At 39.3% G+C, this 121,896-nt stretch overlaps 11 protein-coding genes across 14 annotated transcripts; 4 read left to right on the forward strand and 7 right to left on the reverse strand.

The window, feature by feature from the left end:
- Window positions 1-13,471: 13,471 nt before the first annotated feature.
- Window positions 13,472-15,284, forward strand: LOC102702498 (transcription factor bHLH94-like). Its single transcript, XM_015841810.2, has 3 exons — window positions 13,472-13,988; window positions 14,150-14,554; window positions 15,034-15,284. Exons 1-3 carry the CDS (start codon window positions 13,521-13,523, stop codon window positions 15,127-15,129), a joined length of 969 nt encoding a protein of 322 aa, XP_015697296.1. The 5' UTR covers window positions 13,472-13,520; the 3' UTR covers window positions 15,130-15,284.
- A 7,723-nt stretch (window positions 15,285-23,007) lies between these two features.
- Window positions 23,008-24,590, forward strand: LOC102720183. The gene is made up of 5 exons (XM_015841786.2): window positions 23,008-23,146; window positions 23,237-23,308; window positions 23,440-23,522; window positions 23,620-23,822; window positions 24,206-24,590. Exons 1-5 carry the CDS (start codon window positions 23,013-23,015, stop codon window positions 24,290-24,292), a joined length of 579 nt encoding a protein of 192 aa, XP_015697272.2. The 5' UTR covers window positions 23,008-23,012; the 3' UTR covers window positions 24,293-24,590.
- A 24,397-nt stretch (window positions 24,591-48,987) lies between these two features.
- On the forward strand, window positions 48,988-50,969 carry LOC102720464 (homeobox-leucine zipper protein HOX8-like). The gene is made up of 3 exons (XM_006662242.3): window positions 48,988-49,211; window positions 49,483-49,892; window positions 50,035-50,969. The coding sequence occupies exons 1-3, from the start codon at window positions 49,148-49,150 to the stop codon at window positions 50,524-50,526; spliced, it is 966 nt and encodes a 321-aa protein (XP_006662305.3). The 5' UTR covers window positions 48,988-49,147; the 3' UTR covers window positions 50,527-50,969.
- A 6,333-nt stretch (window positions 50,970-57,302) lies between these two features.
- LOC102720743 (ras-related protein Rab11D-like) lies at window positions 57,303-62,067 on the reverse strand. Its single transcript, XM_006662243.2, has 2 exons — window positions 61,645-62,067; window positions 57,303-58,092 (listed from the first exon to the last, which is right to left on the reverse strand). Exons 1-2 carry the CDS (start codon window positions 61,854-61,856, stop codon window positions 57,654-57,656), a joined length of 651 nt encoding a protein of 216 aa, XP_006662306.2. The 5' UTR covers window positions 61,857-62,067; the 3' UTR covers window positions 57,303-57,653.
- Window positions 62,068-66,358: 4,291 nt separating this feature from the next.
- On the reverse strand, window positions 66,359-71,857 carry LOC102721024 (pyridoxine/pyridoxamine 5'-phosphate oxidase 1, chloroplastic). 3 transcript variants are annotated; one of them, XM_015841978.2, is made up of 14 exons: window positions 71,451-71,857; window positions 71,299-71,337; window positions 70,381-70,548; window positions 70,185-70,290; window positions 69,299-69,462; window positions 68,944-69,186; window positions 68,755-68,843; window positions 68,604-68,654; window positions 68,422-68,512; window positions 67,920-68,024; window positions 67,727-67,797; window positions 66,935-67,027; window positions 66,802-66,855; window positions 66,359-66,719 (listed from the first exon to the last, which is right to left on the reverse strand). In XM_015841978.2, the coding sequence occupies exons 1-14, from the start codon at window positions 71,826-71,828 to the stop codon at window positions 66,662-66,664; spliced, it is 1,710 nt and encodes a 569-aa protein (XP_015697464.2). In that variant the 5' UTR covers window positions 71,829-71,857; the 3' UTR covers window positions 66,359-66,661. The 3 variants fall into 3 exon arrangements, with proteins under 3 accessions (XP_015697464.2, XP_006662307.2, XP_015697465.2); XM_006662244.3 differs by having other exon boundaries at window positions 66,359-66,855; XM_015841979.2 differs by lacking the exons at window positions 66,359-66,719; window positions 66,802-66,855 and having other exon boundaries at window positions 66,942-67,027; window positions 67,722-67,797.
- A 5,621-nt stretch (window positions 71,858-77,478) lies between these two features.
- LOC102721311 (ent-kaurenoic acid oxidase 1-like) lies at window positions 77,479-84,151 on the reverse strand. Of its 2 annotated transcripts, none has more exons than XM_040528393.1 (8): window positions 83,472-84,151; window positions 83,227-83,376; window positions 82,196-82,456; window positions 80,884-80,970; window positions 79,995-80,073; window positions 79,643-79,749; window positions 78,711-78,829; window positions 77,479-77,886 (listed from the first exon to the last, which is right to left on the reverse strand). In XM_040528393.1, exons 1-8 carry the CDS (start codon window positions 84,108-84,110, stop codon window positions 77,796-77,798), a joined length of 1,533 nt encoding a protein of 510 aa, XP_040384327.1. In that variant the 5' UTR covers window positions 84,111-84,151; the 3' UTR covers window positions 77,479-77,795. The 2 variants fall into 2 exon arrangements, with proteins under 2 accessions (XP_040384327.1, XP_040384326.1); XM_040528392.1 differs by having other exon boundaries at window positions 83,227-83,406.
- Window positions 84,152-87,314: 3,163 nt separating this feature from the next.
- Window positions 87,315-90,167, forward strand: LOC102721586 (protein CutA 1, chloroplastic). Its single transcript, XM_006662246.3, has 6 exons — window positions 87,315-87,544; window positions 88,107-88,207; window positions 88,443-88,505; window positions 89,389-89,420; window positions 89,606-89,700; window positions 89,791-90,167. Exons 1-6 carry the CDS (start codon window positions 87,315-87,317, stop codon window positions 89,873-89,875), a joined length of 606 nt encoding a protein of 201 aa, XP_006662309.3. The 3' UTR covers window positions 89,876-90,167.
- Window positions 90,168-90,531: 364 nt separating this feature from the next.
- Window positions 90,532-93,301, reverse strand: LOC102702783 (protein GRAVITROPIC IN THE LIGHT 1). Its single transcript, XM_006661664.3, has 2 exons — window positions 93,048-93,301; window positions 90,532-92,201 (listed from the first exon to the last, which is right to left on the reverse strand). Exon 2 carries the CDS (start codon window positions 92,135-92,137, stop codon window positions 90,869-90,871), a length of 1,269 nt encoding a protein of 422 aa, XP_006661727.1. The 5' UTR covers window positions 92,138-92,201; window positions 93,048-93,301; the 3' UTR covers window positions 90,532-90,868.
- A 4,412-nt stretch (window positions 93,302-97,713) lies between these two features.
- On the reverse strand, window positions 97,714-98,701 carry LOC121055488. The gene has a single exon (XM_040527985.1). It carries the CDS (start codon window positions 98,699-98,701, stop codon window positions 98,105-98,107), a length of 597 nt encoding a protein of 198 aa, XP_040383919.1. The 3' UTR covers window positions 97,714-98,104.
- A 10,547-nt stretch (window positions 98,702-109,248) lies between these two features.
- On the reverse strand, window positions 109,249-111,357 carry LOC107305060 (tryptamine hydroxycinnamoyltransferase 1-like). The gene is given in 3 exon segments (XM_015841491.2): window positions 109,249-109,421; window positions 109,424-110,177; window positions 110,977-111,357. Coding segments are annotated over 3 exon segments (1,308 nt in total).
- Window positions 111,358-120,180: 8,823 nt separating this feature from the next.
- On the reverse strand, window positions 120,181-121,607 carry LOC102721867 (tryptamine hydroxycinnamoyltransferase 2-like). The gene is made up of 2 exons (XM_040528434.1): window positions 121,233-121,607; window positions 120,181-121,155 (listed from the first exon to the last, which is right to left on the reverse strand). Exons 1-2 carry the CDS (start codon window positions 121,605-121,607, stop codon window positions 120,229-120,231), a joined length of 1,302 nt encoding a protein of 433 aa, XP_040384368.1. The 3' UTR covers window positions 120,181-120,228.
- Window positions 121,608-121,896: the final 289 nt, after the last annotated feature.

The following is a 121,896-nucleotide window of genomic DNA, read 5'->3' on the forward strand; positions in this document are numbered from 1 at the left end:
GTGCAAAAATAACGAGAGATGTTAGTTACCTTATGCTCATAGGCGAACGCAGCCTTAGTCCAACAAAAACATAAGGACAATATAACACCTATAACATACTTTAGTTTATACTACTTCATTCTGTGTACTTTTTTATATAGTTTTTCTCCAATGATTAGTAGCGAGCATGTTTTAAAAAATGGGCAGCTTGCAAGGTTAAATGCACCTCCTTATTATCTTCCTTAAATCTTTAATGAAAAAAAATCGTTAGTACCAGGTGCAAAAAGTTATAATATATACTAGAGTAGATCTAGACCATGAGCAATCACAGATTCATAGTTGAGTAGGAAGTGCTTAGAAATAGGTAACATTTTTGGTTTGAAGTTTCTGAAGTTTCACGAAATTTTGCACTCCACCCGATAGGAACATTATTTTGGCCGAAACATTCAATTTTTAATTAAGAAATTTTTATTGAAATTTGAAATAATTTTTTTTGGACTTAATGTTTTGGGTCTAAAATTTACAAACATCCCAAAATTTTGTTTTTAAGGTACGCTCTAAATATTTTTGATTTTCGAGATCTAGAAACCTATGGAAAATGAAACTTTCGGATATAGATTATATGTCCTTCCATCGGTTCGGTGGAGGAGCCTTTCACCCTAATCTTTTTTCTTTTCCTTATGTTTATATGCAAACTTTTATTTTTTTAACCTTAATTTAGAGTTGACTTTAGAGTATTTTTATTGTAATTTATTTTTTAGTCAGATCGCTGAGAACACATGTATAAAAGTTTTATTTTTAAAAATACATTAAAAATTGTAAGCAATAAAAAGATTCTCCTGCTTGCCGCCGTTCTTGACATTTCCGACAACATATAGATCCATCAGGCCGACACATAAATCATGTACTGACTTACTAATTAACCTGGTTTCTTTTTATTTCTTATAAATTTGGTACAGCTGAAGCGTTTCGGTATAAAGCTTCACTAGACATATTAAGTGTTCACCAATTATTTGACAAAAGTAACTATTCAAATACCATGCTGAAAGCTGAAATTTTCCAACTGAAGGGTTCTTATATCCCACTGATTTTTGGCAAGAAACTACACCACGCCGTATTCCATGTAATCTTCATTTCTTCTAATATAATTTGGCCGTACACAACACTATTCCCCTGAATATATCCCCAAGGAAAAAAAATGGAAACAAGGAAAACTTTTATCTTCTAGCCAGCTTATTTTTTTAGACTGGATAAAGACAAGGCCATGTTATCTGAGCAAGATAAGGATTATAATACCACTACTATAAATCTCAAAACAATTACTAGGTTGTGTGCATCAGAAAAAGAAGATTTAATCAGTCCAGATTAGATTCCAGGCGTGTCAGAGCAGCAAAAAGGAGATGAGAAAAAAGAGAGACAGATCAGACAGAGAGAAGAGAATCCTTTTGGGGTTTATTTTGTCCAGTTCCAATAACATGGCCACAGAAGAAAAAGAAAAAAAAACTATCATCAGCAGAGCCAATCCGGTGTTCTGGCGCCCCTTGTTACATGGGGCATGACCAGTCACCGGTTTGCAGTGATTCTCCACTTGGACCTGTCCTCTGTCTGTCCAAGTGAAGTGTCCTGACAATCTTTTTCTTAAAAAAAAATAAATTGGTGTTAATTAGTTACTCCGACACGTCGTTCCGTTTATGTTTATCTTATAAACCAAAATATAAAATATAAATTAATTTGGCGTTGATTTTTTCGGTTCTTTTTATTCATAGTTTATTTTTAATTTAATTTTGGAATGTCGCGAACACGTATATAAAAATATTTCTTCACATATAAAATTTTTGGTTACTACTCCTCATAAGTTACTATTCCAATAAACGAAATGATATTCACTCTGTTCTAAAATAAGTTTATTTTGAGTTCTTAAATATAATGTTTGACTTTTCGTCTTATTTTAATTTTTTTGCAATTAACATTTTTATTGTTATTAGATGATAAAACATAAATAATAATTTACGCGTAACTAATTTTTTGAGTTTTTTTAATAAATTTTTCAAATAAGATGGATAGTAAAACACTGAAGTTTTCCTGGTACAGAGGTACTACATATGAGCCTAAACATTATTTTATTACAAACAATGGTTTCTAGCACTATTTACGGTAGTTGTACTTCACCTATATATAATATAATGATTTTTAGCATTATTTATCTCATCCATCACTTTCTATTTAAATTTGTTCTTATTTTATTTTTACTTATTCTACCATCTTCATTTATCTCATATTTATTGAAAAATACCGAAGTTGTCTCTTGTTTACCTTAATCTCTAGCTAATAAAATTCTTATACCCCTCCATCCCAAAAATATTTCCTCAAATATACCTTCATCTCTTAGTTCATCTCACATTTATTAAGGGATACCAAAGTTATTTCTTATTTCTCCTACCCCACGTATACTTATATAAAACAAAACAGTGGAATGCCCTTTACTTTTTCGAACGTCAATGCATTTATTTTCATCCTTTTCAAGTTCTAATATATTTATCTTTATGTTACCAAACTCCAACGCAACGGTTGTTCAAAAATCTCAGTCTTTGTATGACAAAAAATGATTAAATATAAAGTTATTTTAGGATCGAGATTGTATTTTACTTAACCTGTATAAATATTATATACATAAACACACTCCTAGCTAGCAGCTGCAGGGGACATTAATTTTGTTGTTATGCTCAACTTACAGATAAAGACGCATCGATTGGCACTGTGGTTAGAGCAGAGAATCGCGTGTTGTCAGATGGAACGGAATAATTTAGGGCCTGATGTGTAATTCCTGTCTCTCCAGTCTCATCGATCTTGTGGTGTTTTTCTAATGCAAAAAAAAAATCTGGCTGTTGCAATACATGAAAAACAAATTACACATTTGTTTGCATTTACATGCATACGCGCACGTATACGTAGTTTCGGCAGACCCAGCAAGTTAACTAAATCCTCTCGTTTTTCACGCGCAATCTTCTCAAACGGTTAAATAGTGTATTTTTGCGAAAATTTTCTATAGCAAAGTTGTTTTAAAAAATCATATTAATCTATTTTATATTTTTTAATAATTAATTATTAATTAATCATGTACTAATCTATTACTATATGTTTTTCGCGCCGGATAACTAACACACTTTTCTCCACTAGCCGAACGCAGCCTATATATATGCTATATTCCCTCCTCCATTATATATTATAAGATTTTTTGGTCTTATCTAGATTTACATGCATGCTAATAATTTAGACACATATATAAAACATATATATTGATAGATCGATGAGTATAAACAAACCTAGAAAGTCTTAATATAGAACGGAGTAGGTATCTGCCCAGTTATTACAACAAATGGTTGTAGCCTCAAGTGTAAATAATGGTCTAAATGACAAATTAAGGTTCTTAGAATTATGTGCATGCATCTTTCGCTTTCTGGTCCGTTCTTTGTTTGCTGACACAAGGCTATATTTTTTGCTGAAGCTGTGATATGCGTAATTAATTCTAGGAACAAAACAACAGTGCAAATCATACATGTAACATCAAGCAAGATCTTGTTATATTTAGCCTCCACATAAACCAAATTTAGATCTTGTGATCTAAATTTTTATTTATTTCATTCCATTTCTTGGCTCATAGCTGAGGCCGGCAATGGTGACAGCATCATGTATATATCTATATATCCTTGCATGGTAATGTTTTATATATGTGACTTACTGACACTCGCAAACGCCAACTTTTCAGTACAAAAGGTGATCATTGAAGGACATTTTGCTGTTTATGTTTTTGTTTTATACAGTAATTTACACTGCAAAATGCACCGTGCTCTTCTAAATAAACTTTTTTTTGATTTGTGACCGGATTATACAATTTTGTAAAGATTTTATTTGTTTTATAAATTAATTTACAGAGCAAAATACGATGGATGATTTGCTGCACACACACTTTCGAAAGATGCAATCTTCTTAAAAATATTTTTTGTACTGTACTGCTTACACCACTTGTTCTAAGTTATTTATCATTTTAATATGTCAAAATATATAAAGTATTACTATAATCAAGTAGATATTATGCAGTGATAATAATCCAGTGAATAATCTGGTTCAAATGCTCTCCATATATATGATATGTCATCACCTGATGACTCAACCAAAGAGATTTGTTAAATTTCAATAGGGAAAGTTTGAAACTAATTAGTTTGAACATATTTTTTCTGAATGTAAACACACCTTTGCTAAATTCAATTAAAATCGAACTTTTTCACCAGAAGCACGTCCTACAAGAACATATAATAAGCTTGTAGACCCAAAATTTCAGAAATTTTGTTCCGAATTAATGTGAACCCTGCCTGCCCTATCCAGCTACATATCTACTATCCGTTATACATACACTAGTACACTGCAACTATACATGCATGTTTACTAGTAGTACTATTAGTATATATGATATTGCATATATGCTTACAACTGAGAGAGGACAGAAAGAACTATACTTTTGGAGATTTTTGACGAAAGATGAAATATGAAATATTACCTATTTATGATAGCAATTTAATGGTATAAATATATAATTAGTTACATAAAGTTAAAAATCTATTTTATAAAGACAAGATGATAAATGTTTATATAGAAACTTTTTATGCAAAATGCACCGTTTGATTAGTTTGAAAAATATATGCGCAAAAAAGGAGAAAAAAAATCTAAAAAAATCTTGTACAGAGAGCACAGTGAGTATAAAGAAAAGGAGAGAAAAACAAATACTCCATCCTTCCCCGAATGTTTGACGCCAATGACTTTTTTATACACGTTGGACTATTCGTCTTATTAAAAAAATTTTATAGCATTTTATTTATTATTAAATATATTTTTATGTATACATATAACTTTACATATTTGATACAAAATTTTAAATAAGACGAATAGTTAAATATTTATAAAAAAATTAGCGATATCAAATATTTAGAGACAGAGGTGTAGAAATGTTAAACTGGGGAAAGTTTGGGAAGAAACATACATCACATCAAGCTAGCGAGCTAGTCCACCCACAGTAGGGGCCTGTGAAAGGCACAAACCTGCCTGCAGTGAAACATCACATGAGCTCCAGTGTGGTATTTCTTTTACATGTATAGAGATAATAATGCTGTATATATGCATGCATATTGCTGCCCAATGCAACAAGAAACTTACGTACGTCGGTTGCATTTTTTTAGATGAAAGATTATTTGATTTTTAATAGTTATTTAATGCTATAAACGATGGAAATAACTACTATAAAATTAAAATATACTTAGAAATATAAGATGATAAACTTATATATATATATATATATAATATCGTTAAATAGTTAAGAAAAATATGTGCAAAATCCATAGAATAATAGGAGGATAAGCTGATAAAAGAAGGCTGGGTGGACATCTATAGAGTAGCGCAGATGGCTGTAGCGGTAGGCAGCAAGGCAGGGCCAGATCGATGGATGGAAGGGAATGAAGGGTAAAATCACTGTGTACAAACATGCTCACATGCCTCATAGCTATAGCTGCGTGCCCACTGTCACATGGAGGTTGCGGTGGAGGAACGGCGGATCGGAGGTGGAAAAGCTAGTGTAGTCATCCCAGCAACTCTCTATGCCTTAAAAAATAAGAATATTTAATTTAAATTATTTTTTGAGTCGAAGAAAATGTGAGGACACGTACCAAAAATGAAGGTCACTTAGAGACTTATTATACATCATTTGAGACAACTCCAAAGATCTAGCATACATTCATTCATTATATTTTACTATCATCTCTTACAACACCCCAAGCGCTAGCTAGCACCTCTGCCGCCATCATAATCTGTCTCTGTCCTAATCTCTACCACTATTGTCTGCAATGAACCTACCGGCTGGTCTTAATGATGTTATATCTACTTTCACCATTGAACATGACTGCTCCCAAATCCAGCGGTGGAGGTGGCATGGGGGCTGGGGGTCTTGAGCTCTCACTACTGGCGCCGATCCCATGGAGACCCCCTAAGCCCCCTCTATAAATTTTCTCCATGGTTTTATGGGATAGGGGATGGAGTTCTTTAGTTTGTGGTTGGAGATAGAAGATGAAGTTAGTTGGACCGTTATGAAAAGAAGCCTAGTAAATTTGTTTCCTTGGCCTAGCCCACTTAGAACACAACCATCAACATTTAGCCATCCATTTTCATTTGTTTTCATCCAAACCGTCCATTCTCATCCCAATCCACACCCCCTCCCCACCACAATACCCTAATCCTCACTCACACCCACCCAATCCCAAGCGGCTGGCGGTGGACGATGGATGCACGGAGCGACGGAGGCGGTTGTCAGCTAGCAGCCGACAGCAAGCGCGTAGTAGCGGGTCGAGCGGCAAGTGGCCTACGCACGTGGTAGGGGTCGGCAGAGGCGTGTGGCATGGCAGAGAGCCCGGCACACGCGGCACGACGGAGGGTGACAGGGGCACACCGCACAGGGCAGCCGGTTTGTTTAGCCCCCCTATGTTTTTTCCTAGATCCGCCCATGCCCAAGACCACTGGCTACCTCAATCTCACTAAAAATGGGCCTGCTTTCAATTGATCAAGTTTGATTATGTTGTCTCTGCCTATTATGAGATTAGCTTTGATGCTCATGGACAAGAAGGGAAAGGAAGGGTGGTGTTTGTGAAAGTCCTTCTTTGTTGTTGAGGAGGCTAACAAGCCGGCCATTGCCAATGCTTCTAGCTTACTATCCCTAACTCCCCTGACTTTACATGCTGACATATCCAAAGCTTTTAACTTTTTGTCACTCTTTAGCAGGAGGATTTAATCTCTCATAACACTTGTGAGAGCAGAGTGGCAAATATGTGCCCACTCACCTATAAAAGATATAAAAAGTTAAACTTTGCGACATATCCACTGCATGTAGTCCCCAAGGTCTTCTTCTTGTTGAATCTAACATCGCCGATGCCCTTGATAATGTTTGTTGTTGAATTCATTACTTCTAGCCCCTCTCCATTTTCAAGTTCATAGCTATTTGGTTGATTAGTTAGTGAGTTCATTTTTCACCCATGTTATTTTCCTGTTGTCTGCGTAACACAATCACTAATCATGTGTCTCTCATCGACTATTCACAAGGATTTAATTTTCCCTATCTTAGCATTCTCTCTGTATAATCCAAATCAACATTCATCATATCTCGTGCATTCAACTGATTGATTTATAGTCTTTGTATTGTACATGTCCTAAACTATGTGCATTTAAGTATGCTCCAAAACTCGGTGAAAAAGCACATCATTGGTTTACACGGAAGCTCTATTATGAGTATGATGATGTGTAAGAAGATGGAGCACTGTTGAAGGTGGAGTCAAGAGAAATAAGTTACATGGATGGTGAGTTAAGAGTAATCTTACTAGGTCACTTGGTGTGAGCTGAAAAAAAGAGAAAAAAAGACAACAATAATGACAACTCAAGTATACGTAAATGGAGATTCACACATTCAACAAATTTAAGGTGGAGTTTGTTGAATATATCTATGTAGTTGGTTAGAAATTAGGATTTGAAGTTGTAGGTTCTTAGAAGAAAAATAGATTCATATTTGTCATATGTTCTCTCTTATATAGAGAGCCACTAACTAGGGCTATAAAAAAAGCTCAAACATGAGCTGCTCAAGCTTAGCTTGTTCCGGGCTCGGGCTCAATTCAAACTCGGCTCATGCTTGTATTGAGCTTACGACTAGGCAGGGTGGCTCACTCAAGCTCAGCCAGTGGATTAATTGATTGATAGTTTTGGATACCTTGATATACTGTGGTTATGTTGGATTAGGGGTAGTGTCAATAATCAGTGTTCCGGAAACGTAGGCTTTGGTCAAATGTCGTTAATAAGTATATTGTCTCAATATTATCATCAAATTTAGACCTTTTATAATGTATACCGTAATTTGGCTACGAACGGTGATTTTAGAGCGGATACATACTGTAACACCAACAAGTCGAAATATATATATTAGGCAACATATACCCAGATGCTACTAACTCATAATTGAAGTTTATAACAAATGCCATTCGAGATGTCGTTTAGCCAAAGCTAACTAAGAGCAAGTTCAATAGTATAGCCAACTACTAGCACCAATTTATCTATAGTTAATCTAATAGTCAAGATACAATAGCTAGCTATAAAACATATACTACTATATCCCATATATCATACACATACTGTGTTTTGTAGTCCGTGTGCAGCTAGTTGTAGTTCACTGCTCTTCTCTCTTCTCTTACCTCCTTAAAAAATATTTATAGCTGGTTTATAGCCGGCTATTGTACATGCTCTAATTAAGGCCCCATTTAGTTCCCAAAAATTTTCACCCAAAAACATCACATCAAATCTTTGGACATCTAAATAGAGAATTAATATAGATAAATCAAAAAACTAATTACACAGTTATATGAGAAATCGTGAGATAAATCTTTTGAGCCTAATTAGTATATGATTAGCCATAAGTGCTACAGTAACTCATATGCGCTAATGACGGATTAATTAGCTCAAAAGATTTGTCTCGCGGTTTCCATGCCAATTGTGAAATTCGTTTTTCATTCTTGTCCGAAAACCCCTTTCGATATCCGGCCAAACGTATGATGTGACACGTAAAAATTTTCATTTCACCGTATAAACAACCCCTAAAAATGATATTGCACATGCAAACAATGCCATGTCAGCCCAGCTGGCAGTCCACATATATATGGGCAGGAAATGAGGATCACCAAAACCGAGGGATTTGATCTCTCGCATGCAAGAGCTACAAACACAGAATCTGTCGCCGCAATTATTTGTCAGCTTTTTATTTCTCCTGAAAAGAAGTGCTTGTCTGCAATCTTCAAATAGTGTGGTACTATACCTCCATATATATTTCCTTGTAAATAGTAGATGTGACTTTATAATTAATATAACTATTCACAGTGAATTTTGGAAACTTAAGATCGATGTTGTGTGAAAAAAATATATCATGTACAGTTGGAAATTCACCATGAAATTCCCAGAAGGCCGATAAAAACCTCTTTTTATATATAGAGTTGATCATTAGATAATGGCCATACATCCTATTCGAAGATTTATGTTTAACACGGTTAAATCTTATATTTATATTTAACTATTTATCTTTTAAAATTTGTAATTAATATTTGTTAAGATTTATTTTATTATTAAATAAATTTAAGCATAACTTACAATTTTATATATTTATAAAATATCAAATAAGATGAATGGTCAAGCAAATGTTTAAAAGTGAATGACACCAAACATTAAAAATGAGTGAAGTGCACCAGCGATCTCTAAACTTGTGCATGTGTATGTGTCATCTAGATTCCTGAACTCTCAAAATGTATTTTTAGGTCCCGAACTTGTCCGGGGGTGTCATATAAGTCCAAACGGGCTCCAACCCGTTTTATCCGCTGACGTGCCATGCCACGGTGACGCCTACGAGAAGGGAAAGAAAAGAATAAGGAGGTCAGAGATACTGACATGTGGGATCTACATGGTCCCAACAACACGTAAATGTCATCGTGACATGCCACGTTAGCGGATGAAGCGGGTTGGAGCCCGTTTAGACCTATATAACACCCTCGGACAAGTTCGGAGACCCAAAAATGCATTTTGAGAATTCAGGGATCTAGATGACACATGTACATAAGTTTAGGGGCAGCTGGTGCACGGAAGTAAAAATACTCACTCGATCCATCCCATGATTTAAGGCTAAGAATTTAAATTTTGATTTACGAGTATAAACAGAAACGAAAAGATAAGCCATGTTGCAGTCTTGGCTCTAAGATTATTTGTATGCAGTTTTTTTTACCGGTGTGACCGATCCGTCGTCGTCATTTGGGACAGGTTCTATCATAGTCACTGTAGAGAATTTTTGGCATTGCATGCTCGATGCACAGGACCTGCGAGGATGATCACCTCATTGGTGAAAACTGAGAAGTGAACCATATTTGTCCGCAACATGAAACATAAGGGAAAACCAATAGATGCTACTACGTACATACATTCTATTCTGGCGTTATAGTATTGCATACAAATATTTATAATACGCTTATACATGCATAAAAACAATACATGCAAGAACATTGAATTATATATACACACACAGCTGTAGAGGTCTTTCCTAGGGGGTTATTTTTTGGCTTTTTCTAGGAAAAAGCTAGACTTTCCTAGACTAGATATTTAAAAACGAAAAATAATTTATGAATTAAACTTTTACATATATGTTCTTATTAATCTAACAAAAAATACTGAAAAATAAACAGCGATGAAAAAAATTTATAATCAACTCTAAATTAGTTATGATTGATCCTAGGTACGTAAGCAACTGCCTAAGCTTAATTACCCGTTCGTGGGTATGTCACGATAGAAATGTACGTTGGATGCCAGCCATTAATTTGTGTGTTTCGTCACTCAAGAAAACTTGTTTTGGTCATCATTTAGGTTTTGTAAAGTGGACATGATCTATCGTCACTGTCGAGATTTTTTGCATTGCGTGATCGATTTGCACAACCTATATAGACATATTGCAAGGGTGGTGATCATGTCGTTGTTGGTAGAAAGCGGACCATTTTTTCTTGTTAACGTCAAAAATATGAAAAAGCACCGATATATAATGCTCCCTCTTTCCACATATATAAGCATTTGTAGACTTTGTATAACGGATTAAGGACAAAATGAAAAATACTTTGACTCCCCTCAATAAATAAAGGATGGTCGTTGATATGAGAATAAAATTAAATAAGAGACATGTGGCTGATAGGACAAGTAATACCCTAGGAATCCTATATTGGCGGACAATTTCAAGTGCTAACAATTTATGTTGGCGGACAAACACTATCTTGTATTCTAATATTACAGTGTTATATATATATATATATATATATACATATATATATATGTATATATCATAAAAATATAGATAAGTTTTACCAAAATATCACAAAATTATCGCCCCCATATTAATTTCTGCTTCTATTTAGCCAAAATATGAATTTTCAACCTTAAGTTTTTCATTGTAGTTTTTATATTCCAATTTTAGCTTTTAGATCATTAAGAATATGTATATAAAAGTTTAATTAAAAAATTATTTTTTATTTGCAAATATGTCGTTTAGCTTTTTTTCAATGAAAAAGTCAGACAATCACCCCCTATAAATTTTAATAGGATGTCACAAAACTAAAAAATTAAGACCAAATTAATAACAAAACATATTTAAGGCACAATAACTCAAAACTATATATTATTTCCATCCAAAATGTTAGTATTTCTGGAACTGGGCACCACATTTAGAAAGTATGTGCAAATAATTGAGTGGAGTTGGGATTGACTGAGTATGGTATGTAGGTGAAGAAATGAAATGGATGAAGGTTAAAGATAAGGGCTAAGTGGAGAAATAGTTTTATTTTAATTTCGAACCACGGAGTATTTTAGCATCGATTCTATTATAAAACCGCACCTTTGAAACATTAGTTCTACGGTCAACTCTTAAATATCTATAGTTTATGATACTATCTTAAATATATAGTTTTTTTATTTAGTTCTAAATATATAATTTTGTGATAAATCGCCTTAAGTATTTAATTTTGTAACAATTCGATTTATCATTGTCAAAATTACTCAAATTATGCACATAAAAACATACCAGAAAAATGTCTACCACATATACAGGGTTGGTTACGTTGGTTGCATTGCATCCACTGCACATGCATTGCATCGAAAAATAGTATATATAGCAAAATATGGTTTGGCAATAACTTTTGCTCAAGCTCACCAGTGTACAGGGCATTTCACACAATTTGTATATATGCTGGATGCTATTGCTAGCCATAGTAGGTTTCCATCCGCCACGATCTGGATAACTTCGATCTGGATCATCTGTCCAGCAATGCTCTATGCCTCAATCCTTATCGGGTTAAGAAACTGATCACCATTTGAATCCTAACATAAGCACAACAAATCAAATCTTGACAATCTAGCTAGCTAGCTTACACATAATCCTAACCTAGAAAAATACAAGTAGCTAGTAGTTCATGATAATCATGCTTGATTTATAGACAATTACGGAGAAGAAGATAACCATCCATACATTCAAGGCAGGGAGGCATGTTCCTCCCCCAGTAACTGTACATGTACACACCCCTCTTGCATAGTTGCATTGCCCAATTGCAGAGAAGATCAAAGATTGATTGAATACTGCCCCCCTAGCTACTTGCAAATATACTAAATCATTGGGTCTCATTCCCCCCAAGCACAAAATCCAGCCACCCCAATCTTTCTCTTGTGGACCCTTCATGTCGTCCTTAAATTCATTTCGATATGTTTGTACCAGCAATCCTCAATCTGTTTTCATGCACACGCTTTGTGAAACTGCTAAAGATGTGTTTTGCTTTTTTGCAAAAGAATTCTATGTTAAAGCTTCTTAGGTTGTTATCGTGTCTTTTTCAGTAGAAAAAACCAAATGACATATTTACAGACGAAAAATAACTTACGAACAAAACTTTTATATACATGCTCTTATCAAGCTAAAACTAAAGTCTAAAAAATATACTACAATAAAAAATACTCCAAAATCAACTCCAAATTTAAGATTAAAAAGTTAAATTTGGCTTATAAGCTTATGCAGAAGCGAAATGACGAGTCTTTCAAAGTATAATATCAATTCATTTTTCAAAATTTTTATAGACAATACTTTATTAATTATGCGCTAAGAGCAGGTATAAAAGCAGGCTATAAGCCAGCTGTAAACATGTTTTAAAGAGATAAGAGAAGAGAGAAGAGTAGTGAGCTACTAATTTGTAGCTAGCTGTAGCACGGGCAGTGTGTATGATATGTGGGACCATATATTAATGTTTTAAAGATAACTATTGTATGAATTAACTATTAGATTGAATTATATAAATTGGAGCCCGTAGTTGACTATACTATTGAACTTGCATGCTATCTAAACAGTCATAAAAAAATATGAAAAAATTTGACAAGATAGATTAATATGATTTATATCACTCCACAAACATGCAAGTTTAAATTCAACTTCTACAAGTTCTAGCAAAAAACAAATTTCTGCTATAACTTGTAGAAGTTGAATTTAAACTTGCAAGTTGGTGGAGTGATATAACTAATATTAAACTATCTTATTAATTTTTTTAATAATTTTTTATAACTATTTAGATGAGATGCAAGCAACGGATATACATAAATCCGCGTGATAAAAAAACTGCTTTCCTAGCCTGGTGATGTGCCTGTGTTTCATACTGCCCTAACTTTATTGGCTTCTTTTGCCTGCATCAATTCCACTCTATAAAATCCCCCATAGGTTAGGTAGCTTCCTCCCTCTCCATTGGCAAAAGCCACCACCTTTGTCTCCTCCTCCCGCTCTTGCGCTCTCTGCGCATCGGCTCGTCGTCTTCCTCCCGCCGCCTGCGGCTACCCTGGTGTTCACACCAACCACACGGACACCATTGGAAGGTGACACAGAGAGAGAGAGAGAGAGGTTGGGATCTAGAGAGATGGCGCTTGAGGCGGTGGTTTACTCCCACGGCGGCCACTTCGGCGGGTACGGGCTGATGGCGAGCGGCGGCCCGGCGGCGGCGGCGGCGTGGTGCTGCGACGGTGGTGTGTTCGCGGCCGGTGGCGGCTCCGGCGGCGAGCCGTGCGGCGGGAGCTGGGACGACCCACTGCTCGCGGCGTCGCTTGACGTGCTGGGCGTGGAGGACGAGTGGGAGGTGGAAGTGGAACAGCGTGCTTCGTCTTCTTCTTCTTCTTCTAAGGTGGCGGCCGCTGCGGCGGAGGTCGGCGAGGCGCCGCCGGCGAAGGCGGCGAAGAGGAAGAGGCGGCGCGCGAAGGCGGTGAAGAACAGGGAGGAGATCGAGAACCAGCGGATGACCCACATTGCCGTCGAGCGCAACCGCCGCCGGCAGATGAACGAGTACCTCGCCGTGCTCCGCTCCCTCATGCCACCTTCCTACGCCCAAAGGGTATTCTTCATTTTCCTCCAAACAAAAAAACTTTCCTTTTAATATCAACTCCAAGTTTAAATTCACAAATCAATGCAGCAGCGGATAAATCAAACCACATTTTAAAATTTGAACATCTTTTGATCCTGCTTTTAAATTTGTATTTTTTTTTTTTTTGAAAGGGTGACCAAGCATCTATAGTTGGGGGAGCAATCAACTACGTGAGGGAGCTGGAGCAGCTGCTCCAAGCCCTCGAGGTGAAGAAGAGCATCAAGAAGCAGGGCGATGGTGGCGGCGGCGAGTCCCCCTCTCCCTTCTCCGGCTTCTTCACCTTCCCGCAGTACTCCACCTCCGGCGGCCACCGCGGTGACGCCGTCCGCAGGTTCGGAAAGCCGGCAGAGGGCGCGGCGATCGCCGACATCGAGGCGAGCATGGTGGAGGGCCACGCCGGCGTGAAGGTGCAGGCGCGGCGGCGGCCGAGGCAGCTGCTCAGGCTCGTCGCCGGGCTCCACCAGCTAGGGCTCACCACCCTGCATCTCAACGTGACCACTGCCAAGGCCATGGCCATGTACTCTTTCAGCCTCAAGGTCAGTCACCAAAATGGTGTTCGGTTTTTTTTCTTAATTATTTTATTTAAGAGGTGTTTTAGAACTAATCTAGATAATTTATTTTTTCTAATCCAAACATCAACTACTAATAGTAGAATATATTTTTTTCTCGTCAACTACTAGTAGAAGAATATTTTTTATACCTACAGTACAACTCTAAATCAATAATAATAATAATAATAATAATAATAATAATAATAATAATGGTAGCATAATACTAACAATAGGACATTGTAGCCAAGCTTGGACGCCTCTATGACTCATCACCTTTGGCCACCGGTCCGAGTATTTACCTTAATTTGTTTCTTAATTTAGTGAATGCTAAATCTCTTCTTGAATATTTGTTTTTAATACAAACATTACTACAAATAGTTTTTTATACGAGATAATAATAGAAATATTATTGATGATTTATCACGCAAAAAATAAGTTTTGGTTTTGGATCGATTTGGCTGCAGGTGGAGGATGGATGCAAGCTTGGGTCTGTGGAGGAGATCGGAACTGCAGTGCATGAGATCCTGGAGAGGATACAGGAGGAGCAGGCTTTTAGCTGATGCCAAAACTAGCCTGTGAATTGTATTGCCTGCCGACTTCCCCCAATGTGTCCCTGCTGGGATTCTTGTATGTAATGGCACTTGGCTGTGCAGGCATCAATTGTTTATTAAGAACTAGCTAGCTAGAATATATATATTGATATAAATTTGATATATATATATATATATATACACACACCTCTATTCTATTACCAAGTATAGCTACTCCCTTCATATCTAAGGTGCAGAAACACCTCTATACATATTTCTTCTCTCTTCTAATAGAAAGTACAAACTCTATACATGTAGTTGTATCATTCACATGAGATTTAATAGTGTCTATACTTTCTGTTGGGTGAGAGTAGAAACAGTTATGAAAATATTTTTTATCATGAACGTACAGTGAGTAGCTACACCTGATAGTAGATCTAATTTTTCTATACACATATATATATATGGTTTTGGATTGGCTATCTACGTCCCTTTGGATGTAGAGGCCGAGTTTTTAATCCATTATCTTAAAAAAAATGGTGGTTTTGGTATATATTGTGGACTAAAATTTAGGGGTTGTTTAGATGGGGCTAAACTTTTTAGTCCCATGTCACATCGGATGTTTAAACACTAATTTGAAGTATTAAACATAGACTAATAAAAAAACTAATTTCATAAATGAGTGGTAATCCGCGAGACGAATTTTTTAAGCCTAATTAATCCATAATTAGAGCATTTTACTGTAGCATCACATAGGCTAATCATGGATTAATTAGGCTCAATAGATTCATCTCGAGAATTAGTCCAAGATTATGGATGGGTTTTATTAATAATCTACGTTTACTATTTATAATAAACGTCTAAACATTTGATGGGACAAGGGACTGAAAATAAGTCCCTTGTCCTAAACACCACCTTAATTAATTGTGTAGATGGAAAGAAACCACAAATGGGAGACATCGTGATAACAATACATAGAGGTTGTTTCGACCATGGAATGAGATGATTGGGATTGACAACAAAGTGGGTCAGGGCTGACTTGGGTCAGACCAGCCCTGTCCTCAACCCCCAATATTTCTCCTCGGCCTTGGTCCTGAAGTACAGATCGGCAGAAAATCATCTCCCGTCCTAGCCCCGCCTCCAAGAAGCAGCGATGAAGGAGAAAAGCAGTTCCAACCGCCGCTGTGTGTGCACCACCTGTGTGGGGTGGTAGCAACCATGGGGAGAGGGTGCCAGACCGCCAGTAGTCGATGGGCGAGAAGGATGTGGGGGGTGAGGAAAGCCAAAGGCATGCGGTGAGGGAGGAGAGGAAAGTTGGCGTTAGGAGAAGGAGATAGCATGGAGAGAGGGCGGAGACTGATCTAGTGGTGGGCACGAAAGATGTGCGAGGGAGAGGCAAGCCGGAGGTAGGAATGATGTGTATGGGGGAAAAGAAGTTGGTATTGGAAGAGTGCGGTGTCTGTTTTGAGCAAAGGACGTGTAGGGGAGATGGAAGTCAGCGTCGGGATAGGGTGATGCCCAATGTAAGTGGTGGTGTGGTTGGATGGCCAAATGTGGTGTCGTGTGGGGGGAGGGGAGTGGACTCGAATACTCAATGGGAGATGAGAATAGGATTAGGATATATTATTGGGCCTATCTATTGGATATTTAGCATATTGTCACTCATTTTTTATAAGTTATATATATTTCAGAGTATACGACGGTTCACTCTAGGTGAGTTTAACTCCCTGCGCCTGTCTTTGGAAGTTATCGCCTCAGCCCCGCTCCCCTTGGTGGGGAGGGGGTGGGAATCTTCTCCGTTCATGTTCCTGTCCCAGACCCTAGCGGGGATATGGCCAATTCCCTTGATATTACCAATAGTAGATGAATATATTTGTGCATTATTACCTCATCAAAGAAAACTTATACTCAATATTCTATTTCACATTATAAGATACTTTCATTTAACTAAGTATTTACAGAAAATCTAGCAACATCTATAACATCAAATCAGTTTTGTTAAATCAAACATTGGATATATATGTTTTCTGTTGGAAATATTGTTATGTTTTTTTCTGTAGACTTAAATTTGACCTCCGAAAAGAGAGTACTACATAAAAAAAAAGAAAAATGTTACTCCACAAAAGTTCAGGGATGATCCTGAATCAATCATTGTGGATTGCTTGATTCCTCAAACTAAACAGGCCCAGCGCCGTTTTGCTTAATCAAATTACATAAGTTCATTTTTTGTGGCATATCAATCTCAATTGTGTTTAATCCTTTTGCGGGGCGTCCCACAGCTAATTCAATTCACTAACCACTGAAATGAATTTCTTTATAAATTGCGTCCTTGGATATTTGATATGTTTATCGCTGCCTCCAATAACTTCATGTAGATTAATAACTAGACTATTTTCCAACACCATACGTGGAAATGGATATGTCCGATGGAAAACCAAACAGAGAAAAGTCCAGCTCATACAAGCGTACAAGTACAACATGAAGAATTAATATCTGTACAAAGAAAGAAGTTTAATTCCTCTGTAATGTTTCGCTAAATTTCTCCAAACATACTCCCTCCATTTCACAATATAAAACTTTTTAGTGTTGTCTAGATTTATATGGATGCTAATAAATCTAGACATATATATAAATTATATGCATTTATTTAGATAAGGCTAGTAAGTCTTAAAGTATTGAAACGGAGGTAATACATAATAAGCTCTTGTGTACAGTAGCATTAGAGAGCAAAAGTAAAGACAACACAAGCGCTATACGTACACCTATACCGTGGGAAGTCACGGTGCCCATGAATATTAGGTATATTTAAGTGTGTTTTTAACGTGAGTTTAGTGAGATTACGGATATGTCGTTGGTTTCTATCTCTTTGAGCATGTGTTCGTCTATGCATGTATTATTGTGGATGTGTGAGTACGATATTATTGTGCACACTTTTACTATTGATCAAACGTTTGGTTTTTTTTCTTCTGTCGAAACACGCGCACAATGTATAAGCGTTAGGGGAGAGGACGTGTACGGGGCTTTTTGACTTGCATGCACGCATTTAGATTATCATCCAACAGTAGTGATTGGATTTGATTCATGGAATTAAGATTTTTAAATATTTGATCACTGTACGGACTCTATTGTACCGTAAATCTATATGCGTATATGCGTATGATGAAAAAAGATTTGGTTGCTGCAGCCTGCAGGGACGTGAGAGCATATATGCATGCTGGGTGTCTCTGACGTGGAAGCAAATCCCCAGGAGTGAGCAGTGCTCCCATGGCCCTTGTGCCCCCCAGAAGACACTGTTACTTCCATCTCGTGGTGGCATTTCTTGTACGGACCAGCTTTCATGGTATTCCAGGGAGAAGAATACTGTATGGTTTAATTTTTACAAATATTTAGAGTGTGCACTTCAAAAAGAAATGAGTTACCTGCAGTTGATTAGGCTACGTATCTTGTGCTGCAACCAGTCTATAGTCCATTGGGTTCTGGTCTCCGACTTATCCTTTTGGCTTTTATCGGTATATTTATAAATAAAAAAATATTTTAGTAATATAATTCATATACGTGTTCTTAACGATCTGAAAGCATCGACTAAAAAATAAATTATGATGAAAAAAAACCTAAATTCAACTTCAATATTCAGATTTAAAAAAATCAAATTTTAACTCATAAGCATAAACAAAAGCGGAAAGCTAAGCAGTTAGTGATGATTAGCATGTACATGTTTATTGTGACTTGTTCGATTTTGAAATACACCGACTCAATATTTGGTTGACTCTCGTAAAGGTATAATGTGCATGCGCATATTAAAGGATGAGTACGCACATATATATGAGTTTTGTGGTTGAACCGTGTTTGCAGAAACGAAATCACAAAGGAAAAACGCTGCAAACTTTGAGCCAGCAAGCATTATATTACTGATGGGTCTCATCATATCATTTGTAGAAAAAGTCCACCAAAGGTCCCTCAACTAATACGCGAATTTGCTTTTCGTCCCTTAACCGGAATACCAAAAATATATACCCTTCAACTAAATAAAACCATCCATAACAAGATTTACTCCGTTTTTACGCGGTTTCGGATGACGTGGCAAGATGGCCCATGTGTCAGTAGCTTTAATTTTTCTCTTTCTTCTCTCCCATGCTCTACTCTCTCTCTCTTCTTCCTCACTTCTCACTTCGCATGAGGGCCGCGGTCGCTGGGCACATGCAGGCGCAGCTGGGGCGGGGAGCTGGCCGAGCTAGGCGCGAGCGGCGGCGCTGGCTGGAGTCGGCGCGGGCGATGGCGACGCTGGTTGGGATTACTCGTTCGCTCAAGTAATCCAACTGTAGGCACATATCAAGTATAGTTCTTGGAGATTTAGTCTGAGGAAGACGGAGAAGATGGTGCTGGGATGCGTGGCGTTCACCGTCTTCTAGGTGCTGGCGGTGTTCCCATCGGCACCGTTCATGCCGATGGGGAAGGACGGCAGGGTCTCCTGGGCGCCATGTTGATGGTGTTGTTCCGCTTGATGACGCCGGAGAAGGCCTACGCCGCCATCTTCCTCCCCATCCTCGGCCTCCTGTCCGGCATCATGGTGGTGAGCGGTCTTCCTCGAGCGCGCTGACATGTTCCAAGTTGTTAGCAAATAATCTTATCCTTAGTGTATATGCATATTTACTGCATGTAGTGATGTAGAGTGTATTTGTATAGGATTTGTAGTAATGTGTGCTGCATTGAAGGATATTTGAGGCAATACGTGTGATACGTGCATGCTGAGAGCTGCGTGACGCGGCGGGATACTAGTGATTAGTTGCTGCATGCAAGCATTTAGTTGGCTGATGAAATACCAGGTACGCACATGCTAGAAAATGTGCATGCAAGGACCTCCTCTTTCGCGTCTGCTTCGTCTCCGCCATCGCCAGCGCGCTCTTCACCAATGACACCACCTGCGTCGTTCTCGTCGAGTTCATCCTCAAGGTGGTGCGCTAGAACAACCTGCCGTCGCAACCATTCCTCATCGTGCTCGACTCGTTCGAGCCCATCCATGGCGTGCTGCTGTACGTGCGAGGGGCGAGGACGTCGACCCGTTGCTGAGGACAAGCTCGCTGCCGCCACCCGGTCTGCGTAATTCAGGGAACGCCACTGCACGAGTGGTTCGCGAATTCACTCGACGGCGAGGACATCCAGTTGACAGTGAACGACGCTCGGCGCCGACGAGGATCCGGACGACGAATCTACGACGACATCTGCTGAGCGGACAAGTAATCCAACCAGCGCCGCCGCCGCCCGCGCCGACTCTGCGCCTGCACGTGCCCAGCCACCGCCGCCCCATGCGAAGTGAGGAAGAAGAGAGAGAGGAGAGCATGGGAGGGAAGAAAGAGAAAGAAAATAAGAAAAAAATTTGAAGCTACTGATGGGTGGGATCATCTTATGCCACGTCATTCGGAACCACGCAAAAACAGAGTCAATTCTGCTATAGGACTAAATTTGCACGATTTTATTTAGTTGAAGGGTGTACATTTTTGGTATTTCGATTAAGAGACGAAAAACAAACTCACCTATTAGTTGAGAGACCTTCGATAGACTTGGGCTCGCCTGGGCCGTACCCAATCAGCATACGTGTAGTACCATCTTGTCACTGTAGTCCCTTCATCCTGGTGAGATTAGATTCCATGGACAACGGAGTGTTTTGTACACTTGTGAGCTTTTTGTTTGAGACATACCTTAGGCTCATGGCAGAGTTGTTTTACTGAAGGGAGAACAATTGGATTGGGAAAAAAAAATACAGTCGACTGGTATGGAATTAATATAAGAGATCTCTTAATATAACATTGAAAAAACTTTCGGTACCATTGTTTCACTAAAGTTAAGCATAAATGAAACCTCTTATTAGCAATTAAATAATATTTATGGGTAAAACTTTTATCTGCATGTTATTAACTATGTAAAAGTAAAGATTAGAAAATAAACTATAATTAAAAACACCAAAAAATTAACTCTAAGTTAAGTTTTAAATTTTAGCTTTAATCATATATATATATATATAGGAAAATTGAATTCTACTACCAAGTGCAGAAACAACTTTATATATGTTTCTGCTCTCACCTAGCGAAAAGATGAGGGCTTATGCTACTATCAGGTTTTACATTGCTCCAGCTACCAGCTTCTTGGGCATTGCTCCTGACAATACTGTTGTAAGGGCATTCACAGTGCTTCTACGTAGCGAGTGGTCTAATCTCGCACATAGGAGCAATGCTGCTGTGGAGGAGTGAGGGTGTGTGGAGAGTAGTCTTACTGGGCTGATTGTGTCTTGTAAAGGATTTGAGTGGTCTCGGTAGAGTTAGCACGAAACCAAGCTTGGGGCATGCATTGGGAGGGCGAAGCTAAAGCTGTGCTGACACCTGGACCCTGTCATCGAAGCCATGCCGGTGCCCTGACCCCTGCCGCCAACGCCACGGCAGCGCCCGGAACCCTGCCACCTGGATTCATGTCGCCAACATCTGGACCTACGCTGCTAGCGCCTAGATCCCCGCTGCCAGAGGTCTGACCCTGAACATCCATGCTATCGAAGATGCACTGCGCGAGAAGGAGAGACCTCCGGTGAAAGAGGGAAGTGGGAAGGAGAAGGGTGCCAGAAGGAGAGAGACCGCTGGAAGGGGAAGAGAAAGGGAGGGACGTCGGGCGTAGAAGGGGTAGGTAAGGAAGGGACGTCGGTGGATTAGTAAATAGCAAAAGTATACTAATTTAAGGTTATGAGGTTCAATGTGTAAAAGTTTGGACTTCTAAGTAAAATAAAAACATATAAGGGCTAATTGAAAAATATTAGGGGCTAACATATAAAACTTCAGCTATGATTGAAGCCACATACAATGTGGGAGAAATCTCTTTTTAACCAGTGGCATCAGTCTACGTGCCATCTGAAATCACTTGACTGAGACCACTTACACCGTAAATAATGTACGGCGCCTATCCCCTGCACCTTCATCAACATTATAACGACGCTGTGCTTGAAATATGTCGTTCTGCGATTAGGTCCTAAAATAACAAATAATGATTAGAAAAAAGAACACTCAAAAGTTCATCAATTAACTCTTTGCCTGTTGCTTGCAAGCCTAGCTTGCTGTGGTTGTTTTTGGTGATTTTCTGTCTTTTGTGGCACGCCTCATCACACAACGCTGCTTGCAAGCAATGTTATGCGTAGGCATGCCTTTACCACGTATTTAGATATATCAGATCAGCTCGGAACTTGACATTCCTTGCAAGCTAGCTAGCCTCATCCTTCCGTGGGCTGCGTTCTGTACCTAATATTTTTCTCAGATTTTTTTTGGTATTTACATGAACTACTAAACGGTGTGTTTTTTTTAAAAAAGTTTATATATAAAAGTTCATCAACTTGTCTTTCTAAAATAGAATTTAAATTTTCTAGTACCTAATTTCATCATTTACATCATTAAATAACTATAAAAAAATCATATAAATATTTTATCTTTCAGCTAAAAAAGAATGCATCCGAGCTGTATTGCTTTTTACTCCGCTGTTTCAGGAAATTTTAATATTTTTTAGATTTATCCATAAACCAATCTATATGTTATATACTACCTCTGTCCCTAAATATTTAACGTCATTAACTTTCTAATACACGTCTGATCATTCGTCTTATTCAATTTTTTTTTAAATATGTAAAGCTATATATATGCATAAAAGTATATATAATAATTTAAATGAAATGATATAAAAATAATTAATAATTATGTATATTTTTTGAATAAGACGAATGGTCAAACGTGTATAAAAGAAAATGAACGGTGTCAAATATTTAGGGACGGAGGGATTATATGTTTTGTCGGAGTTTCTCTAACTTGAAACAGAGGTAACAGTTGGTGTATGTTATATATACACACACACTGACGCATGCGTGATCGGTTGATCGTTTGAGGGAAATGTCGTCGCTTGTCAGGTCCCTGGCGTCGCTCTACTGCCAGGGGCTCCGGCGAACCGTCCGTCTCGGCGCGGGAGCACCGCCGCCGCCGGCGTTGGATCAACGGAGGCCCTTCCTGTCCAAGGTGGAGCGCACGTACGTACTCTCGAAACCTCTGCTCCGCCTCTGCTCTGCCGCCTCTACTCTGTGCGCCGCTGAGCTCGATCGCCGCCGTGGCCCTTGCAGGGAGGCCGGCGGCGCGACACGGTCGCCGCCGCGGCGCCAGAAGGATGGAGAACGAACGCCTCTCCTCACCTGGTACGTACGCCGGCAGATCGTCCGCGAGTCTGATCCGCTGCAGCATCAAGTCGATCTTCGCACGCATCTCGCCCACTTTTGATCGCTCCGTTTCGTTCTTTTCTTCTTGCGTGATTCCGAATTCGTGGCAGGGCAAGATTGGCCATCGCCTCCGCCGTCGCCGCCATGGCGCCGTTCCTGCAGTCCAAGTGGGCGGCGCTCCTGCGAATCCAAAGTAGCGCGCGCGCACACACACATACTGGTTCTCGCATTTCGTCGAACAGGTGATACGCGTGCGTGAGTGATGTATGTACCATCTTCTTCTTCTTCAGGTGAGATGGAGATGGTGAAAGACGCCGCGGAGATGGCGGCAGAGGTGGCGGAGGAGGTGGCCGTGGCGGCCGAGAGGGCGTCGGCGGAGGTGGCGGAGCAGCTGCCGGAGAACGGGCGGCTGCGGCGGGCGGCGGTGCTGGTGGAGCAGGCGTCCAAGGAGGTCGCGGAGGAGGCTCATCTCGCCCAGGACATCATCCACAAGGTAGTGAAATTTTAAATGGCTTTCGAGAATTCAATTTGAAATAGTAAAACTCGGTTTGATTGAAATATTTCAAAATTCGGTGATAAATGTCATGCCACTCTGGGTCGGAATTTAGCACTCAATTGGAAAAAATGAACCCTGCCTTTGTGTTGGGTCTACTCTATCATGTGTAGACCAAAAAAAAAAACAGCAGTAAATAGCTTGATGTCTATGAATTCAAAATCATATTTCTGCTGGGTAAAGATTTTGCCAAATTTCAAACTTTGAATTTGAATCTTTGTCAATAAAATCCCGCCAAATTTCCAGTCGAACCGGGGATTTGAAATATGATTCCCTTCAAGAAGTATTTCATCAAGTTTGACTGTTTGAGTGCATATTTGCAGGTTGAGGAAATCGAGGAGGACGTGAAGGCGATGATCGAGCCGATTATAGATGCTCACAAGCATAAACCCACCATTAAGAAACACTAAAACTTTCAGACTTTCAACTTTAGTTCAAACCTGCGAATTGTACATAGTGTTTGTGCAAACCGACTCAAATTGTGTTATTTGAAAATGGTTAACTGTATTGCTATTCTCTTTATTAATCTGAACAAGTAGACTACAAGGATTTCACTTTAGTTGTCCTGAAAATTATTTCAGTTGATGTTCTTATGTTCATGAAATGTAAAAAAAAAAAGAGAAAATTTTAAACCAATTGTACATACTGTTTGCTCAAACCGGCTCAAATTATGTTATTTGAATCGGTTAACTTGTATTGCTATTCTCTGCATTAATCTGAACAAAATATTGCAGTATTTTTTAAGTCACTTTCAGATTTCACTTTAGTTGTGTCATGAATATTATTTCACTTGATCTTGTATAAAATATGTTAATGTAATGAAAGACGGAAATTTTGAACAGACTCTGCTTGTAAGAAAACAAAAATCTGAATAAGGTCTCATTCTCAATGCATCTTCCTCTCGGTCTCGAATTAATCGAACAAATAAAGAATGGCGAAAAAAAAGAAGCGAGAACAGAGTACAAGTAGAGTACAAGGTATCAACAGCGGCGGTGGCGAAACCACGGCTAGCTCATCTAGAACACGGCGGCGGCGGCGGCCAACGCGCCGGCGACGGCGACGAATGTGAAGGAGGCCGAGACGGCACCGGCGGCGTTCTTGCCCGCCGCGGCGGTGGGCGCGGAGGCGGGCGTCGCGACGGTGCTGGACGGGGCCGACGCGGCGGCGGCATCGGCGTCGGCGGGGCCAGGGGCCAGCGCGTCGGAGGGCGACGCGCCGGGGGCCATCGCGACCGGGGCGGGCGGCGAGGCCGTCGTCGCCGGGGACGGCGCGGAGGCGGTGGGGGCCTTGGCCGCCGGGGGAGGGGGCAGCGGGGCCATCTTCGGCGCCGCGGTCGGGCTCTGCTGCGCCGTGACGGCGACCGCGGCCGACAGGACGGCGAGGAGGACGGCGGCGGCGAGGCGGGCCATTGACGCGGTGGTGGGGAGACGTAGAGCTCGTTGCCGGAGAAGTGCTTCGAGATTCACGCAGGTGGGAGGGATGGACGCTGGATGTGGAGTGGAAGGCGAGGCGTGCAGCGGACGGCGTATTTATAGGCGGCGGCCGCCGCATTCGAAGCGGAGAAAACTAGCCGTTGGATGAGATTCCTTTCCGCCCGCGTGGGGCCCACCGGCTTCCGAGTTCTAACACGTGGATCCAGCATAGGGGGACCCACATCGCAGTGGGGTTTGGGTGGGTTGCGACTTGCGACCCGGCCGAACGGCGGGGACCAGGGCGGGGCGCAGGACGTAACGGCTAGTTTAGGCCACGTGGACACGTGGCTGGATCTGATGAGGTAGATCTGAGATGGACGGTTCGGATGGTTTGGAACTCTGTCTTTCTCCTCCGTCTATTACGGGACTAGCCGTTAAGCTGGTCGGCTTCTTTTTCTTTTTACTGTTTACTTTTTGGGGATTACTTTTGGCCCTGTTTAGTTCCTAAAACATCCGATTAAATTTTTATACATCTAAATAAAATATTAAATATACATGAAAAATTAAAACTAATTACACAGTTATACAGAAAATTATGAGATGAATCTTTTAAGTCTAATTAGTATGTAATTAGTCATAAATGTTAAAGTAACTAATATATACTAATGACGGATTAATTAGACTCGAAAGGTTCGTCTCGCGGTTTTCAGGCGGAATCTGAAATTTGTTTTATGATTAAAGTATGTTTAATACTTTAAATGTATGTCAAAAACTTGATTTGATTTGATGTTTTTGTAAAAAAATTTTGTAAGCTAAACAAAGCCTTCATCTTTCAGCGAATAAACCGATGATGATGATACTCAATTGATAATGCCGTTACACAGTAAAGCTACGGGCTGTGGATTTTTAAAAGCAAGCAAACGAAGCAAATGATGGATTGCACGACCTTTTGGTCTGGTCGATGTTCACCCAGTTTCACTCAAGTCCAGACCAGGGTTTTATTTACCGTTGAAGGTGCTGAAACCAGTTCTAAGCGGAGCAACTATAATCGCGACTATCACTAAAAAATTATACGAATTCAAAAAAAAAATTCAAAAAAATAGTCATAGTTTTGGACATCAAACCACGCTGTTTGACATAATTATCGCATGGTTTGGTGTGATTATCGCGGTGATTTTAAAGATGGAGATAATCACGGCTTCGATCATGATAATCGCATGATTTGTTACGATTATCACGTGATTTTGAATACAACAATAATCATGCGGTTTGCTGCAAGTATCGTGTGGTTTGCTACAATTATCGTGTCAATATTAAATTCCGGACCGTGCAATTTTTTCTCACCTTTTGATAGTTTTTTAATTAATTCATCTTTTGTTTTTCAAAATTTTCTTTACCACTAACTTTAGGATAAACATAACTATCGCATGATTTTTTTAAAGATTTTTCTACTAATTTTTTTTCATTTTTTTGAATTGAGACGATATTTGCGAAACCGTATCGCCAAAAACCGTTATTGTACCTTGGCGATACGTGTGATTAGCATGATAATCGCAAGTTAGGGGGTGTTCATCGTACGATATATTTATAACACAAAAATAATTTACGAATAAAACTAATATCTACAATCTCATAAGAACTAGATGTTGTAAACAATATAGAGGAAGAGGAAGAATGAAGGGAAAATCTTACCGAGGCAACAATGTGTCTAAGCATTGGGCGAACCACATTGCCAACCTCACCACTCGTCCCCCATCAGTTTGCCCGTGCTCGTGCCCATGTGCAAGTGCCCCTCTCCCACCGCCTATAGCCTCCACTGTCTGAGTCAAAGCTCGATGGTTTCCGACGACTAAAAAAGACTGAACCGAGAGATTGAACCGAAAAGACCGAGAGATAGAAATTTGGTCCTAGGTACTGAAGATTGAATTTCATTTAGTAAATTTCGTTACTCTTATTAGTTAACCGAAAAGATCAAATTAACAAAAAAGTACCCAAATTAAACAACTAGGTTCAATAGGATTAAACTCTGATTTTCACATCTCGACTCCTTTTAGGCATGCAACCCAACAAGAGTCTTTACTCAGACATGCTTGCGAGATTTTTTGTGATTTTTATGTTGAAAATTTCCATTTTCTCTCTGCATATATGAAGTTGTTGGTGAATATCGGTCATGACCAAGGTCGAGATCGAAAAGACTAAGACTGAATTGTTTGGTCCTTATTTTTCGGAACAAAATTTATATGAAGACCAAATACCGAGACTAAAGAAACCGAATGCCTACCCCTACCGTTGACGGCCTCCGCTGATGCTGGTGGTTGTGTGGTGCGACCTAAATGGCGTCGACAATGACAACCAATGGCCTTGACGATGGCGTGGCTACAACGAAGGAGCCAATCCCACCATCGTGGATGCCTATGGTGGCATCACCCACCATGACGCACTTGGTGATAGGTCGTGGGTGCAAAGACGCTTGACGACATGGTTGCTGCACACACCCCATTCATGAGCAAGGAGAGAAGATAGGAAGGAGCAATAAATAATGATGGAGAGTGAGTTTTTTGTTTTTTTGTGTGTCTTGGTGGTGTTTGGTACGTGACTTTTTGATGAAATGTTTAAGGGCTATCTCCACGAAGTGTTATGTGTTTAAGAGCATGGCTTAGCGAAATGTATAAGAGCAGCCAACCTGGGGTAGTGTTTGGTCATATCTTACTGTCTTGTCTCTTCTTCCCCATCTCTCTCCTAGGATGTAGAGATTTTTGAAGCAACCCATTCGGGTGTAAGGAGATTTTTAACCTTGTGGCTTAATTTGGTATGGCTAGGGCTGTGTGATATTGTGGCTTCGACTTAGTGGTTGAGACCTTTTTGGCCCATGCAAAGGCACAATAGGTTGGGAGGGGTGTGGCCCAACAGTAATCTTGGGTCTTGAGACTACTACTTGGGGCTCAATGATTTGAGCATCCCATTATAGGGTTATAAATCATGGTTATTCTCGTACATGTATTTCGTTGAATAGCTTGTAGTGATATAACCTGACCTCTACACTAGAATGAACATGAGCTAAGCTGAGCAAAAGAAAAAGGAAAAGCTAATTTCTTTCGAGCAAAAATATTTACCCGTTAAGGTTATCGGGTTTCGCTCATTACAATTCAGGCTACGTAAGAAAGTTTAAATATAAAGACAAAACAAACACTTGCTAAATGATATTCTCTAAGGGCATTTATAGTGCAAGTTCCTACATTTGAGTGGTTTGAACCGCCACATAGATTGAGACCACTCATCCAAAACTTTGATCTTTCACTGACTCACATTGCATGCAACTTCAAAGATAGGCTCAAATTTTCATGTCGGCCCCTAGCATTTGGTATCTTAGTCTATGGATTTTATAAATTTAATTATAAGAAGTCCATGCTTTTACACAAAACACCATAAATCTAGAAAATAATATACAATCAACCCAAAATTCCCCACTCTCCCCACTCCATCTCTTAGTCACCAGCGTAGTATTAAAGCACTGCTCATAGCGAGCATTGGAGATTTATCGTATCGCTGTCCCTCCACACCTCATGTGAATTTGAAGGATCAATCCAGACATAGGTAGGGTAGTATGGAGGAGCTTCATGATGAGGATCTTCGGCAACCCAACAAGGGAATGTGGCCGGAGGAGCACGAAGATCTAGTAATTAACGACCTCAATGCTGGCTTGCACTGATGAGGCGTGGAGATATCTTGTGCCGCTTGTTCCCGCCTTCCTCACCATTGATCTAGTTGGTGTTCCTCCCTCTTTGGCCGACGGTGGCTTCTCAAGATGTTTCGCAGTAAGAGGCTGCAGTCGATAGTCTCCATGAGCCCGCGCCTCTATCCCGCGTCCCTTCTATCCTATTCCTCTAGCTGCCATATGAGCTAGGCAACGCTAATAAGGGGACGATGACGAGCCTAACGACGTGGATAGGGCCTGCTTCTTTCGACTTTGGCTAACAAGGTTCTTTAGAGTTTGTACCTCTAGATCCAATGGTGACTTCGACGTGCAACGCGGTCGAGTCTAGCGGTGGTGTAGGGTCTTTGGTATGTTGTCTGTAGTTGTCGCTTCTCCATCCACCCCTCCACCCCCACACACCCACCTTCCCGTGGCACCACGCGAGGTGGAGGTACTTGCTCACCCAACGCATACATGCACAATGGCCTTGTCATTTTTCCGACAAAGCTATCGTTCCTTGTGAAGGGCACGCAAACCTTATGGAGGCTACTCGTTCCCACCTCCTCTCTCATACACATAGGTGCACTCTGAATGGCCTAAGATCACCTAGATGAATGATGGTTGTCTGCTGCCTTGTAATACTGCAGTGGATCCTAAGCCCACCTAGCTAGGCCTGTCCTTATAAGATCAAATGCAAATAAAGATAGACAAATGATCAATTTGTTTATTAGAAATAATTAAATATTACATATATAAACCTAGTAAATAACTTAGAATAAAAAGTCTAAGCAAACAAGAATATAAAGTTCATCAAGAAATCATCATTCTTCTAAAAATGTGGTATGGATAATTCATATATGATACTGTGTCAATTATTCAAAAAGAATAGGGCGCCCCAGGTGCCAATCCAACTGGTTTAGCTTGGGTGACCACCCTAGTGTTGGCTATTAGGTGTTTGTTCTTAAAAAAGGTTAGTACTACTGCGAGATAGTCCACAGCAGCAAGATCAATACAAGAAGCTGCTAAATACAAAATATTTTCATATCATCAGAGCTAACATAAAGTCAACTCATACAACAATTATACATAAATGTATTACTGGCATGTTAAACATAAATACATGACCCCTTTGAATTTTAGTAGATGACACAGTTGATATTTTGCCATACGTTTTATTATTTATTTGGTTATTGTGGAATTTATTACTAGAAATATTTTAATTATAACTTATATCTTCATGTATTTGCACAATTTTTTTTTAATAAGACATATGGTTAAACGTATGCCAAAAAAATGAACGATGTTATCTATGAAAATACAATACAGGGAGAGTGCATCATTGGTACCTGGTTCATTTCTGATATACACAGGTCTTGAAGTTTGTGTTGTATCTAATTATAAATATGCAGTCTGTTTTCTTTTCAATACTCTCCTCTCTTATATCATGTAAGTGCAAACGGGATATGACAATTTTTAAAACTTACTCACATCACTTGTAGAGGTTGCATCAAAGCGAATTGTTAGAGAGAGAGAGAGATGGGATTCACTTTATTACGAGAATATCTCCTTTCGTTTTTTTTTTTAGTCTGAACTCAAGTTTCGCCAACGAGTTATCGGCTGGGCTGATTCTATTGGACGGACACTTTTGTCTGTAGAAATAAGGTGTGCGTGCTCATCAACAAAAGGCCCAACTACGCCGCTTTGTGGGCCCAAGTATGAACCTCCTATATGGCAGCCAAGCTATGGTCTTAATTACATTAATTTGGCCAATTTTTAATCTTTTTGATTTTATTTCGCAAGTCGTAGCTATTTGTGTTTTCTTTCAGCTACTGTGTTGTAATAAATCCATCTACCAACAGTGTAAGCTGTTGGATTGATTGATCAATAATATGATGGATATATATCCCATGAAGTCGAGTCGAGTCCAGGCTCAGATAATTAATTAATCTATTTATTGTTTGTTTGTTTCTTATCGATCATGGGCACGCATACATTAATTAAATTTTCAAGTAGAGCGAGCTATCGCCATCCGAGACATCGCTTGTTTAGTCATTTTATTTGTATTAATTGTACATTAGATCCATTCGGATTAGTTAATTGTTTTTCGTATCCAGAGATATAATAAGTATTCTATTTGGAAGATGTAATACATATATCTAAGTAGTTCGCTAAGTAGTTCGCTGTCTATAAATGCATCCACTGTCCACACTGTTGAGTTATATATATATATATATATATATATATATGATTTAAATTCATTTGTGCTCGTATACAGCCACTTCGCTAGAGCGAAGCGGAGGCCTATCGCCGAAGCCTTGGGCCGAAGGCTTGATACAGTGAAGATATTTGCTGGCTGTTATAAGTCATATATACTTCTTATAAGCCATCACTCGGCGTTGTCTCGTCATCATAATGTAGTGAAGATATTTTCTGGCTACTGGCATCCGTGCTTTTCCACATTAAATCTCGTGGCTTTTGTGATTGATTTATTCATGTTCATCGTTTATTTGCCAACCGTTTTCTAACATGAACCATTCTCGATCGTTCTAGTGATCCATTTGGCTACCGATTTACATTCTTTTTCTTTCCTGAAATTTTCAATCAGTGTTGACGGTGGTCATAATGTGTAGTTAATTCCAGATAAGGTTGCACATCATCGATTTAAAATATTCGAAATGGCTGATCCGCCTGTTACAGATGAGGATTTCTATCTGTTTCAGATCATAATTCTATATGCCAGTGGAAGCACCCTGCATGTATGCTGATCTGAGGTCAGAATCTAATCAATCAAGCACCTGTGTGCAGTGCTGCTGGTGGTCTCTAGCTATATATCCATTCAGGGTGTTTAGATGGCAAAAGTTTTTGTAAATGTAATATCAGACGTTTGACCGGATGTCGAAAGGGGTTTTCGGACACAAATGAAAAAAAATGAATTTCACAGCTCGTCTGGAAACCGCGAGACGAATCTTTTGAGCCTAATTAAGCCATCATTAACACATATTGGTTACTGTAACACTTATGGGTAATTATAGACTAATTAGTCTCAAAAAATTCGTCTCACGATTTTTTCCATAACTGTGTAATTAATTTTTTTATCTATATTTAATGCTTTATTTAGATATCCAAAGATTGAATGTGATACTTTTTGGAAAAAATTTTAGGAAGGCCTCAGTTCAATCTTACCTACAGCAAGCTCAACCATCGGCCTCTCCACCTATCCAAAACTTGTCTGCACAGTTGCAAGTCACGGCAACTTGCAACTGAGAGTGAGACGGGCGGTTTGAGGTTATCTTGAAAAAAAACCGACATATTTATAAATAAAAAGTAATTTATAAATAAAAGTTTTATATATGTGTTTTTCTAATCTAAAAGCCAAAACTGAAAATAAACTACAACAAAAAAAACCTAAAATTTACTACAAATTCAATTCAATGTTAAAGATTTAAGTTTTAAGTTATAAATATAAGTAGAAGTGAAAAAAATGGAACTGATCATACTCTCTGTCTCTCTGTGTGCATTGGTTGGTATGTGTCTGAGATAGAGATCGACATGCATATGCTGTCAGCTATGTCATGTTTTTGCCTTTGTTTGGTGCCCTGCGTCAGATATATCGTCATTAATTTCATTAGATTAGGGTGCCCATTAATTAATTACAGCAGGCAGGCATGGCCAGGACATATATAGCAATCTCTCTCTTTCACCGTTCATCATCGATTCCATCCATCAGATGCTGACATTATATTCTTGAGATGAGAGATTAGGGCAAAAAGGAAAATTTTGCTGACATCCCAGGAGTATATAGTTTGCAAACGTCCTTGCACGTATGGACAGTTAATTAATTGCTGACATTTGTGACGTTGCTGCGTATCCTGATGGATTATTGGCTGCGTGCGAATGAATTATTAATGGGGCAGACTAGCTTGCAATTGGTAATTGTTTTTTGGATTAAATATGCATGGAGCACTTGCAACTGGTAATTAATTAGTTATTAGAATTAATATTTGTTATATATTTTGTTAGAGTTTTCCTTTTTAGAAAAAAAATATTTGAGAAGTTAGCTTCATGGCTTTTTTTGGTTGTGTCTAAGGACTACGGGCAATCGTGTTGTGGTGTTTTGGATGGAATGCAATTATATATACGTACATTGCCAACACTACGCGGTTAACCTAGGAAATTCGGGTCTAATTATTGATTTTTTTTGAACTTACAAAAAGGCTTCAGATTAATTTGTATTTCAGTAGAAATTCCAGCCCCACTCCTATCTTTGTTATATCAGTAAAATATTGATTCCTGGTTCTAGTACGACAACTAACACTAAACCGAGTTTATATTACTAAGGGATCAAGATGATGCACTATATACCTGCCAGCACAATAAATAGCTGCTAAACACACCACTGTAATCGTGAATTCGTGATCGACACATAGGTGTCTAATTCAATCTATCATGTTCCAAATCATGGTACTGCAAAATAGAGTGTATGCATCATTAGTTCAGTTATATATACCTGCTACCAGGTGCAAAATAGAGTGTATACGTCTAAGGTACAGAAACACTTCTATATTTGTTTTTACTCTTACCTATCAAAAAAACATTTTCTACTCTCACCTATCAAAAAACATAGACTCCATATATAGCTATTTCATTTTCATATGAGATTTAACGGTGCATGTGTTTTATGTTGGATCATAGCAGAGACAAATATGGAGGTGTTTCTTCACCTTATACGTGAATAGAGTAACCGCACTGGATAGTAGGATATATATATATATGAAAATTAGATCCTAGTACCAGGTGTACCAGGTGTAGTTACTCCCTTCACACACACACATATATATATATATATATATATATATATATATATATATATAATTTAATTACTAGTTTAACGTCCCTTGTCTCTCTTCCATGTATATATGATTCTCTCCCTCTCTCTAGCCAACACGCACTCACTCAACCAAGTGACAAATAACGAGCTAAAAGAAAAATGAAGATCCTCAAATCGTCATCTAAAATACACTGGTAACTAACATAGCTTAAATTAGCTGCACTACTTGACATACCCCTCCCTTTTTTTCAGCTTCCCTTTTTTCAGCTTATTTCTATCCTTAGCTTGTTCTCTTTTGTGGGAAGACAAAAGCTATCCATGTGTGTGCACCATACATGGCTAGCTTTTAGGTGCACACAAAGGATCAAAAGATGGCCAAAAAGGCCATCCTTTTTATTTTTCTCCTTCTTCTCAAGCCATATATATATACGCATACAAAAATATGCTCCCGCTATTTATTTTATAGGATATCATTGACTTTTAAATTCACATTTGGCCGTTTGCCTTATTCAAAAAATTTATCCAAATAAGTAAAACTATCAGTTCATACTTAAAGTTCATCTAATAATAAATTAAATTACAATAAAAATAGTTAATAATTATATAATTTTTTAATAAGACAAATGATCAAATGTCAACAACGTTATATAAGAAAAATAAAGGGTATATCATTATTTTTCCAAGTCGCTTTCTCTCAATTCCAATATATCTCTATCCATGGGGCTAGCTTTACTTGGTAGCCAGCCGCAGCTCGATCGGCCAAATTGCCTTTTCTTTTTTTTTTCTGAAGTTTTTTTTTTCTTGGTGTGTGTGGGTGGATGGCAGTGCATGAATGGCGTAGCTATAGGGATGGATTCCATGAGGGGCAATGGTCACGTCGGTCTCATGGGCCATGTTTATGGACGTTGAGAGAAGGAAAGAAAAAAGAGAGTATATGATAGCTAGCACAGCACCATCCATCACTGTCCTATGCTACACAAGTACTGATGCATCATCAAACCCTAGCTAGGAACTATACTACCAGTAGCTACTAGTTTATCTACATGCATGCATTAATTATATTGGCTCTAGATATTATTCATATATTTATATATATATGTGCATAGTTTTATTAGGAGAACATATAATTGAATTAGTTTATTTTCTCGAGTATGGACGAAACCCGGTCGGTAGTCGGGCCATAGATCTCATGTTGCATGTGGGGTACGTAATTTGGTATTCCCTCTGATTTATAAGACAGGACCCTTTAGCTCAATATAAATTTATCAATTGATTCATATATATGGCTTGTATATGTTTCTAAATTTATTAGTATCCATATGTATTTGGATAAGACTAAAAAGTCTTGCGTGATGAAATCGAAGGAGTATCATGCAATTGTGGGTGTGAAGGTGAAATTAACTCTTGTCATTTATATATATATGGGACTTTAGTATGCCTCTGCCTTTCAATTCCCAGGAAAGACCTTTGTCTCCATAAGGGCACCTTCAATGCAGAATGTTTAGTGAGATGCTTAACAATATGATTAAGCTAAGCACTATATCGATTTTTTTATACAAGCACCTCTCTTTAGCATTGCATGGGAGTGCCCTAATACTCCAGTATTATTTTGAGTTCAAACTATATTACAATAGGTCGAGTTATTGCCTAAAGTTGTCTTTCTCAGAGAGTGTGAATGTCCAACACCATGTGTTTTGATGACCAGACCCCTGTTTATATGATAGGGTATGTAGAATTGTAAGCTAGCAGCTGGGTATTAATGGCAGAACACTCAAGACTGACCTTGATCTCAGTTCACTATCATGCTAAATAGATGGATCAAGTAATATGTTCAGGCCTAGAAATTAATATTCCGGTGATGACTGCGCTAGTTAGTCAACTATGGTAATAGATATGTCACTTAATTTTCTCCAAGGACAAACCTAGTGTTAGAAAAAAAAGGACTACTACAGTAACTACACAATTTTGAGAAAGGAGCATGTTTTTATTTTATTTGGAGCTAGATTTAAACTCTGACTGAACAAACAAAGTAAAACCAGAAAGGGTATTTTTATATTCCTTACGGTACTAAGAGTTAGTACAATTTTGCTATCTTTAGGTACCATGTACATCAAAGTACTAGTTTTTTTAGCGTAAAATTTAATACATGCTATTACTTGCTCAAAAACTGTAAAATTTAGTAACCGGAATATACCTTTAATGTAATAGTGAAGTTTCAATTGTAGAGCGATTTTATGCTGTTGAAAGAGGTTACACTACTTTTTGGTAGAAATGTCTTGGGATTTATAGATTCATCACTGACCTCTATATATATTTTGAGTGTGTGTTAAAAGCAGACGCCATCTTGGCTCCTTGTTATGAAAAAGAAATCCCCAAGAAATTAAAGCAAGTTTAAGCTGTGTAGTGTACACACAGCAACTACTAGCTTATTAGCTTAGCTGATCTATCAAAACATGGCCCGTCTTTTTTTTCTCTCTTTTGTTTGTTGACAGCACATGGAGAGCCAGACGATGCAAATAAATCACAAACAGTGAAATATCTGCTGCATTTTGTCGTCACCTGCAGCTCCATGCATGCAGGTACGACCGATCACATCATTTGGCCTGTCTGTCTCTTCTTAATCTCCCAAGTACTCTTGGCTTAAATTCCTGTTAATTAAGAATTATATTTACATATATATATATATATATATATATATGACTCTCGCTGATCACCGTACTAGACCTAATTAGCTACTCCCTCTGTCTAGAAAAGTAAACTTTTGGTTTTCGTGTCCAGCCGTTTGACCAACCGTCTTATTTAAAAAAATTATAAATTTTTAAAATAATTAGTCACACATAATATACTATTTATATTTTATTATCTAATAAAATAAAAATAGTAATCGTAATTTTTTTAAAATAATATGAAGAGTCGCATAGGTAAAAACTGGAAGATTGATTTATTTTGGGCTAGACCGACTATAGCTACACATGGTGGGCAGCTTCAATTCAGCAAATCTATGGTTGATGCATGGATTGATGATTAGTTCATGTCTTAAATCTGGGAGGGTATCTCTTTTTCTCTCCTACCTTCTCCAATATGCGTATGAACAATCACTTTCAAACGGCTGATATATATGATAATAGGCATGGCGCAGCTTTCTAATTGGATCGACTATCGGCCGCCAGCTGAAAAAAGATGATTTGTCGTTGGGCAGGTGCCAAATTTGATGGTATTTTGGCTGATTCAATTCTTGCTAGTTACATGGACATGCAATGCACGCATTACACGTATATACTACCAAATTTTCTTCGGCAATTTTGCACCCAACTATATATAAAAGAATCCACTGCCATAGGAGCACCCAAGGGATACTTAGTTTAGCGGTTACAGAGTAACCTGAATAGTACGGAAGGTTCTGGATTTAAATTTTCATAGGAGCTTAAATTTTAGATTGAGTTATTTGAGGGACTAAATTTCAAATCGGCATTGATGACCTACTCATTAATATTATGAGTTACATACCTGACACATATAGGTATATTGTCTATATATGGTTTTGAAGCCCGTGACCCCTGTTGCCCGAACCCTAGGGAGGCAGGGGTGACCAAGTCCTCCCCGCCACCGCCCTTTCCATCCTCTCCCCCCTCGCCGTCGGCAAACCGACCGGTCGCAATGACGGCGGCGGTGAGGCTCTCTACCTCCTCCACATGCACCCAGCAGGGGGAACCGAAGCGTCCGCGGCAGAGGGCGCGCGGCAGCGCGGCGTAGGTCGGTGGCAGCGAATGGCGGCGCGGCGACACGTGGCCCGTAGGGCTGGATAACGTGATGGCTCGGCTTGTGGCGGCGCACGGCCTCACAATAGCTCGCGGCAGCACGTGGCCTGTAGGACTGGATAACGAGCTAGCTCGGCTCGGCTCGACTCGGTATAGGTCGGTACGATAATGAGCTGGCTCGTTATGAATAAGCTAAAGCGCTAGCTCAGCTTGGCTCGTTAAAAGCTCGAGCAACTCGTTTGGCTCGTGAGTATGATTGTGGCTGTGGCTATACCTATGGTGTGCAACGTGTAGAGAAACCAAGAGGAGGAAGAAGACGGCGGCGTGAGGCTGGGGCGACGGCGGTAGCGTGCTACAGCGATGACGGCAGCATGCGGCCGGGCCGACGGCGGCGGCGTGCTGCAGGTTGCAACGACGACAAAGGTGGCTTGTTGCCGGGGCGATGACTACGACGTGTCGCAACGGCGGAGGCCAGGGCGACGACAGCGGCGTCTTGCCTCGGCGACGACGATGGTGGTGTCCTGTTGGGGCGCTGGGGCGACGGTCGCGTCGTCCTGCCAGGGCGCTGGGGCGACGGCGGCGGCCTCCTGCCGAGGCGATGGCGACGACGTGATACCTAGCGGCGATGGTGTGCTACCTGGCGGCGGTGGTGGGTAGGGGGCGATGGGGACGGCGGCGGTGGGTAGGGGGCGATGGGGACGGCGGCGGTGTGGGCGTTTATGCGTGCCTCTGTACAGTGTTTTGCGTTGATTAGGTTTTGCTTGGGATGTCTGGGCTGTGACATGCTTGTGGGCTGTTTCCTGTGGCTGTGGGCCAATTTTCAATTTTTGCAGGCTCGTTTGGCTCGTGAGTTGCTTGCGAGCCGGCTCGAGTTGGCTCGATAACACTAATAAGCTAAAATGCTAGCTTGGCTTGGCTCGTTATATTAACGAGCTGAGTCGAGCCGAGCCGGTCGTGAGCCGAACGAGCTACCGAGCTTCGAGTTTTCCGTCCAGGCCTAGCGGCCCACGTCGGTGCCCACCGGCGTGCGGTGGCTCGTGGCAGTGCGCAGCCTCACGACGGCTTGCGGGGTGCGCGGCTGCGCCTGGCAAGGCTCAAAGACGGTGTTTCGGCGGCGCGTGGCAGTGGAAACTAGGACTACCGTGCTACCTGGAAGAGAGCGGCAGCGCTGGCCGGAGGTGGGTGACGGCTGTGCAGATCCGCTTCGGTGGCAGATCTAACGACGATACTGGCCGGGGGCAACCGGGGAGAAAGCCATCCCAGATCTAGGATGTCGCCCAGCAGCAGGGCGTTGTGGCTGCCTTTCGCCGGCTTCGACGGTGACGACGCGTGGATGCGGGGTACTAGGACATCGTGAGTGGCTGGCAATGACCGGGGGTGTGCGGGTAATGCTTTAGGGCTGTGTGGAACACGCTGGCGAAAGCCATGGTCGGCCTTAATCGACCTGGTGACGACGATGCCTTAGGCACCATTACCCTCCTTGGAGACGCCGTCTTAGCGTCTGTCCGCCAGTCTCTTCTTCGAGTGAAAACCTTGTCCTCTTTGGACGACCGGTGGTGGCGTTCACGTCATGTCCTCCTTGAGGGCACCATTTTAGGAGAAACTTGACTATGCAGTGTTGGTCTCCTGCCTCCCTTGCGTCGTTCGGGTAGCCTAAGTTGTTCGGCGAGGCTCTCGCTGCCCTAGGCCCTCCCTATCCCTAGTGAATGGTCAGCTCTCGTGTTTGGTTGCTGTTAGGTGGAGTCGGAGTTGTCTTGCTGTTAGGGGTGTGGTGAGCCTTGGCAATGATAACGTGTTGCAGTTTCCCTCGAAGGGTGCTGGTGCTTAGTAAGTGTAGGTTCTAGTGCTTGGTAGTTTGGGCTGAGGTTCAAGTTGTGACGCGCTGCTGTTGGTTTGGTTTGTCTTGATAACTTCTTCACATTGATGACACGGTAGTCATGTAGTCAGAGCTGCTGTGTCGCATGGCAGTAAACTCGATAACGATGACATGGGTATAATCAAATCAGAGCCTCGATGTCGTCTGCATCAAAAATAAACCACATCGCCTCGCTTTGGGCTCTGTCTTTATCTTTTGTTGTTGTTGTAGAGTTTCGGTGCAGCTCATGTGTTGTGAGTTGCTCCGGCCATGAGTTTTTCTTTTTTTAACCCATATAGGGTTTTTACTCTTTCTTAATGAAATCAATCGGGATCCTTCTATCGGTTTTTTAAAAAAAAATAGTCTATACCCTACACAAAGATAGTTCATCGGTGTAGGTTCATTTTGGTAATGTCTCGCTGCCCGTTCAAAACATGAATATCTGTTACACTACATATAGATTCCAGCTGTGAACCCGGTACAGATGACTTCGATCAAAATTAGTACCATATTTTATATTAATCTAACTTTATATACGAAAATAAATGTAGATCAATTTTATATGAAAATTGTAGCTCTCGATGAGATCTACTTCCTCCGTCCCATAATAACATCATTTTTGATTTCTATGCCTAATGTTTTGACCATTCGTCTTATTAAAAAATTATAAAAAACCTTAAAAATTAGTCACGCATAAAGTCCTATTTATATTTTATCATCTAGTAACAATAAAAATATTAATCATAAAAAAATTTCAAATAAGATGAAAAGTCAAAACATTGTATCTATGTTAACACCAAAATTTGGTAAATTCCCGTATTGGATTCGGATAAGGAAAGATGCAATCGCCGATAGAAATTTTATTCGGAAGAGTTCGAATCCGACGCTTGGCGGCGTAAATTTATCTATTAATTAGAGTTAGTTAGGATTTTATTTTATCTCTAAGAGATTAGAGTCCAATCAGGACTTGTGTGTGTTTTATCTAGTAGGAGTTAGAGATAGAGTCCGCATAGGACTAGTTTGTTATTTCTTTTTATCTATTAGGAGTTGTATGTCATGTCCAACGCGGCCTAGCCTCAACCCGAGGGTATAAATATGTATGCCCGGGGTTATTATTTTTCATCTACGAATCAATCAATAGACCAATTGCTCTCGGTACATCGCCTCCCTCGTAACCGAGGTTTTAACTCTGGCGAAACTTGGCACCTGACGTGGGGCTGCATCATCTCGATCTCCGACGGAGGGGTAAGTCCTACGTTCCGCCGGGCCACGGTAATCGTTCGACTAGATTAGAACTATCTCGGTTCAGTCTGATCTTCTAATCTAGTTGCGCGATTGCTAGTTATCGTATCAGTTTCAACTTAGACCAATTTCGTGTTTGGAGTTGATCTGGTCGACCACTTTGGGCAATCTATGTTGGTTTGATATTTGCTATTTGATATATTCAATCTAGTACTGTCTCGGTTAGGTCCAATCTAGTAGATTGCGTTTGTCAGATGGTTTATATCAGATTGATGTATTTTACTCATTGTTTTATTGGAGTACCAGCCGATAAGTTACTAATCATCGGCTCATTGGCTTGATAGCAATCTAGATCTATTTAGTATCTATGCTGATATTGCTAGGTTTAATCTTGAACTATCTTGGTTAGGTCCGATCTTCTATGAGTATTCTAAGCAATCTGGGCTAGGTATTTTATAGATCTTTGTTGTTTGTCCGCCGTCTATAGCCGATGAATTTTGTCGATCTACATGCTTATCATATTTACATCAATAGAGTAGCTAATTGTTTTACTGCATTATTTCTATATCAATCGGCTTGATTTAGTTAGATCGGCAGTTATTTATGTTGCATCGGCTTATGAGAATTACATGCAAATTGGTTGTAGCCGATCGTAACATACAACTCATTGTTTATTCCAAGTAATTCGTTGGTTTATTTATTAGCTTTATCGATCTTCATGTTTCCTATAATCATATCGTGTCCGACTGTATACTATCTTGGTTAAGTCCAATCTCTGCACATCTAGTTCGATCTGGTTATAGGGACTCGTCCGATCGACTAGGATTAATAAGTAACTTGACGGATTACGTTGGTCTAATATTTATTTCAAACATGTTTCTATTAAGTTTCTATCCGATCCAAGCTTTTTATAGCCGATCGTTTGTCCTATCGACTAACCGTTACAACATCAACATTCGATCGGCTGGATATTTAGTTACCTATCGGCCAAATAACTGATCGGCTTGCTTTACTGTTTATCTTGTCAGTTGTAGGATCAAACTGACTGGCACGCCCACGCATAATTCTAAAAATTTAGGTCCTGCACTGGAGCTATCTAAGATTGATTCCTAGGCCTTCGTGTGTGACACGTTGGATCGTATTTTCGACGTCAACAATCTAAAAACTGAAAAATGACCTTATTTCGGGACGGAGGTAGTATAATTTTAGCTGACAACCTTTTCATTTGATATTATTTAAATGCTCAAATATATGCTTTAAATCTTGTATATAAAGGGTCAAAAAAGAAAAATATATATAATCCAAACAAAAGTTGTGTGTAGCTGAGTTGGTAGGGAGGAGAGTATATGACAGAGAAATTTAGAGTTCGGATCGCACCTATGATAGGTTAAAGTTTAATTCAAACAACTAGCAAATGAGTTGAGACCACATATAGAAGCAATTTGTCCATCCTTGAGCACGTAACAATAGGTACCAATTATTTTCTATTTAAAATTTGGTACCTCTTGGTGTCTTAGATAATAGAAGATACCAAATTTTACATATAAAATAGTGGCACCTACTCAAGGATAGAAAAAATGCTCATATATACATATATATGTATAGGTATATGTATACATATATATATATATGTATATGTATACATATATATATATATATATATATATATATTAAAGTTTTCGCCCTATCTAAATTTTAAATTTGGTTTCTACTGCCAGTGTCGGTTTTAATACTGGCACTAATAACCCCCTTATCAGTGCTGGGACTTTAGTGTTTACCACATTTCAAAAGTACAGTTCAATATGATATTATATAACTCTTGACTTCTTTTTTATAAAACAATTATAATTTACACACAACTATATTTACTAATATATGTTATCTATGTTCACCATGATCTAATTGAGTAAACATTTCTATTTTTCTCTAACTAGTGTGGTAATCTATGAGGGTGACTATTTGCGTTGGCATATTTGTAAATAGAAAATAATTTATGAATAAAATTTTATATACGCATTTCTAGCGATCTAAAAGTGAATGCAGAAAAATAAACTTTGGTGAAAAAAATCTCAAAATCAACTCTAAATTTAAGATTAAAAAAACAAATTTTGGCTTATAAGCATAAGCATAACCATAAGCCAAAAGATTGGGTGTCTATGTCCCAGAACTTATATACAGTGGCTCCTTTTTTACTTCTCTTAATAATATAAAATATAATGCATATATACAGAGAGAGTCTAGCTATGTTGAGTCACGACTCACGGACTCCTCCATGAGTCAGGGTTCAAAAACATATCAAATCATCTCTAAATTTCGATTTATATAGCTCAATAGATTCTTTATATCAAAATCTGGTAGCATACTAATTTTTTCCATTTTTGAAGATTTTAAGTATTTGTTTGAGATTTTTTAAGATGACACATAACACATTGATTATTTTATTAATATGTTATAGTCACTTTTAAAAATCTCAAAGAAATACTTAAAAATCTCCAAAAATAAAAAAAATACGTGCTATAAGATTTTGATATGAAGAATGTATTGAGCCATATAAATCGAAATTTAAAGGTGATTTGATATGTTTTTGGACCCCGACTCACGGAGCAGCCTATGAGTCTCGGCTCATTTTAGCAAAACTATATATATATATATATATATACTCTCTGGTTAACATTATAAGTTGTTTTAGGGTTATAAAAAATAAGAAAATTGCCCTAATGAGTTTGAACGCTATATATTACATGGAGAAAGATTAGTTATTTATTTGTGAGAGTGATGCATAGCAATTATTTGGAAATGGGAAGTACGAGAGAACATACGAAGAAATACATACAGAAGTCCCTAATCGTGGAATTACATCTGGAAGGGATGAAAAAAAAAATTAAGGGCCCATGTGGCAGGGCTCTATCTCCTAGATCCACCCTTTGTTTACCGTTGAAGCCTACCCAAACAGTTCAGCTACACCCAAAAGAGAGCGGAGCAGACTGTATTGATCTAAAAATATTAACTAGAGGGGTGGAATAAGGTTCAGATCGCTTCGTAGCTCCACTCCAAGAGTTAGATGTAGGGATTGGAACATTTCAACCTGCAAGTAATTTTAGGATTAGCTCTAGTTCAACTAAATAAATTAAGCTTTATTTTTAACATGAACTTAGGGCTTCTTTGGAATGCGGGATTCTCAGAACACAGAACACATAGTAATAGGAAAAATACAGGATTGGAGTCTCTTATTAATCCAAAACCAATGGATTAGAGAAACACAAGAAAACTATAAAAATGACCATTTGGATCGACCACGGAAAGAACGACACATGAATTTTTTTCCCAAGAGGTTGGACCTCATGTTAAAAATCCTCCAAAATTGATATGTTTTGAGGCATTCCTAAGAAATTTTAAAGGAATTTGGAAGAGATAGTCCTTTGTTCCAAAGGATCATATAGGAATTTTTATAGAAATCTAATCCTTCAAAATTCATCCAAAAAATTTCTTCGTTCCAAATAGCCCTTAATTCATTACGTTAAGCTAGCTACAACCAAACCCAAATTACCCGTGATCCGACCATTCCATCTCTAGTTAGATCGAAGAGTTGGAGCCTATATATCAAACATGCACTAACCTAAAACGACTTTCTTTTGCAATTAAACAAGTCAATATATAAATAGGTATATTTTTTGCCTGAACATGCATATATACATATATACCGATACAATCTGTTAACTAATGTGTGGAAAAAAATGAAGAGAAGCTAGCTATATATAGCTAATGAGAGCATCAATCTACCTGTCCAATAATGTGAAACCAAGCTGTCTGTAGTTAAATTAGCCATTGGTGTTGGTGTAGCTCCAGCAACACACGTAGAGCTAGCTAAGCTAAGCTAAGCTAGGCAGGAAGACTTTTAAGTATGCACCTAATTTTTTTAGGAGTATAATATATAGTTTTAAGCTGTGGGGCTTAAAAATAAAAATTAAAATAATACTTGAATGGAAGGGGTAGGTGTGGGGCCGAAGGAAGCACGGCATGGAGCTTTTGAGTTTGCGAATGCCGGCCGTCTGGCTCAGTGGCCGCACAGTCTGCGCCACGTTTCGACACCGCGTGACCCGACCCATCAACCTCCATTGTCTCTTCACCCGTGCCCGCTTCTTCGAATCATAGATATTTTATAGAATTTTTAGAGAAAATAGTTTAATTTATTTATTTTCTATTTAAAAAACCTTTAAACCGAAAAGAACCCTAAATATATTATACATTGTATATACATTATACATTGTACGTACATGTTAGAAAATACCGGGCATCGTATATATTTTATATTTGTAAAAGCGATATATAACTTTGGTCAGTAATGTAACATGACGTTTTGGATAATCGAATAAACTATCTTTTGCCTAAAATATTTTGTCATAACGACAAATATATATTAAAGACTTAAGGAGGGAGTATTATTTACGAGCTATATATACATATTTGGAACCTGTCAAGGTATGCTTACACAGTTACACTGCAACTCCCTCGAGTTCTTTTTTTTTTGACATTTTAGATATATGATGGTGTGGTCATGGTTTAAAATTTTAACAGTTAGTAACTTTTAAAATAATTAGTTTAAAAATAGTATGACAATATGTATAGATAAATATTAATTATGATTTTATAGATTTTAATAGAAAATCACAGTCAAATGTAGATTTAGAAGACGTGCTGTTGTTTAAAATAACTACAATTATTAAACTAGAGAGCGCTAAAGATCATCTTCGATAACATCGCCTTATTTTTACATAGTGTCTAAAAGAAGACCCACCTGTCCAGAAATACGCTAGTCACTGGACCTTCTCGAGTCTAACGACGGCATGCTAGGCGACTCACGAGCAGCTCGAGCCGAAAAACCCGGGCTTATACCAAATATCTTTAGGGCCTTGTTAGTCATCGTTGCTAAGTTAACTTAACTCACTCGTTTTTCACGCGTATGTTTTCAAACTGCTAAAAGATATTTTTTACAAAATTATTTTATAGAAAAGTTACTCTAAAAATATATTAATTTATTTTATATTTCTAATAATTAATAATTAATTAATCATGTATTAATCTATTACTACGTTTTTCGCGTGGAATAAGTTAACTTATCATTTCTTTGCTGAACGCGGCCTAAGTTGGTCGAGCTGAGTTAGAGCTTCAAAGACCCAACATATATTTTTTATTAATTATTTAATAAATCTGTGGATAACGAATTAGCTTGGGTGAACATATGCACTTAATTTATTTTTTACTCCTCCTTTCATTATCTAGTTAACTAAAAGTAATTATTTTTATCAACTTATCGTTCTTAAAAAATACATATTATATTGCTTATTTGCTTATGAGTTGATTTCATGCGAAGTTTTTTGGAAAATCGAAGGTTATATTATTATGGACTTAATTTGAGGCCTACTCAAGCTGCCTATGCATGACCGAGCGCGCTCTAGCTCGACTCGTTGATAGCCCTAACGCATGTTCTCCAGGTTGTTGATGGACGAACCTCCTGCGCCTTCCCAATGCCATCTTGAGCGTCAATGGTGAAGAGATGGGATGATCAATGGATCGATCCGACTAATAGCAGATCTAGCCAACAAGATTAGAGGTTGAATAAGTTAGATGGAGTTTCTATTAATCTTTGCCATAAAATTTCAGAAAGATCTTCATGAGAGCTGCAATAGCTTTAACGGGGGTAGCGGTGGCTCGAGCCCCGCCGCTTCTATGCTAGATCCGCCCCTGTATCCGACGGTTAATTAGTTGCAGGCCAGGTAGTTGTGGATCCAGATCAACCTGCTCAGGAGAGACTGCATATTATGTTGATGCTTGTATTATATAATATTGTACTATTCATTCTCTGCTATTGTTCATATTAATTTGCATTTTTGTCCATCATATATACTCTTAGGGTGTGGATATGAATCGATTCTTCTCTCCCATATATAACAAAAAGAACACTGTCCGACAAAATTGATATTCACGGGCCTTTAATTTGCTGAATTAAATCGATTTGTTCATCCGCATGCGAAAATCCGTTTTGATCGTTTGGAGAAAAAGAAACAATTTTCGTGCAAGTTAGTTGCTTTCAGCGGCCTAAATGGATCGGATTAATGAGCTTAAGGGGAAAGTATTTTTTTAAGAGAAAGAAATGCATGAGCCAGCTAGCCCACGTATATTGCTTGCGTACGTGTCCATAAAAATATATCAGTGAAAAAAAAACTAAATATTATTTCATCCATAGTTTTACACAAACTAGAAGCTTTGGTTTTGTGTAGAAATCGGAAATATCTCTGTCAAATTAACGCTGGTAAATAAAAAGAAAGACTTGTTTAAAGGTCGTGCTGCATTAATATTTCTATGTGTTCACATTTGATTAATTTAGTCGTGACTTCTGCATAATGAATCCTAGCTGTTATAATTGACTTGGTAGTATTTGTGACATTACTTGCATGTAAGGGCAATGCACTAGAAGAGATACTACAATAAATATATTGCTAATTGTCTACACTTCATAGTCTTCATTCCTACATTTAAAAATCTCAAAACAAGTTAGGAGAAATATTATATACACGTTACAGTTCCATTGCATGTTAGCCTAAACTGGAGCAATGCTTAACCATGGTTACATTATTAACCCATCAGGATACTTTGTGGATTCCATAGGCATATATCTGCCTGTGAACTATATAAGACTACCAAATATTTAATTATTGTATTATTAATTGATTGATATAAAAACGAAAGAGTTACATCTAACTATAAAACACTCTCTGTTAATCTGTTATAAGAAACTCCCCTCAACAAAAGAATTACATTGCTAATAAATTGCATGATAATATTCGTTGGGCTTTTGGTCCTTGAATGTTTCTCTCAAAGTTCATTTTCCATTCTGAACTACGAAAACAATTACTTTTAAACTAACTTTCGGACAGGGATACAGAACCATATGCGTCATGTTGATTTTGGTTGAAACATAGTAGTTTTTTACAAACGTGAACTTCTATTAGGTAAATTCCGTGGTGGTTTACCTATTTAAGTGATATTTGTATCAACAAAATATACATAATAAGAGTTTAATTAATATAGAAAAATGCCTCCATTTCAAAAAAATCTAATAAAAATGTCACGGGCTGTTTTATATGGATTTAAAAAATATAAGGTAAAAAGTAATCAATTTTATAGTTCAGGGTGAAAAAAAAATGGACTTACTACCCTCAATTGACTGTGGCACAAATATTTCGTTGGGGTTAAGGCAATTCTTACTATATCCATAACACATTTCCAGACTTAAAAGCAAGGCTAGCTATGGGCTGGTATATTTTCTATAGGTCTAATAGTGGTGCCTACTCGCAGAAATATGGATTTTCTACCGTGTAACTTAAATGTAAAAAATGGAACAATTTCTGTGTGTTTTGGAGCCAACTCATAGAAAAATAGCATTTGAGTGTAAGCAATTCTTGAAACCGAAAGAAATTATGTGTTTCTGATGTCGTTAGACCGTCACAAAAATAAGACCCCCCCCCCCCCCCCCCCCCCAACACACACACCCACACCAAAAAAGCAGTTTTTTTTTTACGGTGAAGCATATTTTTCTGACTGTTACGCGGACTGATCCCAAGTCTGGCAGTGACACATGCCATTCCTACCTATTGGATGGGGTACGTGCTTCAAGTTACCAGGAGGCCTTGCCAAAGATATGAAAAACACGGTTCACTAAATTAGGTGATGTAGTCCAAAATATGGCAAAACACAAAGACACTCGTATTCTTATAAGCGAAAATTTAAATTTTCAAGCTTAAATTTGAAGCTAATTTTAGATTTTTTTTATCGTAGCTTATGTTCAAAACTCATATATAAATTTTATTTATACATTATTCTTGTTTATAAATACGTTGTTTTGTTTTTCCCTTGATCAACCAAACGATGACCACCGGACTTTTTAGTCACGTAGCATGAGAAAATTAAAGATGTTACCAGCTGTTTCTCCGAGTTATACATCCATACATATACAAAAATTGTACAATTTGCAGATTAAATAAGAGAGAAGGTAAATTAAACACCCATGCATTCCCAGTACAGCATTGCAACAGTAAAAACAACTAATTAATTAATTAATCCTGAACTAGCCAAGAGAAAAGGATCACACACACACACACACCAATATTAAACAAGATGTGCATTACCTGTCAAGTGCTAACAAATGAGGCACCAAATATCTCTGCCACATGCCATCTTGGTACCACCCACATGCCCCAACCCCAACCAATGCCTTTTATTTATACACCCTCCTTGGCCTCTTGCACCACTTTCCTTCTCTCTCTCAATCTCAATCTCAAGTGCCAGCTTAGCTTGTAGATCCAAGGAGCTCTCCTCCTCTTCCTCCTCCTCCTGCAGTGTTCTTCTCTCCTTCTTCTCACTGTCCCTTCTTCCTCTCAGATCCATCTCTTCTCTCTCTCTCTCAAGAATTGGGCACATGAAGAGGCCCACTTGCAGAGGCTCCTCCATGGCCATCCTTCAGGACACCTCAGACCAGCAAGGTATACAGCACACAATTTCTAATTAAGTTTAATTCCAACTATGTCCTTTCACTGTTTGATGCACACATGCATATGCATCATGAATAGATAGATATGCACCAAATTGCATGTGGTTTGAGCTGTTCTCTTCATGTCGTGCCTGCAACCCATTGCTGATGAATTTGCAGGATTTGGGTTTGTGAGCATTTCGCTAGTCGGTTGCTGAATTATGCGTAAATTTTGTGCATTTGGAGATGATTTTTGCAATGGTAACGTGGAAACGCGATTGCAGATCAGGAGGATATGAGGTACACGGCGGAGCGGCAGGATCATCGGGTGGACGCCGCCGCCGCCGCCTACGAGGAGGAGGAGGAGGAGGAAGACGATGACGAGGAGGTGGGGCGCGGCGGCGGCGGCAGCGGAGGGCTCGGGGAGAAGAAGCGGCGGCTGGCGGCGGAGCAGGTGCGGGCGCTGGAGCGGAGCTTCGAGGCGGACAACAAGCTGGACCCGGAGCGGAAGGCGCGGATCGCCCGCGACCTCCGCCTCCACCCTCGCCAGGTCGCCGTCTGGTTCCAGAACCGCCGCGCCCGCTGGAAGACCAAGCAGATCGAGCGCGACTTCGCCGCCCTCCGCTCCCGCCACGACGCCCTCCGCCTCGAGTGCGACTCCCTCCGCCGCGACAAGGACGCCCTCGCCGCAGAGGTAACGTACACCATAATGACCGTACCACTCTCTCTTGCGCTCTCCCCGGCCATGTCCATGGCCGGCCTGCGTAATTCTGATCGAAATGGGCACCAGGAACTCATCCATGATCCTTCCATGTCGTTCGCCTTGCTCGCGCCAGATCATGGAGCTGAGGGAAAAGGTGGACAAGCAGATGTCAGTGAAGCTGGAGACCGGCGACGAGCAGCCGACGTTGGCGTCGGTGGCTGCTACTGCTGCTGCGGCGGCGGCGGCGGCGGCCGCCACCGCCGGGCCGGCGGCCGTATACAACACCAAGGACGGGTCGACGGACAGCGACTCGAGCGCGGTGTTCAACGAGGAGGCCTCCCCGTACTCCGGCGCGGCAATCGACCACCACCACCACAACCCCAACCCCAACCCGGCGAGCTACACGGCGGCGGGGTTCACCTCCTTCTTCGCCGCCCCGTCATCCACGCTCACCTCCTCCCTGTCCTTCCCTCCCATGTTCCACGCCTCGCATTTCGACCAAGAACTCCTCGCCGGCGCCGGCGCCGCAGCCGACGCCGCCGATCTCGGCGCCACCGCCGGCTTCTTCGCCGCCGGCGAGGAGCACGGCGGCGGGCTATCCTGGTACGGGGCCGAGGGTTGGTAGCAGCTAGAGCTAGCTAGCAAGTCAAGTGAGCTCAGCTCAGCTCAGCTCAGCTAGAGCTGAGCTTCTTGGTTTGGCATGCAGCAGCTGGTTGGTGACGCCATTGTTAATTAAGATGTAAATTACGGCATTTTCTTGTACATGCATGCAAGGGGGTAATTAACTATAAAAGTCAATTTCTATAGTAAAAACTCTGGCTAGGGCACAAGCAGACATATATATTATACCCTGCAGCAAGGAGACAGTGATTAATTTTTACAGTTTTACCCTCCTTGTGCTCCTGTTTTTTTTTTTAAATTTCCAGGCATTATTAATTTCTCTCTTGGCAGAATAAATGTGGGCCATACAGGGAGATGACCATACATACATCCAGGAACATGCATGGTAGGCACTAGGAGAGCATATAGTGGTTGAGTTGTGGGAAGAGGAGAGGTTAATTAATTAATAGAATATTTAAGGATGTAAATGTAAAAAAGTCCAGTTACCACTTCAGTAGTACTTCTAGCTAGGTCAAAAGTGAAAAACAAAAAATAACCTAGCTTTAGCTATGTTGGAAAAGTCATTTGGTCATCTATAGAGAGACATAACTCAGGTGAAAAATAATTATAAGGTGAGATGAAAGTGACTATGTTACTATACTATACAGCCAGCTTTACACTCGGTAATTAAAGATAAATTTTTTGCACTCAATTTGCCGTATTAGTACCTAGGGTTTGATCATGGAATGTGCTCCTTTAGGCAACAAACAATGGCACCATGCAAAAGCAGGAGCTGTGGCACTGACGCACGCATGACGGCGACGAGTTGATTGGGTAGTTTAACCGCAGCAAAATTAATTAAATCAGAATAGAATAGAGAAAAAATAAAAGGTCTATGGGTTGATTGGTGAGAAGCTAGGGAAGGAGGAGAATGAGCTCACTTTGATGTGTCAGGGCATGCAATATATATTATTGTAATGCAGCTGTGAAGACCAGCAAATGATATATATACTAGTATGTCTACATGGGTGTAATAAGATACTAACAATTCAGTTTTGGGTCCCCATTCTAGATGCATCCATCTTTGAAAGGGATAGGCACAATCTGCTTAAATTTTTTCATTATGTATATTTTGACATCAACTGTTTTTGTATTGTGATGTACAGAGTTAACAATGATTTTTTTTTTATTATGGGGTGTGTACATAAGCAAATCAAGGTACTACTAAGTGAGATGAGCAAATTAGTTAAGGAATATCTACATGTTCTATACATGATCATTTAATTTGGAGTAAATAATTAATGGTTGTATACATTTGTGTTTGACAAAGTCTCTAGTTTAACCTGTCGATCGTGGTGTGTCATATGCATTTGAGAAGACTATTCCCATTTGGAAGTGGTGAAGATTTTATATTTTTAGATTATCTGATTTTATTATAGTTATTTAAGAATATAAATAGTTGAATTAAATATTGAAAATAAAAAACTTGTTTTACAAAGGTAAGACGAGGATCTTTTCTATAGAAATGTTTTGCGCGAAATGCACTATTTAGGAATTTTAAAAGTGTTCTGACGGAAATCTATAATCTATCTTAAATGCAGCCTACTTCACTGTTCTTTCCTCACAAATGATTATGGATTTTTGTCGGTACATTTTTCGAGTAGCTAAACAGTGCATTTTATGCACAAATTTCTATATAAAAGTTACTTATCCAGCATTTCTAAAGAAAAATTTACTTTTTTACTGGTTAATTTAGTCTTTGTACGCTGAAATAACTATCAAAAAAATTATATTATCCTTTTTTTTATCTCGGTTATCTGAAACGCTACCTAAGTCTTTTGGGTTCACCAGATACTAGTGTTCATGTAATATATAATCAATTATTTTTGTTGTAGCTGTTCTTGCTGGTATACTATGTCTTTCGGCCAAAAAAAAGGCATATGTGAAATTTGCTAACTAGGAGAATTACACAGGACAAATTGTAAAAATAAAATGCCATTAATGTAAATAAGACTTTTCTTTGTTGTATACAGCGTTGGTTGCGTATGTTGCCGTGTTGGCATTATTTGTCAAGTACAAGCTAGAGTGTAGGCTTACTTCACTAAACATAATCAAAGTAATTGCAAACTTTGCATAACTGCAATATATAGCTTGATAAGTGTGAGTATTACGGATACGAAGTATGCCATAGATATGCACTCACTTCGGCAAGAGTACTATAGACCTAATCTTATACAATAGAAGAAGAAAATTGTGCTTGAATAAGGAAACATAGGTAGTTTGATTCTACCCACCCATCTGTTTGACTAACTTAAGGACTTCAGAGACCTACCCGGTTCATTTCGTATAGTATACACATTTATCTCCTTAGTTCTACTTGAACTAGGGGTTACCTGTAGGTATAAATACAAGACCCTTAAAAGGATAAGACAAGCCAATAGAGCTTGAGGGAAAACTAGAGATTGTTCCAACAAGCCTTAAGAGGCCAATACACCCTTAGGAGCAATTAGACGCCAAATAACACAAATATCATCAAGTCGACATCAGAAAAACCCAACAATGCTTAGTCGCCAACAATGCACTTGTGTGCTATCATGTCAATATAGTTGTCGACTAGATTACAGTTTCCTATCCATATATATTGTATAAGTATGAGATTGATATAATGGCAAAACCGGCTATAGCCGATAGGAATAGGGTTATTAACTAATGGGGTTCAAACCTGTATAAAGCCATTGTATCTCATTGCCGTTGTTACTGTCTCGTGCATACTTTGGCACCGACCGAACCCTATGTCTTCAAATACTATAGTCAGATCACTATTCGATGAATGTAAGGGGGTGTTTGGATCCTCCAAACTTTTTCAGTCCCTATCACATCGATTGTTTGGACACTAATTAAAAGTATTAAATATAGACTATTAATAAAACCCACCACATGCTCTGGACTATTTTGCGAGACAAATCTATTAAGCCTAATTAGTCCATGATTAGCGAATGTGATGCTACAGTAAACATTTACTAATCGTGGCTTAATTAGGCTTAAAAAATTTGTCTAATGAAATAGCCTTTATTTATAAAATTAGTTTTGTTATCAGTTTATATTTAATACTCCTAATTAACGTCCAAACATCCGATGTAACAAGCGACTACAAAAAAGTCCTTGGATCTAAACTGCCACTAAAGAAGACAAGTACAGAAGTAAGTATAATATAATGCCATATGTATAGAAATATAATATATATAGATGCATTTATTTGTTATCGTAAGAGGGTGTATATTGTGTAGTGTCAACCCTTGCAACTAGCCAATTGCTAATATATAAATAGATCACAATCCTAGCTGATTGTTAGACTTAATAGTGCCTAGAGATTAAATGTCAGCCATAGCCTCTAACCATATTGACTACAAAGAAATTATATCTATTAAATCATTTGTAGATCGTGAAAACTCTTTAGAAAAAGTTTGGATTGATATTACTACTAATTAATATTCATACTACTATATGAACTTTTCATCGATCTTTTAATTTTTTAACAGAGCAAATAATGATAATATATATTGTTCGACACTAGATGGAAATAATAAAACTCACTTATGTCTAATTTTTTTTGAAAGAAAACTTCAATAAACATCCTAACCGCAGAGGAGACAATATTTTACAATATCCTAATTAAATAATATATGCACGATCCAACCATTCGTATGAAAGAAATATTATATAAATCACTGATAAAATTTACATGAGAATATTAAACTAACCAACATTTAAAACCAAGAAATTATAAACATCCTAAAAGTATTAGTACCATATTTTTTCTCCATTCACAACTATTACCGCACTGAAACAGTAGTACAGATGTCTAACAAAAGTAACCCGGCTAAAAGGCGGATAAGCCGTCGTTGTTTGAACCTCGCTGGCTGAAAAACTTGAGTTATATAATTCGTTTGAGTAGACCTGTGGTGTGCTGCTAGCAAAATTAAAAAGCCAATGACTGTAGCCGAGTAAAGGTACACAGTTGTCTACACAGACACATGGGCATGCATGCACACTAGCTAGTAGCTACAGCTTCATGCTAGCTAACTCAGCTCAGTGGTCAGGCGGGCCCACCGCCGCCGTGGCCGGCCGGCCGGCCGCGAGCTTTTCCTGACGCGTTCGTCGTCGTCGTCGTCGTCGGCGGCGTGGTCGCCGCGCGCCGCCGCCGTCTTCGTCGTCGTCTTCTTGGACGGGAGCAGCGGTAGCTGCGGCGGGGCACATGGGGCGCAGCTAGCTGCGCAGCGTAGCGGTGGGGAGACACGTGTCGACCGCCCGTTCAGCGTCCGGGGCATGATCGGCCCATCGCGGCCGTTCGTGTAATTGAATATGTATGTGTGACTTCACCGTTCACCCTCTTAGTTTGGCTTTTACACGTAAAACCAAACGATATATTCATAAAAAAAATATTTTATAAATAAAATTTATATATATATTGGGATCTAAAAGAAAAGGTTGGAAAATAAATTATGATGAAAATTCATAAAATCAACTATAAATTTTAAATTTAAATTTAAATTTTAACTTATAAGCACGAGTAAAAGCGAAAAGACACTAGTGTATCAACGGTGCACAAGTCGTTGATTAGTTGGGCACGAGGTTAAGATGAGAATATTAAAAACGAAATGAAGGAGAGACTAATGAGGCCATGTTCAATAATAGGGTCCATTCAAGCCATGTTAACAACAACAGTCTACTTTATAATGATATGTAGAAACGTAGAGTCGAGTGTGGTTTTTTTCATTAATACAATAAAATATTTTTATTACGCTAGTTTTCTTTTTATACACCGTCATGCAAGAAAGTTTCCTTTAATAAATGTTAAAAGTCGACTTTAAGCCGTTGTCATACATGACAACAGATTTTCTCAATCATTTCCTCTCTTTCCTCCACGTCACCAAATTTACTTATGTGGCGAGTGAGAGAGTCAGCTAATAAGCACATTTCTACGTGCCCTGACGGATTATTTTTTTTCAAAGTTACTAATGGCAAAGTCAAGAGCTGAAGTTTGGTACCATTTAATTTGGCTTAAATCAGTATAAAACTTTTAATTAATTTAGAAGGGTTTTTTTTCGTCACTTTGATCCCCAGTTTAATTTCCTCGAAATATTTCTATGGTTGGTTGGATTGGTCGTCTTTCCGGTGCCCGTCTCTTTCCTAATTCTGGATTATGGAAAATGAATTTTCATTTGTCCGTTTAACTTAAAATGGTCGTTTTGTTTATATATATATATATATATATATTGAAGAAATTTTCTATAAATTATACTACAAGTTAATTTATTCATTGATGTTCTTGATTAAGTTAATTAATCATACAATCTATCAATCCTAAAGTTTCAACTATCTAAAAATGAGAGGTAAAAAAAAATAAAAAAGTAAAGCTAAAACATCCAGGCCGCGATGTTTCCTCGAACAGCAGCATGTATGGATGCAACTCGATTTGTAACCCAAGTTAATTAATTAATTAATTACTCGTCGACCATGTGCAAGCAGCTGGCATTATATTGCTGTAAGATATATAAAACAAAAAAACAAACAAAAGAAGATTCTCAGGGAGCTGTAAGTGCGCACATTCCCCTGCTGTCTATCATGGGGTTTAGTGAACTAAATCCCCAGAAGATCAAGAGATGTCTTAAACAAACTGAAGCGTGGTTTTTTGTTTAGCTTAATCATGGTTAGGAGGGCTTTTGGAAGATTCTTGGGCATGTGATGAGGGAGGGTGGCTGGCTGGCTAGTAGGGTGCCATGTTCACTGTTCCCCTTCAACCACACAAGGAGGGGGGAGACCCCTCCCCTTTTGCAAGATGGTTGCAATTTGAAATCAAAAGAGGTCCTTGTGTTTGTGCAAAATGGTTAGTTAATGTCTACTTTTTACCATATGTTCATCAGGCTTGTCATACAAGTGGGGTGGTTAATTAAGGGTGGAAATGTGTGTGTGTGGGGAGGGGGGGGGGGAGCTTTCATGTTTTGTCTTTGTTGTGCTTTTCAGGATGGTTGGTTTGAGGTTTAAACTGGTCTTACTCTTACCAAAATATGTTTTATACTAAAAATTTATCATTACCAATATTAGATTGTTAAGCAAAGGTGAAAAGATAGTGCTGCAGATGTTTAAAGAAGACAGTTAGGATGCCCGAATTTTGATAAAGATAGATTTTGGCAAATTGTCCCTTCATTTCATCTTGGTAAAATAAATGAAGAGTAATATGATGTATAAATTCATGCTAGGACTGCCTAATTGATGAAGGCTTATGGCCCAATGGCCTTACCTGCTACAGTGAATGATTTAGCCCTTCCATTAGCAGGATAATAGTACTTGATGGCCCAATGGCTACCTGTAACACTGAATGATACCATTGGTACTCAGCCAAAAAAAAGATTCATTTTTTCTATGCCCCGCATTTAACCATTCATGTTATTAACATTATTGATGTTTTGTCATCTAATAACAATAAAAATATTAATCATTAATTTTTTTTAAATAAGATAAAGAATCAAACATCGTATCATAAAAAAAATGAGACAGAGAGAGTAGTAGGGTAAGAGTGGAAACAAGTAATCCTTCTGGTGGCACCAAACAAGATATTTCAATGTTTCGAGCAACATGCAAGGATTTTCTCTCTTGTACCTCTCAACAATCCACAATGATGATCAAGCAGATGCAAACAGTAGATATCACGCCTACGAAAAGACGGACCATGAATGCTGATGCAAATGACCTTGAGTTAATCGTATTCTACAGGATCACGCACTTAGTATGGTGACATACCAGGAAGTAGATATTAATATGTGTAACAGTACATAAAAGGCTTTAAGGAATGTAAAACAATCGGCATACACGGCTATTGATAATTAACACCATAATTAACCCACCCACTCCTATGAAAAATAGAGCTCCTCTGCTCGCACCCTACTCTCACTGTCCCAGTTGAGAAGTGACAAAATGTCACAAATCTAAGCTATGGCACCCACTCGTCCCGTCCACCTGATCACCGAAACAACCAATAGTCCAGTACTTTGCAGCCTAGAGCTATTTGAGCAGGGATGTACATCCAGAAAGATCGCGTGAATATTCTCAAAAAAAGGCACACAAATACATTTGAGTCTGAGTGGAGTAAGATCACATGGAACTGCAGCACTTGCTCTTCGGGATCTCCTGTGCTGGGCCTGGGACGACGACCTTCTTCCCTGCAAGCGACGGGACGGCGCCATTCGCCTTTGGGTCCGCTGCCATGTTCTTCTTGCTGTGGATTTTGAATATCTCTGACAGGACGGTCTGAAAGGCGTTCTCGACGTTCGTGGCCTGCAGAGCAGAGGTCTCCAGGAAGAAGAGGTTCTCCTTCTCGGCGAACTCCTTGGCATCCTCGGTGCTCACGGCACGCTCGTCTTCAAGATCACTCTTGTTGCCAACCAGCATTATGACTATGTTTTTGTCTGCATGGCCTCGGAGCTCCTCCAGCCAGCGAGGGATGTGGTCAAAGCTCTGGCGCTTGGTGATATCATAGACTAGGAGAGCTCCCAATGCTCCTCTGTAGTATGCACTTGTGACAGCTCTGTACCTGCAGTAGTTGAAGTAATCGGCATGAGAAGTTAGAAAGTAGTAGCATAAAGAGAAACAAAAAACGAATGAATGACAATAGTGCAACACAAGTCCAACACATTTTGGCGGCTACTCCCTCCATCCCATAATATTACCTCTCCCATTCAAATTTTGTCCCAAAATACTACTTATTTCCTCATCTGAACCAATCACAAATTTCTCACCTCAACCTTAAACCCTCAAAAAATTGCAAAAGTGCTATCATTATGGGACAGAGGGAATACAACACAAAGGCTTGGTTTTCTTATTACAAAAACATAAATATATTTCATCTAGCTGGCATCTTACACTATTGTTTCTACACGGGTGACAGACAAAAAAAAAGGAGAGTTCTAGAAAGATGCAGGAATAAGATTTCATGGATAAGTGTGTGCACTTATTGTGTATCACATCAGCAAATGCCGAACAGAAGGAAGTCCAAATGACTATGGGTTACCACACAAAAACATTTGACTATTTGTGTGACAATTTGGAGAACGTCAAAATGAAACCTAACAGGAAATTTTACCCAAAAAACTGTTGCAATTAATAGTTTATCTTTAAATTGACACAACATACGGAAATTTTGGAGGTAGATTCACATAAATACATATGGACTGTTCAAAAAAGCCACTAGCAACAAAATTTTAAGATCACAAAACTACACATAGTTTGATCAAACTATCACAAAACTACAGATTAACACTATTTTTCCCCAGAACTACATATATAAGGAATTGTATCACAAAACTACAGGTTAACACTAATGTTTTCACAAAACCACATATGTAAGGAATTGTATCACAAAACTACAGAATTAACATCAATTTCATCACAAAACTACAACTTTGTAACTTAAAAAAGACAACAGTGAAATTCTAAAACCTGTAATTCTTTGATAGCTTTGAACTAAATCTGTAGTTTTGTGATACAAGACCTTAAATCTATAGTTTTTTGACAAATTTGGTGCTAAGTCTGTAGTTTTGTGATAAGCCTTAAATCTATGGTTTTGTGATGAAGTCAAAGTATCTGGAGTTTTTTTACTAAAATTTTAATGATTTCGTAGAACTTCAAACAATCACAGGTGGTAAATACAGGGACAGGAGGAAGCTAAATAATGCTCTAGCCTGGCTGATACAGAAGATATTTTAGATATGAAAGAGAACATGTACCAAAGTTTGCAACTAAATATGGTTCACACTAAAGAAGCTGATTAAACTCCAGACATATCTCAAGAATAACTCTTAGTACTTGCTAGATTTTAGAATAAATACATGTGAAATTCAAAATGTGTAAAATGACTAGGCTTCATGCCTAAATTAGAGTCAATTAACTGCAATTACATACAGGCCGGAATGAAGATGGATGTACTATCACAAAACAAAAGTGCCAACAATGTTGTAGCACGTTCATCCAGGCATAAAGGATTGTTCCACTAAAGCTACAAGCAGTACAACCACCCCCTCCCCATGAAAATCATGGTGGCAAACGAGCCAGTGGATCTGCATCTCTGGCAGTGACCACTAATGCTTGTCGTAACTCATAAACAAACCTTCCTTGAATGAATTACAAGTGAATCAGACCAAGTTTGAATCACCGTATGCTTGTTTTGGCAACCAAGGGTTCAAATATTTAATCAGATAAGAGCATCCCCAACAGCTCATCTATCCCATCCTTTATCCTGAAAATAGAGGATGAAGACTACAAATTGAGCTCCAATGGAACGGCTATCCTATCATCTATTTTTAGATGTCATCCATATTTAGAGAAAAAACCTTCATATTTGGATGATATCCCTCCATTCTCCAAAGAGATACTCCAAAGAGATATAGAGGATATCATATATAGATGATCTAGTGGAGTACAAAGAGATATGAAGGATGAAAATAGTTTAGATGATTATCCAAATGAAGATATAGATGACTAAATTTAGATGAGTTGTTGGGGATGCTCTAAGTGGGATTGGTTAGTTCCCGTCTATTTCAGGGATAATTAGCTAAAATCTGTAGCTTTGCCAAAAAAAAAAGTGTATAACCAGTTTCTCAAAGACTTGAACCCTGGATCCTAACAAGCATACCTTTTCTCGTATCAGTAACACAAAAATTTAGATAAAAATGTGTTTGATATGTGAGTTTGGCTATGGTACAGCACATTCAAGTCCTTAAAAGGTCATGTTACAAGGGAATATACAATTGTATATGCTAGAGGATAGCCAGGAATGTTTCACATGCTTCAAACAAACAGGGGCATACTGAACTACTGAAGATTGTAAATAACTAAACTAGTAGAAATGTATAATCACAGGTGAGGATCTCAAAAGTTAAGATATGCTAGTTGTACGAATGAACTCAGAAAAATGGACGGGAAAAAGATGTTTGCTCACTGCACAGTGTATCAACACAGTTGTAACCCATCATGAGTTTCCCATAATCATTAACTTACCAACTTTATCATCCTCCACAAGATCATAATTAACCAATTAAATGCACATATAATGCTATCACCAGAACAAAACAAACCTCATATTGCACACAGCACATTGCTCCTGTAAATTTCCATGACGAAATGCTAATGTGAGGTGCAAAGTTGATTTGCTTTGTCACTAGGTTGTTCAGTTTTGTGCAATATGCACCTTATATCAATCATCCAAAGGCTCAAAATAATTGAGATGTTGTGGCTTCATTAGATAGAAGAATTAGCAATAACTACACTAAGCGATGGTAATTGCACAAGTGTACAAGATAAACACAAAAGAGTTTAAACATTCCAAGCTGCGGGATGGCATTGGCCTCAGATCACTCATTGTTCAAGAGTTAATCAAAAGAAACGCACTTACCCAACCCGTTACACTTGCCCAACCCCAATATGGCACTACGTGAGATTAAGATCCATGGATTACAACGAAGCACATGCACCATAATTGACATAATTCAGAAACGAACCCCCCCCCCCCCCCCCCCCCCCCCGCTCTCTCTCTCTCTCACACACACACAAACACACCGTATTTAGTACCCTTTATGTCCAATTGGCCACCCAGCCACCCACCTGCATGCAAGCGTACAATCACCTCTCCAAATTTGACAACGTACGCAACGAAACGTGGTGCATTCAGCATAGTCCCGATCAGCCAAAAGCCCAAAATAGCTGGCGTGGCAGATCCAGGGTAGGTGTGTCACATCACACTGGCCAATCAACCACTCAGCAGCAAGTAGGTAGGGTGCACTGCAAGCTAAAACCAACGGGGAGCAGAGATCTAGATAGTACTAGCAGCAGCAGGACCTCTACCAACCGCTTGCTGAGTTGCTGCACACCTACGATCTACCACCTGGGAGTATGACGTAAGCGACCAGAAAGCCTTGCGCACGAAGGCATTGCTCGAAAATCAACTAGGAACAAGCTAAATCCTCGAAACGAAGGAAGTGGAACGAAATGACGCGAAACCGCAGGGATCGATGGGCGCAGCACGGAGGAGCACGGGAGCGAATTGCGCGGGGGCGAGTAGGGAGAGGGAGGGGGAGGGGGGGGGGCTTGCCTCTCCTGGCCGGCGGTGTCCCAGATCTGGGCCTTGACGGACTTGTGGTCGATGATGAGGGTGCGGGTCTGGAACTCGACGCCGATGGTGGCCTTGGAGTCGATGCTGAACTCGTTGCGGGCGAAGCGCGCGAGGATCTGGGACTTGCCGACGGCCGAGTCGCCGATGAGCACCACCTTGAAGACGTAGTCCACCTTCTCCCCGCCCGCCATCTCCCTCGCTCGCGCGCCGGCTGCTGTGTCGGCAGAGTGGAGTGGGAGAGCGAGGAGGAGGAGGTCGGGGGGGGGGGGGGGGGAGGGGGGGTTTGGAAGCGGAGTGAGGGAGGGAGACGCCGGCGAGGGGGAGAGAAGAGGAGGCGGGGGTGGAATGACGGGGTTGCCCTTGCCGGCGTCGTCTTCGCTCGGTCTCTTCTTCTTTCTGGTTTTTTGGTTTCGTTTTGTGTTTTTTGTTGGTCGTGCCCTGCGGGCGGAACGGGCGCGTGCCGTTCGGTGGTCATCCTGCTGCGTGAACGGCTGCCTGTTTTGAGTTTCAGTTTTTTTTTTCTCGGTTACGTACTAGAGTCCACAGGCGTATGCACACGAAATCACGACGCCACTAAGTATATATATGTATATGATTGACTAGGTATCTTTTACGGGAGGATGGAGTTAGGGCTGTCAAAAAAGCTCGAAGCTCGTAAGCTACTCAGCTCGAGCTCCTAACGAGTCGAGCCTGAACTTGATTCTAAGGTTGTGAGTTTTCTCGAGCCGAGCTCGAGGTTACCTATGTATGTTTTTTACGTGATGAAATAGTAAATTAAGAATATATTATTATATATCTAAATAATAAATTAATTTATATGGATATTTTATATTAATTTTAAATATTAATTATAATTTATTTAATATAGGTTCACTTCAAATTATTATTCTTATAAAAAAATATCATCAAAATAACTATATCATATACTTAAATCGAGCTCGAGCTTAGGCAGGCTGACTCGCTCAAGCCAGGCTCATTGACAGCCCCAAATGGAGTAAATGACAATTCTATCTCGGGCTTACTTATTGTCGTTTTTATTTATACCTATTGATAAAACATCATATCCATTTGTCCTCAATTAAATGTATTGTATTTTTTAGTTCAATAAAATTATTTTTAGATTAGAGGAAGTAAAAATAACTGTAGGCATATTTGTTTAGCAACTAACTTTATCAAACCTAATCTTAGATAAGATATACTTTTGGTGGATATTGTTTGGTTTCTCTGTCACAACTCTAACTTGCCTAACTCTTAATCACCTTACCCATGTATCATTTACTATATTTTCTTATCTAATACCTTAGCCAAGAAACGATGTAACCTCTCCCAACCAAACATGTCCTTTATTTTCACCCATCCAGCACCGTATACAAAAACAAAAAACTAGAATACCCTATAAAGTCATGTAAAAACAAACCTATAGTTATCATACCCTGAATTTTATTTTCTTCTTGAAACGTGAAAAGACAAGAGCTAGAGCGTATCACCAACAAAAAGAAGTACCCAAAAAGGCGAAAAAGAAAATTTATCTTTGTTAACTGAGTTGGGCCACATTTAGTTTCCAAAAATATCACGTCGATTCTTTGGACACCTACATAAAGCATTAAATATACATAAACATTAAAACTAATTATATAGTTATGGAGAAATCATGAATTTTTAGAGCCTAATTAATACATGATTAGCCATAAGTGCTACAGAAACCAACATATGTTAATGACGGATTAATTAGACAAAAGATCTGTCTCGCTTGTTTCTCGACGGAATCTAAAATTTATTCCGTAACTAAAATACGTTTAATACTTTAAACATATAAACATATAATCGTACGTGTCGATATGATCTCTATAACGTCTCTCATGGTAAATGTTTTCCAATTGAACGGGTGCTGAGATGGCGATCCAGTCCTTTTTTAACCTGCGATGGAGTGGCAGCCCATGATGGCTGATTTGCCGCTTGCCTGGAATGGTTCAACTTGCAGTCAGTTTCGAGTTTCGAGGAGTTTAAATCCAAAGAAATCAACTTCTTCTAAGAGCAAGTTCAATAGTATACGTAACACCGGCTCCAATTCATTTATAATTAATCTAATAACCAACTTATACAATAGTTACCTACAAAACATCAATATATGGTCTCACATGTCATACATATATTTTATCTTGAAGTCCGTGTGCAGCAGCTGGCTACAAATTAGTAGCCCACCTCTCTTCTCTCTCCCATCTTATCTCTTTAAAATATGTTTATAGCTGGTTTATAGCCTGCTATTGTACCTGCTCTAAGGCCCCGTTCAGATTGTAAGGGATTGTTTAGATGGGGCTAAAGCCACATATCACATCGGATGTTTGGACACTAATTTAAAGTATTAAATATAGACTAATAAAAAACTAATTTCATAAATGAGTGGTAATCCACGAGACGAATTTTTTAAGGCTAATTAATCCATAATTAGAGTATATTTACGGTAGCATCACATAGGCTAATCATGGATTAATTAGGTTTAATAGATTCGTCTCGCGAATTAGTCCAAGATTATGGATGAGTTTTATTAATAGTCTACGTTTGCTATTTATAATAAGCGTCCAAACATTTCATGCGACAAGGGACTAAAAATAAGTCTCTTGTCTCAAACACCACCTAAATTATTTTAAAAAAACATCACATCGGATGGACATATGTTTGCAGTATTAAACATAGTCTAATTATAAAACAAATTACAGATTCCGGCAAGAAATTGCGAGACAAATCTTTGGAGCCCAATTAATCCGTTATTAGCACACGTGGGGTTACTGTAGCACTTATGACTAGTCATGTACTAATTACGCTCAAAAGATTCGTCTCATGATTTCCCATATAACTGTGTAATTAGTTTTAATATTCATATATATTTAATGCTCTATTTATGTGTCTAAAAATTTGATGTGATGTTTTTACTAAACAAGACCTAATATAGAAAAGCTAGGTTTTTTTTCTTGCGGCTTTTATTTTATTTTCTAAATTCTACTAGTTTTAGATTTTTATAAATAAGTTATTTAAAAGAGTTTTTAATTTATAAAGATACTATAATAAACTTGACATGATTGTTAGGCTCAAAACACAAGCAGACGCAGTCGTAGTTACAGGTAGAACCAACTACCGAGGCATTTACTAGTTTCGTTTCCCGTACTGCTTCGTATGTTGGGCATGAACGCAGGCAGGCACATTGTTTTGTCCGAACAGTACGATTTGAGACGCACATGAACACACATCATATTCATATCATAACATACGCGCGTACACACGTACGCAACATACCATATATTTAGGATTTTGACGTAGGCATGTGTATAAAAAAAAAATTCTCAAATAAACACATGAGTTGTGGCCCTAAAAATCAAACTCGCGTGGGCTAGTTACGCGCCCACGCGGCTAGCCACCCGAGCGTTGCTCGGTTCTCCAGGCAGGCACATCGTTGACCCCGGTGATTATTCCTGGCGACAACGTTCGTTTCTCGACGATCTTCCTCGGTGATGACACAAATAATGAACAGTACGCAGTTGTGCACACTCGATCTACCCGGCTGGCTAATCGGCACTCTCGAACACTGTTTACAAGTGCTCCATCTGTATTTATTTTATTTAACATCATTAGCTTTTATAATGATGTTTAACTATTTTTATTATTTAATTTTTTTAAATATAAAATTATAAATCATGTTTAAAGTATAATTTTTTAATAAGATGAATAATTAAAATGGATCAAAAGCCAATAATATCAAATAAAAAAATCAGAAATGATACAGTGCGTGTATATTCCCTCCGATTATAAATATACTATTTTAGTCTGTTTAACTCTATGCTAAATACTTACCACAAAGACTACGACTCTAAAACAAAATTAATATAAATAACTCGAGGACACGCACAGTGCAACTGGCTTCTTTCTCCATTACCATGCCAACGGAACAGGCACAGGGCCAACAAACTCTTCTCCATCCCATGCACGTTTTCAAGCTGCCTCTTTCACCATGCTAGCAACCTTGCCCGGCTGCCCTCCCTCCCTCACCATCTTCTTGTCTCCTGCAGGCTGCAGTCATGATGCCATGATGAATCCACCGACTGCCTTTCTCCCGTTGCACTGCATGATAAAGCTCACATGCAGATGCAGGTCAGGTTTGAGACGCAGCCAGAGATGCAGGATAAGACTCTAGTTGCAGCTTTAGGGCATGCACAATTGCGTAGATAGTTCTTGTCTGTTTGATATATTCAGTAGCCTAAACAGACAAGTTATATAATATATTATCTATTTAATTATCTCTACAATATTTAATATATTATTTTTATGTTTTATATTTATTGCGTGCAACTATTGCATAAAGTTTTTCTCTAAAAATGATTGCATACAACTTGAAAGCATGTGTCCAAGCAGTAGACAAATGAAGAGATATGAGATGAAGAGACAACGTCTAAATTTTTCATTGAGTTAATAATACTAGAATGATTAATCTAACGTGAATAATTAATCTGACATGAATGATTAATCGTGAATAATTAATCTGACGTGAATGTTATCCATGCCTTTAGAGTCCAGCATACAACTAGTGAGTGCCATAATTGGGGTTGAGCCTGGATTACCGGTGGACCAACCCACACGCATCCTATAATAGGCACGAAGCATGCTAACAAATTGGTGAGATAAACGGGTAGAGCCAAAGCCATACAATGAAAATGCAGCACACAACTTTATTTATATGCTTCATGGCTGACAAAGACTTATTTCCTCCCAGAACATTATTTCTTCCATCTATCATTTGTCAAATACCATACGACGGGCTGAGATAATTTAATGAGATTCTCATCAAGATTCTTTCTACAGAACGGGTAAATTTAAATGGCATTTACAGCAAAATCATTAACCCTGCGAGGAGCCTTCACCGACTACATCACCATCACCATGTGAAGGGGATTTCGCAAAGTGGAGCTTCAGGCACTCAAACACCGCAAAGTGGAGCTTCAGGCACTCAAACACGCGATCTAATCATGGCACTACCATCATCGAGTAACTGGGACTCCTTGCAGCTGGATAAGATTTGATTTACTGGTAATAAGATGAGATCCTTTACCAAAGAGCTGGGATGGGGTTACTAGTCAAGGGGACAACCTCTCGATGTGCCATACTGTATTCCCATCTACTTCTCGCAGTGAATACTGTAGCCTGTTTGCATAAAAGTATTATGAGTTCAAAACTACGCTGTTTAAATAAAAGGAGAGTATATGAGGTGTACAAAACATACCGGTCATGCAGACGAGACTGTTGGCCTTGCCAGAACTCAAAAAGTTTTGGTATTAATCTGTACCCACCCCAGTAATCAGGTTTTGGGATCACGCTGCAGCAGACCATGGACACAGTAAGGCAATAATTAAGACTTTGGAAAATACATAGCAAGATTCAGAACTTAGTAGCTACCGTACTTAAACCTCCTAACCAAGGGCTATTGATACACATCGATATCTTAACTGTATTGGTAATCAAGGCAACTATACACCAGTAAATGCCAAAACATTGGTTGTGCAGTCTTCAGGAAATTCCACCTTCATGTGATTTCCTTTCCTTCCCTTTCCAGTTCTCCACTCCCCAGAGGGAGGGAGGTAGGGAATGCTGCAGCTCTAGGTAAGGATCATTGCACAGAAGACTTTGTGTACTCAATGTTGTACTGATAAAGGTACAAAAGACAACGACAGGAAAGTGCAGAAAATTTTATGGCTACTTTATAGTTATGAAGGTTGATAAATAAGTCCATAGTTACAAATAGCTATCCACCTAGATTTCGATAGCTACTATCCATGAAGTGGGTTTATGAATGCTGGGAGCTCATTTTCTATTGAACTTTGAGGATGTCTGATATGATGAAACTTGAAAGTAGTCAAAAATCACCGCATGACCTAAATTGTGAAGTTCATAACTCAAAAATAAACTGCCTGAGAAGAACACAACCAAAGTGAATTCTTCATGCCAATGCCCAATAGAATTAGAAAAATAATGCTACCAATACCAAGTATGGAGATAACTGGCATGTCAACCTCACCCATCAGAATATTTTTGTTCCAATTCCTTGTACGCCTGCTGAAGAACTTCCCTTCCAGCAATGACAGTGCTCTAGAAAATAGCATAGTTAATATTTTCATTTTGAAGCATGCTAATACTTCCATTTCATCTTTGACTTTGAGTAAAACATGTGGAAATTATAAGTTTGTTGTACTAAACAGCAATAACAATACCTGCTTGCTGACAATTGCACCAAGTTGACTTCCTCGTGGGCGGCTGTGGAAATACTTCTCAGATTCTTCTTCTGAAACCTTCTGAACAGAACCTTCTACTCTTACCTGCATAATAATAAAGACCAGGCATCAGCCAAATCAAGTCTGCAATATAAAACTATATGCCATTTTCTTTGCCCCCGTTTGAAACATGGCTCATTGCATGACTTAACATACAAGTACACTGTGTTCAACAATTGATGCTACAAATCAGATGGAACAAGAAACTTAGACCTAGTAAAATGATTATTGATTGCAGAACTGCTAAATAATGGCACTGTAAGATATGAAAAGAGCCCAAAATGCACAGCTTCGAAAAGAGTAGCATTCTGCCAACAGTCTTAGCAAAGCTTCATTGATTATGTTAGTGGATTTGCTTTGTGTTATTTGATGGAAATATGTTTAACCCTATTGCTATTTAAATTTATGTTCCAATACTACAGCATAGGATTGGTAAAATCACCTGCCGGTTCATCTCATTCCAGTAGAAAAGGAGTGCAGCATTTGGATTCTCAGATAAATCATGTGCCTTCTGGCTACCATAATTTGTATACCTGAACCAAGCCCCACGAAATCACAAGTCAGTGGTTTCACAGAAACTAGGAGCAACAGAGGGAAATTGTTTATGTAGTGACTTGTATTTACCAAACAAATCCCTGTTTATCAACACCCTTTAAAAGAACCATTCTTGACGAACTGCACATAGATTGCCACAAAAATGGTTTCATTCTGACATAAAATGAGGGGTGACTAGTTTGCTGAACTCAAAGGAACATTTAACAGAAGAGAGGCATACGGTTTTCCCTCCTTGTTGGCAGTTGTTAAAGCCATAGCATTTGGTTCACGTAGACCAGCAGTAACAGCTTCATCAAACCATCTGGCGAACTACAAGCAAATTGAAGAATAAAATCATCCCAATCAGAAGAAAAAAATATTGCTAACAAAAAAGAACAATAAATTCAAAAATCTTTCAGTTTGATAGTACCTGATCAAATGGATCAGGCATCACTTGATTCTCCAAGAGTTCAGGGGAGATGTAGTTTTCTCTTAGAGTTGAAATGTCAACAGATGGAGCTTTTCCAATTCTCACACACATTGAGGTACCAGGATATGGAGGAAGATGAAGCTTATATTTGCTCAAAATAGGTGGGGGAACAAATCTACCCCCAAGAAAATGGTGTGGACCAGTAAATTTTTTCGCACAGAGCTTCGGTGCAGTTAATGATACCTAGGCACAACATAAATTGCAAAAGAAATAGCCATGTTCAAACATCAATATTTTATACTACTATATATATTCAAATCCAGAAAGCTTCTAACAAGGATGCTAAGTTGCTGACCAGCATATCGGGTTTAAACCCCCCTCCATTGACATCTCCCTCTTCAACATGCCACCCCGAAGGGATATCAACAGAAACAATTGCTGGTCTTTTAGCAGAGTTACCATTAACACTCAGTGAAACAAGCCTGTTGATAAGATCATCAAATGGTGGTCTTGGTGTTCCTACATCGATGTTTCCAAAAAGATAAAAATAAGCCAAAATAAAAGAAAGCATAACTGAGCTAGCTCAAGAGCACAATCACTAAACCCCTATGTGGAACTTGGGATCTTTTCTCAATTCCTGAGGCAAATGAAATGATTCCTGTGAAATTTTCTATGTTAATCCCTTAAATTCCTGTGTTTTAAATGGGACCTAATTCTGGGCTCAATCCAATTCAATTTGCTCCAAAGGATAGCATTGGAATCATTCTCTTAATCCACAATTTGTTCTTTAACAAAACAGTGCAGTAAACTGTCACAGTTGCTCACTCATATTAATCTGCCTTGTTCAATTCTTGAAAGAACCAAAAAAAAAAAATTCCTCGACATAGAACAAGATTGATCCAGCATATTTAACTAAATCTCAGATACAATCTGCATCAGCAAACTAGTTGTATATTCCATCTAGACAAATGTTGTTTAAGCAGACATCAGCTATTATTTGTACTACATTGAGTTGAGCTACATCAATTCTCACTTTTTTCCATTCCTAAACTTGTTGATAAAGAGACGACCACAATATAGTGTAATTGTGAATCTATGACCCTACTTTAAAATCACATAGATTAGAATTTCACAAGGAATAAATAAACAGGTACCACAGGACACAGTGATCAGTTCTCTAGCACTGGCTTCACATCAAAATTACTACAATTGTGATAACATATTGGATAGCATGCACATACCATGAAATGAGAAACCAAACATTGCATCAATAATGATGTCAAACTCCTCCGATAAGTTTTCAGGTAGGTCTTCAACAGGAACAAACGGGATTGCCAGTGATTCAAGCTAGAAAGAAAAGAGTGACTTGAATTATGTTGGGAAAAGGGAAACCATGTGGCACACCAAGAAAGTGGGGGCAAGAAGACATTATTTTACCTGAGTACAAAGGCCGGAATACAGAGGCTTGGGCGTGCGTTTTGGATAACATACGTAAGGCTTATATCCAAAGTGATGAAGGTGACGAGCAGCTACCAGACCATCACCACCATTATTTCCTGGACCACAGATGACAAGCACCCTTGTACATTCACCCAACTTGTAAACCTGTGATTGTTTTTTTTTCTCTTTTTGGTCAACAAGTATCACTAATGAACACTCATAACAGTAACAAATAGGTACAAGAGGGAAATCCAAAGGAAAAAAAATGTCAATCACATTGCTGCCGGATCACACAGAGGATGATGACAGTTCCCATTTTTTCAGGTCCACCCAGATTTCCATTTCTTCTACTCAAATGAGTGGAAACTCACACCTATTAAATGGTTAAATCACTACATTGCTGTATTGATGACTAGTTCATTCTGACAGCAACAGCCAGGCACAAGATGATTAAACGGAAAACTTCACTTCTCATCGTGTTCAATAACAACAGTCAACAGCAAGCTGATGCAATAATGATCCATTCCAACCTAGAAGGTTCTGTGCTTGAATTTTTTATCTTCAAACTAAGCTACAAAGTATTACTAGTATACCAGCTAAAGTAAGACTGACAATAAGTTTTGCAGAAGCTTCAGCTCCTCAGTGCTAGTTAAGCCACTAATTAGATTATTTTTCAAACAACGACGCATTGAAAGAAAAAACACAACAGCATGGTATCATGCTCATTCTGGTAACCCAGTTGCGTGCAAGATCACAAAAATTATTGAAACCAAACCACTAGAGCAACCAAAGGAGTAGTCGGTGGAGCCACCAAACCACCAGGGGAGATGAATGAAACCCCTCACACTAAACCATCACCAAATCGTCTGGTTCAGGAGCAACGTACGAAAGCGGAAAGGTCGACGACGGCTTTACCTCCGCAACGGCCGCCGCGACGCTCAGCCCCGCGAGCTCCTGCACACACACACCACACCACACCGCAGAGAGAGGTCAGCAACAATCCCCCGGGGCAACGGGATAGGAGGGGAACATTACAACAACAACAGGGGGAAGCGGGGAGAGCGGACCATCAGCTGGTCGACGCTGAAGCCGAGCGGGCCCATGAGCTGCTCGTCGATCTCCGCCGCCTCCTGCTGCGAGAGGTGCGTCACCTCCCCCGCCGCCGCCGCCGACGCCGAGACGGCCCGCGACGCCATGGCGGGCCGCGCCCGAGGCGCGAGGAGGGACGGGGGCACCGCCCGCGCCGCGGTGACGAGGGAGCGGAGGAGGGCCGGCGGGAGCGGGAGGCGCGGGCTAGGGGGAGTGCGAGGGCGAGGGCTAGGGCTCCGGGGGAGAGAGGAGGAGGGTGGAGAGGCGGAGGGGAGGAATGGCATAGCAGCAAGGGAGGGGAAGGATTTGTTGCGGAGGGTGCGCCTGAGGCCGAGAGCCGCCGCCACGGTCAGCATCGTCTGCCCGCTCCCTCGCACCCCGTCTGACCTGGGGTGTATGGGCTTCCTTGCTTTGCTTGTGTGGCTTCACCAATGGGAAATACTTTGGCTTTTGGTTTTTTCTTCGTTTTTCTTTTTGAGCTTTTTATTTTTATTTTTATTATTATTATTATTATTATTATTATTATTATTATTATTATTATTATAGCATAAATAGTTAGGTGCGGTTGCTTTATCGACACTAGGCCACTAAGAAAGTTCACGGCATGTTATGTTAGTGTATCGCTTCACGGCTCTACATCGAGTACTAGATGATATGGAAAAGAGAGAAAGAAAAAAGTATCAGTGAAAATAATACCAGAGCTCTCACCACCTAATACAAACTATTAAACCTGAGCTAACTACCTTGGGGCCACCTAGAAGTGACATGTGGCTCCCAAAGAAGAAAGCACTACATCTTCTTCCCGAAGCAAGAAACCTCGATCTAGTTATCCCTACGAACAAGCTCGAGTTATCCCTAGATGACTTTAACTTGGGGCTATAACTCAAGGACATTGAGTTATCCCTGAGTTCTCACCGCTCATGAAGTAGATTAATACTAAAACCAAAGTGAAATGTTTTGTTGATTTATTAATACTCTCAGCAAACAACATTTGTTATTGTTTTTTTATTAGCGTAGGTAGGGAAGAACTGAACTCATCCATGTCACCCAAGCTAGCAATTTCTACTATTCATGAGTTATGCGGTGGGCAAGATTTTCTATGAACAATACCAAATATGGTTGGTCAACACCAAAAACTAACGTAAATTGTGCTCTTAGACTATGGTGCAATAAAAACAAACGCTGCCTTTTCTCTCTAATGTATAATGTATTGTCAATCTCGTAGGTTCGTCAATATTACTATTCGTGTCTTTCTTCATATCATTGGGTTTATATAAAACCAATGAAACTTTGATTATATGGCACATGTTAACATGCTTATATATGGAGGGTTATACACCTTTCTACACCCGAAGATCTTAGTTATATGCTTAGATGACTTCTCTATTGCAAGCTTGTTAATCTTGGTGCTTGAGGACATCTAGACGGCTAGGCGTCATTCCTTGAGCCGCTAATGTTCTTGTGGCTGGTGAGTCAGGAAAAGTTTGTGAAGGTTGGGTCTCACATCCGGACGGAAAGAGACATCTCGAGTGAGGGGGAGTGCACGATTGCAACCCCGAGAAAAGAGTCGTGGAACTCGGCTCAAGTTTGAGCTCCTCAACGGAAAGTACAATCCTCTCAAGGATTGTACTTCGGTAAAAAGTCTACATCTCTACTTGTGGTGAAATCTCTCTAACTTGTGATTTGAGATTTGCTTTTGGTTGCCGTGCGTACTCTAGTTGCTGATTGTGCAAAGCTTGGAGGTGGTTTGCTTATTTAAGTTTTGGTTGGCTAGATCTACTCATTTCTTGTTCTAGATCTGGTGCTGTCGGAAGTTCCGAAGATCAACGAAATTTCCGAAGGCCAAAAATTCCGAAGCCATGATCAGAACTTCTGAAAGTTTCAGCTTTCCTTTTTTAGGTTTAAATTTTAAATCGCCTATTCACCCCCCTAGGCCTTTGATATTCATGAGCACTGAGTCAGCCAACAAGCCAAGGTCTCAAGGCTGCCACCAATGCCGCTCGAAGGTGTTCGTTAGCGTGCGACAGACAAAGATGTTTGAATGGAGGAATATAGCAGTGCGTGGATCTGTCACTGACCATGACTCGTGCATGCTAATCCATCCTTCCATCCATGGAGTGATCTAGGCAATAGATCCACTCACTGTTCAAAGATCAAAGCTGGTTGCTTAGCACGACAGTTAAATCTAAGGGTGTAAATTGGCCTATAAGCGGGTTCACGTACCGGCCCACTTACACCCCTTTAAATCTTCCATCTCGATTATTGCATTTTGGTGTGGTGCTGATGCATCGTGCTTGGTGGGCAGGTTTCATCGTCTCCGTCTCCAGATTAGAGGTTGTTCTCGTCCTTCAGTTGCATCATGAGCGGAACGAACTTCATGTTCGGCTCATCAGCGAACGGATCACACAAAAGGAGGCCCGCTGCGGTGTCCACCCACCAGAGCTTGCCATTATGGAAGATGACATCGTAGAAGTTCCAGATACATATATGGCAGTTCCTAGGAGCTTTTGTCTGGCAAGCTGTATTCTTGTGGTAATAGTTTTAACATCATCCCAAAAGCCATATTGTAGTATCTTATGGTTCTACTCGGGCATCTTAATTAGAGTGAAAGGAAATGCTAAGCTATTAGGGATACAAATAATTTGCACTTTGTCCTACAGAAGTTACTTACCACTTCATGCCAAAATCCATTGTTAGTATTTTTTATTGATTTTTATATACAATATTCCTTGATAGATATGGAGTACATCCTACAGAAGTTCTTTAGAGCAGGTACAATAGCAGGCTACAAGCCAGCTATAAAAATATTTTAAGAAGATAAGATAGGAGAGAGAGCAGTGGGCTACTAATCTGTAGCTGGCTACAGCATGGGCTCCAAAACACAATGTGTGTATGACATGTGAGACTATGTATTAATGTTTTTATAGGTAACTATCGTATGTACTGGTTATTAGATTGACTATAGATGAATTGAAGTCAGAACTTGTTCTTACCACCTCACTTGGGAGGTTTGTAGTTTTTTGGGGATGCGTGTGTCATTGCAGGGAGAGAAACATCTGCCCACTTTGGCCAGTAAGAGCAAGTTCAATAGTATAGCCAACCACTAGCTCCAATTCATCTATAGTCAATCTAATAGTCAATTCATATAATAGTTATTTATAAAACATCAATATATGGTCCCATATGTCATACACATATTTTGTTTTAGAGCCCGTGTGCAGCTGGTTACAAATTAGTAGCCCACCTCTCTTCTCTCTCCCTTCTTATCTCTTTAAAATATACTTATAGCTGGCTTATAGCCTTCTATTGTACCTGCTCTAAGGACGCTTGTGTTGCACACGTGCCAACATCACTGTAAGAGTAGGCACAATAGCAGGCTATAAGCCAGCTATAAGCATATTTTAAAGAGATAAGAGGAAAGAGAGAAAGGAAGTTGGCTATTAATTTGTAGCTAGCTGCACACGGGCTGCAGGACAAAATGTGTGTATGACATGTGAGACCATGTATTGATGTTTTGTAGGTAACTATTGTATGAATTGGCTATTAGATTGACTATAGATAAATTGGAGCTAGTAGTTGGCTATACTATTAAACTTGCTCTAACACGCAAGGACAAGTGCCACGGATAGAAGGATCAACCGGCCCTAGGGCATCGGGTCAGGGCTCCTGTGGTAGAGTGGCGACGGCAACAAGGGTTGCTGAGCTATGTAATAGCATGGACACTAGAAACCATGACAAAACTCCATGGTGTTACTTCTCCCTAGATGATGATGACGTAGTAAGACCCCCCTGACTACAAAATGAGGGGTCGAATTGTAAAAAAGGGACACAGAAAAAAATGTAAGCCATATTTCACACCTCCACCTAGTTCGAAAAACACATGAGTAGTATATTATGCGATTGAGTTGCCTGAACCTGTATAAACTTTCATATGTTCATCTTGCCACAAACGACTTGATCTTCACGCACCCCTAGCTGAACCTTTCAAGGGGATTCATTAAGTTCCCTATTGTAGGAGTATCATACTCCGACAAAATCCATAATAATTTTTCAAACAGGTTGAAATGGATGTAGATTTTTCTTTGTTTCCTCTCTATAACTTGTAGGGAAAAAATTCATTTGTTTTTTTAATACTTTATTCATACAAATTGAATGGCACTCGTTGAAGTTATTCCTTAGGAAATAAATTCTTTCCTTTTGCTTCAAAACGAATGAGCGCGAAGTAACAAACTAATCCCTAACATTTGCCAAAAACATTCTACTTGTTTTCAGGTGTGTTTGGTTGAAGAGGCCCCAAACACTGCTTGGTGACAGACGCTATAAAAGATTTTATGTGATCTCAAACAAAATGCTATGTACGTTGGACAAACCATAATAATAATAATAATAATAATAATAATAATAATAATAATAATAATAATAATAATAATAATAATAATAATAATAATAATAACTTCGTGCTAAAACAGTAATAAAATAATGTTGAATTTTAGCATATTAGTATACTTCGTTATTTGCAGTTATATGGAGAAATGTAGGAGCTATTGCGTGTTGTGCTTAAATGCTACTCCCTCCGTTACATAATATAAGATGTTTGATTTTTTTGCTCGTAATATTTGACCATTTTACTTGTGACTTACTTTATTATCAAAAGAACATTAAGCATGACTTGTCATTTTTTATATTTATATTAAATTTTTTAATAAGACAAATGGTTAAAGGTTGCAACAGAAAAAGTCAAACATCTTACGTTATAAAATGGAGGTAGTACAGTTGTCTCAATTTTATAAAGAATGGGAGTAGTATAATATTTATAACCTATTCCAATGGAACTACTAGGGTTAGCTTATAGTCCATTTGCTTTGTAGGCTGGTAAATAACCAATATAGAAGTTTTACAGGGTCAGAAGTCTCAGCTGTGCAGCTTCTCCTTGATCAAAATCGAGACCACCACTGAGCCTTGCATGTTATGTCGTATTACAGACGTTTTACTTATTTTTAAATTTGTTTTTTAAATATTGATCATATTTATAGAAATATGTAACAATATTCTAACATAAAACAAATATATTACTGAAATATATTCAATGATAATTTTAATAAAATTAATTTGGTGTTGTAGATATTGTTACATTGTCTATAAATTTGATCAAACTTACAACTTAATCATATAAAAAGTCAAAACAGCGTATGATATGAAACGAATAGAGTTCTGATATTTTATACAATGACTGCATGGTACTTGTGCTCAACTAAGTGGAGCTTATTTGCTCGCCTCATTGTGTATTTCTATAACTTTCATTTGAGGATGCCGTACATTGTCCTTGATCTATTTCTTTCTGTAACGAGCAATGCTATACATACTATAGTTCATACGTACGATAAACGGCATACACGGCGCACAGCGGTGCCAGCAGCATGAGTAGTGGCACGGAGATAGCGCGCAACAGGAAAATCACGGTGACCGCGACGAAATCGTACACGGTTCATACAAATTTCGTCGTACGTACAGTGTTTTCGTTCCGTAAATGATTGCCTTTCACATTTTTTAACAGAGGCAAGAATCTAGCCAGGAACATTTTAGTAACAAAGCTTGTGCCATTATTTATTATTAGGCATATTTATTAATTATTATTGCCAGAGTTGATTTACATACAGAATATGTAGAGCAGGAACACTGAACAACACATTTAAAACATAGCATAGTGTAGGAGATGCCAATGCCGGGTACTACTACAATACACTGTTCATTTGAGGATGCCTTCAGTGCATTGTCCTTGATCTATTTCTTTAACGAGCAATGCTATACATACTATAGTTCTGTAACGAGCAATGCTATACATACTATAGTTCGTACGTACGATAAACGGCGTACAGCGGTGCCAGTAGCATGAGTAATGGCAAGGAGATAGCGCGCAACAGCAAAATCGCGACGATGGCGACGAAATCGTACACGGCTCGTACGAATTTCGTCGTACGTACAGCGTTTTCGTTCCGTAAATGATTGCCTTTCATATATTTTAATAGAGGCAAGAATCTAGCCAGGAACATTTTAGTAACAAAGCTTGTGCCATTATTTACTATTAGGCATACTTATTAATTATTATTGCCAGAGTTGATTTACATACAGAATATGTAGAGCAGGAACACTGAACAACACATTTAAAACATAGCCTACTGTAGGAGATGCCATTGCCGGATACTACTACAATACACTGTTGCTCCCATCTTCTAATGCCTGTTGCAGGTAACAGTACAATTGAAGTTTTGAAGCAACATTATAGAGTGACTTCTTTTATTTTATCTGAATGATATGCATTTCCATTAGAGTTCACTGAAGGACATAGCTGCCCCATCCATTGGTCTTGGGTGTGGAAGGTAAGCAACCCCTGCATCAGGATTCAGCAACTCCCATCTGGAAGAGGATGAGGAATATATTACTGAAAAAATGACTAGAAATCCTTCTTTAATTATGTTCAATTAAGAATATATGATGCTTGATCATCCTCATGATTTCCAATATCCATCTTTGCTATTTCTATAAACAACAAATTTTATTGTCTTTGAAAAAAATACCTCAAGGTACTGAATTTTTAATATAACAGATTAGTATCTCGAGATATCTAATATACAGAGGTGCTAAGTTTTTACATTAAAAATGTGATATTTCAAGTTACTATTTCAATAATAATAAAAAACTGTTGTTTGATTATATGACTATGTTATATAAATATCTTTTTACTATATGATAGACTTTTTAGATAACGGAAAATTGTTGCAACAGCGCCATTTTCATAGGGGCACAGCTATTTCGGTTTAACCAATCTAAGTGGTTTACATCATTTTATTTTTCAGTGATCGATCATGTCACTAAGAAGCAGAGTTACATTAATTTGGCGTTTCATTACCAGGCCTAGTAGATCAAGTATTCCTTCAGTGAGGAGATATTGTTAATGAGGTAGGTTTAGTAGCGAATTTTTTATTTTTAAACCTTTTTAACAAATAATTTTATTACTAACCTCTGGGGAAAATATTTTCACCGTATAAATTTTTTGGCCAAGACACCAATATTAGCGTGGCAAGACTACCACGCCGACCAGGCTGCGTGGTAGTGTTGTCTTGCCACGCCATCAGTACTGATGTGACCAAAATGTTCAGTTTTAGAAAAATTTTGCCTGGTGATTTAGTAATAAAATTACTTGCTAAAAATGTTTATTTAATAAAAAAATCCTTTAGTACCTGTAACCACAAGAGAGGTGATGAAGCATGATGGTGAGCTGCAGTCTTGCCAGCATGTTGCCGGCGCAGATCCTCTCGCCAACTCCAAACACCTGGTACGTGCCTGGCTTCGCCGCTTTCTGATCAACCCACGTACATGTAAATTAGTAATATACACAGTTCAGAAGAAAATAGTTTGCTCAGCTGGTAACAAATTCTCAGGCCCATCGTTTGGTCTTTTTTTTTTGGAAAATGTTAAATGATATATTTGTAAGTAGAAAGTAATTCATAAATAAATTTTTATGTATGTATTGTTATCAATCTAAAAGCAAAGGGTGACAAATAAACTAGGATGAACAAACCTCAAAATCAACTCTAAATTTAAGGTTAAAAAATTTAAATTTTAACTTATAACCATAGGCAAAAGTGAAAAGACGTATGTATTGGTATGTAGAGGAAGAAACATTTTGCTCTTCTATTTTATGATATAGGTCGTACTTTGTGTTGTTAGGACAAGAGTTTGATTAAAATATCTTTATTAGAATATAATCTTTATAACATACAATTGATATTCTTAGATTCATATTCGAAAGAACTTTTCTCTTATAATTTTTGGTCGACAAATCTTTTTCTACCAAAAATAAAAATACACCCTACATTTCGAATTGGAGGGAGTACCCGGTACTTCTATGTAATTTATCAAGGACCTTAAAATTCTCTTATAATGTAATTAAAACTAATGGTGATTTTTTGCGGTTTTCAGCATTAAATTGATTGCTTGGTTTTGCTTTCAAGACTGTAAGGAAGACGACTAAAACAATCAACCTAAAATTGTTCTTATAAAAACCAAACATTATAATTCAAAATGACTTTGGTTTAACTAAATGATTCAATAATGAGATAATAATAGTATAGTTCATTTTGTAGCATAAGAATACTTGCAACCAACTTACATCCCATCTGTCAGGATTGAAGCTAAATGGATCGTCGTAGTATTTTGGGTCAACGTGTAGTGATCGGAGCCACACAACAACTCTCCAACCTTTTGGTATAGTATAACCTGTTGCATAAGATCAAGTACACAATTTTAATATATGCATGTTCTACTGTTTTTTTTTCTGTTTTGATATATAAAATTGTGTTTGCCATTACATGTTTTATATATTCCAACGAATATAATGGAGGCGCCATACTATGGAAATACTCGATCATAATTTGCAGACAGATTCATTTATATTATTTTTTGTATACAATTAATGTTTCATTTTGTTAATGGCCAAATTGAGTTTAATATCTTGAGATCACCTCTATACTCGACATCTCTGAGTGCCACCCGGTAAACCATCGGAGCAATATTAGCCAACCGAATCGTTTCTTCCACGACCTGCAAATGTGCCATTCAACGTTCACGTTCAGTGATTAATTCAAATCACATATATTAATTTCTTCACACCACGTATGGTGTATACTCTACATGTTTTATATTACTACCTCCGTTTACATTACGTTTCACAATGTAAAATGTTTGACTTGCAACGTTTGACCATTTGTCTTATTCAAAAATTTAGTACAAATATAAAAAATGATAAGTCGTGCTTAAAGTTCTTTTGATAATAAAATAACTCATAAGCAAAATAAATGATATTTTCATAATTTCTTGAATAAGACAAATGGTCATACATTGCAAGCAAAAAAAATCAAATATCTTACATTATATATGAAACAGAGAGAGCAATACTCCCTCCGTTCCATAATATAAGACACAACCACCACTATCCCAAAGACCAAGAAAGAATTATAACTATCTTCTCATTTAGATTAGCTAGGTGCATGTATGCATGCATGTAACATGTTAGATGTTTTGATGATGAAAATTGTGCTAATTAATGTATACTTGCATGCACGCCTTATATTATGGGATAAAAAGAAAGTGGTTATATATGCCTTATATTATGGAATGCAGGGAGTACTTTGCTTATTTAAAGTCAATATTCTTAAATTTGATAAAAAATTTAGCGACATCTATGAAACTAAATTAATAGACAATTGAATATATTATGAGAATATATTTATTTATGTTTAAAATATCGATATATCTTTCTATAATGTTGATTTAATTTTAAAATATTTAACATAAAATTAAAAAAATTTAAACATGTTATAATACGAAACCAGGAGAGTACTGAGTACGTACCTTAGGAGTGTACTTCATCTTGTAGATGTCATCTAGAGTTATAAAGCTGGCTCCATTGTTCTCTTTGGCTATGGCTGAATTCTCCTCCTGTACTACGTCAGAGACGCGTGTATATGATTAATTCATGCGTGTGGATATAATCACTTATTATAATTTACTTGTTAAGTTTATTTCTAAAAATATTTTATTTCTATAATAAAGTATCTACTGTATGTGATGTAATATTCCCTCGGCTTTCCAATGATTCCATATTCACTCGTCTTTTAGCTAGCCACCGCTCTTACTTCCTCATCCATGATTGGTGTGGTGCCATCCTCGCTACGCCATTGTTACCTTATCCCCCATTTTAATTCAGCACCATCGTACTCTCCCTCCATCTACCGAGGTCAAGCATTTTCATCAACTTAAGAGTATGTCCTATTTTTCTATATCGCCTAAATAGTTGTAAAAAATAATAAAAAATATTTTATAACATATATAGATCAATATGTGATATATCAGTTTATAACCATGTATGTAAATGGTGCATATATTCATAGCTATAGGTTGGTTTTTTTCTAACTTGTATAAGTAGAATAAACTTCGTGTCAATCTTTTTAGATTACATAAAAATGATTATGTAAGCATGCCCGACATAATATGTTGTCGTTATGTCGTAATAGAAAGAGGTTTCACAGTGAGGGGGCTCACTGGAGTGCACTTTCATCCCTTAAGACTATGCCCTATTTTTTTCATATCGCCTAAATAGTTATAAAAATAAAAATATTTTATAACATAGATCAATCAATATGTGATACATCACTTTATAACCATGCATGTAAATAGTGCATATATTCATAGCTATAGGTTGGTTTTTCTAACTTGTTTAAGTCCAATTTAAACTTTAACAATTTTTTATAGACTGTATAAAAATGATTGGCTACGCAGGTCCTACTGACCTAATACGTTGCTGTAATAGAAAGAGGTTTCACTATGATCAGGCAGTCTTGGCATTGGCATAGTTAGATACATCTGTTCCAAAATATAAATATTTATAGAATTATTTAGCATATATTAAAGAGGTCCATTTTAGTCCCTTTGGTGGCCAACTTTAAAATTTTGAATTGGTTAGATTTCTTTCCAAGCATCTAGTTAGCCCGAAAAACATTAAAATAATTGAGATCATGAAAATCAGCGTATAAATGTTTATATTATGGATCACTTATATTTTTAAACCCTACGAATGCTTATATTTTAGAACAGAGTGATTATCAACTACACTAGAAGAAATAACCACTCAATTAAAAGAGAGAGAGAGAGAGAGCTCCCTTACTCTTAGCTTTGCAAGGACGTGTGGCGATTTTGCCAGGTAATAGGCCGCCCACATGATGGCGTTGGAGGTGGACTCGTAACCTGCAAGGACAAGGGAGACTATATTGTCCACCACCTCCTCGTCTTCTAGTCGCCTCCCCTGCTCGTCCTCCATCTGCATCAGACCACTCATCACATCGTTGTCGCCTCCTTCTCCGGCGGCCAGCTTTGCCTTCCTCCTCTCGAGCTCCTCGCTGAACACCGAGTGCAACTTCCTCCGGCACTACAATTGTACATATACACTCTCTAGGTATATTCATAATGTAAGACGTTTTAGCTATATTTAGATTCATCTATTAACTAATGTATATTATTTATATATATGTCTAGATTCATTGATATCTATATAAATTTAGAATACGCTAGAAAGTCTTACATTATGAAATAGAGATAGTATATATATTTTCTTCACTTTTAATATACGATTTTAACTACTTTTAGAAGTAATATTTGGCCATTTGTCTTGTATATACATTTTAAAATGAGTAAACTGCACTTTAGCTATCTTTTATTGCCTAGGTTTTATTTTGGACCACCGTTAAATCTACATCTTTCACTTTGATTGATTTAATATTGTTACGGTTTGGACCACCCCGAATAACTTTTTTTGCCATGTATGTGACCTCCCTTTCAGAAAATATATGGACTACACCTGGGAGTTCGTCAATGTATCGAAGTTGATGTGTTTAATGTCATTTATATGTACCGAGAAAATTATTGGGATGGTCCAAATCGTAATAACAGTAAATTTACCTGATGGATCCAATGTGAAAATATTGATTTAAGTGTGGCTCAAGGTGAAACTTAGATAATAAAATATGATCCAAAGTATATTTCACTCTTTGAAAAAGTTGATTTAAGTATCATTTATTATCCTAGAATCTTTAATTAAGACTGAATAATCAAATTTAATTAAGACAGAATGACGGTAAGCATGTGGCGCCGGCGTTCGGCACCCTTTGAACTTCATTAATCCAAACGAACAAAGCTCACCTTTTTAGCGCGGCGGAGCGCTGTTCCTGGGATGTCCAGCGGGAACGCCCTCAAGCCGGCAACCAACCCGGCGAACCACTCGTCGATCTTGGCGGTCAGAGGCGACGGCTCCATGCTCACGAACATCCTGCATATGTTCTCGAACGTCACCTGTTCGATCCATCCATCGGTGAAGCATTCCTGCAATTGATCAGAACGAGAAGCTATATAGCAGAGGAAGAAAGATGCATGGATGGAGTAATTACTTTCTTGATCTCGGTGGCGGCGGTGATGGTGCCCTTCGCCGCCCACGACCGCAGCGCCGCCGCCACGCGCGGCTGGACGACCTCCGCGATGGCCCGGAGGGAGCGGGGGCTGTTGACGGCTGCGACGATGAACCTGCGCAGCCTGGCGTGCTGGCTCCCGTGCACGTTCACGACGGACGAGACGCCGACGATCTCCGGCGACGGCCAGCGGATGGCGAAGCTGTCGTTCGACTGGAGCACGAACTTGTTGGCCGCCGGCGAGCAGGCGAGCACGGTGGGCGAGCCGAAGAGGTGCGTCCTGTACAAGCCGACCCCCTCGTCACCGCCGTCGCCGGCGCCGCCGTAGCGCCGCCTCTTGGCCTCGACGAAGCCGTCGGGGCGGCGTGCGAGGTTGAAGTACCAGAGCAGCGCGAGGGTCTCGCCGACGAAGGGCAGGCCTATGTGTCCCGGCGGGAGCCGCGGGCGCTGCCTGCCGCCAAGGTGCCTGACGGCGAAGGCGGCGCAGTGGAAGGCGTCGGCGCAGTGCCAGACGGCGAGCGCGAGCAGCGGGACGGCGCCGGCGAGGAGGCCGAGCCACCACGCCCAGTCCGCGGCCACCATTCCTCCCATGAAATCTGCTTGCTGCACGTACGAACGCATGCGTTACATGCTCGATCAGCTCGTCTCTTGCACTTACATATAGGGTGCGTTCGCAGGAGGCTTAAGAGCAGGTACAATAGCAAACTATAAGCCATACTGTAAATATATAGTAAGCAGGTAAGAAATAAGAGAGAAAAGTAGCGAGTTATAAATTTGTAACCAGCTGCAGCGTACGTGGACTCCAAGATATAATGTGTGTATGAAATGTGGGACATGATAGTATATGCTTCGTAACTAGCTATGGTATGAGTTGACTAATAGATTTACTAAATTGGAGCCAGTGGTGGGCTATACTATTGAACTTGCTCTAAGGGACTAATCTCTACTTTTCCATGCGCACGTTTCTCAAACTGCTAAAAGCTATTTTTTAAAAAAAATTTATATGAAAGTTGTTTAAAAAATCATATTATTCTTTTTTCAAGTTTAAAATAGATAGCACTTAATTAATCATATGTTAATGATGTTTCTCGTTTTGCGTGTGTTGATTAGATACATCGGTACCTGCTGTTGTGAACGAGCCCATATAGTTATTTAGGATTGTCACGTTGCAAATCGAATATTTGTGGACGATAGTACACGGGATCCACGTATTAGATCCATGTATGATAACCTAGAAGCGTCAGTAAACTAGGTATGCAATGGTTGGCTGCTTCTTCCTGGGATTTTCTATTCTACCAATGCAGTACACGTTTTTGGCTTCGACCAGGATCGATCATGTGGGTTTGGCCAGGCTTAGATCCTCGTCCAGATTCTCCAAATTCACCAGCCGTTGGAGCTACGCTACCCATGGGCTTAACTCGCAGCTAGCATGCGTGAACACCACTCAAAAAGAGAGAGAGAGAGAGTCATTTTAGTCACCCGCTGGATCCACCTGACATTTAAGTTCCGCCCTTTTGGCAATATCGAGAGCGGTTTCAGCTGTCGTTGTGTCTATGTCGCTTGCATGAAGTTGTTTTCGTCCCATGTAACGCTGACGTGGAGCTTAGTGGGGGGACACCATCACTATTCCTCTCAACGTGGACGGCATCGGCTCGGAGACTCAAGCTCGCAGGTGATGCTGATGGCCCCTGTTGCTCCTTCATCCTCCTAGGTGTATTGTCCAAAATTAGAATTTTAAAATTTGAAACCTAAAAATTTTGAATAATGATTTTTTTCAATTAATGCATCATGTTGGTTCTTATGTTTTTTTGTATTTTTATGACGATGCCTCAATTGATAAAAAACATGAAATTCAATGTTCCAAATTATAAACCTCCGAGGAGCTATACATAGAAGGGATGATGTCCAAGCTGACAGAACATGATGACCCATCACCGCCGTACTGTCAGATTGTTGCCGAGCCACCGCAACCCTTGATGTCCAATCAGCACCTCCACCCTACCCATGGATCTCCTCACGGCGAGGGGAGGAGCTCCATGAAAGGATGCTTGGCCGACAATGATGAAGATGGCCCACCATCACCATCCGTGCCACAACACACTATGTATCATGGCTCACCAAGTCGTGATGTCCTTATCTTCCCACCATAACCCACCCATGTGTCTAGATCAAGGCGCTGCCAACAAACCCACCAAGGAGGGCATGGATCTTGCCTTCCCGCCGAATCATACACCACTGTCACCAACCAGGGAGCCATTGCATGGCAAGGTGGTCATCCACGTGTGCCCACGCACCGCGCCGCCATTTTGCCAACTCAGTCTCTATTCTTAGGGCCCTACCACCTCAGATGTACAATTTGTCCTCAATAAACCAGGTGAAGGTTTCCGTGCCACCACCGTCCTAGCGGTCGTCTGAAATACCAGCGGTGTGCTTAGGACACGAATACTAGCGGTGTGCTTAGGACGCAACAACGTAGGGAGAGGAGGGATGAAGCAGGGTTGGCAGTGGCTACGGTCACCCCATCCTAGAGCGATGCGGGGGCTAGTAACCTTCCTATGTTCTGTAGCTAATAGCACTATAGGTGACCGGTTTGCTTCTTGTGTGGGATTTCTGGCAATTTATTACTACCTCTAGTCAAGAATACTTGACGTTTAGAATATCTTAGTTGTGCTATTATCAAGTATATTTTATTATCTAAAACATCATGTAAATATGCATAGAGGGAGTACTAGATAGAAGTTCATGCCAGACTTTATTTACATATAGAATATGTGGAGACGTGGAGTGTAGAACAACTGAATAACCCATTTGAAGAAACACAACCACCATGATAAGTATCCCTCATTATTGCTTTAGTTCTTAATCCATGTACTGGGCAACAATATCGTGAAATGGGGAGAGTACCTAGGAAAACTATATTAGAATGGAAAAGCATATCATGCTATTCCGTCCGTCCCAAATTAAACACACAATTTTAATTGAAAATTAAATTATAAGGAGGAAATTATTTTGGGTTAGTTCTTAATCAATGTACTGGGCAACAATATCGTGAAACGGGGAGAGTACATAGGAAAACTATATTAGAATGGAAAAGCATATCATGCTATTCCGTCTGTCCCAAATTAAACACACCATTTTAATTGAAATTTAAATTATAAGGAGGAAATTATTTTGGGATAGATGCGGTACAAATGTTCCATGGTACAAGATAAAAGCAACAAAAAATACTAGCAGGACTCACCGTGTGAGCAATGTCATCGTATTGCCTTCAGTTAGGCCACAATGCAAGATTTTATTATGTGGTTTTTAATAGTGCCACATCATTAAAAATATATTTGAATGAATGAACAGAACAACTGCTTCACTGTAAAATTTCACTTTACAATTTCATAAGCTAGCATATCACTTAAATATTGCATCCAAGCGATCAATAGGAATTGATTAAATATGTGAAGATAAAATAAACTAATCTCAGTGAATGTTTCAATCACTATTTTTACTCATGTGGCATGTTATTTAGTGAGATTGAAACCCACATCAAACTCCTACTAGGACTGGCCTTAATCCCGCTCGCTCTACCTCTAGGAAGCTAGATTTTTCGAAGACAATGTCAAACGACCAAATTACACACATTATCGGCATAAATGTGATGCTACATCCATCCAACCAGATGAATTCTCGAAAAATATCTTCGGAACTTTTATTACAAAACCTCACATGATTTCCTGTTTCTGAACCAGATGGTTTGCCAGAAAAAGAAAAAAAAACACGAAAAAAATACCTTAAATGACGACGAAAATATGGTCCACCAAAATTACCGTTGCAATGAGGCCCATTACGGCCCATACGACTAGAAGCCCAACGTCAACAGTGTACCGAAATGGGTCCCAGGTGGGGCCCACCAGTCAGTCAAAGAGGGTCGAAGCTCCCAGAAGATGCCACTCCTCCAACCCCAGCTCCGATCCGCCGCCGCCCGGCGTCTCGCCTCTCCTCACCCGGCGCCGCGCGCTTGTCGACCGCACCCTCCTGTTCCTCGGCCTGAGCGCCGTTGCGTGGTACGCGCTCTCTAAACCGCTCCGACGAATTCCACGCCCCTGTAACCGCGCAGATGTCGCTCGGATGTTTTTATTTTTTTTCCCCTTTTGGGATGAATCAGCTAGGGAGATTTTGGTAATAGGATTCGAATTGGAGGTGCCGAATTGATGCCACCCACCTGGCCATATGCTAGTTTCCTTGAATTGCTTATCTACAAGTAGAGGGTTAGAATGTGCTTTTGGTTGGACCATGGAGTGAGAAAATGCTGCTTAATGAGAAGTGATTTAAACCTTTTATGTACACTCTAACAAAATGTGACGGGAGTTTGGAGAAATTAACCCAAAAAAAGTGCTAATATTATTCTGATGAAGTACATTTCAAAGGCTCAAGGTTTCGCAAATACTTTCTGAACTATCGCGTCGCTTGTGTCTAAACGCTGTGGTGTTCGATTCTTTTATCTTGACGAAATATGTGTGTAGTGTTTTACTATATCTACAACCTAATTATTCCCATGAAATTACTGTGGTTAGTTTACACATTTATACTAGTAATAACCAAATAATCAATATGGAAACTTTACAGCTTGAGAAGTCTTGGCTCTGCGGCTTCTGCTCGGATGGAGTCTACTTCCACCACTGTCCCTTGCATTGTTGTGTATGTGACAGTTCCTAACAAAGAAGCAGGTATTTATATGTTCCTGCTGTTTAGATATGGCATTAAATGGGACTTTTGCTGACTAAGTGGAGTTTGTTTCCTCATCCCATTATGTATGTCTGTACTCCGTAGCTTTTACATCTAAGAATGTCTTTGCAGTGTTATGCTATTCGATGGTCCTGGACTCCTGGTATTACTTAACTATATTGTTTGTTTTAGTAAGCTTGATGTATTTCTTTAGCCTTTCACTTTTTTCTTACACAGGAAAGAAGCTAGCTGGGAGCATTATAAGTGAGAAGCTTGCTGCTTGTGTGAACATAGTGCCTGGTAGGAACTTTTTGTTTCTTTTTTGCAGCTATATATGCATTTCGATGCAAGCCCATCATATCCACTTCCATTTGCATGGAATTCTACTTACTGAACTTTTACTAACTGACCTCTCTGATTCTTGACAAAATTTTGATCATATTTCTCTAGTAACCAGAATTTCTAAACAAAAGATCATTTGCCCTATAGTGCTGGTGGGAGGTTTTATGGGTTTTTTTTTCTTGGGGGGGGGGGGGGGGGGGGGGGGGGGCGGGGTTGGTTTATTACAGGTGAGATCAAGTGTTTTGTATTTCTGCTCGATACCACTCTTGACTTGACTTCTACAAGAAAGCTGGCAGTCAATATATTTGGTTTTAAATAGTCTTATTAGACAGCATTTGGCTTTTATAGAATATCATTTCTGTTGCCAATTGCTTGCTTTTGTGCATATGTACTGGAATGGGGTATGGGGTGGCCATGCTGATGTATTGCTGTGTGCACATGACAGTGCGTTATTTTGTGTACTGCACACTTGGTTAGCAATATAATGGGAGTATGTGACTATTAGGTTGAGATATCTGCAGATAGTATTGTGATTTGTGCACTGCCATCCTTTTGCTTTTTCAGGGAAAGCCAAACAACATATTTGCAAACAAAAAATAATTTGTAATTAATACGTGTTCTTAATGATCTAAAAGCAAAAGATGAAACATAAACTACGATGAAAAACCCTGAAGTTAACTCCAAATTTTAGGTTGTAAATAAGAATCTGGCTTATAAGCATAAGCAAAAGCGAAATGATGAGGCTCGTTATTCATACTTGGCCTACTACTTTACATTAATAGAATCTCATTTTATTCAGATTTCTTTTAATGTTTAGTTTTGTGTGTGGTCCTCTTTCCAGGTATTGAATCTGTTTACTGGTGGGAGGGAAAGGTAAATTTTTGTTCTATTTTTTTCTTTGGGACAGGTTAATTTCAAGCATTAGCTATTCATTTAGCTCTGTGGTCTCACTCAATTTCTTTTCTGGACCTGAGCCTCACCAAACTCCTTAAGGCCGACAAGGTGTTTTGCTTATTCATTAAACTAAAGGTATTCAGTGAGCAACTGTCTTTTCACAGGTTCAAACTGATGCTGAAGAACTGCTTATCATTAAGACAAGGGAGTCTCTTCTTGATGCATTGACTGAACATGTAAAAGCCAATCATGAGTATGAGTAAGTTCTGTTCTGTTCATCAACCTTGATCTGTTTTTAAGTATAAACTGTACGACTGATAAAAGATTTGCTGCTTGGCTTTTCATGCAGCGTTCCTGAAGTCATCGCTCTGCCCATAAAAGGAGGCAACCTGAAGTACCTGGAGTGGCTCAAGAACAGCACTAGGGAGAACTAACTCTACAACATGGCATGTATTTCAACACGTTTCGAAGCGCCTGGTGATATGTACAGCCAAAGTGCAAACTCGAGCTGGTGTGTATGTGCTGGACATTTAGAGTCTGCATCTCGATGGGTTCGGAGCGATGAATCTGTTTACTATCGTTTACATCTAATGTCAAATAAACTGCAGTAGTGTGCACACTAGAGGTTGTACATGAACCCCTCTCGTCGCCCTTGTGGACTGTGAATGACCTTTCGTTTCTATTGTAATTTACTGTGGAATGGCAACTCGGTTTGGGTTTGAGTGATGAATGCCTTGTCAATGTTACCACTTTTCCCACGTCGAACCCATCTTGTATTACAGTGATTGCCCTAGTTAGTTATAGGGAATACGTAACGTGATGAGGTTTTGTCAAATTTCCTGAAAACTATTTATGCCTTTATGGATGAGTTTCCATGAAAACCATGAGTTTAAACTATAGCTCTAGTTAAACACAATTATCTGGGTCAAAATAAGTTCCTATCTTATTCAGTTCGTTGGATTTTTCTTTTTTCTTTTTGGGAAACTCATGCCTTTTGTTATTATATCTAGCACCCAAATTGAGAAGTTTCATTCTTTTCGAAATACCTTTGGTGAGATTTTATTTTCCTTGAAACATCATAAATGCCAAACAAAATTAGGTAAAAAAAGCATCATTAGAAAAGGGTTACACAACCATTATATGGATCGACAGTCACAACACACATGAACATATATAGACAAACATTGGGCAGTTAAATTACAGAAGAAATCTATCTGAAAAAGCATACAAACAGCAAGGCACTCGAAATATAATAATAAAGAAAAAGACAAACATTTTTCACGGACGCTGCCCACACTCTGACTAGCATTTCAGAGACGAAAGCAGCATCACGTGCAAACACCCTTCCTTAGTTGTCCACCGATGTAATTTGTTTGACTTGGCAAGATGCTAATTACCTTCGATCTTCTCGTGTAACTGCACCAGCTTCAATCAGCACACTTGACACCTGAAAGATACACCCGAGATTGTATGACACTGGTCCCAATCAGGAAACCAGGCATCACCATTAAGCCAACCTTAGGCCTCTCTGCACCTTCATCCAAGATGATGTTCTTGACAACACTTTCCATGTGAATTTCGGAGAAGTCGCTCCCCTTTTTCACTTGAAAGACCTTCACTTTCGGATCAAAGGAGTACGCCAGCCTGTGCAGTAACCATATGGACTTCGCTAACTTGAGAAATGCCTGGTAGAATGGTGTCCTTGGATGGCCACCGCTCATGACATAATTTCTCTGATCCATGTTGCCAAAGAAAGAACCTTCCATCTTTGGGTGCACAAGTAATAGGTATTTGCTTCTGCAGAACTTCCCAAAAATTGAATCAGGGTTTTGGCTCAGAACATCCAAAGGATCCATGGCTCGTACAGCAAGGAATTGATGGAAGAAAGCTTCATTGGAAACAGAAATGTTAGAGCCCTTAACAGAAAAACTCTCTTCTTGGAACCCACCAAACATCCTTTGGCAAATATATGACTCAAACGCATACTTTTTGTGAGCCCTCCTTGTGTAAACCACAGCAGGTTCAATTGCATTAGCAGCAGCATCAAGATCCCATCCTGCAGCTTTCATCATGTTGATCAAGGGCTTTGAAAAATCATGTATCGACTGATACGCATTATCAACAGCAGATGTAAATAAACTCGGTGTCAACTCAATGGAAAAGTAGTTGTCTTCATCATCAGATTCCTCAGATTCCTTGTTGAGTAAGCCCCTTTGTTTCAGTTTCTTCTCCAGCTTTGATTTCCTAAGTTTAGCCTCATCGATTTGCTGCTGTAAATGTGTGATCTCTGTATCTCTAGTTTGGATCTGAGACTGGAACTTCTTTACCATGACCTCATATGTCTTCAGCAAGTTCTGCTGCTCTTGTATTTCAGAAAGCAGGCGTGCATCTTGAGGTGTTGATGCTACAGGCTTAGGATTTTTCTCTCTGTAAGCATGCTTGAGTTCTGAAAGCTTTGTAAGCTCCTCTATGACTAGCTGATCTGCGGCTTGGATCTTGTCTGGATCATATGGGGTGTGAGCTTCCTGCAGCTGAATGTATGCAGACTTTAAGGAGGATATATTGTTGAATATCCTTCCAATCATAGTGTCCATTGAGCCCATGTTCTGATTCATGTTTTCGTCAATTGGTTGAGGATGAACCTTCTGGTTGTTGTTATCATAATTTTGCGACTCCTTAGAGCCTGGCAGTACCATTACTTCTTCCCCTCAGGATCAGCTAGGTTAGTTGATTTTAACCGACCAACCAATTGGCATCCACCTGAAAAGATAATTTTTCAACTCAGGTCATACTTTTACCACAACTAGACCTACCAATTGCTTTGAACAAAGTTATAACCAGATTTTCTTTGCCAACATAACAATGGTTCAAATTTGAAAGGCTAATTGTAACCACTTCACATGGTAGAATGAGGCAAAAGAAAAATCTCCAAACAAAGTAAACTACAACAGGCATTTGATTGCTCTAACACAATCTACGTTTTCAACGAAAAAATCGCCACAAATATGAATTCATTTACATCAAACAAAGGAAATTGAAATCAAAATAAAAACTACACAATGAAACAGAACTTCACAAAAGCTAACATCAATCCAATCGACGGATGGCCATATTTTCCCCCGTGTGCATGGTAATGAACCACATTTTACTAGTAATTCAGAGCTTATTCTTCATATTCCAGAGCAACCCAACTATCGCAATCGAACAAGGATACATCTGAAGCCATTTCCTACCACGCGCAACAAAAGAACCATACGCAAGCTTCCTACAGAGGGAGGCCCAATCCCCCCCCCCCCCCCCCTTCCTCACTGACAGTGGCTGGCAAGCTTCACCATTACGTTCCCCCACTTTTTTTTTACGGAATCACACGCTGCTGCCTACGAGTACTCCACTACCACGCATCGAACAAATCTACGACAAGCTGGATAATCGAAAAAAATCCAGAAAGAGCTGGATGCGTGAAAACTACGGAAAGAAACCGATCTCAAATCCGGATTGGATTCCGAATCTACGGCGCCTCTACCGGCTCATCGCACCGGCCGCTAAGGAGCAGGCAGGAAGAGGGAGGAGGGAAAGGGGGGGGGCGCACAGAACAGCGGGAAATACCTCCGATTCGAACCCGATGGAAGCAGGTCGGCCGCGTCGCCGTCCCCCACTCTCCTCCTCCTCCTCCTCCTCTTCCTCCAAGACGCAGCTTGGCCGGCCGCGGGACGCCAGAGCCAGACCCAGCCCGCGCCGCGCACGGCAAGTGGGTGGGAGGGAGCAGGGAGGTAGGCCGCCCACGCCGCGCCCTAGGGCTCGCCTCGCCGGCCGCCGCGCGCGGGTGCAGATCGGGTGGGAGGAAAGGAGGATGAAATGGAGTGGAGAGAGATAGAGAGAGAGGAGGCTGAGGGTCACAGCCTCACAGGGTGAGAGCTGAGCTGGGCTGGGCTGGGCTGCGGCCGTTCCGTGGGGGGAGTGAGGGGCAATTTCGTCATTCCTACTTTCTTATACTATTTTAATTCACGAAATAATATATGTTTCCGCAAAACTATGGATTTAAAAATATTTAGCAACTTAGGCCACAAGGCATGTAAGATATCTATAAGATATCTAGTTCCCCTGTTTTTCGCCCGTATACTTTCCGAACTGTTAAACAGTATATTTTTTACAAAAATTTTCTATGCAAAAGTTGTTTTAAAAAATCATATTAATCTATTTTATATTTTTTAATAATTAATTAATCATGTACTAATCTGTTACTGTATTTTTCGTGTATTTTTCGTGCCAGATGACATAACCCCTCCATTCCACCAGCCGAACGTGGCCTTAGCGTGGGTCATTTTTAAGGTTATAAAAAGAAAAGGTCAAATAACATGTTTATAAATAAAACATAATTTATGAATAAAACTTTTATATACGTGTTCGTAGCGATTAAAAAGCCAAAACTAGAAAATATACTTCACTGAAAAAACTAAAGATCGTTGACTGTAAATTTAAAATTGAAAATTTAAATTTTGGTTATAAACAACCCAAAGCCAAAAATAGGGTGACTTTTATGTCTAGAGACAGAGATGGTCTTCAATAACTAAAAATATTTATATGAATATGTTATTTTTAAGTAAAATATTTGCATATTAGTGTAGTTTGCTTAATCAATATTTTAATTAGTAGCAAAGTTTAGAATATTTGACCTAGCATTATTTTAAAAGTGGAAATATTTCTTAACGTGGGGAGTATTAAATAACTGCAAAGCTTAGAGATTAGATCAATATCACTAATATTTTTCTTAAAGTTACAAAGCTGTATTTTTGGGATAAAATCAAAGTTAAGCCTCTAGATGCATTAAATCTATAGCTTCGATCGGATAATTTCGTTAAAGTACATGTACCTACGTGAAATTTTCTTTGAAATGGAAATTTCCTACCGATGCTGTTAAAAACAAAGTTTTCTCTGTTCAACCAGTGATTAAAGAACTGCATATCAGAACAGCTGATATTTCCTTTTATTTTTCCAAAACAGTACGTACGAAAAATCTTGGTGTGAAAAAAGTTAGGGTTTGGTGCTCTGGTTATCATCTCCTTTGATGGCCGACACCATTATCACAGACTCACCCGAGGTCAGGCTAATGGAGTGCTAAAACACCGCTCTCTCTTAATGCATAGTTTCATTTATTGTTGTTTTCTAGATTAGATGCAAGACACAAGTTGTCTAGATAACAGTGCACAAAAGGTTTCACCCCCACGAAACTTATTTCATCTCTCTTCATTAATACTTTGTCAGATCATTAAAAATATCTACATGACACCATATTTATTGCCCCATAAAACTCCCATTAAGATTGACCTTAAGAAACAGAGTTTTCTGTTGAGTAGTACTACTGTGATGATTATCTTAAAACTTGGGGAAGGTATAGTTTGCATCTTGGAGCCTATTTTAGTATGGGATAATCCCTTGTATGCACCTTAAATTTTGGCTAATCTTTTTCTATGCCCCTGATTTTTTCTTACTTCCTCGTATATCCTCAAAATTTGGTTTTGATCCCTTCCATACCCCTTCCGTCAGTTGACCGTCTAATTTCTATAAATTAACCATGTTACCCTTTAGATAAACATATAAATGTATGAATTACATTATTAAAAATGTAAAAGTTTATTTCATGAGACTATTAGTATTTATGAATTTGCTATGCGATACATTATTTATGAAAAAAATTATTTATAGATAATAAAATAAAAAAATGTATTTATTTTGTTATTAAAAATTCAAAAAATAAGGAGTGTTCATATAAAGATAAAGATAGGGCTACCAATGTTCACTTCTCGATAAAAAACATATCGTCCTATTAAATTTCAAATAAACATTAATTTATTATATTGTTTTATTTTAAAATTGTGTCAAAATTTTTTGCACTAATTATGTTTGCCTCATTAGTTACGTAAAATGCACATACTATGCACTCAAATAAAAATTTTAATCGTTTTTCAAGCTTATATATATTCAAAAATAAATCATCGAGGGCATTAAAGTCATTTGTCACAAACTTAACGGTGAAATAAAGGAAAATCTAATGGCAGGGATACGTAAGAGATCAAGTTAAAATTTTAGGTGCATAGAAGAGATTAAGTGAGTTTGTAGGTATATATAAGGAATTTACCCTTTTATATAAAAAAAGACACAAACACCGCTGCTGATCTGCTGCAAATCCTTCACCGACGTCTAATATGGGCCATATCCAGGCCCGTTAACTACTCATTTTTTTGGCATGGGCCGAAGCACAGCCCACGCAACCTGAAGCTGTGTCTGCTCCCTGCAGGGATAGCAATACCAGGATAAATACCCATCGGGTATTGCTATCCCATACACCCACTAGTAAAATTTCGTACCATTAAAATACTCATACCCGTCACGGGTAAGAAAATTTTCCCATATCCATACCCGCTTAGGTAAACCTTACCCGTCGGGTTATCCATATACCCGCAAAAGTTCAAAATAATCTAAATATCACAGTTTCTATATAGTATATGCATAGATGCTAGATACTTAGGACATCACACATTCATATAGTGTGGTGGAAAAGATATGGATGGTTTAAATACACGTGGTTTTGGTTAATTAGGCTAGCCTAATATGATATTAGGTCATGACATGCATTTAAACTTGCGGGTATTTATTACCCATGGGTAAACGGGTATGAGGATCATAAGAACGTTTCCATACCCGCGTATCCATCGGGTGAAAATATTTGCCCAATTACTTACCCACGGGTAATATATTTAGCTCATACCCATACCCTAACAGAGGAAATACCTATCGGTCTCGGATCCCCGTTGCCATCTCTAGCTCCCTGTTGTGCACGTATGTTCAGCTTTTCAGGAAGCAGTTATGCATATGCTTATAAGCTAATATTTAAATATTAAAAATTAAATTTAGAGTTGATTTTTAAGGTTTTTTATCGCTGTTTATTTTCTGGTCTTTGATTTTAAATAGCTAAGAGCACGTTTATAAAAGTTTTAACTATGAATTATTTTTTAATAGTGGATAAGTTGTTTTGCTTATGCTTATTTTCAGCAAAACAAAGCTTAACTCCAAAAATCATCAAATATTAGCTATGCCGGAAGAACAAACTCGGATCGAGCAGCATTGAAATATCACAAACTGCTCTGATGCGGTGGTTGTCAAGCATTGTAAGTAAACCAAACCAAATAAATACCTGCAATACGTGTAAAACTTATTACGGGCATATGGAGAATGAATGTAATCATATCCAAGTACGCAAGTATAAGGGAAAAAAAGAAAAACAAATAAATCTTGCGACATTTACGACGAATCATACTCTTTTAATTTGGATGGATTCTTGTCCTGACAGAATGGATACAGCAAAGTTACAGAGAGCGATGTGCATAAAGGAATTGAGATGTAATTAGTCTACGTTTACGTGCCAATTTGACCCCTCTTCCAAAAATTTTTGGGAACTAAACAAGGCCTTACTGAAAACTCCATGTAGTTTTTGTGCAAGTTCTAGCTTCACACTGGAAGTCTGGACTCCGGAGTGATGAGTTGATGACTCAACTTAAAGCATCAGATTTTGAGGAAACCAATCTTTTTCACATCAAAAATGGAAGTAACACAGCACCTATAAAGCACAACCGTTGCAGCACATCCGTTCAAGCCACGACTTCTAGCCAAATTGCCACAATTGATGAAACAATGACCAACAATTCTGCTAATCTGAAACAGGGCTCTGCATATCCTCCATTTTTGTGAAATAGCAAAGTGATGCCATTGTAACATAATGTTTGGTAAACCTGAAAGATCATAGTTGATATGGGCACACTATACTTTTATATGCCATTCATTCCTCAGGAGCTGAAAGACATTAAAATCAAGGATAACTGGTGAATGAATGACCATATCAAACTCACAACCTTGGCCTACAAAACGTTGAACTTTCTACTTTCTACTGATAAGGATGTCAAGATCACAACCTGAAAATTGTGGCACTGCATTATTCTATCCTCGATTGGATAACATGGCAACTTGTACCATCCAATTCAAGACACAACAAGAGTGAACAAACAGTTACAGTGATGCAAAGTAAATCCAAAAGTACCCAACACTCCTTTAAAAGAAATAGGTCGCATTCCAGCTGTAGGCCTCCCACATAAAAACTGAGAAAACTAATTATCAGAGAACCCACATAACAGAGGCAAATGAGCTGCAAGCAAGCATCAAATTTTGCATTCCAGTCTAGTGAAATCATCACCAAGAACAGACCAGAGGATGACCGTCATAAAGAACCGTGCACAACCAGAATGAACTGAAACTAAAATTGACAGATTGAAGCCACGAACCCCACATTTTGCGGCACAAAAAAGGCATGAAACCCACTTTACACTTCCAAGTCCAAACCAAAAGGAGCCACATTTGGCATTTCCACTGGCGCGGCATGATCGCCTTCATAGTCACACACGCCATTAGGATCCCCAAAAGCTACAGATTGCTAAGGCCTAAATACCTACATTTCATCACAAGAAACCAAACCTTAACTACATGGACACTACGATATTTAGTTACTATCCCAATTTGCAAACCATCCACATTCCTCCTGAGCAGTTAGTAGTAAAGCATAAGCATATATTGGTATGATCAAAAGGCACAACCTTTTTTCACCTTCCCACCGATCAGGACATGGTGGTGAACAACTCGATCTCGTCGTCGCGGAACCCCAGCTCGCTCAGCTCCACCGTCTCGTTGATGTTGATGCCGGTGCAGCCCTTCTCGTCAATCCCGTCGCTGTGCTCCTCGAACGCCGCCGCCGCCTCGAGATTGACGACGGCGGCCGTCGCCTCCTCCTCCTCCTGCTCCGCCTCGGCGCGGGCCCTCCCCTTGAGGCACACGCACACCTTCTTCCTCGAAGTGGGTCCAGGGCGCGCGGGGGCGGCGGTGGACGGGGTGGCGGTGGCGGGGGCGGCGGGGGAGGGGAAGGGCGTGGGCGCAGCGGGGGCGGGGTTGAAGGGGGTGAAGGGGGCCCACCCTCCGGCGGCGGCGGGGCCGAGCGGGAAGAACGCCCAGGTGCAGAAGTACATGTCGGCGCCGGGGACGATGGGCGGCGCGGAGGGGAGCTCGTCGGCGGAGAAGGCGCGGCGGCAGGCGGCGGTCGGGCAGCGGAGGCGGCGGCCGACGTAGGGGCGCGGGTAGGAGTGCACGTAGCAGCAGTGCGGGCACGCCGTCCAGAACGCCGCGGCGGAGGCGGAGCCGTCGCCGGCGGTGGCGGCCATGGCTGCCGGCGTTGGGGTTTTGGGTGCGAAACGAAGCGGGAGTTTGGGTTTTCGGTCGCAATATAGACGATGACGCCGACGAGAAATGGTCAACGAGTCAACATTCTTTGACCCTTTTCTATTTTTACGCCTGTGTGACTTCCGTATTGTGGTATAGGGCATGTTTTTTCTAATTTTTTTTCTTCAAAACATCACATCGAATCATTGGATAACTAAGTAGAGCATGATAAAAAAAATAAATTGCACGGTAGGGGGGAAATCATAAGACAAATTTTTAAGCCTACTTAGTCTATGATCAGCTATAAATGCTACAATAACTCACACGTGGTAATAACAGATTAATTAGACTCAAAAGATTCATCTCGTGGCTTCTAGGAGAGCTATGAAATTTGTTTATCATCTGTGTCTAAAAAACCCTTCGGACATCTAGTTAAACGTCCGACATCACACCTTAAAATTTATTTTTTGTGAACTAAACAGGGTCTTACTTCTTACTTGCATATATAGGCTAAGGGCTGTTTAGTTCCCGAAACAAAAAATTTCGACATTGTCACATTGAATGTTTAAATATACGCATGGAGTATTAAATATAATAAAAAAACCTAATTAATTGGATTACATGTAAATTGCGAGATGAATCTTTTAAGCCTAACCGCGTCATGATTTAACAATATGGTAATATAGTAAAACTTTGCTAATGGTGGATTAATTAAGCTTAATAAATTTTTCTAGTAGTTCTTAGCGAAATCTGTAATTTGCTTTGTTACTGGACTACGCTTAATAATTCAAATATGTGTCCATATCCGATGTGACGATCAAACACAAAATTTTTTGTCGACTAAACTGGGCCTAAGGGTTCTTTATGCATGGTGCTATGCCATTGCATCACTTGTTGCAGAGGATCATGATTGGAATCTCCATTTTTATTGCAGAAATGGTAAATCTTTAGTGTATGTTTAGATCCATTTGACTTTTTTAGTCTTTGTCACATTGGATATTGGACGTTAATTAGGAGTACTAAATATAGACTGATAATAAAACTAATTGCATAAATAAAGGCTATTTCATTAGATAATTTTTTTAAACCTAATTAATCCACGATTAGCAAATGCTTATTGTAACATCACATTCGCTAATCATGGACTAATTAGGCTCAATAGATTCGTCTCACGAAATAATCCAGAGTATGGGGTAAATTTTATTAATAGTCTATATTTAATAATTCTAATTAGTGTCCAAATATTCGATGTGATATGGATTAAAAAAAAGTTGGTATCCAAACATGGCCTTAGCAACAGAGGATCGTGATTGAATCTCCATTGTTATTGCAGAAATGATACCAAGTAATTTGGATCTTCAGTTTAAATGTGTATATTTCCATTGACATAAATCCTGATTTTCATTCGTGGTAACTTTATTTTGTCGCAACATCACAAGCAGGGTCATTAGACGATACTAGAGTACGGGCCCAATGGAGTGATGCTACACGTACGACTGCCGTCGTACGACCGTCATACGACGCAGCGCTCGTCCCGTTCGCGTCCGCTCGCTCCGTCTGCACGCCGTTGGTCCTCTGTCTGCACATACGCGGAGTGCACCGTGATCGTACGTGCGTCGTACGCGAGCAGTCGTACGCTATCTCTCCCATGCATGCCCAGTAATGAAGCCAATGCCCTGTTTAGTTGCCAAAAATTTTCTCAAAAAACATCGCATCGAATTTTTGGACATCTAAATAGAACATTAAATATAGATAAAATAAAAAACTAATTGCACAGTTATGTGAAAAATCGCGAGACGGATCTTTTGAGCATAATAGCTCATGATTTACCATAAGTGCAACAATAACCGACGTCCGCTAATGACAGATTAATTAGGCTCAAAATATTCGTCTCGCGGTTTCTAGGCGAGCCATGAAATTCATTTTTTTATTCGTGTCCAAAAATCTCTTCCGACATCGAGTCAAACGACATCTAAAAATTTTAATTTCTCCAACTAAACACCCCAAATTAGACATCAAACCGTAATAATAGAAAAATCCAACTAAACACCCCAAATTAGACATCAAACCGTAATAATAAAAAAAGGCAATTCTTATAAAATAAGGCAGTGTCATATTATCACTCACCAGGGGAGAGGTTGGTTGCTTCTACCTTAAGCTGGATTCCATCGCAAGCTATCTTTTGGTGCAAGCTTTCTTCTGCAGTAAGCTTTCCACGGTTCCACCCTTATCACAATTTATGTTCACATTAGAGCGATTTTACAACATTTTCCACTGTATGAATAAAAACATGTATGTCTCATTAAAAGCACCTTTGGAATGCTATGGTGGTGTTTAGTTGTCAAAATTTTTTAGCAAAAACATCACATCGAACGTTTGACCGAATATCGGAAGGGTTTTCGACACGAATGAAAAAACGAATTTCACGGCTAGCCTAAGAAACCGCGGGACGAATTTTTTAGCCTAATTAAGCCGTCATTAGCACATGTTGGTTACTATAGCACTTATGACTAATCATAGACTAATTAGGCTTAAAAGATTCGTCTCAAGATTTCTTCCATAACTGTGCAATTAGTTTTTTGGTTTATCTATATTTAATGCTTTATTTAGATGTCCAAATATTCGATGTAATGTTTTTAGAAAAAAAATTTGAGAACTAAAGGAGGCCTAATGAAAAGAAGATCGAGGAAAATAGTGCCTTGCATGTGAAAACCCACTGGAAAAAACTCATTAAGGAAAAAAAGATACAATAATTAGAAAGACTTTTGGGCTTGCTTTTTATTTTTTAGGTGGTGTTTGGAACAGGGGACTTACTTTTAGTCCTTGTCCCATCGAATGTTTGGACGCTTATTATAAATAGTAAACGTACACTATTAATAAAACTCATCCATAATCTTAGACTAATTCACGAGACGAATCTATTGAGCCTAATTAATCCATGATTAGCCTATGTGATGCTACAGTAAACATGCTCTAATGATATCATTAATTAGACTTAAAAAATTCGTCTCACAGATTACCACTCATTTATGAAATTAGTTTTTTTATTAGTCTACGTTTAATACTAAATTAATGTTCAAACATCCAATGTGACATGAGGCTAAAAAGTTTAGCCACATCTAAACAACCCCTTAGGATCACAAGTTGATGATTTATGCATGGTGCCGTGCCTTTGCTCCTGCTATTATGTAGACCACGTTCTTACGTGAGCTTTGTAACCGACGAGTAAAACTTAGCAGCGAACTACCATATGATTAATTAATTATTAGAGTGATTACATAAGTGATGTAAGCGAGCCTCAAAAATTGTCACGCCATATTTATCTTTACTTGGAGGAGAGAGAAAATAAGAAAGAAGAAAAGTATGCTATAGATTTATAGCCAGCTGTAACGCAAGTTCTAAGACGATATGTGTATGAGAGGTAGACCATGCATCGATGAAGTAACATATATTTATGTATAAGGCACTGTTTAGTTCCTAATTTTTTTTTCAAAAACATCACATCTAATCTTTAGATACCTAAATAGAGCATTAAAGATAAATGAAATAAAAAACTAATTTTACAGTTGTGGGAGAAATCGTGAGACGAATCTTTTGAGACTAATTAGTCCACGATTAGACATAAATTCTACAGCAACCCACGTGTGCTAATGACGAATTAATTAGGCTTAAAAGATTCATCTCGCAGTTTTCAGACAAGCTATCGAATTCGTTTTTTCATCATGCCCAAAAACTCTTTATGACATTTGGTCAAACTTCCGATGTGACACCCAAAAAATTTCTTTTTCCGAACTAGACGGGACCTAAATATTGTATAAGTTAGATCTATGCTAACTCTGAGTGACATGAAAAGATTTTAGAGCTAGTAGTCATGAAAAAACTGTCATTATGATTTATTATAGAAAATTTAAATTCTGATCAATATGACATTTGTAGCTGTTGTTACCAAATTTATAATGTTAGCGTCACATTTAAATAATAAAATAGGTCACTGTAAGTTTAAACGAGTACAGAAAAATCCCGACAAATGTGTGTTCGGCTTGTACAAGAAGCACAGGCTCACCTGACACAGAGTGGCCAAGCTAAGCAACAAGTTGTGCTACTGGAGGATTGCATCAATGAAAATATAGCTAGATTATTGTTCCGCGAACTTACAAATTAGCAAAAAAAAAAGGGCAAAATCAAGCTGTGAAAAAATAGCTGAAAACAATATTAAAAGTTAGATCAGAACACAATTTGAAAAGAGAACCATATAAAACATTAACTCAAATTCTTACATAAATTCATTGCCTCATAGTTAACCTTCAAAAGTTATAGCTAGAAATTTTAACATTACATTCTTTAACATGAATTTTCATTAATTCAAATAACAATTCTGGCAATGCCAAATCGTGTCATGGAATACATGCATGTCCTACCGTACTCTGTTTTTCTTTTATGTTCATCTCCGGCTGGCTAGATGCTACGTCCCCCATATTTTTGCCTGTGCTTTGCTCATGCTTATAAGCCAAAGTTTAAATTTTAAAACTTAATTTTAAGGTTCTTTCATCATGGTTTATCTTTTTCTTTGCTTTTATGCCTCTAAGAACACATATAAAAAATTACCAATAAACTATTTTTATTCGTTGCTTAGCCGTTTCGCTTATGCCTGTAAAAAAGAAAAAATAAGGGTGAAAACTCTCACACATTATTAAAGTTAATCATCATTATTATCTCGTATATATTCGCCAAACTTTCCCTAACAATATCGAAACATCTGGCAGTACCGCAGTAGTACCACGTTTAATACTCTAAATATGTGTCTAAATATTTGATGTGATAATTTTGCAATTTTTTTTAAATAAGGTGGTATTTAGTTGTCAAAATTTTTTGGCAAAAACATCCGATCGAACGTTTGACCGGATGTCGGAAGGGGTTTTCGGACAAGAATGAATAAACGAATTTCACGACTAGCCTAGAAACCACGAGACGAATCTTATGAGCCTAATTAATCCGTCATTAACACATGTTGTTTACTATAGCACTTCTGACTAATCATGAACTAATTAGGCTCAAAAGATTCGTCTCAAGATCTCTTCCAGAACTGTACAATTAGTTTTTTGGTTCATCAATACTTAATGCTTTATTTAGGTGTCCAAAAATTCAATGTGATGTTTTTTTTAAAAAATTAAGAATTAAACAAGGCCTTAAATGCACGGTTGACTAAGTCAGACAGATACCGGTCAGCTGTCTTAAAATTCTTTCGTATATATATTCTCCAGTCTCTCGTAAAAAATTACTGCCTCTGCCCATAATAACATTATTTTTTTATTTATGTGCGTAATATTTTGACCATTTATCTTATTTAAAAAATTTATAAAAAATTTAAAAAGAATTAGTCATACATAAAGTACTATTATATTGTCAAGTAACAATAAAAATATTAATAAAAAAATTCAAATAAGATGAAAAGTTAAAAAATATATCTAAAAAGTGAAAAATAACCTTATTTCGAAACGGACGGAGGCAGTATACATAACACTTGTCCTAATTAGAAAGTGATTAGCATAAGTGCTACAGTAAACAACATGTGCTAATGACAGATTAATTAGACTAAAAAATTCGTCTCGCGGTTTCTAGCTGAAATCTAAAATTTGTTTTATAATTAGACTACGTTTAATACTTCAAATATGTATTAAAAACTTGATGCGATGTTTTTGCAAATTTTTTTTAAGATGGTATTTAGATTGAGAAAATTTTTAGGAGAAGTGTCATGTCAAATGTTTGAAAAGCGGTTTTCGGACACGGATGAAAAAATGAATTTCACGACTAGCCTAGAAAACGCGAGATGAATCTTTTGAGCATAATTAATCCGTCATTAACACATGTTGGTTAGTATAGTACTTATGTCTAATCATGGACTAATTAGGCTCAAAAGATTCGTCTCAAGATTTTTTCCGTAACTGTGTAATTAGTTTTTTAATTCATCTATATTTAATGTTTTATTTAGGTGTCCACAAATTTGATGTACTAAATATGGCCTAAACTAAACGCCACCTAAATTTCAAATGTGTGGTCGCGTCAACATCCTGTCTTATCGTAGTAGCTTTTTAGGCGCGTGCTTCACCTGTTTTTACTGTGTGAGTAGAGAGAGATGTAAATTGGCATATATTCACTGTAATTTTATAATTTCCGTTATTTTGAATAAGAGATGTAAATCTTTTATTTTTAAATATTTAATTAAAACCATCAGAAGAACATATATATACAAATAAGTTATAAAGAGTAATTTAATGAAAGTAAATATTTTAATAAAAAACTATACTCAAACATAGATTTAGAAGATAGCAGTGTGGTTATACAAAATGAACCGAATTATGAAACTGCAGCTGAGTAGTAAACTTTGAAAGCAAATGCCGTCGATCGACCAAGTTGTCTGCATTGAGTGCGTGCCTACAAAAGTGAACTTTGAAAGTCGCAAAAAGATTATAAGCTTTTTTGAATTGAACTAGTACTAATCAACATGCTTGAATGAAGACTAGGCAGATCGATAATCATCGAACGAAGGAGAAGCTTGCATGATTATAACGAATTAATCATGTCAATGTAACAATATTGTAATAGCTGACTAGCTGGGTAATACTCCCATATTTTATTACGTGTTTTCTTTGTATGTTAATAAATATCGTGGTTGATTTTTTAATGCGTGTTTAACTATTCATCTTTTTAAAAATGTTTGTGCAAAGATATAAAAAAATGAGCCATAATCAAAATATGAGCTCATGACCATCCAAAATAGATTCACTATCCATGTCAGTTATCACTCCAACAAAACATCCATATTACATCATCTATATATATTTTATTAATATTTTGTAACCACATTTTCTTAGGTTGTTGCTCTCTTGTCTTGTGATTGGATGTTGAGATATGAAGAGAGGAGAGAAAACATCCATATTTGAAGTTTATGTTTTGAATATGAATAATCATCTATTTTCAAGGATGTGATTGAGTATCTGCTGTAGCAATATTTTTCCTCTCACATACTCTAGAATAGAGAATAAGGATGGAGTATCTGTTGTGAATGCTCTTAGCATTTCTTTATTTGACATCAGTAACTTCTAAGAGCATCTTGAACAAATCATCTAAATTTGGCCATTCATATCTTTATTTGCATGATCATTTAAAATAGTTTCATCCTCTATATCTTTTTTACTCCAACAGATCATTCATATATATAACATCCTCTATATTTCTTTGGAGGATGGAGAGAGAACATCCAAATATAAAGTTTCTCTCTCCAAATATGGATAACATTTAAAAATAGAAGATGCGATGGATGTTTTGCTGGAGCTCAATCTTTACCTTTCATTCTCTATTTTTAGAATAGATGATGGAATAGATAATCTATTGGGGATGCTCTAAGTCCATATTTGAGCATTCGTCTTATTAAAATTATGTACTTATTAATTATTTTATTATGATTTAATTTATCACTAAAGGAATTTTAAGGATATATAGCTCATAATATGCAAAAAGAATAAGATAAAATTTAATATAGATCTAAAACAAACGACGTCAACTAACAAAAAAAATATTTGACATGAGAAATGGAGGTGCAATGATATTTACTAGAGTAGACCGCACGCGATACGCACATAACCACTTGACTTACAAAATATGAATTATTAAATACCGATAAACATGTATAGAGCCCTAATTAAAATATGTAGTTAATTAATTTTGTTAATTATATATAGGTCGAGTTTAGGAGATAAAATATATCACATGAATGTAGTGGAAGAGCAGCAAACTCCATGCACATAGACGTAACAAAAAAGAAAGGACTACCTTAGTAGAGTGATAGCCGAAGCACGATGCACGTTTAACCAGTCGATCTATAAAATTTGAATGTATTATTGCTTGTATAATATTGTCGACAAGTATAAAAATTAAAGGATGGTTACTGAACTATAAAATATAAATGTTTATAGCACAAAAATTTATAGCAATTTGAGTGAATATCATTACACATTGAAATGTAATAATGTTTGACCATCAAATAATAATTTGATATTTTTTAAAAAAACGCAAGCACCAGCTTTATATAGCATTGAATAGTCACAGTGAAAGACAACAAGCAGGCAAGAAGCCACGTCACAGTGCAAGGCAAGCCTCTATCTCCCTCGGATGGCAAAAAGCAAGCACATAGTGAACAAACGCAGTAAAAAACCAACATGTGTGTGTCGAGCCACGCCAGTGAAAAATTCGGAGGGAGCTCCATTTCCCGCTATTATACATACTTTAGATGGGCGAAGGGAGCCACTAGAGGCAGCAGGGTTTCATCACCTCATTAGCAAGCAGCTTGCCAAATGTTTCTTTCTGAATACAACAGGGTAACAGCAAGGCATATATATTCCTTATCATTATCTTCACAGTAAATCGTGATAATAAATATATAATTGTTTTCCTCCGTCCATCTAGAAAAATAGGTATTATGTTTTTCATAGAACCAACGTTCGTAACATTTGACTATTAAACTAATGACAAATTTACTCGACACATGTTAATAACGAGTATTAATTGTACGGTCTTTAAAAAATATTAGGAAAAAGTAGATTACCCCCTTAAGTATCACGATCGGCCGAATTGTCCCTCTCAACCCGAAAACCAGACATCTTTTATCCTAAACTTTCAACATCGGGCAAATTACCCCCTCGATCGAATCCAAAGCGATTTTGTCCTACGTGACGTATACGTGGCAATCTAGTCAGCAATTTTTTTAATGGTGGGCCCATCTATCATATCCTTCCTCCCCCTCTCTCTCACTCTCCCTCTCTCTGAGAAATAGGGCAAGGGCGTTGGTGGTCGGCGAGCACGGCAGGCAAGCGAGCGAGGGTGCAGGCCGTGTGGGCGGCGGGCGGGAGGGCGAGGGCGTGCGGACGGTGTGCGGGCGGCAGGCGGGAGGGCGAGACCGCGCTAGGTTGTTGGCAGGCCGACGGGCGCGGGGGCGGTGTGCAGATGGCGCGGGGGCGACGGCGTGCAGATGGTTGGCGCTGCACTGGGAAGGGCTGACAAGGGTGGCGCTACGTGGAGGCGGCGTGCGGACGAGCAGTGTCATGCTAGGGCGGCGTGCATACAGCTCGGGGGCGGCGCGCAGGGATGAGAACCCGTCGTCGCCGCCGCCTTCGCATGCTCTCACCGTCGTCGCCTCCCGTTTCAGCGTCATTTCCGCCACCTCACCAATGCATCATCGTCGACGCCCGCGCCCCTTCACTACAGTCGCGCGTCGTGAGCGTCGCTCCACGTGTCGCCGACGCCGTGAGACCTCCTCGGCCTATCGCCGTCGCCGTCTTCGCAGTCTTCCGCGCCGCTCCGCCGCCTCCGCTAGTCGCCGTCGCCGTCTGCCTCCCTCACCCCTGCCTATGCTCAAGCCGAAAGAAAGGGAGAGAGAGTGACAGACTATGACAGATGGGCCCCACCGTTAAAAAAGAAAATGCTGACATGATTGTCACGTGTATGCCATGAAGGATAAAACCGCTTTGGATTTTATTGAGGGGAGGTAATTTGCCCGGTGTTGAAAGTTTAGGGTAAATAATGTCTGGTTTTTGGGTTTAGGAGGGTAATTCGGCCGACCGTGATACTTTAGGCGGTAATTCGTACTTTTTCAAAATATTATAAGATACTATATTTTCTAGCGTAAAATTTAGTATATTGAGTTACTCAAATTTTGGTACAGCAATCAAATTGTCCGTTAATAAGAGCATCTATAAGAGAATACTAATATTTTGCTTTCTAAAAATTTGTATTGAGTTCATTAAAAAATATTAGGAATAAAAATTACACCCACCTCCAACAGAAATCTAAAAATAAATAACTTGTATTAGGAACAAGTATTCTTGCCCTAAATTTAGGGGACGAGTGAGCTAATTTTAGACTTGTGTAAATATTAAAAATGTATTTGGTAATTTGGAAGATATATTTTCTAGCTCAAATCCTAAAATTCAGTTTTACTGATCAATTTTGCATATCTCTCGGAGATGCTCTATCTAACATGCATGCTGACCACCATGGTTTTTGCACTCGAAACACAAGCTTATTCGTTATTGAAATCTTTATATTAGCCGGGATTAATTATAATACATGCATACCACAGATCCATAATTCTTCATATGGAAACTATACAATCGTGCATTGCTTACATATATTACAACATTATTCCTTTGAAAGAAAAGGAACAAGTTTGTAGATGAGCATGCGAGTAATTATACATACAGCTAACCCTGCAAACACATGGGAGTATATGCTTACTCTCTCCGTGTCAAAATAAGTTATTTTTTAATTTTTAGATATAATGTTTAACTCTTCGTCTTATTTAAAATTTCTTTACGATTAATATTTATATTGTTATTAGATAATAAAATATAGATAGTACTTTACGCGTAATAAATTTATTAATTTTTTAAAATTTTAAAATAAAACAAATAATCAAACTACTAAAAAAATCAAAAACTATAATAATTTTGGACGGTACGTATTAATTTTCATCTCTGTGAAATGTATATCATGGTCAGTCCATGGAATAGCAAATCTGTCTTAAAGCCTCGACGTGCTGCTCCTCGAGCGCCATGAACATCTCCACGCCGCCCTTCGCCGAACACGACGGCACAAAGATGAGGATCCCCTCGACGGGGAGGTCCGGCGGCAGGAACGCGCACGGCGGCCCGCCGCCGAAGTCGAGCCCTGGAACCTGAACCCTAGCCAGCTGTCCACCTCCAGGTCCGGGCAGAACACCGTGCCCGGCTCTGCCGCCGTCGGCGCTAGCTCGTCGCCGGCGGCCACCTCCCAGAAGTCGACGAACGATTGGATGTACTGCTCGTCGACGCGAGCCACGGCGTCGCGGATGACGCCGACCACCTTGGAGTAGCTGGAGGAGAGGAGGTCCCGGACCTGCATCCTTGGGAACGCCCAGAGCACCATGTTGCCGAAGTAGTCCGTGGGCACCGCCGGGCTGGCGCGGCCGCGGCAGTTGACGGCGACCCTGACCTGCGTGGACTCCTCCGGCGGGAGGTCGCGCGCCGCCGTGATCTTCTTCCACGCGTGCGCCAGGAGGCACTGGAACGTGCTGCACCGCACGCCGCCGACGTGGGACTTGAGCCCGGCGACGAACTCGTCCGGGAAGTGCACGGCGAGGTTCTTGATCCGGTCCAAGGGGAGGGAGCCGTAGGAGTGGCTCCTGCTCTGCTCGCCCTTGAACTCGATGTTCCGGTGGTCGAACGCCGGCTCCGGCGGGGCACGCGGCACGGCGACGGCGGCGCGGTCGACGAACGGCGTCGGGAGGACGGCCCCGCCGGTGCGCACGGCGGCGGCCCACACGGTGAAGAAGACGCTCATGGACTGGCCGTCGGCGACCTGGTGGTGGCTCACCGCGCCGATCACCAGCCCGCCGCACGTGTACCGCGTCAGCTGCACCTGCAACAGCGGCTCCTCCGCACGCTCCTGCTAATCAAGCACACGTGTCAAACTTGAACACATCGTGACAGTGGTGTGACGCACGCTTGCACGAGCGTGCCTTCCTGCACGCCGCACGCGGGCAGCCGCACGTTTGGTAAAAAAAGCCCCATGTGTTGTATTTGGTAGAGCAATTTTACCTACAAGAGGTCCTGCCTCGGTAAAATGTTTGACTTTTTTTAATATTTCACTATTCGTCTTATTTAAAAATTTAGTGTAAATATAAAAAATAACAAGTCATATTTAAAGTTTTTTTATAATAAAATAAGTCACAAGTAAAATAAATAATATTTTTATAATTTTTTAAATAAGACGAATGGTCAAACTTTACAAGCAAACAAATCAAATATCTTACATTATGAAATAGGGGGAATATTATATTTTCTAGTATAAAAATTTGACACTATCACTTATTTCCTCTATTCCATGTTATAAGTTTTTTTTAACTTTCCCTAGATCATTTATATGCTAATGAATTTCGATATATATACAAAATATATAGTACCTCCGTTTCATATTATAAGATTTTTTAGACTTGTCTAAATTCATAAATTGATTAATGTATAATTTATATATATGTCTAGATTTATTAGCATTCATATAAATCTAGGTAAGGTTACAAAGTCTTATATTGTGAAACGGAGACAGTACATATATACGTGAATTACGTATACTCAAAAATCTTATAATATTAAACGGAGTACTTTGTATTTTGAAATAGGAAAAGTTCAGTTAGTTTTGAAGGATAATAAAATTATCAATAAGCTAACTTGCTATAGCTAATCACCTTGTCCGCCTTGGGGTACAGCTCGTTGACGTGGGCGCCGGCGTCGTGCGCCGCCAGAGCGTCGGCGAGGTCGCCCGAGGCGACAGCCTCGAGCACCCTCGCCCCGGCGTCGTTGAGCCGGAAGCACGCCCGGCCAGTCTCGTCGACGTCGAACCTCCCGGCGAGGTGCGGGAACCTAGCCAGCACGGCGGCCAGTCCGTCCTTGATCGCGTCGTTGGATGGCGCCGCCGAGGCCGCGTCCCAGGCGAACATGGTCGGGACGTACCCGTCCATGGCGGCGCGGTCGAAGGCGGTGAGCGGGACCATCTCGCCGCCGCCCGTGCACGCCGCCGGCGAGGGCCGGAGCACCTCGCTCCGCGTGATCTCCACCGTCACCGCCATTGCTAGCTAGGTACTACCGATCGATCAGAGCTAGCTAGCTAGCTGCTTTGTTGCTGCGTACGTGCGTGTGTGCTGCTGGTTGTCATATATATATATAGGGTTTAGTGTGATGAGCTCGGTTGGGCGCGCGGGAAGACGAGAGCATGTAAGCCGAACGCACGTGCGCGCGCCACCAACCTCGTGGTCAACGACGGGTAGGCTGCGTTGACTCCTCAACAGCCTGCGTACGTACGTATGCATGCATCTCTACGTACTATTCAACAGGTCCTAATAAACATTAATGTACCCTTGTATGAGGTGGCTATATATATATATATTATATCGGTGATTTTAATCATTAAAATCAACTAATATAATTATAGTGTAACTATAATTTAACTAACATACAATTATAAATGTTACTAGTATATACTAACAAATAGGTAAGTCTCATGGAAATAAAAAAAAAATCTATATCTCAGTCCTAGGTACATCGTAAATACTAAGTGGTAGTTGAGTTAGAATTGTAAGCTAGTTATATTTTAATTATATATTAGTACATTAAAACTATACTATAGTTAAATTTGTGTGATTTTAAGGAACAAATCACTCGTATGGTTCATAACAAAAACCGCCATTGGATATGTTTGACTAGAAATTAAATTGTCTAGAATTTTAACGTTGTTGGAAAATGTAATAAAGTAAAAGTATAGACAGTATAGTCCTGCGGTTCACCTATTTGTGCATGTGCTGGAAACCGTGCGTATTGCTTGTTCTTGTGCGTGTATATGCGTAGGGGTAGTAATGGATCCAACCATTTTGCCTACAAAATTTAAGGGCTGATTTTAAACCAAGTTGAAAATAAAATTATATAGAGTTTTAAGTTAAAATATTTTAAGAATTACATAGGGTTATGAAAGAACCTATGCACGGATCTTGACCCATTTCTACGCCTATATATGCGTGGTATATGTGTACGTATATGTAGTTTTAAATACACACACGCAGCCGAATAGTCGGTCCAACGACACATTAAATTTCTAACTGGAAACGACTTTAGGTAGTCTATATAATTCGAAAGCAAAACCGCGTGCCAATAATTTCTTTTGCTTGGTACCATATAAGATGGAGAATTCAGCTGGTATTTGATCTGAAAAAACGCAGAAAAACCCCCAAGTAAGACTAACTTTTTGTCATTGTAATGTAAACCCAGCTTGCAGTTATATATGATCGCGAACTCTAGTTTTGCAGGCCAAAATACTTGAAGTTATACCCGTAGATAACCTAGAATTTGCTTAATTGCTCCTAGCCGTTTCGTTCAAAAACAAAAAAAAAACAAAAACAAAAACTACAATTTCGGACCATATGCCACGTTAGGCTTAAAAACAGAGGAGGTCATATTTTGGCTTTTAATGCAAAAAGCGAAACGACATATTTGTAAAAAAATAATTTGTGAATACAACTTTTACATATGTGTTGTTAACAATCTAAAAGTGAATACTAAAAATAAACCACGATAAAAAAAACCAAAGTTATCTCTAAATTTAAGATTAAAAAATTAAATTTTGGATTACAAACAAAAAAAAATGAGGGCGAAAGCATGCCTTCCTCCGTATTTTAATAGATAACACTTTTGACTTTTTGACATAGATTTAACTCTTCCTTTTATTTAAAAAATTACGTAACTATAATTTAATTGTGAGTGACATTTTCATATATTTACTTAAAATTTTTGAATAAGACAAATAGTCAAATACAGAGTAAGTAACTAATATCAAACAAATGAAGCAAACCCTATATATACAGATGTAGCTGCAAAAGTGTTTTTTTTTTTCGTTGAAGAAGCACTAGCTCATAGATGAGATGAGATTGTTAATTTCATGCATGGTCGCACACGGCTTCTGCTTCAATGATTAAAGTTAGCCTCGTTCGGCAGAGGAAACGATGCGAACCGGCCCGGTATTATTAAACGTAACGTCTGAAAATTCTCCAGCTTCTTTCTCGCGATTTCCTTGTCAAACTAGCTAGCGAGTTCTTTTGGTGCCTTATACTCCCTCCGTTTCGTTTCATAACGTAATATATTTAACTTTTTACTTATAATATTTGATCATTTGTTTTATTTAAAAAATTATGAAAATATTATTATTTTGCTTGTGGCTTACTACTTTATTATCAAAATTATTTTTTATATTTGTACTAAATTTTTGAATAAGACTGTCGACGATTTGGATATCGGCAATATATATGGGGTGGCTAGCGAGGCGTAAAGATCGATGGTTAGGATGAAGACACAGGGTTACCCAGGTTCGGGCTCTCGACTAGCGAGATAATACCCTACTCGTACTTGGCGATTGTATTGGATTGTGGGCATATCAACTAGTAGCCGATCTGAATATGCCGTCTGTCTGGCCGTCTCCATGAGGGTGCCCCTGTCAGGGGGACAGGACTTACAGATAGAGTCCTAATCTGATGAGACTAAGATCTATCCTAATTCGGTTACAACTCGGATCTGGTATAGGCGGCATGCAATCCAACCGTAACCAAACTCCGGTTGATACCATACAGATATAATTTCCTTCCTATTCAGTACCGCTACGACTGTATGTATACATCTAGTCTACGGATACCCCTAGTACAGGTATTCCACAAAAAACGAATGGTCAAACCCTTGCAACAAGAAAATCAGACATTTTATATTATGAAACAGAGGTAGTAGGTACGTATTATCACAACTCCGCGCCACAGTCAGATACGTGTTGTTTTCTAAAAACGCGCGCCGTTGACGGCATTTCCTGCATGGGTATAATTTACCGACACTATATTTGTATGCATGCTTATTCAGCTAGCTGTGCAATAATTAAGGAGAGTCTAGTTTTAAAAGGAATTTGTTTCACTAAGGAAAAGGAAGGTTAGGAAAGGAGGTGGTAAAAAATGATTCACATATAATTTAATATAATAGCCAAGTTTTTACGATCAAAACTTTCGTAATTAGAGAATGCTAGGGGACGGATCGCATTGCATTTCTTATGTCCCCGTCCGCCCGTATGGTATCTCCTCAACTTAGCATCTCAAGAACAATGAAAGAGAGAGGAAGAGATGCTCACCTCCGCCACAGAGAACGGGGCTCCTGATGGATACATGATGGGGAAGGGGGCATGGGGCAGTTTATGAAGGGGTCAGTGGCGGATCTAGTTAATGAGATTAGGAGGGTCTGGAACAAGTTAGATCGAATTTTAGCCTCTATTTCTATTGATCTTTGTTATAAAATTTTAGGTGGGTCTTCGTAGTGGCTCTAATTATTTTAACAGGGGTAGCGGGGGCTCGATAAAGAGTTTGCTCATCCCAAGAGATCGCAGTTTGTGGAGTCACAGACGAGTTAACTGTTACCATCCACCCCATCCAGGGACGGATTTAACGCGGGGGCGGCAGAGGCCGGCTCGAGTGCGCTCGAGCTTCTTCGTCAACAATGAGATCTCACCTCTTCCTTCATTACCGTTGGTAGACCATGTGAATTTGGCTCCCAAAATTCACTAGCACGACCAAGGGGCAATTATGTCGATGATGTTCCATGAGGTGACCGTCAGCCATTCAATATTAGAGGGCACTAAGTTTCTGTTACAGATGATAGAATCTGAGCTAGTGTATTATTATGAATATTCACTAATTTATCCCACACAATATAACGAGGTGATTTATAGGTCTCCAGATCAAACGTGGTGTCTACTTCTCGATTTATTTTTATAACCTATTGGATAGATTACTTTAGCATTTTAAATATCAAGAATCTCTCATAGATAGCCTTGCTAGCGGTTCAAAACATGCATAGATACACGTATAATAACTTCTACTTATATCCGTCAAAAAATATAAATAATTTTTATTTATATATTTTTATTACCAAATTTCATATATCTTAGGATGTACTCCATCCATTTCATATTATAAAATTTTTTAGACATACCTAGATTTATCCATATAACAATGTTTATGTTTTATATATATGTGTCTACACGTAAATAAATATAATTAAATCAAGAAAGTCTTATACTCTCTCCGTTGATAATATAAGATGTTTGACTTTTTTGCTTACAATGTTTGACCACTTGTCTTATCAAAAAATTATGGGAATATTATTTATTTTGCTTGCGACTTACTTTATTATAAAACAAACTTTAAACATGATTTATTATTTCTTTTATTTATACTGAACCTTTTAATAAGATAAATGGTTAAGTGTTAAACTAAATAAGTCAAATATCTTTATATTATATTACATTATAAAACCAAGTCAATAATATATAACGAAGAGAACATGTAGCTACCAGGGACAATGCATGCACATGCATTGATACAGACACGTCAACGTCAAATGGACCCTTCGTGCCGACTACTCGCTCTAAAATAAACCAATTTTTTTATTTTTTTTACCTATAATTTTGACTCTTCATCTTATTCAAAATTTTTTTATAATTGATATTTTTGTTTTTATTAGATGATAAATCATGAATAGTATTTTACGTGTGACTAATTTTTTTCTAATTACTAAAATATTTTTAAATAAGATGATGGTCAAACGTTAGACACGAAAACCGGAGAATTGATTTTTTTCAACGGAGGGAGTATACCGGTGTGGAATCGTGCCCGGGCCCACCGCCGTTCAACAACCTAGTACACGAGCAGCATCGTTGCACAGCGTCACAGATCAACTAGTACATGACTACATGGTGTGTATACAGAGTGGAAAATCATGTCCGCTACTTCAGATTGAATTTTCTCCATTTTCCATTATGCGTTAAATCCTTTCCCGGAGTACTGTTTCGAACGAGAGAATATCATTTCATATGCACATAGGCCATGTCTTGGAGGACAGTTTCTACGGCATGTATATAATAGCAACAAGCCCATATAAAATTAATTAGTTGCAACAAACCTATATGCAATTAATTAGTTTTCTCTTTTGTGATTAGAATTTAGTTTTTCTCAATGCATCTCAAATACATGGTAATATACACCACCACCACCAATAGAAGCCGAAACATGGCTTACAATATATGGGTGAAAATTGTTGGCTGCAACTGTTCTCCTAAAGAGATACGGAAACTGTTCTTCATAAAATTGTAGACCTCTCTAATGCTTCTATACTATCGTTAAAAAAACGTTGTATAAGGGATTTAAGATCAGAAAGAACAGAAGTTGTATAATATTTTCAGATAATAGAAGTTGCACAAACTAAGTAGCTATGAAGAATATTGACATAAACTAGCTACGAACAGCCCAAACGAGTGTGTAGGCTAAGTTTCCACTGGTGACATTCTCGTTGGACCTGAATGTGAACCAACAATCGCTGCATTAATTGGACTTTTGGAAAGATCTTTTATATATTACACACATTTCAAATATTCAACGTGTGTATGTGTACCTAACTTAGTTACACCCTTAATTATCTTTTCCCTTGCTTATGCTTATAAGACAAAATTTGAATTTTCAACCTTAAATATAAAGTTAATTTTGAGTTTTTTTATCGAAGTTTATTTTTTAGCCTGTATTTTTCTAACCATCACCCCGGCCCATATGTTAATTCTACAGTTTGGTGTATGTACAAACTACAAAAGGGTACACTGTCACCTCCAAAATTGCTGCTTGCCCACGTGGCAGAGTAGAAAAGAAGTTAGGATATGAATGATAAAAAAATTCCTGATTTTTTTAAGTTAATAGTATAAACGATAAAATTAACTATAATAAAATTAAACGTGTGATTATAAACATCTATATAAAATATTTTTTAAACAAGCATATCATTGAAGCACGCGCTATACCTGAGAAAAAAAATAATCTAAAGAAAAAACACAACTATTCCAAGTACGAGGTATTGCTTTTATATTTTAAGGGTGTCATATACAATTTTATTTTCAATGTTTGATTCATAGGGAATACATGTTTATTTATTTCTGATATACTTTTTATCCCGTCATTAAAAATATTCCGTTGTTGGAGTAAAGCTACAACTTGGCGTAAAAAATGCATGCACACGTGCCCATAGGGACGTCTACGTCAGGTCAACCCGATGATCAAAAGCTCCTTTGTGCTGCAACTTGCAACGGCGCATGAGCTCATTGGTCATCGACCAGCTAAGAATTTTTCTATCCGGGCCCACAATCCAACAACCCACCAGAGGCCTCGACGTAGGCACCGCGTCGCCAGGTGCCAATTTCACTTGACTGCGCATGCGCATGCACGCACGTGTGAATTTTTTTTAAGAATTTTTTTGCGGGGATTTTTTTGAGAATTGATATTTCTTTAATGCAAAATCGTAAAAGTAAGAGGTCATCCATCCGAGCAAAATCACGAATTTAGGGGTCTATCGAAGAATGAGCGTACGATTGGGGCTTTTCGAACAAAGGGAGTTCGACAGGGCTCACCACCCATCCGATTGCTGAGTCCGTCGGGTCTATTAACCTGCCGCAGTTTGACAAGGACATGTCAGGCGATCTAGGCCGATCTTTTCAGTCGTGTGATGGCCGTTTAATAGGGCACCTATCGAACTACACCCGTTCGACAGACATCTATATTCATGATTTTCTCAGCTGACCACTACTTTTATGATTATTCATTAAATTTATATTAATTCTCAAAAATATTCCGCACGTGTCGATGAAGATGGTATAGAGTAGAGAGTGTAGGGGACCGGCTCAGTCTTCCTAGAATGTACTCTCTCGATTCTAAGGTATAAATATTTTTATATTTAAATTTAATATTAGAATATAAGTATTTTATTATTTATATTACTACTTATCACATCAATTACTATTAATTAAAAATTCATCTTATTTTTTTAAGGGCTATTCATCTTACTTTACATCTTTTACATCCTGGTACTATATCACCAATATCGAATCCATTTCTCAATTACTATGAGATATCATATTTTTCTTTTTAACCTTAATTCTTTGTAAACAACCTATAGATGGTTATATTTTAGGACAGAGATACTAAGCATTTACATAATGATATACAATGATTTTTTTTTTATGCCATGGGGGCAAAAAAAACCGCAATTGATGATGTATAAACATATTTAAAAAAATGTTTCGTACCTAGGGCCTATCTTTTGCTGAACAGAGGCTCTAAATGATTTTGTCATAGAACTATTCGAGTGTACAGATGGATTAATTAATTTTTTTAAAAGAAGTTGAAAACTTGAAATTACATGGCTTTACAAGAAATTCAAAATAGAAAAGTTTTTGCGTTATAACAGTCAACAAAAGTGTGGTGCTAATTACATAAAACGCTTCAGTTCCTTAGAAAAGAAACCATGCCCCCTTCGAGCGATTTTAATTTAGCTTCTGCACAGCGTGTACAAGTTTGTTCGTGTTCTTGCTCATATGTTAATTGGAAATTGGAATTATGTCCATTTTGGATTGAATTTTCCACCTTCATGTTTATCTCAGTATTCCACAAATTCCTACCGTGGACTGTTTCAAAATTCAAACGAGTGATTTTCATACTAGTATGTAGTATCCCCTTTACCTACTATTGATCTTTACTGTTTTGATCACTTTGTTTGTCAGTAGTTTCCAATGGTTAGACTACCATGGATGAAATCCTTGTACTCCATTTGTTCGTCAATACTTGTGTAGTTTAGGACGCAACACAATTGACAATAATATACCATCTGCTTAAGTATGTACTGTATAATCTTTAGTTTATCATGCCGCTGCATATCATGCCGCTACCTGCTTGATATCATGCCGCCAATTCGCCGCGAACCAATATACTCTGTCCTAAATATTTGGCATCGTTAATTTTTTTATACACGTTTAACTATTCATTTTATTCGTGCTCAGTTTCCCACTCTAAGCCCAAAGAATCACCGATCACATCCTCACATGAATATATAGATATATAATTCTCTTAACCATGTACCGTACAAATCACCGCTTCTTAGATTGACCGTATCATTATACAATATAAGATTAAGATGGATATTTATAAGTATATATTAACCATTTGCAGTTAATCTGACTTATATTTGTATGTATATTGTTTAATTTCCAACAGATGCCTGCAGGGTAGATAATTTCTTAATGACCAGAGACGGTCGAATGTGTATAAATAATAAGTTTTGATGCCTTCAACTGCATGCATATTAAATAATCAAATTGAAATTTTAGATAATATGGGGTAAGGAAGAGATGCTCAATTTAGGATAGCAGTCATGTGCATATATAAACTAAAATTTATGAACTACTACTACCAAATTAATGCAGACGGCATCTTTGAGGTTTAGAAGTTTGGACGTTTCTGCTTACCTGTTCGTTCTCATCTTTTATTGCTATGTTCTGATTAATTTTGTAAATAGTGATCTAATTCATTAGCGAAACTAAGATATGATAATTCATAACTGTTAATGCAACTGGCCGGCCAGTTTCACTTTGATCTCTTGGGTTTGATATCAATTCATGATCTAGTTTGCTAGAAGCAATTAATGGTGCTTCTCTATAACAGTGTAAATTTATATACATTGCAAACTTAATTTAAAAAGTGGTTGAAACTTATTGATGACGGAGACAAATGCAATTAATCGCTAAGAATACGTATATAAAAAATTTATTCACGGACTAATTTTCATTTACAAATATGTCATTTCCCAGATTGATTTGCAAGATATATATTTTTCTGAATCTCTCTAAAAGTCAATGACGGTCAAACATAAAAATAACAAGAGGAATTAATATTTATATTCGATTCAGTTCTATTCAATAACATCTGCAAATGGACATCATACTTGACAACGTATGCTAGCTATATTGCGTTGTGCCACTTGTAAAAATGCATTACACATACAATAACTCATACTAATTTCATATCCTGTGAAAATTTATTCTGTCTTGATCAGTCCATAGCGTAGCAGATCTGCCTCAGGGCATCGACGTGGTGGTCGTCGAGCGCCATGTACATCTCCACGCCGCCCTTCTCCCCGCACGACGGCACGAAGATGAGCATCCCCTCGACGGGGAGGTCCGGCGGCAGGAACGCGCGCGGCGGCCCGCGGCCGAAGTCGAGGCCGTGGAACCGGAACCCTAGCCAGCTGTCCACCTCCAGGTCCGGGCAGAACACCGTGCCCGGCGGCGCGGCCGTCGGCGTCAGCTCCTCGCCGGCGGCCACCTCGCCGAAGTCGATGAAGGACTGGATGTACTGCTCGTCGACGCTCGCCACGGCGTCGCGGATGACGCTGACCACCGTGGCGTAGCTGGAGGAGAGGAGGTCCCGGACCTGCATCCTCGGGAACGCCCAGAGCACCATGTTGCCGAAGTAGTCCGTGGGCACCGCCGGGCTGGCGCGGCCGCGGCAGTTGACGGCGACCCTGACTTGCGTGTACTCCTCCGGCGGGAGGTCGCGCGCCGCCGTTATCTTCTTCCACGCGTGCGCCAGGAGGCACTGGAACGTGCTGCACCGCCCGCCGACGTGGGACTTGAGCCCGGCGACGAACTCGTCCGGGAAGTGCACGACAAGGTTCTTGATCCGGTCCAAGGGGAGGGAGCCGTAGGAGTGGCTCCTGCTCTGCTCGCCCTTGAACTCGATGTTCCGGTGGTCGAACGCCGGCTCCGGCGGTGCACGCGTCACGGCGACGGCCGCGCGGTCGACGAACGGCGTCGGGAGGACGGCGCCACCGGTGCGCACGGCGGCGGCCCACTCGGTGAAGAAGACGCTCATGGACTGGCCGTCGGCGACCTGGTGGTGGCTCACCGAGCCGATCACCAGCCCGCCGCACGTGTACCGCGTCAGCTGCACCTGCAACACCGGCTCGTCGGCGTTCTCCTGCGACGCAAAAGTGCGTGCGTGTCAAAAATATAGTTCCATAATTGAACATCTCGAGGTCAGGACAGGTTAACTACCATGTTGGCCTTGGGGTAGAGCTCGTTGACGTGCGCGGCGACGTCGTGCGCCAGGGCGTCGGCGAGGCGTGCGTCCGCGGTGGCCTCGATGACCCTCACCCCGGCGTCGTTGAGGTTGAAGCACCTCCGGTCACACCCGTCGACGTCGAACCGCCCGGCGAGGCGCGGGAACCTGGCCAGCACGGCGGCGAGGCCCTCCTTAACATCCTCGTTGCACGGTGCCGCGGCAGCGTCCCACGCGAAGGCGACCGGGATGTACCAGTCGGTGGCTGCGCGGTCGAACACGGTGAGCGGGCTCCTCCTGCCGCCGCCGGCTGCAGACGCCCGCGACGGCCTGAGCACCTCGCTCCGTGTGATCTCCACCGCCACAGCCATCGCTACACGCACCGGAGTCGGCGCAGCCGAGATCGATCGAGCAGCTAGCTGCTCCTACGACGGGTGCGTCGGTATGCTTAGCTGTAGCTGCTGCTGGTTCGCGTGGTACGGTGGGTTGGTCACCGAGGAAATAGGTGTATATATAGGGTTTTGTGCTAGTGTGCTTGGAGTCGAGAGGAAGACGACGACGAGACGAGAGTGCCACCAACCATGCATACGCCGCAACGGCGCAGCCGTCAGAACTCAGGGTCGATAGCAGTAGTATTATTAATTTATAGCTTAGTTATAT

The sequence above is a fragment of the Oryza brachyantha genome, chromosome 10, assembly GCF_000231095.2.
Source record: "Oryza brachyantha chromosome 10, ObraRS2, whole genome shotgun sequence".
In the NCBI taxonomy this organism is placed as follows: domain Eukaryota; kingdom Viridiplantae; phylum Streptophyta; class Magnoliopsida; order Poales; family Poaceae; genus Oryza; species Oryza brachyantha.

Coding starts and splice junctions, on each gene's coding strand:
- LOC102702498 (XM_015841810.2), top strand. CDS start 13,521: ATGGCGCTTGAGGCGGTGGTTTACTCCCACGGCGGCCACTTCGGCGGG. Junction 13,989..14,149: donor CACCTTCCTACGCCCAAAGG/GTATTCTTCATT, acceptor TTTTTTTGAAAG/GGTGACCAAGCATCTATAGT. Junction 14,555..15,033: donor TGTACTCTTTCAGCCTCAAG/GTCAGTCACCAA, acceptor ATTTGGCTGCAG/GTGGAGGATGGATGCAAGCT.
- LOC102720183 (XM_015841786.2), top strand. CDS start 23,013: ATGTCGTCGCTTGTCAGGTCCCTGGCGTCGCTCTACTGCCAGGGGCTC. Junction 23,147..23,236: donor CTGTCCAAGGTGGAGCGCAC/GTACGTACTCTC, acceptor TGGCCCTTGCAG/GGAGGCCGGCGGCGCGACAC. Junction 23,309..23,439: donor CGAACGCCTCTCCTCACCTG/GTACGTACGCCG, acceptor AATTCGTGGCAG/GGCAAGATTGGCCATCGCCT.
- LOC102720464 (XM_006662242.3), top strand. CDS start 49,148: ATGAAGAGGCCCACTTGCAGAGGCTCCTCCATGGCCATCCTTCAGGAC. Junction 49,212..49,482: donor GGACACCTCAGACCAGCAAG/GTATACAGCACA, acceptor ACGCGATTGCAG/ATCAGGAGGATATGAGGTAC. Junction 49,893..50,034: donor AGGACGCCCTCGCCGCAGAG/GTAACGTACACC, acceptor TGCTCGCGCCAG/ATCATGGAGCTGAGGGAAAA.
- LOC102720743 (XM_006662243.2), bottom strand. CDS start 61,856: ATGGCGGGCGGGGAGAAGGTGGACTACGTCTTCAAGGTGGTGCTCATC. Junction 58,093..61,644: donor GACACCGCCGGCCAGGAGAG/GCAAGCCCCCCC, acceptor CAACTACTGCAG/GTACAGAGCTGTCACAAGTG.
- LOC102721024 (XM_015841978.2), bottom strand. CDS start 71,828: ATGCTGACCGTGGCGGCGGCTCTCGGCCTCAGGCGCACCCTCCGCAAC. Junction 68,844..68,943: donor TGCCTGATCCATTTGATCAG/GTACTATCAAAC, acceptor ATTTGCTTGTAG/TTCGCCAGATGGTTTGATGA. Junction 67,028..67,726: donor GAACAAAAATATTCTGATGG/GTGAGGTTGACA, acceptor GGTCTGCTGCAG/CGTGATCCCAAAACCTGATT.
- LOC102721311 (XM_040528392.1), bottom strand. CDS start 84,110: ATGCGTTCGTACGTGCAGCAAGCAGATTTCATGGGAGGAATGGTGGCC. Junction 79,750..79,994: donor CAGAGATGTCGAGTATAGAG/GTGATCTCAAGA, acceptor CTTATGCAACAG/GTTATACTATACCAAAAGGT. Junction 77,887..78,710: donor CACCTCTCTTGTGGTTACAG/GTACTAAAGGAT, acceptor ATCCTCTTCCAG/ATGGGAGTTGCTGAATCCTG.
- LOC102721586 (XM_006662246.3), top strand. CDS start 87,315: ATGAGGCCCATTACGGCCCATACGACTAGAAGCCCAACGTCAACAGTG. Junction 88,506..89,388: donor TTGTGTGAACATAGTGCCTG/GTAGGAACTTTT, acceptor TCCTCTTTCCAG/GTATTGAATCTGTTTACTGG. Junction 89,421..89,605: donor TTTACTGGTGGGAGGGAAAG/GTAAATTTTTGT, acceptor GTCTTTTCACAG/GTTCAAACTGATGCTGAAGA.
- LOC102702783 (XM_006661664.3), bottom strand. CDS start 92,137: ATGGTACTGCCAGGCTCTAAGGAGTCGCAAAATTATGATAACAACAAC.
- LOC121055488 (XM_040527985.1), bottom strand. CDS start 98,701: ATGGCCGCCACCGCCGGCGACGGCTCCGCCTCCGCCGCGGCGTTCTGG.
- LOC102721867 (XM_040528434.1), bottom strand. CDS start 121,607: ATGGCTGTGGCGGTGGAGATCACACGGAGCGAGGTGCTCAGGCCGTCG. Junction 121,156..121,232: donor TCTACCCCAAGGCCAACATG/GTAGTTAACCTG, acceptor TTTGCGTCGCAG/GAGAACGCCGACGAGCCGGT.